The sequence below is a fragment of the Apus apus genome, chromosome 4 (assembly GCF_020740795.1).
Source record: "Apus apus isolate bApuApu2 chromosome 4, bApuApu2.pri.cur, whole genome shotgun sequence".
Taxonomy (NCBI): domain Eukaryota; kingdom Metazoa; phylum Chordata; class Aves; order Apodiformes; family Apodidae; genus Apus; species Apus apus.
The window spans coordinates 78748950-78893128 of NC_067285.1; the positions used below are offsets into that span (position 1 = coordinate 78748950).

General features: G+C 37.1%; 1 protein-coding gene and 1 long non-coding RNA gene across 4 annotated transcripts; one reads left to right on the plus strand and one right to left on the minus strand.

Moving 5' to 3' along the window:
- Positions 1–30671: 30671 nt before the first annotated feature.
- On the minus strand, positions 30672–104013 carry VEGFC (vascular endothelial growth factor C). Its single transcript, XM_051618038.1, has 7 exons — positions 103655–104013; positions 49893–50106; positions 48320–48510; positions 38442–38593; positions 35189–35298; positions 34611–34941; positions 30672–31198 (listed from the first exon to the last, which is right to left on the minus strand). The coding sequence occupies exons 1-7, from the start codon at positions 103796–103798 to the stop codon at positions 31084–31086; spliced, it is 1257 nt and encodes a 418-aa protein (XP_051473998.1). The 5' UTR covers positions 103799–104013; the 3' UTR covers positions 30672–31083.
- Positions 42382–50200, plus strand: LOC127384086 (uncharacterized). 3 transcript variants are annotated; one of them, XR_007889365.1, is made up of 5 exons: positions 42382–43166; positions 45789–45895; positions 45980–46078; positions 47785–47914; positions 48692–50200. It is a non-coding gene; the product is annotated as an uncharacterized LOC127384086 (long non-coding RNA). The 3 variants fall into 3 exon arrangements; XR_007889363.1 differs by having other exon boundaries at positions 45789–46078; XR_007889364.1 differs by having other exon boundaries at positions 45895–46078.
- Positions 104014–144179: the final 40166 nt, after the last annotated feature.

A 144179-nucleotide genomic window follows, 5' to 3' on the forward strand; every position in this document is an offset into this window, starting at 1 on the left:
AAAACTAGGCAATCTCTTATCCTTTACTGAGACCCTTGAATACTGTTGCTTATTTTGTCCTGTGATCATTTAAATAAATCATGGTAGCACAGCATGGCAAAATATCATGCCAATAATATTGTCATCTAAATATGGTGTATAAAGTTCCCTGAGGTACACACTTTAAAAAATAATAATTAAAAAGCTCATACGAGTAGTATTTTTATTGACAACTGCCACTCCGGATTCAACCTGATTCTAAGGCACACTAATAATGTGTAAGCTAAAACTTATGGTTAAGATATTTTGCTCTTAAGTCACAGATCTTGAGTCATGTATGTTTACAACCCAGGAAAATTGCTATCACTGCTGTAAAAATGGCACAAGCAGGTAAAATGGTTGGTTTGGGATTTATCTGACCAAATGTTGACATCCATAATACAGATACCAACATCAGAATTAGACATCTGTGTTCATTTATAGTAAGGAGAAAGAAACAGGCATTTCTATGGCATCACTGAACTCATTCTAAAATTGCTAAGATAGAACACACCTTCTCAGTGCTCTTCATTCTCTGTGAAGGGACACAGAGGTAATTAGCTCAGGTATAGCCAAGCTGTCACATTACTGTGGGAGTTGGGAGATATCACCATTCAGCCACCCATATGTACTGTGTATAATTGAAGCCAGATTTGAGTATATAATACTCTGCATAAATAATACAGGGGTCTATTTTGCTGTTAGGAGTAAAGTTTTAATTAGATTTAGTTTTATATTTTATTACATTTTCTTGACCTGCCAGGTTTCTTGTTAAATAAAAAAAACAAGGACAACTCTTCATGAACTTCTTAGAATCCTTTCCTAAAACCTGAATTATAGGTGATATTATTGAAATTCTGATTCTGTGTTTCTGCTAGGTTATGAAGTTAGGTTTGTTTTAGCTTGCTAATATAAACTTTGGAAATGTATTTTTTAAAATTGCATTAAAGCACTAGCTTGGGGTAGGATATTGTTGGTACAGAAATGTATTATCTGTGATAAAAAATAAGTAAAGCAGGTAAAGCTGATTGTGATGAATGCAATTATGGTCATGTTTGCAATTTTCCCCTTACGTATTTGGGCTGTCTTTGGTCTTATGTCATTTACTAAATCTTGAATAACAATTTATTCTAGAAAGTAATAGAACTTCAACTTTGTAGTTCTGTGATGAAGTAAATTCCTTTGTACAGAGCAGATCCCATCTGATTCCTTCATAAGACATCCTTGAAGTAATTTGCTTGGGGGCATTGAAGTACATACAGGAAACAGCGAACGAAACAGACCTCAGAGGTTCCCATAGGAAACGTCTTTCTAGTTACGTCACACGATCAGCCTGTGTCTTCTGCATTAAATATTTGATTTTTTTCAGTAGAGAGACCCCTTTATTACAGAGGGGAAGGAGACTACTCTTGCTATAGCACACTTACAGCTTATCAGTCAGGAGGACTTGTTATTTCCTGGAAAGCTGCCCTAATCAGAAGGTGATTGCACAAAGATAGGTAGTTCTGACCATTTGCAACTGGTTTTGCCCTTCTTCAGGGGAAACCTCTAGTCTAGAAACGTGACTGCCTTTGTCTTCAGTCTTGTGTTTGAGCAATGTACAGTAACAAGGCAAAGCTCTACTTGAAGACTAGTAATTTTTTGAGCAGATTTTCTGTTCATCAGTTAGTTCACTGTATGAGATAGGAGTGCAATGAAAAGTCTTATGCAATCATATGCATACTCCCCTTTTCCAATGGCATGAAATAGCCTAGATAACTTCAAAAAGCTACTGTCAGGAGCAGTTCCAGAACACACTAGGTGGTGCTGTAATCCCAACAGCAATTGCTGTATGTGCATTCCTACTGCCGAGGTATAACTTGTTGCAGTTAGCTTTTATAGATTTCCTAACAGTTTTGAAATTTTAAATAGTTACAGTGTATTTTAAGATACTGTCAGTGATCTTTTATTTGGTAGGGGCAACACTACATGCTTTTATTTTTCATGTTTTGATTTTTGGTCTAGTGAAATAAAGTCCATAGATTTTTTTATCTCATATTTAAGAGTCAGGTTTGGGACATGGTTTTTCCTTCTGGTGTACATGTACATGAACATTCTGGATGTCATGCCAAAAATCTTCATGGTTAGAACTTTGCAATCTGTACCTGTAACTGTACCACCACTTTACCAGTATTAGTGACACTGCACAGTCTGCAATAGGCATAACAGAAGTTCAGGAGAACATATAAAATTTAGCTTCTCACTGCCATCCATGTTACAGTCATGTAATCTTGTACTGCAATATATCCAAGGTGCTGCTATTGCTAGAAAAATGCCACAGGTGTTTGTGTTAAGCTAATGGCATGAGCCTCAGGTTTATCAGGTGCTCTTGCTCTGAACCTTGTGCTGGTCTTCCTGGAAGTTTGTTTTAGTTTATTTAGCTGTTACAGCAATTACCAAATGACAGGATGACTGTAAACGATTTGCTCTACCTTTTGCTCAACTTTGTGTAATTTTGTGGTATGGTGCTTACTCTTATGTATATATTTTAATAATAGGTAATAATATAATGAAGTTATTCTATGCAGAGTGAGCTATGTGTGACCCTGGAATAAAATGTAGAGAGGACAGTGGATGACAATGGAAGCCTTTTAAATGATACTAGAGGCCCCAGTGCTATAAACCATTCCATGTGGATGGTCACTAGTCACCATAGAAATGCAGCCTTAGAACTGGTCAAAACAGTGTTAGGGACTGCAGAGAGACCAGAGTAGTATCAAATATATTAAAACATGCTATATATAGCAAATTTGATTGTAGTGTGGAACTGTGAACCAGTGATGTGAGCCATGTGTAGAGCATGTTAGAAAGTACAGCAAAATAGTGCTAAACAAACCCTAGAGGGAAGGAAGAAATCTTCCTTGTAAGCTTCCCTCCTTTCCCAAAAGGATGAGAAAACACAAAAAATAGTGTATAGGTACTAGGAAAGGTATGGACCCAACTTTAGTATTTTGGAAGCATTTTCTAAAATAATACTGCTCTTTGATTTCTCTCTTCCCCCCCCCCTTAATTAGCAGCTCTGTGTTACTAATAATTCTTTGATTAGACTGTAATAATTTGAGATTTACATAAGTTAGTTATAATTTTTAGCCTGTAAGGTGTTTCAATAGCCCAAGTAAACTGTACAAGTTGTAGCTCAACAAACTGATGAGCAGCTTAGATTGTAATCTGGCTCCAGCATTTTGGCAGCACTGTGTTTTACTTTCCCCTCTTGAGGATTATTGCATGAGCAGGATAAAGAAGATAAAGAAAATATTTGGAGTCACAGGATGAGAGAAATGAGACTTTGTACATGCTTATGTATGTTTTCAGATGACGTAATGTTTAATAACTCTTCCGTAGCACTTTCTCACTCTTCTGTAATCCCAGTGTGTGCATTTAAGCAAACATTAGTAGGGTACCATTGTCATATCTAATGTGGCAATTTCTCTGTTCATTGTTAGTAAGAAGAGTGAAAACTGAGCACAAATGTCAAAGAAAAAGTCATAGCAGGCTGAATTAAATTATCTTGCAATTATCCTTACTTCTTAAACGTATGGCTTAAAAAATAGTATGCATTCACAGTGGTCCTATTAACATATCAGTAACAGCTGGAAATACTCCCTAGTATTATGTGAACTGAGAATGGTGTGGGGAGATGAGAGCACTTCAGTTCAACATTTAGATTAACGTTTTTAGACAGTTTGAACCCATACCCTTGAAGCAAAACAAAAGAACTACATATTTTTAATAGATCTACACAAGTCATATATTACTTTACTGTATCAGATTTTTTTTAGGTTATTTAAATAAGAGTTCTTCATTTGTCAAGTGTCCTGTATAAAACTACAATTATATGTTGACATCCATTGAGAGTGGAATGTTTCATCAGATGTTTATTATCACATTAGAAGGACTTTGCTTTGGGTAGACAAATATTGCAGAAATTAACTCAGTTTAATTAAATCTAAAAATACTGAAGAATTAGCAGACTGCTTTTTAAAGTACTTAGCATGCTGTGAGCACTGATGATTTTTTAATTCTCTACATTAGTTTTAACAAAATACACTGCCAACATTTATATCAGGAAAATCTTTGCTCCATTTGCTTTCAGTTCTTTATCTGAAAATTTGCTTTATCCAGTGTTTTATCTATTACCCATATTTATTAGTGTACATTTTATTCCAGCTTCCTAATGGTACTTTCACCTTATAATTTCTTTAATTTCTGCAAAGTTTTAACTTAATTTTTTAAAAAGTTTTACGTGCAAAACTGTATCAGGTAACTCTAAACAGCTGTCTGCACTCAAAATTGAACAAAAATGGAGATGCGAATTTCATTTTATTCAGGTTTTTTCCATAATAATAAACATAATCAAGAAGTAAAATTTAAATTATAGTCAAGCTTTCTCTCTTTTACTGATAAATTTAAGATCAGTTGGCCTACTTCCACTGATTTTGAAAGAATAACAGATGTCTCAAGGCTATTAAGTTCATACAGATAAATGAAAATTAATCTGACTCTGATGTATAGGTGATGTTTTCTGAGTGAAATGCTGTTGTGTGAGGTTAGCCAGAGAAATTCTGTGTGCTTTTGAGTTGATCCACCTATGGGAAAAGCCTCAACTCACTAGAGGCCTGGCATCGAACCAGGAGACTCCTAACCATAAGAATCTGAGTGTCCTGAGTTCCAATATTTTTTGTGAGAGTTTCAGCAATATGTCAAGGCTTACTTTTTTCCATTCCATAGTGGGGGTGGAATAAATGAAATTCTGTATTATTAAGTAAATAGAAAACAATCATTTTCCCCAGTATGCACTCTCCTACCTGCAAAGCTGATTCTGCTTGAAACTAAAAAATCTTTACATCAGCATCTCTGAAACAGAATGTTTACTCTCAGTGTACCAAAAACCCCTTTGTCTTCCTCTTGAATGAGTCTAAAATCTGCTTCCTTAAGCTATTGTGGTGTTCCATGAGAGTTGAGGTCACGTATCTCACACTTTCATTATATCTGATTGTCAGGCTGCCCCTCTAGACTATGTATTCTTTGGCTTACCATGACAACGATAAAGATGCTTCATTATAGTGACTCGGGCAAAGGGACAATTGCAGTGATACCAAGAGTTGTAGCCTATTTAGGTGAACTTCTTGAGGAACATTAGTTACAAATCGGATAAAATCCTTGTGCATTCTTTCCACCCCCCACCCCCTCCCCCCACTCTTTTTGCAAAGTAGAATTTATATAAAATTCCAGATTTAAAAAAAAAATATCCAAAATTTCAGATTTTCTCTTATTTCAATAGCAAGAACAGAGAGACCTGGTCTTCTCACTCTACAGCTTCTGAAAGAATGCCTTTACAGTTCTGAGTAGTATAAACAACTACAAGAATTTCATTATTTTATCACATCTCCCAGCTAATTTCGGTAGATGAGGAAAATTAAATAACTGGTAATAATTTGAATGAGCTGAATTGTTACATCAAGTAATATAGCATGCCAGGGTAAGGAAATGCCATTTTCCCATAGGAAATTAAAACAAAGAACACCTATTTTGAGATGAGAAAGATGATATCAGTTTATGTAGACAAAAAGATCATCATATCTCATAATTTTGTGATTATGCTATAAATATAGTTAAAGATGTAAAAGAATCTTTGTAGATGGTACTCTCTACTGATACATCATTAGCAGCTTAATGAAGCAATGTTCAAAAAAATCTCAAGCAATTTGGAAAAGTTCTAATTGCATCCTTCCTTGATCCATAACTATTCTCTGCAAAATGTGATTTTTACCAAATCCTTTTAAACTTTCTTTTCACATCTGCTTTGTGCTTTTCTGTCAGTTGATACAAAGCAAAACTTATTTCTGTTTGCTTAAGATGTAAAACACATCAATAGTTATGTTCCTTTGATATCCAAAGACAGGACAAGAGTTAGGCTGCTATAGGGGTTCTCTCTTAGATTTTTTTTCTTCAAAACATTGGCTGAATACAGATTGTCATAAGCAGGTATCACTTCAGTTCAAAGGCTAAATCTGTAGGTCCATCAGACTACATCCCCTCCAGTACTTTTCTCATTATACTAATATTTTGCAGAGGGGGGGAGAAAAAAAAAAAAGAAAAGAAAAATAAAAAAGCTTCTAGTTAGTAGAGTGAGGTTTGGTAAGACTTAACTTTTACATATATCTATATCACAAAAATTATGGAATTTTTCCAGCCAAAAATGATGATGTTCAGCAATTGCTAACCTTCAGTAAAAACCACCAAATGTGCTTCTGATTAGTTCCTAGGGATATATGGATGAAGACTTGCCAAGTGTGCAAGCAAGCAAAACCAGGGAGACTAGGTGAAGCCCATTTTCTACCTCTCCTGCCTGCCACTGCCCTTTCCCCCATGATTAAAAAAGATAAAAACAAAGATGACGATTGTGACTCTAAGACATAAAATGTTTTGAAAATGCTCAGGTAAGCAGCAGTTTGTTAGTTATATCTTTCTAATGCTAGCTTCAAAAGCCAATAAAAATGTTGGGACCTTATTATTTATAACCCATAAGTTAACAGTCTGTAGTTTTATAGAATTCTGTTGAATTTAGGTGTGGGAAACTGTGTTTAGAATCCATACCATAACAAAATTCCTAACATTTTTTGCATGCTAATCACAGATATCAAGGTGCCAGCTTTATCCTCTAGCTAGCAGGTATCTGAAAGTTTTAGTTTCCTCCTTTTAGTTGCATTCTTACTGAAGTTACTGAGAAGCTTGCACTAGTAATGCAGGATTGTGTTAGGTTTTAGCTTTTCTATTCAAATCTCTTCACTTTTCTCTAGTACACAGGTTTTTGAAAACTAGGGCCACCTTGAACTCTTTTTAAAAAGCAGGAGAATTTGGAGGACTATGTAAACTCAGCATTAGGCTAGGCTATGTATGCTATCAAAACCAGTCATCATTACTGCAAAATAACAATGGATAGTCAGGCTATGTGATATTAATTTTTCTTACATCTGTAAAAACTAAAAATGAACTTTACAAAAGCCCTCAGAGTAGTGGTCCTACAATGCCACTTTGCTTTATATTAGGGAAACTGAGAACCGAAGATGAAGAATTTATTTCTACAGAAAACATAAAATATACAGGAAACTTGCAAATGTGCTCATTCTATTAATAATTTTCATTTTTACATTGCCTTTCAACATAAAATAGCTCAGGAGTTTTAGAAGTTTCACAGAGTAATTTTTAAGAGCAGTTTAGACCTGATTTGTGGTCAGTTTGCCAAATCTTTATTTTTGTGGTGCTTTGAGCAGTAATTTATTTTATTTTGAAAGTGCACTCAGAGAGACAGGATTAAAAGACTTAAGTTTTTAAACTGAATTATATTCCTGTGGGCGTGACGGTAATACATTCACTTCATAAAGAAAACTGAGGAGGCTAATCACAAGTAGGAAAATTTATTTGGATAACACATGTAATATTGCTTTGAGTAAACACAAGCAGAAAATCTTTCAAGCTCTGAAGGTCCCAGAAATAATTCACACGATCAATTTAATTCCTTCCCAAAGTATGTTGATGGGGGTAAGTGTAAAGTGCAAAGACACAAACAATATTTGTATTTATGTATTTATTTGTATTTGTCTGTTGCACTGAGTTGAAATGTGTAACCTCAAGGTGAATTAAAATACTTTCTCCTTCTTCATGAAGATTAAGGATGGACCTTGCATAAATCGGTCTGTCATTTTTTAGGAGGATAGCTATTGATTTTCTCTCCGATTTATTCTGTCCTGTCAAGCTCTCAAATGGTGTGGCCAAATTGGAACAGGCTGTGGCACTTTTTTTTTTAAGAGTTTTTTTTTATTTTTGTGCAATCAAACTGCAATGAAAATAGCTGTTACTATTTGCTGGTTTAAAATGTAACCCTGTTAAATATCAACCAACGGCTTCCACAGAGGCTGCTGTCTTCAGCTGGTGCGTGACTTGGCTGTTTACAGAAAACTGACTGGATGTTTCTGGCTGTTTACAAAGTGGCTCTGAGGTTTACTTAGCAGTGGACTGCTTTCAACAAAGTTGTGCACCCTATTTCTGACTTTTTTTTTCCTTTTTTTTTTTTTTTTAGACTTTCATGAGAAGGGGCAACAGTCTGAGCTTATTTAGGCCTATGTTTCACTCGTGAGCTTAGTTCAGAAGAAAGCATGTGCCCTTCAGTGGGAATGTTTTCTAGAGAAATTCTTCTGTCTGGATAGAAAGGTACCCACCTCAATTTTTGGATCCCAAAAAATACTTGAATGAGAGTGGGTTTTATTATCTTTTTATATTTTACTTTTTGCATTTAGTGGGATTTAGTATTGTTAGAAAATCCTCATTAAATAGGAAGATGACAGAAGTATACATTTTTTGACCACTTTCAACCCATCATCCGTAGGAATCAACCAGAGTAGTTTGTATTTTCCTCCATTTTTCTGATGTACAAGCATACATGTCTAATAGTACATTTGATTATTTAAGAACAGTTTTTCATTTGACTGTACTTTATTTTTTCCTCCTGAGTTTGTCAGTTTAAAACACCATTGCTTGATACCAAAGCTGATTTCTCCTGATACATTCTCCCATATATTCCTGTAGGAAATTGTCACCCCCCAATGATAAATCTATTAGACAACAGTCCTTTCCTTTTTATCATAAACAAAAAGTCTGTACCTTCTCCTGCAGAATCAATTAGAAGAAACCTGAATTGTGAGAAAACAACCTCCTTTATAAAAAAGAAAACACACTTTTAATTACTGCATTGCACTGTAGCAAATATGTAACTCTTATGTCTCCATACTACGACTTTTTCCTTTGTTTTCACTGAACTGGAAGTTATTCTTTATATTAATTAAGGAAATAATAATAATGCAAAATATAAAGTACACCTGCATTGCTTGTAGGCTATTCCACTTCTTATTTGATTTCCTGTCCAGGAAACTAGACTCTGTATGCACATTTTTTGTTGTGAGCTGAGTGGTGTATACAATTCCAGTCCTTTAATGTTCTGGTTTAGAACTTTTAAATTACTTCTGCATATGTGAAGAGATGTTGGAACATCTCCGGCTGTGGATATCTAGTTTGAGATACATTTGAATGTGTGACAAAATGTGACAAATCCATAATCTTATTTAAAAATACTGGGATTTATTATCCTTATACCATGGAACTGAGAAAGCAAGATACAAAATTATTATCATAGAGTCATAGAATATCTTGAGTTGGGAGGGATCTATAAGGATCATACTCATTCTTTCAGTGTGTTTGCTGTTTCAGACTGTCATTCCGTGGTGATCCTTTGCATTTTCATAGTCTCTTTTTCTTACAGGGTACCTAATAGAAAATAAATCTTAAAATACAAAGAAAGAATAAATTAATTACTAATGGCAGAGATATGCAATTCTAGTATTTGTTTTCAGAATCAGTGTAGGTTGTCTTAGAGTTACCACTTGCAGTAACTTAGAATCATAAGTATTATTTCATCAGAAATATGTAGTGAGGAGCAAGTAAAAGAATAATAATAAAATCAGCACCTAGCATTATGAGATGAAATAGTTCACTGCTGCAATGGGAATGTAATGGTATTCTTCAGCCATCTATCTCCAATCTGATGTTACTTGATATTAATTAATGTTTCAAATAATGGAATAAAAAGAATAGTATATTTGCAAATAGAAGAACCTAGAAGGAAGCTGGAAAGCGCACAGGATGAGAGATCAGAATGGTTTTTAGAAGTGTAAGAAAATATTTCGGACACACGATAGAAGAGAAGGCTGCACACCTAAATGAGAAAATTCACAAGGCTGGTGCAATAAACTACGTGGAACGCAAAACTTCATGTTGGCATTCTGGGAAATACAAAGAGAATGGTTACATATAAAACATCTTGATAGTCTTTTTACTTGAAATTTGAAAGATATAAACATGAAGAAAAATGGAAGGACTTCAGGTTGTTTAGAAGAAAAAAAAAGAGAAGATTGTGTTGAATGGTGTTCAAATAAATATAGGAAAACACACTAAAGTATTTTTTCTTATATTCGGATATGATGATACAGAAATCAGTTGGCTTCAAATTGCAAAAAGGAAAAATAAGGCAGGATAGAAAATTATCAATGGTAAGGACAGATTAATAGCTTGTTCAGAGGGTTATGGAACCTCTACAGTTGTTTATTTAAACATTTCTTCATATTTTTAAACATTTGCTCTCTACAACTACCTGAAAGGAGGTTGTAGGGAAGTGGGAGTTGGCCTCTTCTCTCAAGTGAATAATGACAGGATGAGCGGAAATGGCCTGAAGTTGTGCCAGGGGAGGTTTAGACTGGATATTAGAAAGAATTTATTTACTGAAAAAGTGGTTGGACAGTGGAACAGGCTGCCCAGCGAGGTGGTGGAGTCACCACCCCTGGAAGTATTTAAAAGCAATGTAGATAGAGTGCTTAGCAAAATGATTTAAGCACTGAATGGGTAAACTAGGTTATGGTAGGGGGACTTAGGTTATGGTTGGACTTGATGATCTTCAAGGTCCCTTCCAACCAGGATGATTCTATGATTTCTGTTTGAGAATTATGTGACTGTGGGTGATTCACACCTTAACATATGGGAATGTACTAGAGACTATCTTGAAGGCACTTAGAGAATCTTCCTACCATGCAGAACAGCATTGTGGGTGATGTATGCAGAGTAACTCTATAACCAGATATTAAACTAGTATTTTCATATACTATGAAATAATATAGGAGCTTTGGTTGACTTTTCAAATCCTCCTGACTGATGTGCATCCTGCATGTTTCATGTATTTCTTTGGTTTATAATAATGAAGACAGTTTAAGTCCAAGTCACAAAAAAATGTGAATGTGTTGCTTGAGAAATTTTCATTGTATGAACAACTGGTGGTGTATTTAACTCTGTGCTAAATCTCACTTATTAATTAAAGATAAATCATCCTTGCTTAATTAAAACAAACTTGCAGTCCTCAGGAGCCCAAACAACCTACATACAGTTAGTTATTTACATGACCCTTTGATTTTTTTTTCAATAACTTGATGTCCTTCGTAACATTTTAAATGCAAACACGGTCCTTCAGTACATGCACTGGAGATGAAGTCTGTTTTCTTAATTAGCAGGCATGGGGAAATAATCCAAATTTACAAAGATGCTAGTCTAGTTCAATATAAATACTGAAGGAAGTGATGAAGTAGTTGTTGTGAAGAATACATGTGCATGGACCTTTACCATGGAGCTAGGAAAAGTGACCTGAACCTACTGAAATGCTGCTCTGGGTTGCTCTCCCTTGGAAAACAGGAAATTCGTTCTTCAGCACTAGCCTGTAAGAGCTGAAATCCCAGTTTTGAAAGTTATGTATTTGAACACTCTGGAACTTAAATGTCATTGAAAATGGAAGGTAACACTCAAATTTGGGCACACTTAAAAATTATGCTGTCAGCCTAGTCTCTGAAGAACAATGGAGGGTTGACGGAGCTTTCAAAAGACAATAGAAGGAAATGCCTTCAAGGGAGCTGTTAAAGAAAAGCCTTTTAAAATAGCCACTAAGACTTTTTTTAATTCTGCCTTTAATTCTGCCACAAGCTGACAGTATTTCAGGATGTGACTGTTAGGGTGTTTTGTATGTGAATGTTCAGTAAGGCTATGGTGCAACATAAAAGGTGTGCACTAAGAATAACAGTATTTTGCAAAGGAGAATGGAGTATTGCTTCTTCGTGAAGTCATAAAGGTGAAGAGGGCAATTCTAGTCCATTTTCCCATGAGTCATATTGAGAGTGGAATTAAATACTTGCCTTGAGGCTTTGTTTCAATGAAGTCAGCTATGAGGTGAGAAATATGCCTGCACAGAGCAACAGGTGTAGTGACTATCTGTTTCTACTGGCCCTGTTACATTGTTGGCATGAAGCTGTATCACCTGCAGATTTCTCCATACTATCTTGATGCCATCACAGTGTTTCAGTATGTAATTTAACTCGTAGGTGAAGTGGTAATTCACACAAGTTTAGGAAAGTATCTTTGATTAAAACAAAATTAATCAGCTTTTATCAGAATTGAACAGCATTCCTCATCAGTTTGTGTGTGATCAGTACTGCCACATACAACCTTTTGACCATGTTTTTGTAGCTCCGTTTTCCCCTCTACTGGGAAATTATCCCACAAACAAAAAACTTCAAAAGAAACTCTTCCCAACAAAAAAAATTCTACAATACATGAGAAAATACTTTACTGTTCATGAGGTAGAACTTTTCCCCCCTAAACTCCACATGAACATACATGATTTTTCCCTTTCTGATGAGGACTAAAATGTGGAGGAGCCTTGTTTGATATGGCTTCCAAGAAAAGCAGGAATGAAGGAGGGAAGCTTTAAATAATAATTTCATTAATTGCCTTTAAGAAACAGGGCTGATCAACGTTTCACCTCTCTCTTACTCAGTAGGATATGTGTAAGCAAAGATTTGGGAGATTTTTCTTGTTTAATTTCTCCCCTCTCACTTTTTGAGATTCTTTGCTCCTGAAGAAGGAGATTGATACAAGTCAAAGATGAGAACTTAATGCATTTGTTACAGTTTAGGAAGCATGTGAAGTTCCACTTCCCGCAAACAAACATGGTGCACAGAATTGTCCTTTTTGGCTAGACCTACAAGGATAATAACTGCGTTCCTGGATATTAAGATGCAGGAAGAAGGAGACTCAGCGGAAACTTTACAGAATGTCTGCAATCTTTATAAGGTGCATTTCATGTAGAGACTGGTCATAAGTAGGATAGAAATATCTGTGAACCTGCCTGTTGGATGAGTTCACATGTGAATGTTGGTATTTTGAGTAGCTCCATAAGGCAAAAATGGGAGGTGAAAGTAAGATCTCTAAAGGCACATGAAACATATTTAGATTCTGGCCAGTGAAACTCACTTCTAGACTTGCTTCTAGCATAATAATTCAAAAGAATCCTTTACCTAAAATAAATTAATATCATTGTATAGCCTAGCTTGTAACAGTAGTTTGGATGCTTAATAGCATTAATCACATTATTGACCACATTTCCTACTTGCTGCTTTATCTGAAAGGATGGTGGTTCCTCCAGAAGGATGAATGTCTTCTCAGTTCCTCCTTTGAAATGCATTTTGCAAGTATTCTTGGCTAAGTGTAGCGCTCCTTTTCTTGCAATGACAGCATCCTTTGAGGTACTTCTTCCTCCCTGCTCTTCTCATTTTACTCACTTTCAAAAACAAAAAGCCTACTGCTGGGATTTTTATATTCTTCTTGGGGCTTTTCCAACATCTATTGCATAGTATGTATGAGGTGTATAGAAAAGCCAAGACGACACACATTTTAGAGAAGCAGCAGCATAAAACACAGCTCCTGCTTCCGTTTTTAAATAAATTTCACTTTAAATATAAATTAAATTCTAAGAGTAAGAGATTGCCTTGGAAGAGATTTGTTTAAATATTTACATTAGAGATTTGATTCTGTAGCTGTCTTCAGAAGATGTTTAATTAAACAAATTCTTCTCAGCTTATGCTTACACTTTAGCAGCTGTTGGAAAATGTAGGTTTAAAAGTCAGCACTTAGGTAGCTATCTTCTAAATATTGAGGGAGGCAAAAACCAGAACAAAGATCAGTCCTTGGGTAGTTCGCCTTGCTTCCAATGGAAAGAAAAACCCAAACAAACCATAAAGTCTTAGCAATCACTTTGCTTTCATCATGTTTTAAAAGGCTTGTGCAAAAAGCCTTTTCTCCCTTATGAAGCCAAGCAGGATTTGGCCCTTTATGATGATTGTCTTAGAGCAGTCAGAATGCAGGAAAACGAGTTTAACAGCTGTCAAAATTAGTGCAACTCCAGGGACTAATAAAAACTGTAATGTTGACACATTAGATAACATCCTTGGGATGTGGGACAACACCTCATGTGCGTTTTGTCTGACCTACTGCATGTGTGTGTGGCAGCCCTTGAGTATAGTCATTAACTCGAAGAGGGACTTACTGCTTAGGTTTCAAAATGGTATAAACTATTTCAAGGAGAATAAACACTTTAATGTAAGTCTGGGGGATCAAAACATAATATGAATTTGTGATTTGTGAGAGCTGCACTGCAGTATTGATGAATGTTTAAATGCCGCTTTCCAAATGTGTATGAGTGTGTTATTTCTTCAGTGTGTGAATGTGTATATGTTGAATCATATTCATATTTGTAAAATACATATTGGTCCTATGAGTGACAAAAGCCAATACATATAAACATGTATCCAATGTATAGCAAGAAATTATAAGAATTACTAAATTCTTAGAAAAAAAAAATTCAGCTGCTAAAAATAAACAATAAAAATAAGGGTAGAAAATAAGTACGGAAAATGCAAAATGATGTTTTAAGATAATTTTGTTTCCAAAGTACTGTTTAATTACCTTAAACTAAATAGGTCAAAGATATGAATGCAGAAAAGGCCCGCAAGTCAAAATGTTAAAGAAAAATGAAACCACACCACCCTTCTAGGGAAGGTCTCCAGGCTTATCTGGTTGAACCGTAACCTGAGAGAATCTCCTCCCTTCTGAAGATAGCATGAAAGGGAACTGTTATCTTATTGGTCAGAGAAAGCAGGAACACATGATTGCAAGAAGTCAAGGTGAAGCAACCTTTGCATGGAAATTAAAATAAACAAACAAAATATTACTCAGATATACAAGTAAGAAGAGAACAAGATCCATTTGCATAAACTAACCTGTACTAATCTTGAGTAAGTAACATTTTGATTCTTATTTAAATAGTGATGCAAAAAATGTGCAAAAGCCAGATGGCTGTTGATTATGAGTATGTGGCAATGGAAATGCCTTCCTTAATTATGGTGACAAAAGCTCAGAATGTAACATACATCAAGTGATTTATGGGTGGGAACTGGATAGATACTTTCAAGAGTTTTGACATTTTAGGTCTGGTAGCAAGTATTAAGAAAACGGCATGAGGAGTAAAGGAAAAGAAAAAAAACACAACTCAGAAAAGAGAACAAGATTCAGTTTCAATTTATCAAAGATATACCTTCCTAAACTAATGTAACATTTGATAAGATAACTTCAAATTCTGCTTAGGTATTTTCTAATCTCCCTAACTAATGCTGTTCAAGCATAAAGCATATGCCTTCTGTGCTGACTGCAGTCATTGTGGTTTGCAAAACTTGCTCTTGAGAAGTGGAGTGTTTTATGGCTTATTTTGTGTGGGGGCAGCAAGAATTGTTGTTTATGGACTCCCAAACTTCTTTTTGCTGGTTTGCCTTGATTCTGGGGATGAAACCTAATGCCCGGAGAGGGTTCCCTCCAGGGAACTTCCCTTATATAGGGTACTATATAAACTCCCGACATGCACTGTGCAAAGATACATACACAGTTGGTCTTGCCTTTATGACTGTAACACAATGCCTTATAATTATTGGACCACTAATGGGAGGCAAAATAATAGTAAATGGCTTCTTGCTAGCCTGCTGAACCAGCAGACCTTTGCAGTGTAGTCATTTGCAGGGTTGAAAGCAGTTCTCTTGCCCTCAAAATATAGGAGCTGTACTGCTACTGCTTTTAAACCAAAAACTTTTCAATGAGGCCTGGAGAGAGATTAAAGGCTGTGCTATGAATGCATTATACACACTGGTTATTAATGACAGTTGCTGTACTGACTATGGCGAGAAACTCTTGTTCTCCAGGGATTTTGGAGAAAATCTGCTTTCCAAAGGCAGAAATTAACTCCTTTTTCAAGTAGCACTGTGGAAAAAAGCCAACAGCTCTGAACTAGTATTTCTTTTTCACAAGCAACTAGAGAGAAATTTTATTAGAACTCTTTTCCCCAAGAGATATTAGCTACTGTTGACCAGCTGTATTCAGAGAAAGGAGAGGATGGAGGATTGGCCAACAAAAGCTTTCATAACATTTAAACTAAGGGCTGGGATTCCTGTCACTTCTCCCCCCAGCTCCTCCCCCTGTCCCCTTGCTTGGGTCGATGCATATTGCAAGTCTTCTAAAAAGAACATCCACTGCCTTCTCTGAAAGTACCTTTTTGCGATTCTCAGGTAGACTGAAGCAGGCCAGTCAGTAACCAAACTATCCCTTGGTCTCCCTAGATGTTTTTATTAGAAAGTATGCTGGCTATGCTACCAGATAGTTACAAAATTACTTGACCTGCAGCACTACATAGAAAGTAGATGGATCCAGAGCATGTAACTCTCTAAACTCAGTTGCTTTTCTAACTTTTATGTCTTCAAAGTGCCTTCAGTACTGATGAAAGGCTTGTAAGCCTTATGGATATTACATTGTTATTGTAAATGTCTTGCATCATCTTGATAAGTAAAAAACACCTCTGGATGATATTTTAGATTATTTCCATTTTTAAAAGGGATCGATATTACCACCATAATAACGTGAAATGTGCTGGTAGATTTTGAGATTCTTCTTGGCAGGCATTGCTGAATTGTTTGGTTTTTTTCCCTGCCACACAAGCTATACCATAATCTTCTGAAAGATACTTTCTTAGAACTTGTTATCAATCTAATTGCTTTTTTGGAATGCAGAGCTTCATAATGCTGATGGTTTTTTTACAGAGAGGAAATAAAATATAAAGCTAGTGTCAGTAGGCTGTGGTTAAATTTTCCCTTCTTGACATGTATGTGGTTTCATGCATACATGTATGAAGAGACCAAAAAAAAGGGGGGATGAGTACAGACCCAGCAATTAGGTAAGAGGAGAGAACTTACATGGGTGGATGTTGGTCTGTTCTCCCAAGTAACAGACAGAAGAAGCGGAAATGGCTTCAAGTTGTGCCATGGGATTTTTAGATTGGATAGTGGGGAAAATTTCTTCACTGAAAGGGTTGTCAAGCACTGGAACAGGCTGCCTTGGGAAGTGGCTGAGTCACCATTCTTGGAGGTATTTAAAACATGTAAATATGGTGCTTAAGGACATGGTTTAGTGGTGGACTTGGCAGTGTGTTAGGTTAATGGTTGGAATTGATGATCTTAAAGGTCTTTTCCAAACAAAACTATTCTGTGATTCTATATCTCTACTGGTGCTGTATTTGGGTAGAAAGAGGTTTGCGTTCAACACCTAATTGCTATTGAGTTTTCAGTACCCAAGTTTGGTTGCATTCAAGCAAAAATTTTGCATGAGTAACTTGACAGTAAATATGTTTTTGGCAGGGGGATTAACCCTCCCCATTGCGATGATTCATCTAAATCCTAATCCTAAGAATTTCTGTGTCCTACTGCACTCCTCGGCACAGAACTTCAGTACTTCAGAAAGATCTTACACCTCCTCTAAACTGCTCTGTTCTCTGCTGCTTAAGCCAACTTTTTTTTTTTCCAAATTCTGCAAGAGTAATTTCAGAAGGCTGCTTTGTGGATGGCATTAAATGCAGGAGGGGTAGTATGCTTGGTATGTCATTTCAGGTATGACCCTCCAAAGCTCTTCATGTTCAGTGCCTACACAGAGAAAAACTGACTCTCATCACTAGTTTAGCAGCTTCTTGTGGCTTGGTCTTTCTAGTCCCCTTATAGATGAAGCTAAGCTTAGTTTAAAAGTAGTTCAGCAGAGTTCTGGCTAAACAAGCAAATACCACTGATGGATGAATCAGGTGAAGCAGTGAAATTGCTGATGGGACTTTTCCAGGAGGGACTGGAAAGATTTGAAAACCTTGCAAAGCAGGTTTTACAGTATTCTGAATTCTAGTTTGTGTCTATACCCACATGGTATTTGTGTATTGGGTGAAAAGTATTCTTTTTTCTCTTTTAAGCGAAACACTCCAAAATTGACTTTGCTTTTACTAAACATGGCTGCAACATATGCTACATAACCTGAAGTTTGGCCCACTCAAAAGTTACTGCTAGTAGAGAGTGGTGCAGTTTGCCTATTCAGGGATGTCTGCTGTAAAAACTATGGACCTTTACCTTCAATAATATTCTACTGTATTTTTTCTTTGTTACATTTACTCTTCTACTGATTTATCTGGAGAACACAATTTGCAGATTTTTAACCATGGTGTTTAACTGCTGGGATATCTTTATCTCTATATTCTACATTATACTCTATATATTTTACTGACATTCAAGATTGTCTTGTATTTATCAGAACGGTTATGGTTTAAATGGAAGTTGACTTAGAGGTGAAGTTTGTTGGTTTGGTCATCTTGGTCTCTACTGGGCTTATGCTTAGATTATTTTCTTAGTCTTTTGTAAATATGAATTAGCTTTTTGTGAATACTTTTTGGCATTGACAGATTCTCCAAAGGTGGTTTATAGGCTATTTTTGCTTTAAGAATGTTTTCGTTTGGATTACATCTTCAGAAACAAAGACAAAACCTCATTGTATTATGCATTTTCATTCCAAATATAATTTTCGTTTCAGAGGAGAAAATTGTCTGGAACTTTCGCAAATTATTGATATATGGAATATTTTCCATGATCATATGCTCTTGAAAGGTTTAACAAAATGAAATTTGATTCATGTTTGGTATAGCACATGCATAATCCCATAGAGTTCAAAGTCTTGTTTTACACTTCAGCACTGGGAATCGGGATTTCCCAACACAATGCAGTCATGAAAAATGAATTAGCACTGACGTAGAGCTCATGACCTTCTTGGCGCCAAGGGGCTACATTTAGCCAATTTCCTGCAAGGATATAGTTCAAGGAAAGTTTCTCACTGATGCCTAATGTAATTTATATGAGCACATTTGCTTTTTCTTTTAACTTCTACACAAGCAACTTAAAAAAACCTGTGTTTTTAATAGTTACTTAAATACCATTCCCTTGTTGAAAATAAGATTTAATTCCATTGCCTTTGTATATGCCCTGTTTGACTGTTAAGTCCAGCATTTTGTTATTTCAGCAGACTTCAAACGTGTAATAAATAAATTTCCACTGGGTTGGCACTTCCTTTTTGCTTCCTGATGTAGGGATTGATTGTTCTCTGCAAGTCTCTTGGGATTTTATGAGCTTTCTCAGAATGACTGACTTGACCACAAATTCAACCATCATAATTTTCAGAAACTGTTCACACAGAAAAGCCAATAAAGGCAATTTTTGGAACAATAGCAACTGCTGCATATTGTATGAGATAAAATGCCTTCTCAGGTATAACAGGAGATAAAAACAATGATGGAATCAAATCGAAGTATTTTTAGTCATGGGATTACAGTCAGTAGCAGGGAAAGTTGCAATATGAAAGAATATTATTCTTAGAATAAGGGCTTCTCACAAAGAGTGTCTTTATAAAGGCACAAAAATACTAATGTGGTTGCTTAGACTACACAGCTATTTGGAAGCTTAGCAAGTACTGATGAAGCAATACTACTACTACTTACTGAACCCAGTTTAGGGTAAGAACATAGTAAAATTTTAGTACAATCTAAATTAGCTAAGTAATGTAACTGGCTAATTAAGTATCTAGAAAAAAAACCACAGTAATAAGTTTAATTGAGAAAATGACAGTTCAGGGTTCACATGGTGTCACATTTATATGTGACAGCCCTGAACTGAAGAGTCAGATGTTTGTGGTGTCTAAAATGGCAATACCTATGTTTAGTCTCAGAAATCATCTTCTAATATTCTACTAATTATTCAATATTACTAGTGTATACATACAGATGTATTTAACTGGTCAGTAATAAAATATTACCTCTTGGTTAATAAAACAGGATGGATAGTTCAACAGAACTGTTAAGCATCTGTGATTTAATATGTCCTTTCTTAAGCACTTTTAGCCACAGATAGGTATAATCTCTCTTTTGTGCCGAACTGTATGAAATATTTGGGAAGGTGTCAGTGTCCAATGCATCATAGAATCATTTAGGTTGGAAAACAACTTTAAGATCATAGAGTCCATCTGTAAACCTAACATTGCCAAGGATTATTAACATTACATTACATACTCTGTATGGATTAGAAGCTATGCGGTCATTCCACAGGTATCGACTGCATATTATATTTTCCATGTGAAACATAGTAACTCCTGTTAGAAGGAGAAACAAAGTAAATCTGTATCTCTGCTTATTAATTTCTAATTTCTATTTGAGTCAATTTTTGGAATGGTCCATTTGTGACCCTTGGGAGTCTTGGCTTTTAAGGGAAGCTCCGCTGCCCTAAATGAAATGTTGTCATGAGCCGATGCCAGGGGGGCTACTGGCTGTCAGGTGCTTTCATGACTTCCCCCCCCGTGTGGAGGGCTTTGTGAGTAAGACCGAGGGTCACACGTGGCGTTCGCCTCTCACAGAGGAACGGCCACTGCAGGACTGTATTTTAGAGCTGTAGTCAGAATACATCCCCACCATGCTCACAAATTGCTACTGAGACCAATGTTTAGTTTACATATTAACCGGTTTAAGGGTTAACACAAACTGTGAGATGATGTTTAGGGAAAATGTACAAATGGCAAATGGCTACCAGGGATATATCAGGGAAGTAATGTGTCCTTTAGGGAGATAATGCAAGATATGCTCTTAAGGCGTTCTTTCGAGAAAGGGTTGTGGATTAAAGGAGAGCGAGGGAGGAGTTGAGCCTGGCAGAACAGTTAGAGAATGTGTCTGTGTGTGTGTGTCTGTGTACGTTTCCCCTTCTGTAGAGTGTGGCTCCTGGGATGTGGCTTCTTTTCCAGCTGGCAGGGCTCGGTAGCAGGTCCGTAGGGGGCCGGCTTCCCAGTGGCAGGCAGGCGGACACAGCAGGATCCAGGTTTTGCTAGCTTAAAAGGCATTTTGCTTAGACTTATGTGGGGAAGAAAAAGAACTATTTCCCACACATATGAATGGCACTAGTAGAAGGTGGTGGCAGAGGCTGCATAAGGCTGAAGTCACCTTTGGTACAGGTCTGGACCTGTTGCCTTGGACACTGGAGGAGCAGTTGTCCTCTTCAGCTTCTACACCACTCACAGGTCTTTGGTTTCTCTCAGCTCATTTGGGACAATGAATTATGGCTCTTGGCTGTATGAAGATTAGGGTATGTTACTCATGATGAGACATTGGAATAGACTTCCCAAGGAAGTGGTGGAGGCACCACCCCTGGATGTATTCAAGGAAAGGCTGGATGCGGCACCTAGTGCCATGGTCTAGCCAATGTGGTGTTAGGTCATAGGCTGGACTTGATGATCTTAAAGGTCTTTTCCAGCCTTGGTAATTCTGTGATTCTGTGATGGATTAGTGTGTTGTATTAGAAAAAAAAGAATAAGATGTGGCCTTCTTTTCCTCAAATGTTTAAAAAAAAATAATAAAAATGCTGTTGGCACAGTTGTTCCCTTGGGAATAAGGGGTTACTCGACTGCTGGGCAAATGTTATAGTAATCAAGGAAGTACAACATCACAATTTTCCTATGTTACTACCACAGAAAAAAAAATGTTGAGGGCTTTGATCCAAAGTGATCATGTTTCCTGTTTTCATCTACCAGTTGTACAGTTTTACCATGCTGTGTGGAAAGATGGACAGAACCATACATCCTGAATGAGTAACTACTATACAAGTTTGTACTTGGGAAGCAAATGAGCTCAGAAATATTTCTACAGACTGCTGTTTGCTGAAAAGAACTGAAACTACTTATTAATTTGTCAGTGTATCTATGTCCTATATAATAATGATACTGCACCCATTTTAATGGGAATTTTTATGCCCAATGGCATTACTTTGTCTTCAGTTGTAACTAATGTGCAACTAGTACCTAAAATGAAATTGGAAAGATAAAACTGTATTTAGCAGAGCACTTTTTCTCATCCACCTGCACGAATTTGGAAAATTGCTATTATAAGACTGGAACTGAAAGTTTAATCTCTTGCTCAATAACTAAATCAAAGTGGGAAAAGCTATATTTAGAGTAATATAAAGGTGAGTCTAATTAGAAGAGATATTAAATGTAAGTCCTGCAAGGTAAATATCAGAAGCTGTGCATACTCTGCAGCTTTATTAGGAGAGAAACCAGGTGATGCCTAATTCAGGCCTTCTTCACGACAGCTTCCTACTATGGAAGACAGAAGAAATAAACAAGAGGTTGGGTGCCACAAGCCACAGCGGCTGTGGTATGATCCAGGGGCAAACAGCTGTCTCAGTTTTGGGAGTAGGGAGATTATCTTGAACAGGAAATCAGCCAGTGACTAAAGAGATAATGGTGGGACATAAATCACTGTACAGTGATTGTGCATGAAATTAAGTGACCAAACTAAAAAGTGAGAGAAACTTAAGAAAGACTTGACGTAACATTTTACATAAAATTAACTTAGTAATACTACATAAAATATGTTTTCTTAGCAAAAGGTAAACATACAGCTCTTTTACTGGCTATATAATAGTAGGCAGCTATACCACTGAGTTCAGCACTAGCTTGCATCATTTTTCCTGCACAGGGAGCAATTACAAGCAGGACTCACAGGAGGGTTATCACAATCAGCCAAAGATGAATATGTGTTACTGTACTGATAGCAAATTGGCCTGACATTTGTCCTGAGTTTATACTAGGAAATTACTGATAATCTTGGGGAGGAATGTTTGACATCCTCTTCACATGTATAAATAACACATTATTTTGCCTTTTAGATCTCTGATTTTCCTGGATGCTTTAAAGGAATAAATCATACTTCTGCTACTGACATAAGAGGAATTACTGCTAATTCCCCTCTTGAAATTTTTAAAGATTTTAAAGCATTGAAGTTTAAGTCAAGAGGCTTTTTTGTTTAAAAGCTTTTCTTTTTTGAATTTTTTCAGTGGTGTTATACCTGACTAAACATGAAGATGATAACTCAGGAAATGGAAATTTATTGCTTTCAATGAAGTATATAAAGTATTAAGTAATTATATCAACAGTTTGCATCGTAAACCAAGAACTGCTCTAAAAAAATATAGTGCATACCAGGCAAGGCTGAACAAGGCAGATGGAACACTAAGTATAAACAAGTTCTTGCTGTGTCAATTTACCCTACAAATCAGTGTAACCAAAAGCAAAATTACAAAAAGATGTGGAGGGTTTTTGTAGATTGTAGAACAATTGCATCTCACAACAGTAATCTCAGTCAAAAAAAACAGAACATTTCATATTCTAGATAAGAGAAACATGCCAAAAATGAAAAATCGGAATTAGTCACATGAACTAAATTAATAGAATTTACTCCCATGCTTGTCCAGTCTCCAGAACTACAAAGTAACAGCAAGTGAGAACGTCCAGGAGAGTTTAGTCCCTTGTCTAACATCTTCTGGTGTGTTACAAGAACATGATAATAAATTAAATAGTATTGGAACCCAGGTCTTCCATTTGTAAATCAACAGCAGTAGTTTAGAATATTATGTTATTTCTGAGCTGAATCTTATTTAGTACAAAGTATAACAACTCGGAGGGGAATAAAAAAACCTTTTCCATGTGTTTGGGCATAAAGATGTTAGTATTTTCTGAATACCTACTGGATTTTTGTTCACAGGGTAAAGAGAAATGTCATCAATTTATATATCTTGATGGAGTTTAGGCATATAATTATGCTGTACTACAGGCACTGGCAAAAGTGCATCTTCAGGTTGCTTTGGAAACTTGCCTCCTATGAACTGGGGGCAAATGAATGAGGATTTTTAAGGTCTAAATTTAAGATTCAGGTACTAATCACAGTGATTGTAGATCTAATCCCTTATATATTTTTCCTTTACGCGTCCTTTGGTTTTCCTCTTTACAGATGTATCATAAGGAAATTGTAAGTGCTCACTCGAGTATTTGTAAGACTAATTTTTCATATGTCATTTCACTATGTTGAAACTTCCACAGCAGTAACACCATAGTTAAGGGACTACAACTTGGTCTAAACTATCTGTTTTAAAACTTTCTGAACCTTATATAAAACAGTTTTGCTGTCAGTGGAGGTTGTTTCGAATGCACTTAATCTTAATTAACACTTCATTAATTATAGGATGTTTGATTTTTCTCTGTCTTAATTTTTCAGTTATTTTCCACGAGGCATGCTTTGAGCTTTGCAGTACTGCTCACTCTCTTGAAAAGCTAACACAAATTTTAGGAGATATCTGTCACTGCATTTTGTGCAGAAACAGTAACAAAAGTTATGGATGATGTCTTCTCAAGGTATGGTGTTCTAACAGCTATAGTTATGTATTTGGTAAATGTAAAGAGTTTTAAGGTAGAATACTTTATTCAGGAGTATATGCAGTTCTTCCCTCTTTGAGCAATCAATGATGTTAGGACAACTTGTAAAGAACATCAGGAGTGCCTGGTGATATTTACCAGGCCGTGCTATTCTCAAGACTGATCGGAGTCTTACAGTATGCCATTAAAATGAATAAATACCATTTAAATCAGAAGAAAGAATCAGTGATGTCAGCAACAAGCTCTCTCCTGCAGATGTAATGGTTTTGACTTGCCTTTAGCTAACCTCTTCTTGAATGTCTTCTCTGAGGCCAAAAAATTTATATATTTATTTAGTCATTCATTTATTTTTGCTTTCCTGAATACTGGTTTTTCTTCCTGAGCGTCTGAGACACCCCATAAAACAGATGATCTTCAGTCTAAGCTAAAAGCATGTCCAAGAAGCTGCCCTATGTTAAAGTCACACAAGAAGCCAGGATCTTAGCAGCACTGGTGGCTGCAGCCTCATGCCCAACTTGACACTCACAGCAAGTATGTTGGTTTAGGAACCCGAGTACACAGAGTTCTCCAGGACCCTGGCTGGTGAGTAACTGAACTGGGACTGTGGGTTGTGAAAGGGAAGGTTTTATTAACCTGGTTATTTATGGATTTTTTTGGTCATATCATTGTTAGAGCTACTAAAAAAAAAAAAAAAAAGTTATTCTGAAAGTACTTTTCTAATGCAGCAATGTACCAAATGAATAGATTAACTTCTTGTGCTTTAGATCTCTGAAGGATAATCTATTACTAATAATCTTACGAAATACTAAAATACGTATTTTTTTATATATGTATACTTGCATTAATATTAAATCATCTCATTGCTGCATTGTCTGTCCTTGCAAATAAATATATGAAAGTGCTGTGAGACAGTTTCATAGTTCCCCCAGGGATGACACTAATATATACTTAATATGTATTTGAAAACTCGCTCTCTTATTTTTGGAAATTACCTTTGATAAATACTGATCTCCACATAAAGCATATATTTGTATTTTTTCAGAGTTTGGAAATTGAAGTAAATGTTAGTACTGCATCTTCCTCTAATGAATAGAACCGACTTGATTTAGCCTCAGAAAAATATTTCAGTGTTTGCTTTTTCTAAGCTTACCTTAATTTTAGTTGAATTTCATTCCAGAGAAGCTTCCAGGCACCAAGTCTGCTCATACATTTATATTTTTTAATTTTTTTTTTTCTGAAAGAAATACAAATCCAAGGTATTTTAGTCCTTCAGTATCAGGTTCTTTGCTGTATTTTAAAATAAGAATATCTGAAATGGTTTATCAAAAACTGATTAGAGCAATTGAAACCAATATGGCATCTACCCTGATGTGAACCCATGGACTAAGTTGAGCCTGGAGTTCTCTGTGACTCACTAGCTCTGCATCCAGATTACTGGACAGGGTACAGGCTGGTGAAAAGCACATTTATCTTATGAAGGCAACCTGAGCTTACAAATACTATCTGTCCTTTAAAATGGCATTATCCTTCCGGGAAGGATCCTGTGACCACATTTCATCTGTCTTCACATTGGTGCAAAGCATAGAGGTGGGTATGTCTGTGCTAAGGAAGAGCACAGACCTCAGGTTGTTTCGTGGTATGTTTGAAAAGCCTCCGTACCTGCCCTTGAGCCCTCAATTTTTTCCACGCAGTGTGAATGACTCATGATCCTCATCTCAATTACAAGGCTGAATGTAGGTCCAGAATGCTGTGCTGGACATTGTTAAGGATTGTTAAGGATTGTGGGAGTGCAATGTTAGGCTGCAGGTGTTTACAGCATCCAAACAGACTTTAAGCTTGTTTTTCACAGGGAGAGTGATACCATAAATTGTCTTTTATGTTTCAAGTGTAATTTGCTAGGGTGGTTTATGCATCTATTATTTTTATTTGCAAGTTTGCTTGGGAGACTCTCAACTGAAATAATCTTTATAATTATTATTTGCTTGGGCGGATGGAAATTGCACGTTTGGAATGTTTCAGACTTCTTTTTAACACCTCTTCTTTCATGTCTGTATAGTTAACAGTATCACTAGACACCTAAAACCAGATTACTCCCCATGTTGGTATGATTATTTAAAGCAGAGTGAGGAAAGTGTTCTTAACAGTAATAGAGAGGAAAACAATGCCATTTTTAGTGAGAGATGGGATATAAAAGGGAAATGGAAGGGTTAGAGCTAACAGGGATACATGAGATAGGCTGAAAGGGAAACACAGGTATTTGTATGGGGAGGCTGAGAGAAATCTAAGAGACAATTTAAGATGAGAAAGGGGGCAAAGGGGAAGAGTTCAATAACCACACACAGCTGATTATAAACGTAGAAAATGGATGAAGAGTTTGCTGAAATGCCACTGAAAGGTTAAGTGTCAGGAATGGATGCAGTATCCTTACCCAGGAAAAATATCTGAATCAACAATACTTTATTTTACTGACAATGTTTTGCTGAGAATAAAAGACAAGAAATATAATTTTCAGAGATTTTCGTAGTGGTTTGCCAACAAGTAGCAATGTTTTTACAACAGACCAAAGTTATTGTGTGTTAAGTAGGTTTTGGGGTTTGTCTTTTTTTCTGGAATGTGCTCGTATTTTGTAATTCAGTACATTCTCAAGTTAAAGTAAGGTCCCCTGATTCATAGCTTCAGATTATAGATGAAATATAGGTTTTTATAATGATAAATTAAAGAAATTTTAGAAAATGTGCTATTATACAAGTGATTACCTCTTAATGCTTGCTACTGTTCAGGTTCTGTTACAATGTTCCGACATGAAAATCATGATAAAATGCGTCCAGATATGTTAGTCTATAAAAATGTTTTGATCTATCCAGAGCTTTTAAGACCTCTGGTGTAATCTGGAGTCTTAAACCAGCATTAAAACATCCTACTTTTATTAGTCCTCATTAATCCTCCATATTTATTACATTAAAAAATAAATACCTGGTCCATTTGATCTTAATATTTCATCACTTAGTCAGAAGGTTGTCCTATGCTCTTTTCCAGAAGTTTTATCTGAAAGAGGAAAGGAAAAGAGAAAATGAACAAGAGGAAGCTATGAAATAAATTATTAACAATTATTTTATTTTTTTTAAATGAAGTAAAAATCCTGTAATAATAAAACTTATTACTATGTAATACTGACTACGTTACAGAAGTTCTCAAAATTCTGAGTTGATCACCTTTCAACTTTTCTTCTAGAGGGCAACCTTTGTACCTCTGAATAATACAAAATTAAATAACATTTAATACAATAAATAATCTTTAAAGACTATATTCTTAAATTAAATAATACTTAAAAGAGTATATTCAATTCCTCAGGCTAATCTGCTCATGAGCTGCATAAATTATTCCATTCCTAGCTTTTGGCATAAATGTGATAGCTAGTTATACTTCCAGAAAGTTAGACAGAGAGATATTAACATTCAAGGGCATGTGGACTTGTCACTGAGAGCTGAAGACTGAAAAAGAGAATAGAAAGCAATCCTAACACTAAGCCTTTCAAAATGGTATGGTACATACGCAGGATTTCATGCTGGTCTTTCAAACAGAACTAAGGCAATTGATTTACTATCAACTTGTTCAACGTGAATTAAACAAACATGTCAGCAGACTAACACCACTTGTACTGTAAATAGCATGTCCTTCTGTAAATACAGGTAGAAAAGGGTTGCTCTACGTAATTTATGGTCTCCATATAGTACGATATTGAAAGAGTAGAGAAACTGTTGTAAATTCCTCATGAAATGCAAGCATAAATCTGACTTAAATCTGATTTACTGCACAGTTGTACATGTGCTCTTTCTCCCCTACTTGAATGTTTTGTAGAAGGTACAGGGTTTTAGACAAATATAGCAATATAAGCTTTTTATTTGGAGTTAGTGCTGAATAACTTGTATATAGAATTATCACCTATGCTTTTAGATCTTCTTTCAAGCTTTATACATCTTAATACTAAACTAGGATTTGAAATTATGACAGAAATCACAAGATTATAACCCACTAACACTTCAAAACTGAAAATGGTGTAAATCTACCAGCTACTTTATATAACAGATACAGGGAATACCTGCTATGCAATTATGCTGCCACTTTATATTTCTGTACAGATAAACACTTGCTTAAATATAGATGGTTTTGTGACAGAACTGAGGTAAACAATCACATTTTATCACATAGAATGAGAAACGTGTAGCCTACAAGAATTACAATAATTGTGATGTTTATTGCATTCTTATGTATAAAACATTTTTTTTTAAAAGCTATTTTTATGTGAAGTAGAATTGGAGAGCCTGATTACCAGAAAATGCTATCAACTGATTGCATATGTTATTCTACTCATCTGCATACCTTTGAGAACAGTTGAACAGACACTTCGCTCATGCATAAACCTGATTTCTGGTACCTTTTAAAAGTCAGCTCTTTGCTTTCTTTAATTCTTTCTTTTACTTAATGGTTTACATCATTTATGTCCAAATGTCTCAATCTTTGGAAAGCTAAGAAACTGAAAAAAAATATATTCAAAAAGTTATTCCTATTGAATGCTGAAGTTTGTAATAAAGTCAGAGCTTCCTGTTCAGTGTTCTCATTTTCAAAGTCTCTGCCTTCCCTACTCTGATGGTTTTTATGATTTTAGAGTGTAGCATGCTCAGTCGAAATCCAAATATCTGCTTAGCCAGAATGGTTTTATTAGCTCTGTTTTCATGAACTCCTTTCAAATATTTTAGAAACGTAAATTAAGCATTGCACAGTTTAGTAGTTTTCAATTGCACAGTATTGTAACGTGCTTTTTATAACCTACATAGAATTACTAGTTGGAATGCAGTTTTGCTCTGACTTCACTTGCTCCCTCTTCCTCTTTAACCACAAGCACATATTTTATCTGTTAGATACTTGCATATTTAGCCTCTATTCCTGGCTTCAGATTTGGTTTATCCTTTCCCCACTGCCTCTCTTCTTGGGCTTGGATAGGAATTAAAAAGCTTATTTTGGGAGCCTCACCTACAGATGTTTTCTCAAGTCTCCATTAAAGTTTGCTCTTTAATTGATTTCTTAGGGTATTTTATGCTTCCTTCAAGCAGATGACATAAGAAGTGGATGCCTGGATTGCTAGTAATACTGAATTAAGTTTTGACTATTAACCTCTTTCTATCAGATTGACATTGCCAGTTTAGACAGTCTTGATTTGTAGGACTACTATCCCAACTGATGGGAAATGTGGTGTTATACTGGCATGAAGTTGTAGTTCAATGTTAAACCACCACCTGGAGTTCTACCTGCATTTGATTGCTGAGGCAATATAGTAATAAAGACATTCCTCAGTATATGTATGCCTGAACTTCATCCTATTATCTAATTTGGATGAACACTGTGAACACTAGACATACAGTGGAAAGTGGGAACTGTCAAACTGCCTCCTTGTTAGACTGTTTCAAGTCACGATGGAGGCTGAGAAATCAAAAGTAGCTTTCACTCAGTTTTAGGAACTCTTATCTAAATATTTAGAAATGTAGAAAGGCAACTTCTGACCACCAGCTTTCTAGAAAATAAGCAGAAATAATACTATTTAATTAATAGTTCTTTTAAGAAGAGCTATTTAGAACCAGCACTTCAGAGTAATGACATTTAAAATTATTTTTGCAGATCTGCCCATTCCTGTTACAAAAATATTGCTTTTCAGCTTTGCTTATTTCTGTATTCAATGCAGTTTCCATAATTTAACAACTTCCTTCTAACTTCTGAAACATTTGACTTTCAAACAGATTGTTCTAGGCACACTGCTCTTCCCATGCAAGTTAAAAATCTTACCTGTTTTTACAGTTGTAGATGTTTGATTTTGCATTCTCTGTAATAGAGAACTCCTGACCCTTTTTTATGTAGAAAGGATGTCAGTCCATACCAGACTGGTGGAAGTCCTTTCATGTCCCCGTTAGAATGTAAAATATATTATTTATCTTCAAAGATTTTGCACAAACATACGTTATTGACCAAGACACCTGACTGACTATATGAAAAAGTAAATGTGCATCAAAACATTCTGAATTATGTAGCTGTAAATTTTACAATACAGCCTGTAATACTAAATAAAAAGCACAGTTAGCATTTCCACTATCCTACTAGTAACTTGCAATAGACATTATTTTATACTATTCTTTAGGAATGCTGACAAGAAATAATATAAAAAGTGAGTATGTTGGAAAGTGAATAGCTGCTGCTGATCTCTGAATGTACTCCTTACTCTTGGGCAATGTTCTGGGTCTCCCATGTTTTAGTTAGTTATTAGTTGCACTTGTTTTGCTAGTTCACTCTATCAGACAGAAATATCACTGGCTCTTGAAATACTAAGTATAACTCTTTATAGTTCAGATGACACATGTAACAGTTACGAGACAATGTAGCTTTCCTTTCAAAAAAGTGCTTTCTCTTAACCACTTCCCCCCCTTTTATGAACTCTGATGATTAAGCTGAATTGTAGTTCCTTTCTATAGGCAGATGATTACACATTCTCACTATTATATAATACAATTTCCATTTTATTTTAAACATACTTTGCATGATATAAAAATATTGATCACAGTGAGCTTTAAAAATTGTTACTGCTATAAACAGAAATGCTGCACAATGGTTTTAGTGGAAATAAATTATATAGTCATTATCTCTTAAAAAAAAAAATCACAAGAAGGAGAACCTAGGCTGTTTGGTCATTGGCAGAAAATAAGTCCTTACTGAGTTCTTTACAAAACATGAACCCAAGTTATTTTCTATATTTGCCTTCCACATCTTGAGAAAAGCACAATGCATTTGTCTCTGAAAGCCCCACAGGGTCTCTGGTGAACATTTCATTCCAAATGTTAGCAAAGTTTCTGTTGTTCTTTCGTTCTAATGGAAAAATGTACACCAAAATAGCAAGTAGTGCTCTCTTCACTAATTCATAAGTGGTCTTTTCCAGTATGTGGGTACACAGCGGCACACTTCTTCACTAAAATAAAATCCAGCATCACAGCGTTTCGTTCGGACTGTACACGGCGGTCTGTAACAACTAAAGAGAAGAAAAAAAATGGGCATTAGCAAAACATGATCACTAATACTAAACTCGAGTAGAATCTATGAGCATTTAGATTGTCATTTCTTCATGAGATATTTAGTTCCTACAAATTTGCATCTTTTACTTCACTTCATGTTTGTGCATTTTCCACTGGACTGTTTTTTTACAAAAGACAACAAAAAGAAAAATGAATGTTGCTCAAAATAAACTAGTCTACTCCAGTGAATACTTATTAATATTTTTAATGTATTGCCTGATTGTAGTTGCATTCTAATCTTGAGTAGTACTTTTAAAAATTTAATTTTGAAAATACAGTAAACTTCTGTATTTAAATTTGCTTGCTATGACCTACTGCATGCTGCCATTTTGAAGTGGCAATCCAGAATCTGGCGACACTAAAATCTGCCATCTTCTTACTCAGGACTTTTTCTCACCTTCTTCACTAATGTAACAAGCCTGAGAGAGATTTGTGTACATATGTTGCACTGTGACTCTGTTCCTGCAGATGAGAACATAACTTCCTTCAAGTTGCAAACTCCTGCAGCCACTCTCTGAGGCCAGTGGGGATATATCTATACTTCATATTATATCTGTGACCATTCTGAAGTAAGATCAGAGCCTGCACGTTTATGAAAAATGTTAAAGGAAAAAGAACAGAAATAGCCCCAATTTGATTAAAGTTTAACAGAAATAGAGCATTAAACCATAAGCCACATCTACCTAAGAAGCAGCAGAACTTGACTGAGAAATAGAACTTAGACAAAGATAGTATCTGTGGTTGTCCCTGAACTCTTCCTTTTCCTATTTTATTTTTCTATTAAAATAAGAACTTGACCTAAAATAACCTTACAATAACAATGCTAAATACTTTCTGGTGTATAATGGAGACAAAGTACAAGTCTGGGTTTTTTTTCAGATGCTGGCAATGAGTCAAAAGACAAAGTATATGTTTTAGATTTCATCACAGTTCTATTTAAACTGTGTGCCTGTTTATGAAACATTGATATTATGATCTCTTACTATAATGCATACATCAGTTCAAAGACACTACAGTACTCTATGTTAAGGCAATGTCACTATCCTCTTCCCTAGGCAATTCTTCTGTCAGGCTTGTGGCTACTCTTACTATTGTTGCAGATTAGTTCTGCTTGTTTTGGATACTGAGTTACTACTTTGCAATAATTTGTTTATCATATGAGGTCTGGATTGCAGTTACATTAATTCAAGCCAGCTAGTTCAACCAGTGAACCTGGCGATGAGGAAAACAATACGGAATGAGGAAGATTGCAAACATGGCACTTATTAACTAGTGACATCTTGTTCAGTGTTTTCAATGTCATTTATCACAGATTATTTTACCGTGGGCTTTGTAATTAAGAGAGTAACATGCCCTTTACCATATCTGAGATCAATGTAATAGCTCATGGGACTCTCTCAAAGCCCTAGTTATCTTTTCCCCAATGAGGTTTGGAAACAGTGGTAAAAGTCAACAAAAATTATGGTCTTGCATGTTTATCAAAGGATCTAATACTCTGAGCAAATGAGCAACCACCAGTAGGTTTGCTCAGGGAAAAATGTACTTCATAGAGATGTAACGGATGAAACACAAACTCACTTGCCTTTTTTCCTGTCTCTGTCTGCCATGAAAGTTAGCCTATTTCATGTACTGAATGACCATAACATTAATTAAGAGAAAAATAAAGACAAAAAAGAACAAAGCCAAACTCCTTCACCCACCTATGACATGTTGCACAAAATGAAAAGCAGTCACATAACCATTAAGTATGAGTTCACTTTGTTTAGTATTTGTGACTCCTAGTGAACTGTGAACTTCACGAAACTACAGTTGACAGCACGGTGAAGTATCTCTCCCCTGTGAGTTTGTGTCTAGCCTCAGTCAAGGCCAGGTTACTGCAGTCTTATCCTTATTTGGGACATTACAAAGCAAGAAAGCCCTTCTCCTCTAAAATGCTTTGCAGCTGAGGTGCCTAGTTATCTGGCCCTGCCAAAACTGACCAAAATAAATTTTTTGAGGTGATAGCACAAGGTGAATAGTAGCAGAGTCATTGTAACTATATAAATGTGGTTTCCTTAGGAAACTCTGCTGAACAATAGACCAGGTCTTTCAAAAGATTTGGGCTGCATGTTGTTTACAGAGTGCTCTTGTGTGACAGATGTCTCTTTTGAGAAGGCAAATCTAAGAGTGCTAGTGCTAAGATAGATGTTCAGTCAATATGTATAGTGCTGGCTGAGTCAGTGACAACTTTCTTTTTATGGTAATTGTGATTCTTTGTTACCAAATGCCTAGGCTTGTAATTTTGGAGAGTCTATCAATTTCACAGAGGAAACTGAAGTAGAAATGCTACTTTTAGTGATGGTAACAGCATGATCACCTTAAAAGCCAGCATGTGAGGTTTTTTTTGTTGATGTTATTTTTTTTTCTTTTTTCTACCTCTCCTTTCCTCTGGAGTAGGGTGAACTAAAGAGGCAGAGGCATTTTAGCCACATTGCATAAAAATGTTGGTGAGTCAAAACTAGAACGTACAAGAACTACTACTCTGTGCTGGGAGCTCTCTAGGACATGGCTACAGGGGCCTGCTCATGTCTAGGTTTCAGGCATCTTGCACAAAGTTATAATGTGGTACCTCCATTTATGTGGTTTCATAACAGCAAGGGATCTTTCTTTCAAAAACAAACAGGACATTGCAGGGTTTTTATTCCTTTTTGAGAAAGTCTGTGGTTGACAGAGCCAAGATGTGAGAAACCTAGGCTCCTCTCTTCTTAAGAAGGAGAAGAGATTGCATCTTCTGTTTTTCTTGACAGGGCTAACATCTACAGGATATTGGTTGTTGACCTACAGAGTAGCACCATGTACAAATCTTCCTTTCACCACACAAACTGGTTAGCAAAAAGAAACTGCTAAAAGGACTTCATAACATGTTGTCCTTGGATGGCAGAAAGAGATTCAAATTCTTTACCATCTTGAAGCACAACAACAGAAAAAAACCTGGGCTCAATTCTCTCCTTCAAATACTAAGTCTTTAAATCAAACTAACCCCTGAAAATTATTTGAATTGCAATATTAAGTTATTGGGAAAAACAGAGTGAGACTTTAAGTAGCATAAAAAACCAGGCAGCTTAAACATAAGAGCTCATTTTCAGTAAAAGAAAAAAACAAACACCATATGAAGTAGTAGTAAGAGTACATGAAACTAAACATGCTTTAAAGTACTTACTCTGCTTAGAAGATTCCTCTTAGAGATGATAAAATCACAGAAGATAAAACCCAACTGAAGAGAGTCCCACTGTTTACTTAAGACTACAAAGTAATTCAACAAGACTGCTAAAGACAACCCCAAATATTGTACCTTAAACACAAAAAAATGGCTAAAGACCAAGTTCTTACCTGCATGTCTGGTGATGAAACCTTTTTCCTTTTAAGAAGCATTTATTGGGAGACTCTATACATTCACAGATGCATTTTGCAGGATTTAGTGGCTGATGTTTAGGACAGGTCTTTTTACATACACACTGGCACTTATCTTCATCAAATTCCTTGTTGGGCCCACAGGAAGTGGGGAGAAGTTTGTTTTTGCACATGCACTGACACGATGATCTGTCTAATTCTCTGTGAGGTCCACAGCTCGAGGGCCGCACGCCTCCTTTGCAGACACATTGACAGGTTTCTTCATCCAGCTCTTTGTTTGGTCCACAAATATGGAATCCTTCAGATGTGTCTACAAATACAGCAGAGACATTGCACAATTATCAGAATTTTGTCTTACCCACCCCATATTTTTAAGGAAAGAAACGATACAGAGTTTGTACATTTTAAGGTGATTTAAGACCAAATGTATGTCAAAAAACAGGCAACAACCAGTAATAGTATCAATAAAGGAAAAGATTCAACTATTTACTTTTCATGCTTTTTATTTCTCATTCAGGTAAATCAAAACATTTAATCGTTTAAGCAAAACTGCTTACCAGAATCTCCAAGGTGAGAAGAGAAACCAAAATCATGCTGTGCCAAACATTTGCAAATTTGGTTATTCCAGATATGATTTTTTGGACAGGTCTTGTTTGCCACATGACACCTGTGGAATGAAATGCACTGTTGATTTACTATTATAAGAACTACAGGGGGGGAATCAGTTTTAGGTGTTGGTTTTTTTCCCCTCTATTACAAAAACCTTTTAAGGAGCCTCAGCTCATTCATAATCTTATTTTTAACTACTATCAAATCTATTACTAAGTAAGGTACTCCCCTCTACAGGAATCTTCAATCACTGGTTGAAGTTAGCTTCTCACATTTAAAATTTTAGCTTAACTTCTAGAAACCGCTATTTGTATTTTCTTAATGTAGTTTGGAAACCGATCTAACCCTTCAATGTAAGCCTCATACAGAAAACAGACCAGTATAAAAGAATAGTTGCATGCCAAATATCTCATAGGCAGTAACGGGCATATTTTTCTACATTGTTTCTTGCAGAACAAAAACATTTTCACACATATAGACATGAAAAGACAACTGATACTAGCTTCTGAATGAATGCTGTAGACCAAACTCTACTTTCTAAAGAAAAATTCAATTAAAAGATTCCTTCCCCCTTTATGTGAAAGTTCTGACTTTCTCATCAGCCACTCAAATCCTGGACAGCTTTCTTGAATCTAAAGATTCGGACTTCAGCAGCCTCTTCACTTTAGAAGTAAAAAACAACAAACAATTCAACAGTTTAAGGCTCTTTACCTGCTAGAGTTTTGCAGTCAAGATAGCAGTAAGCAAAGACAGCAAAACTTCTGACAGCAGTTGGTGTCTTTTTAAAGGATGATTGAAATTAACTAGTAGATACACCAGGTACAATATTAGTGTATTAGTTGCTCTTCTTTGCTTGCAACTTCTTTATCACCACAGGTGATATTACAAATTTTAAACAGTCATGCCTAACTTAATGCATCCAGGCCATGTCATTTATCCATTTTTCTGTAGTAGTTCTAAAAGCCTCATCTGTTAAGACAGCACGTACATTGCACACTTTAAGTACTTTTCATTCCCCTGAGCACCATTACTCATGCATTCAAAAATGCAGGTGCTGGGACATCATTCCGTGATCATCATTCAAGTATAACACTCCTCTTCACCACATTAAACGATTTGTTGCTTTTAACAACTGCTGTAGTTTAACATCACCCTGCATCACCTCATGTTTTATCAAGCTGGTGTTTCCTGATTTCATTCCGCTAATGATCTCACTCTAGTTCTCTCACTTGGCACATACCTCCTTTCGCCTGTCTCCTAATTCTGGCTGAGAAATAGTATGGATAATTTCCAGATGTTTTATTGTACTATGTTGTGTTTTTTTTTTTTCAAAAAGGCAGCTCAAGCCTTAGGCAGCATAGCTCTTGCTGGGAGTGTTTAAAACCAACTACAAAAGGAAGCTAGGGTGATAGTATGAAGAAAATACCACGCACACATGAACCCATAAGAAGACAATGTTGATACAAAACCCCAGTTACCAGAACTTGAAGCAAACAATATATATTACAGCATCAGGGTTGGATACACTCCACAAAAGGAAGTGGAACTGCTTCTTTACAAATTCTGCTCTGGTTGCCAGTACAGAAAATAACTGGGGATATGGATGAAATTTTAAAACTACTTATTGTAACCTTTAACGACAGTTGAGGAAGGTTAGGAAAGAAAATCAGGCAAAACTACTTCGCAGAAAATGTCACTACCTCTTTCCAAATAATTGTTAACTCAACTGAAAAAAAAAAATAAAAATCAACCAACAACAAAATTAGCCCACTAACTTGTTCCCTGTCAGTGTCAAGACAAATGATGCAAAAGAGGGGGAAAGTTTGAATGTGTACAGCATACATCCAAGCCACATCTAAAATGTGCTCTTAAGCGCCTGCCCACAAACCATGGGGAAAAAAGATCATCATAGAGGCCTGGAGCTGGATTAGTATATTAAAGGCCCTTCTGCTTTCTTCCACCCCAAATCACTAAAATTCTATAACTGACAATTTTCTAACTCAGCTGCACATCTTGATGACATTCTGTATAAACAGAGAAGAATACAACTCCAAGATACCACTAATCTCAGAGGTATTCTGAAATACTGGTTAACAGGAACTGACATGTCTCAGCTCCACAAGTATGTAGAGGTAGCTACATAAAAAAGGGGGGGAAAAAAAAAAAAGGACAAAAAAAAGAGGAAAAAAGTGGAGAACAGGCAAAAGACCCAGACGTTAATTCTCAGGATAAAGCTGTGCAGAAAATAAATTTTACATTAAAAAGATTATTTGTATTCTATTTTACACATCATTTCTCTCTTCTTTCTAACATGAGCCTGTGCATTCATGGTATAATCCAGCCTTCTGGCTGGATTCTTGCTAGATCTCAAATATTACTACCCTAAAAGCAGAGATTATACTTCTAGGCTTTGTTGTGAGGGTTTTTTCACTATTCACTCATCTTATTAAAAATGTCTACAATCAATTCTAGTTCAGCTTCTAGCCATTGGTTCTTCCAGAAAGCAACTGTCAGTCTCTTACATATTTTTCTTCTACTAAATATTTATACAACATGAAATCATCACCCAGTCCTCTAAAATGAAGGGAAGTTCTTCAAGTGTTTTAATAACAACTGCTTAAGAGCCACATTTTGACATTTTTCATTCAAAAATCACCAAACAAATGAACATGTTAATTCCAGGGACCATTAATTAACCTTTTCTTTCCCTTTCCCATTTTCTTTTATTTTCACCTGTGACATATGAACATGTCTGAAAAGATTTGTAGATAAAGATTCCGTAAAAAAAAGGCCTTTTTAACAGTGTTCTAAATAGGAAAATACATTTTGAGAGAGAAATATTGTCTGCTCCTTACTAGTAAAAGTAAGTGATTTCAGCTTTTCTTGAGTACTTTATAAAAAAAGTTGATTTATTGGTGTTTTCTTTAAGCTTCACTTGCACTGTAGCTCTTTCCATGAAACAAACCCCACAAACAACATTACTCTTCATTTTAAAATCATTTAGCCCAAGTTTACCAACTGGGGTAAAAAGTAATTTTACTGGAGTAACGTCTTAATGTAAAACAATATTGCTCCTTTGCATTCTGCAAAGTTCACCTAATAAGTTCCCCTCTCTTAATTGTGAAAGCTTCCAGCAGTACCTTAAATAAAATTATACAGGCTTGCTCACAATGTAAAAGGAAAGACAAGTCTCATACTTACTGAGTTTGTGTTGCTGGCAAGGAACGTCTTATGATAGAATGAACTTGTCTGTAAACATCCAGCTTGGACATGCATCGGCAGGACGTGTGATTGGCAAAACTGACAGTTACAGGTTTGGGGCCATGAGAGAGAGGCACTGTGATCTCAAACAACTATAAAAGAGCAAAGCACTTCTTTTATAGATCAGCATCAGCATAACTAGAAATAATCTAAGGACATTAAAAAAAAAAGCTATGAGGTATTTAAGTTTGAGCTTTTGTTCTCTAGCATTATTCAGTAACATATTTAATTACACCACTAAGTAATCATTCTGTGCAAAACAAATACAACAGCCATGTTATGACAACATTTTTAGTGTTAAACCCTGTTACGTGCCCGTTCACTTACTATAACACTTAAACTAACATTGTTAAAAGAGGAAAATGTACAAAGAATTCATTTTTCTAGAGGCAATGACTTCAAATTGGCAGCCGTTTAGAAAAAATCTAAAATGTAACATTTGGAAAGTGCTTGAAAAAGTTGGAAATCAAGCATAATTTTAAAAGGGGGTAAGATACAACCTCATACATCAGTTGCAAAATTACAAGAGCTTGTGTAAAACAGCAGTATATTGGACTTAGATCAAAACATTTTTAGATTAACAAATTTTGAACTGCAGAATACTGTATTTTTTACTTTCCAGTATTTGTAGCAATGCAAATTATATGGTTACACTAACAGAATGCAGCTTAAACTATTAGGTTTTTTCAGGGTATTAAGAAATATCCACTATTAATACAATAATCTTCTATGTGAATTAATAAAATCCTTATTTTTCTGGGAAATGTAGTTTAATTCGGGGAGGAGGACAACTTTGGAGATACCCTGTGGGAAAACTGAACATGTGAAGATAGACAAACACTAGGATTTATTTCAGTATTCAATTCAGATCATCTAGTTTATGAAATTAAGACAGATTTACTGCAAGACTCACATCTCAATAGTCTCCTGAACAGTTAGTTAGGACAAATACCTTTGACAAATGTCAGACTCTTAAAAACTATTTTTGGTAGTATTTTTAATACAATAAAACTGTGCTGTTGCCTTTTAGGTGTTTAGTCACTTTTCCAAATGTATTTAAGAATATTTCTCTGTCTTCTGGGGACTTTACTACCTTTGAATACATGGTCATAGGTAATTATTCCAGCTTGGATCGATGAGACTGTGTATCAAGACTTAATTTTTAGTTGCAAGCTATTTGCAATGAGGCATATAGGCTGCATGCAAATGTAACAAAAATGCTGTTAGTTTTAAATGATTAAAAATATGAAGGACACCTACAGCATCTCTTGAGAGCAGTACCTTGCACTGAAGTACACAAGTGAGCCTGAGTACTAAGCAGCAGGCAGGTGTAGTAACATGGCCCCCACAGGGTACAAGGGGCGCTTGTGCAACTAACAGAGTTTGTACTATTGATATACCTTAAATATGCAATTTAAACCTAAACTGTATAAAGCACTACCAACTCTGACAGATACTACCTATTTTACAAAACAAATTTTGACATCATTTAGCAACAGCATCTTGTAATAAGCTTCATGTTGGCAGCGTCATCTTACAAGAACTGAAATGGCAAAAGTACTGTGTTTGCATTTAATTCTGTTACATAAGATTACAATGCTATTACTTTTGCTGCAAAAAGTACTACATCCCTTATATTAGTTTTAAATGTGTGGTTTTTTTCAGTATAGACTCTAAAAATGCAAACTGGTATACGTTTACTTCTGTAGAGGGAAAACCAAAACAGAAACCAGTTCTGGATCTTTCAAATACTGATGAAAAAAAACTATCCATCTTGGGAACTACCATTAAAAGAGTTTCTCTTGTTAGACAGACTTCTAGCCAAAAGATATTAACACATGCTCCAGCTGCAAAATAGGTAACACTTCTTAACATTTTAGTCATGAGTCATTAATAAGGCCAAGAGTCCATGTCTACTTTAAATTCTGGTACCAATAAAACAAATGACTAATTATCACCAGATACACCTTCTGAGTCTTCACTAATTTCATTACAGGCTTCTCTAAAGAGATTTTCTGATGAACTTTTTATTACACTTATAATCCTTTTTGGATTCTAAATCAATATTGGCTCTTTTAGCCCTATCTATTATAAAAGTTCATTTAAAATAATCGCAAAAGGCATTCTTACCAAGATGCCTCATCCAAAAAGACCAATAATTGTAACACAGAGGTATCATTTTCTTATGAATATGTTATGTGAAAATAGCTTTATGTACTTATTAATTTATTTTAAAAATATCAACCTATTTGAAGGCCATCATAGGTTTTGTTATAATGCACATACTAAGATACTGAAGAGGAGAAAGGTGGTGTTGTACACAAAGAGACAGTGAGGACAATTTCATATGGTACTGAGAAAATACATGCTGAGTTCCTTGGGTATGCATTTTTAAAAATACTGATCTCTAATCAGATAACAAAATGCACCTATGTATAAAAGACTGGTATATGTATTCTTTTTAAAACAGGTTGTCCTTTGAGGACAGCACAACTGTTGAGATGTCAGAAAATCTAGACAGCTAAGAATCTACAGATGCAAAAGCCCCTGTTATATTAAATAGCTTGTAAGAGAGCTGATTTTTAAATGCATACATTGAGGGGGCAGAACAAGGAGTACAATATTACACACATAAAGAGAATCTTGTTTTCTCTGCTCTTTACGACAGTATGAACTTGTTTTTGTGAAGCTGAAGTAAAAATCCACTATAAAGACAACTGATAAAACTTAGTATCTGAAGAGACGCACGATTCTTTGCATGGACCAAACTGCAACTGACTAGGAATAAGGGCGCGTTCTGTTCTCCGTTCTTGGAGTACATCAGTTTCTCACGCTGCAAAGCCTAGCAGACTGCAGACTGCTGGAGATGGCAGCAACACAACTATTGCTACAAGTCCAACTCACCTTAAAGAGGTCCCTGTCAGTTTTCAGAAAAATGTTATTAATTGTTGTACATTAAACAGTAAACTCAAGTGCATTAAATGAGTGTTGCTAGAGTTAGAGGCAAGTACTCAATAGTTAAAAGAAAAAAGTTTACTTAATCTGCCAATGCTGTCCCGTACATTTGTGCTACCAACACTGCTTTGTCAGGAAAACAGTGGAATACAACAACCGAAGCAATATGTGATAGCATAACTAAAGAGTATACTCTTTCTACTAAAGAGTATTAAATATAACAAAAAAAAATTAAAAAAAAATTAAAGCATGGTCAAAACTCTGTCTTAATGTCTTCCACAGAAGCTAATTTCATAAACCTAAGTCAGTAGCATACTGTTAATCTCAGTGTATAACTCATACTACAGGAAGCTCTGTGTGACTGAAGAACATTTGAAAACCGTACACAGTTAATGCATTTCACAAGCACTTAACATGTGCTATTCAACCAGTCTAAGGCTGTTTTGTCACAGAAAGCCAGATGACAGGTCTTCCAGTCTTTCTCATAGTTTCTAATATTTCTCTTCAAAGGTCTGTGTTCAGCCCTTGTCTCCTTAGGTGTTCACCCAATACGATGATTCTCCATGCCAAACTCCCCTCATTTCAGACCAAAGAATGTTTCCCTTTCAGACAGCTCAAAAAGCCCCATTTCCTCTCCCTCTTTTTGGGCTTATTAGCATAATTTTTAGCATCCTGATGCACTCAGCTACTTCTGTATCAACCAGGTTCCTTTCATCCCAAGAAGATAAAGCTGGGTGTATCAATTCCAGGCCTCTCCCTAGAAGATGGGATTTAGGTGCCTAGATGTGAAATTGCACCTATTTTTCCGTCAGCTCCAAGTTACACAGTGCTCTAGTTACAAATTAATCCAAGTCTCCCGACAATTCCATTTGCTTCCTAGCTTTTTTTTTTTAACATTTAAAAATATACAGGTTGTCTCAAAGGAAACAAAACACACATTCCTAGTAACAACAAACAAGTATCATATAATTAATCTAAAATAAGGAAACATTAATTTTTTTTTCAAGTTTAAAATAAAGAATTCCAATTTTTGTTTTTAACGATAAAGTCACATACACTTCTTTCTCACTCTGTAGAACTGTACAGTAAAAACTTCACATCAAGTTGAGTCATACACCTGGGAGAGAAAATGTAAACCCTTATTGTTAAGAGAATAGCAAAGTTAGGCTGGGAATGGTATAGGATATTATAATGGGTATGTTAAATTATCTTAATATTAGGCTACTTAAACTAGAATTGTGTACCATGGAACAAGATTATGCATGGCTATGTTTTTTCCCCATTTTTCTGTCACAAAAAAACTCAAGAGCCTTGTACAGTAAATGGCTTAAATAAAAATTTTGTGCTAAAATCATGACAGTCATTGGTTCTATGTGGATTTTTAAAAAAAGTTTTGGTTGCAGAACATTTTTTAAACTATTTTTTAAGGATATGTATCATATGTAGTTCCCATTGACCATTATCAACCTAGCCAAACTTGAAACATTCATCTTAAAAACAATGAAGGTTATCTTTCTTCATACATGTGGATTACACAATCTGTAATAAGGTGTATTTTAGGCTTAATACTTAACCTTCGTTCCACTGCACCAGCCAAAATGAAAAGGCAGCACATCCTACAGACCTGGACATCAGCTTCTTATGCTTGTACTTTCTGCCTTCCAGTACAGACAGGTATATAATTAAAGAACTTTTCAGACTAATACAAAGGTAAGTGAATAATTAGATCACTTTTACAATCACGCATGCAACTACAAACAATTTTTTTCCTAGCTTTTCATTCTTTCACACATCAGGGTTTTTTTAAATCCTTAAATATCAGTGTGTATGCTCCATATTGTACTTCTCATGTGACAAGCACAGCAAGAGGACATTGGGCAAAGGTGTTCCTGAATTGCTCTACCTGATCCTGCTTGGCCTTTGGCACTTGGCAACCTGCAGGTACTGTTTTGCTGAGTACACCAGTTCCCCTTCTTCCCAGCCTTGTTACTCCTTCAGCCATCTTTGCAAGTGCTTCCGGACCAGAACTGTGTGGTCCCACAGACCACCCTGTAGGAGGCTCATTTCAGTTCCCACACCTGCAGCTTTCTTCCTTTAGCTGTTTATAGAGCCAGAGTGGAGAACAGAAACAAGGGTGGGACCGAAGTCTGGTCCACAAACTAGAGCTCAGCATACTTTAAACCTTAAGAAAAACAATTTAAAAATCTATGAGCAGCCAGGAATCTCCAAACACTTGACCAAAAGTGCTATTAGAATTCCTGTTAAAAACTATTTCTCACATTCCTCCCCACTGATCCTTGGGAAGACAGACATTTTTTATTCACTGATAGCTCCTTTTTTAGAGTAGAAGGACTTCATGCCAGAAAAAAAATGTTCATATCTGTACAAAATATTTCTTTGCTTCAGTGGCTAAATTAATTTACTCAGCACCATCATCACATGTGCCAATATCCATTACATCCACACACATAAAATTACTATTAAGATCAAAGACTTCTGAAACATAAAATGATTAAAACTGTTATTTTCATACCCAGATGAGAGCAGCTTATCATTCAAGATAGTTTTCAAACAGGACTTATGGAAGATTTTGTTCCCAGATTTACATTAACTACACTATGTTCTTCTGATTGACTGTGGTTTATTTTGGCAAGTTTTCCTTAAATTGATTGACTCTCAGTTTCCATCCCTTGTGATCTTTGCACTTCCTAAAGCGTCAGTCAGTGAGGCTGGCCAAATATAACCAGCATTACAGAGCACAATGAGTCTAGAGACATTTTTGAGCTAAAGATATAAGACTGTTTGATTTAAAAACTCTAAACATCTTTATACAGGAAAGAATGAAAATAAGCTGTTTGGAATATGGTACATTATCATTATTTATTTTACTATCTAGTTTCAGCACTTACGTGTGATATGACAACAGGCGACTGACCTGACATTTCGTATCTGTTTAATATGCTTGGGTTCCTTATTCTATCTTCTTATATTTAAATAACTTTTTTTTCAGAAATCTTAGCAAAAAACATTTGTAAGTTATACTGATATATCTCTCACTATTAATAGTCCATATCATTGCAATCATCAGTATAATATAGAAAAATGCATGGGAAAAGGCATAAATGGTAAAGTTCAAAATGACTGAAATTCTTGCGACATGCATCTCCATGTTATGTAAAGAGCACCATGTACATCTCCAATACGGCAAACAATTTCAAGCTTTTAACTTGATTCCTGTGAGAAAAGCTCCTTAAATCTAATTTCAAACTGCTTAGAGAGATGATTTCCCTTGAGGGGCTATTACAGTCACTATGAAACATGGAGATTTAGGACCTTTACATCAAATGATCTGAAAGAAACCCAAACTTCTGTCGATCCTGCCAGCCAAGAGGAAGAATGCAATGAGATGGCTCTTTTACATCTGATTGCTGCTTCCCTTCAACCTCAAGCAAGTACCTATAGGTGGGGCACAAAACTTCCAGCTGAGGGATAGGCTGTTGCTGCACCATGTAGTTCCAATCTTTGTAACTGCTGCTGAACTGCTTATGTCACAGAAACAGAGAACAGCTCTTTCATCAATAACAAATTAGAGAAAAAAAAATCCACGTAACCACACCAGAAAACCAAGAACTAACCAACCACCTTTCCCATAGACCTTTATTACAGAAGCCACCACTCACAAAGTTGGGCTACTGCAGTGTCAGGGATCAAGGAGAAGAAAAAGATCTACTGCATTTTATTAATTAGCTAAGAGGATCCTCAAATGTTTTCACAGACCTTGTACCACATCTTAATGAAGAAACTGTCTTGTATCCCAGTCATGATTGTATAAACGTCCCTTAGCAACTACAGAAACTGTTTTTGTGGGAAAAATTGTAGTAAAAGCAAAGCAGAATACTTTTCCATTTTCCTCTTAACAAAGTTAAGTAGCTAGAAAGGAGGAACACAGCCTGAACTAAAGGACTATTGACCTCTCTCTGGTTCAACAAGCCAATTTGGGAACATCTGACCTAGTCTGTTCTCCTGGCAATCAATTATTTGCTCGCCATAAAAATAATTTCTATGCTTAGATCTTTTTATTTCATTTTTGATGAAAGCTGATATCAACTTTCTTTAGATTTTAATGTCTGGAACCAATGCTAGAGGTTGCCCTCACAATAAGACCTCCAGCTGAAAAGTTAATTTCCCATTAAGCACTTTTTATGCTGGGTGAACAATATGAAGCTTATCTTTTGGAGTTTATACACCAAAAATAAAGCTACAAAAATAGTGACTTGTGAAAAAACCTGCTTACCTGCCTGCTTACTAACAATTTTTTCTCATTTCATTCAGGAAACAAAAGGGAAAGAGGAGTGAAAATAGGTGTGTAAGATACCTGAATTCCACAGGAGGATCTTGAATCCAATACTTTTTTCTTCCTAATTCTCATCTGATATAGGGTAAGCTGTGGCCGTATAACTTTAAAAAGATTTGAGATGATGACAGATGAAGAGATACAGCTATAGTTCTCTTGCTTTTACAAGGGATTTTTAAAAACTGCATTCTGTCAAGGACCAGATACAACTGGAAAGCAGAAGCAAGATACAAACCTCAGAGATTAAAGTGCTTGCTTTATAGAGCAGGTAAGAAAACAATGCTATTGCCTCTTTGTTCTTTCTGGTAAGTCCTTTAACATTTTCTTTTCCAGAGTCTCCCAAATCTTTAACTACTCCTATATCATATCATCATCACCAACAGATATGAACAAGATGAACAGAAAGGGATTATTTACCCTAAAAACTAACACAGTGCTCAAAGACCAGGAAATCTGTGCTAAATGGAACAGCTCTCTGTAACTAGATCATCCATTTTTTCCAGAAAATTAAACTTGATAAATACACTAAAAAGAAAAAAGAAAAAAAAAAAAAAAGGCGTATTTCTTGCATCTTTGAAGAAACAGGAATGAGGACAGCTGTTAGTAAAAATAACTATGGACTGGAAAAAAATCAGTGTGATAGTTTCCCTTGTTTAAGCTATTTGTTTTACATTATTCCTGTGTTGTGTGGCTGTCTATCACTAGTTTGAATCTAGGTTTGAAAATTCATGGTAGAATATTCCATTTCACAGACAGATTTGGTGAGAAAAAAGGACAGAAAATGTATTACAGCATGTCCTGGTTTAAGCCAGGATGAAGGCAATTTTCCTTTTGCTGTTTTTTTTTTTTCCTTCAGTAAGCTTTCTTTTAACTTGTCACAGTGCATTCTAACTAAGACTGATAAGAGAGGAATGTTTTTGCAACTGCTGGGTCTTCAAGATTGCACCTTCACTCTGCTGTCTCAGACACTACGGGGAGATCTATGACCCCCCCATAGGAGGCTGAGTTAGACAGACAGCAAAATTGGCCAGAGATATTCCATTCCATATATCTATGTAAGCTCAGAGGAAGGTCAGAGATCACAGAAGACAACTTCCTTCCTGCTTCTTCTTCTCTTCCATCCATGGGTGGCATCCGGGGAGGACTCCGTCCATTCGTCACCATGGACCCCCAGGCTTGAGCTGTCCTGACCCTCATAACTCTCTGCTTTCTCCAGCAGCAGTTCTGGAATTTTTTGGGACTGTTCCAGCTAAGGAGAGTGTTGTGGGAGTTGCTGGGGGTGGAGGGAGGCAATAGGGGTTCTGAACATATCTGAACATATTTGTACATAATTGTATATATTTTCTTATATCATTAGTGTTTAATTAAAGCTGTGTAGTTTAGTTTTCAATGCAGCAAAGTCTCTCTCTTTTTCTCTCTCTCCTTCCCTACCTGGGTGGGAGGGGGAGGGGATCGAGAGCATTGTCGGACCTGAGTCAAACAGTGACACAGAAAAGAGTTTTTTCCTGTTTTCTTTATGTCCCCTTTTCCTAATCCCCACTTAAGAAGGCTCAGACCACTAAGAATATTCACGATAACGGAAGAATATTTCCATGGGCTGCTATTTTTATAGTTGGCTATGCAGTTGTGCATCTTCATTATGAATATGTACTGCATCTTCAGGTGTAAGAACCTAGTTTTAAAAGGAAGCAAGTTTCACAGAATCACAGAATCTTAGGGGTTGGAAGGGACCTCAAAAAATCATCTAGTCCAACCCCCCTGCCAGAGCAGGATCCCCTAGAGTATTACAGTAGAATTAACTTTCTTCAAAGCATCAGAGAGAAGAGGTAAAAAGCAAAAAAAGCCCACAATGAACAAAGCCTAGCAAACACTTTGAAGTCCCACTATTTTTAGATTATTCTTGATGGAAACGTATGATAGAGAGATAATTGTCTTAGCTACTTAAAATAACGTGTGTATGTTTTTCCTTTAAAGGCAGCTCACAGGCTCAATGCATAATCTCTGAAAACCTACCTGGTCACTAGCCCTGAAACAGAAGAATAAAACTCACACATAACACCTGAAGAAGATGCATTAAAATGGAAAAAAAGAAAAATAAAAAAAGGTATACTAATATCTCTTAATAAAATTCAGTTCCTAAAAGGCTTTCATTTCAACATATATCCTCTCTACACATCCTAAAACAGTCTTCACTAATAAAATTACAGGTTAGTTTTCCAAGGAGGGCTTGGCTGATACAGCAGGCAAATGGTAGATGCAAAAAAAGATTATTAAGTTTCATGAATAATCTCAAAATTGAGAAAAGAACATAATAATTTTGTTGCCTTTTTTCTTCCCAAGCAAAATAATTTTAAAAAAAGTAATTTCAGGAGAAGTGTTTAACATTTTCTTCTCAGGAGTAGGCTCTTCAGTTGTTTTTCCTACAGCAGCAATATGAAGGTTTAAAATATGCATGATCATAAATGGATTTGCAAGGAGCACTTAGACTGTAATAAGAGTGAGAACTTACTGTCTTGCTGATGTAATTTGTGCTGATATTCATACACTGGAGTCCTTCACTATTGCAGCAACCTCCACATCTGTAGATGGATACACATGGGGGTTTAAAGAAGGTGTTTGTAGTTGCTCCAAACTCTTTTCCCACATCCACACACACTTCACGTGGCATGCATTGAGTTTTTCTCCATTCAGTATCAATACCTGCCAAGTTATAGGGAATTTCATGTGTTATAAATTAACTGTTTAAAAACAATACTCTCCTGCAGCAAATTAGTAGGATTGTTATTTAATGTTTAGAACCAAAATATGCATTGCTAGAGTCAGACCCTTTATTCAGAGAAATACACTCTGTTAACTTCTAGCTCATTTTTCTTCTTCATAGGGATGTGACAAATCGTCATGAAGCTGAAGGAAAGTCACAGTGGAACTAAGAGGGAACCTAACAAGGTTGGGCAGATCTGAAGACATCCATAGCTAAAGCTATACATGTTCTTACTCTTATGTCTGGGACAAGTCTCATCTTGAGGGAAATCTCAAGTACTGCACGTCTCTGCAAAGTAATTTTTACTGGTCCCACACAGCACTTCACCTGGATACTGTATATTAAAAACATTACATTTGATGTCTACACACTTAATGTGAAATCAATTTGAATATGTTTGCTTTGTTAACTACAAGAGTATAATTTAAAGCAAAAGTTTATTATTTGGCAATTATATACAACATATGATTTAATCTTAAAGATGGTATTTGTGCCCAGACTACCCACTCAAATTTGGGCAAACATTTTATATAGTGTTATAGAGCCTTTTACACAACGCGATCTTACACAAAAAAGCCATGAGACTTGCAGCTATACAGGCCCTTTATCATCTCTTGGAGACAGCTTTTGGCAGGCTACTCAGCAAAACCAGAAATTTCACCTCCCCTGAAGTCTCCATTAAGGTACCTGACTTCCAATATCATGCAAAAAAAATGCCTTCCACTATAAATCCTGTGTTTCTCTGCCTGCAAGCACTTGTTTAAACTATGAGCTAATTATATTTTTATCCAGGCCATCTGACACATTAAGGGGTATTGATAGGTTTGTTCCAAGGCTTTTTTTTTTGCTAATTTCAGCATAACATCATGACAACTGCCCTCTTGTAACAGAAAGAAGCTTTGAGTGGATTATTTGGCCTCCTAAAGTAATAACATCTAAGACAAAAAAAGCATTATCAGCTGTGACGTAATTGCAGAAAAAGAGCAGAAACTGTTCAATGAATCCAGCTATTTGTGCCCTCTCTGCATTCTGCAAAATCATTACAGCCTCTACAAAGCAGGATTCCTTATCTTCTTATATCTACTGAGCTAAGAAAGTAGTCTATACTTTTCTTACAACAGATGTACCAAAAATACCCCTGTGGAGCAATCTGTTTTAGGCTGACTGTCAAAGATTTTATTTTATAGCCATTACATCAAATCAAACTGCTGAGGGTGGTTTGCTGATGATGCTTAGCTTTTAGAATACTTCTGACACAACTGAGAAGCCTTCAGATTTTAATCTATTGAGTGTTAGAACATCTTTTGTGTCCCGTACTTACTTTTCAGGATCTCTGCATTATAGTGTGCTGCGGCAAATTTCAGTGAATCATCTGATCTTGTGTCAAAGCTGGAGTGTTCCCTGTTGTGTTGCCAGCCTCCTTTCCTCAACTGACATTTGAACATTTTCCAGTATTCTGGGTAAAGTACTGACATGAGTTCATCCACACTGGACACAGATCGCAATTGCTCTTCCAGGTCTTTGCTTGCAGGAGCCTGTCAAAGTAACGTGCAAGATTAATTACTTTCTCTATTACACAAGTTTTGCTGGAAATTGCCCTTAAAATAAACGTAAACATTGTAAAATGAAGTTGTGCTCAAAGCCATCCTCATTACAAAAACCTTTGGTCAGTCAATGCCAACACTACTACATTGACAAACACTGTTTTGCTTCTGCCACTGATTCTTTATCATAATTGTAGTTCCAAACATCTGTGTGAGAAAAGACCTACAGAAGTAAGCCCATATAAGTACAGGGTGCAGAAAATACTAAAAAAACAAATGCATTTTTATCCTGGGCAGAAAAGTCTTCATGATAAAATTTTGAATGCTTAAACCTCAAAGTATTTAAATGATACTGATGTAATTTGGTATCACATACTTCTAAAGTAGCACAAATTTTTTGCATATTTTCACTTAGTCCAGGAAAATCAAATCATCAAGAAATGCAAAAATGGTGCAATTAGAAACAAAACCCACAAAACAAACAAAACCACACAAAAAACCAAAACAAAAATCAAAACAAAACACAAAACATACACAAAAAAACCAAAAAGCACAGCAACTGGTCATGTGATTTTTGTACCCTTTCAGGGGAAAAAGCTTAATTAGCAAATTCTAAAATAAAACACGAATCCTAAAATCAGTAGGAGTCAAGGCATTTGGTATCTTTAAGAATCTGAACTGCATACTCCCTCACTGCTAAGTCTCAGCTGACACGTTTCTGGACTCTTCTTAATTTTTTTTGCTTCAAGAGCAGCCTCAAATCCCGTAATCGTGCCTTCTGAGTCGCCGGCTTTTACGCAAACTCATTGCAATTGTATTTTCCAAAAAAACTTGGACTTACATTCTAATTTCTCAGTTATCCATAAAAAAAATTTCTCTGTCCTCTAAGATGAAATAACATATTGCATGAAAGGGCAGCTGCTATTCCCTGCCCACCTCTCTCATCCATGAATTGCTGACTTCCCAAAGGGAAGAGCTGTAAGTGGAAAGAAAAGCACTGAAGAACCTTCAGACACTTTCTCAGCCTATGTGGCCCTTAGATGGCAGTACAAGACACGAAATATAGAGGGACGCTTTATAAATAAAGTGTCCAGCAAGTGGCTGCACACTCTGTAGAGGTTACTACAAAACTGTTGCTCTAGTCCAAGAAACATCAGGCTGCAACAGTGTAAAAGGCAGAAATATGAAACCACAGAAACTGAAATGTAAGATTCTTTATCAAACTCCACTCTTAACCATAGAATCATAGAATGGTTTGGGTTGAAGGGACCTTAAAAGATCAGCTAGTTCCAACCCCCCCTGAATGGACAGGGACACCTCCCGCTAGACCAGGTTGCTCAGAGCACCATACAACCTGGCCCTGAACACCTCCCAAGGATGAGACATCCACAGCTTCACTGGGGAACCTGTTCCAGTGTATCACCACCCTCACAGGAAAGAATTTCTTCCTAATATCTAATCTGAATGTACCCTCTTTCAGATTAAAACCCTTACCCCTTGTCCTGTCACGACACGCCCTTTTAAAAAGTCCCTTCCCAGCTTTCCGGTAGGCCCCCTTCAGGTACTGGAAGGCTGCTGTATGGTCTCCCTTGTGCCTTCTCCTGTCCAGACTGAACAACCCCCCAGCTCTCTCAGCCTGTCTTCATAGGAGAAGTGCTCCAGCCCCCTGATCATCTTCATGGCCCTCCTCTGGACCTGCTCCAACAGCTTCATGTCCCTCTTATGTTGGAGGCTCCAGAACTGGACATCAGAAACATACTCATTTAGGACTTCATCTCTTTCCTTCCTCCATAAGAATGGTCTTCTCTGACCCAAGCCACCCAGCAAGCAGTTTCCTGGGGCCTTGCTTTAAAAGTCAATGGTGATATGGTGCATCTCACTCTCCTGCTCGCCTTGCAGGACCCACAGTAGTTCTCAAACAGTGCGTCAGAGATGAAAATCCAAGCTGAACAAACAACTAATTTGGCCACTGCCAGCTTACTTTCATCTCTCCTGAGAGGTGAAAAGTGTAGGGTTTGAGTAGCCTCATTCCTGCCAGGCTGTTTCCCGAGGGCGCTGCAGCACAAGCCCCTTGAGTAACAGGAAGGAGGTCGCTGCATCAGCGCAGCAAATGCCAACATGGCAGGCACGTGCCTGCCACGTGATGGGAATGCGTGTGGCACGGGAGGTCACTGCGTGGAGGCAGCCTGGACATCCTGTCACGAGGCTGGATGCCAGTCCATTATGTAAAAGGCACCAGAACGGAAACTCTGTTCAGTCAGCTAGTGGCTGACCCTAGGAGGTCCCAGCACACAATGGGGGCAACGTGGAAAGAGAATCCAGCCAAAGGTTTGCCAACCTTTGGCAAATCACATCCAAGCCCATGCTGCCCGCTATAGAACCAGTGCTGGCTTTTGATGTTTCAGATATTCAAGGCAGAGGCCTAGCTTAGCAGAGAAATCAGTATCGAAACTCAAAATTACTTAGTTGGTAAGAAACCAGGGAAAGAGGTTATATTTTTCAAAAATTATGTGCATTGATCAAGTCCTCTTTGATTAGGAAATCAAGTCAGTCTTTCCAGCTGGACAGAAAATTTAGTATCTAAATATGAAATATATATGAATATAAGTCAAAACATGAAGAAATTACTGACCTTAATACATTATTGTATGAAATATAATAAAGTATTGTTTTCCAGTGCTTTTCTTCCTGGATTTTCCATTGGCCAGCGTGCCATGTGAAGGGTAGAGAATACTGCCTACAACGTGAAGTGCTCATTTAATATGAGCAAAAGGAAAATAATTTCTGGAGCAGAAATGTAAAATTATTTCTTTAAAACAATAAGCAATCATTATTGCATCAGAATTCTTCTGAGCTGAGCTTGTAAAGATGGCTTCAATTCAAACTTACAAATACACTCTGGAAAATCAACTTGATCACTATATGGATTTTGTTCTCTCCCATCTTCTGATTTAACAAGAAAGGGAGAAGGAAATCCATGCATGTCCTGCACACGGTAAAAGCATCGGATCACTAAGGATTGTTAAAAGCAGTTTCTACATTTTTAAGAGAGGAATGCAACTGCTTCTGAAAAGATGATAGTTGTCCAGCAACATTTTTATTTTGTCCAAGTTTCTTTTACTTTCATAAAAGATAGAATGACTCAGTCCCTACCTTTTCCTCCAAATTATTTGCTCTTTTTAAATTTTGCATTGGCTTCTAGTTTAGAACACCAAAAAAAATGGAAATCCAGACTTCAACACCTATTTAGAATTTATGACAAGATGCCAAGTGAGTAATGTGAAGAAAAATGTACTTACTACAAATCAGAGGAGCTCTAATTTTCATTAATCTTACACAAGCCAAGAGTAGTGAAGTTTGGAAAGAAAAACTGTTTTGTAGATGCAAACTAGTTATTCCCAAGTGCAGTCTTAATCACCTAAGAAAGCTAGAAGCTATACTTCAGAGAAAGACACTGACTAAACCTTTGACTAGCCAATCTCTACAAGATGATAGATGATATCGAGCAAAACAACAAGAGCGAATGGAGAATACAGCAAAGACAAACCTGCTTCACTTCACTTATTCCACATTATTTCCTAAGGAACAGGGGAAATGACAAACACAAATATAACTAAAGTAGTATAAAGCTTGTCCAATTTTTCATAAAATTATGTCTATGAAGTGGAGGGGAAGGATACCAGACAGGCTTTATATCCATTAATAAAACCAAATTTATAACACACTTTCCATGCATTACATTATTTGTCTTTCACACGTCCCGAGTGTCTGCCTCTATTATTAATAACAAAGGTCAGAACACTTAATATTTGGCAGCAGGCTTGCCACATAATTGATAGTGCAATGTGCTATCCTGGTACTTTACACATCTGCTCCAATTATAGTTGTCAGGTCATTTAATTTTCAAGGATTTTGTTGACCATTCTTAATAGTTAAGTGCTGTGTATAAACACCTCCATTTAAAAATATTTGTATGCTTAATTTGTTGACTGACTGAAATGTATTAAAAATCAAACAGTTAAAATCTAATATTGAATCCAACAGTGTGCAAGCAAATGGAAATATTGCAAAAGAAAAGCATGTATAAACATTTCACTGGTGTAATATTTTCTTGCAATTTCCATGTATATCAGCCCTAGTTTTTTTTTAAGTTTATGCCAGAAAAAGAACAACAAAAAAACCCTAATTAAATATCTTAGCTATAATAATAATGAAATTGCACTTTTTTATCCACCTCTACAATCATGCTAGGCTAGCCCTGATACTTCTTTCACATACACCCATTTGACACTAGTAAACTGGAGTATTTGTCCACAGTTGCAAACTTTCAACATTCAATATAGTAACAAAACAGTGCCTTACAGAAGTGAAATGGTAACAGTGAACATAATATTTTATGTTGCTTTAAATAAGTAGTAAGACCACTGCACTTATTTTGAACTAAATCAAAATATCATGAGAACAGCAGAGAGATTAGAACCAGCCCCTGTTCCAAAGAGCTTACAAAGCACATCAGACAAACATAAGAAAGAATGAAAGTATAAAATAAATAAAATGGCCTGAAAAGTATTATGCTTTAAGTGATCGCTATTAATTTTGGCATTTTAAATACCAATAACAACACCAGGCAAAGAAAACAAATAAATGGAGAAGGGGAGAATGTACGAAGTGGAGAGACATGGGGGGGGGGGGAAGAAGAAAGTTGAAAGAGAATAATTTAAAAGGGATGAAAAAGACATAGGCTGTGAGGATAAGCTTAAGACTACAGAAGTTTCACTTCTATATAATCCTAGTGTTATATTATTTAGTACTGCTCTCCTGTTTATGAGTACAACTATTGAAACTTAAATATGTAGTGTAAAATCTCCTATTTAAGGGAAACTGAAGTTTTATGCACATCAGCATTTTTCAGGTAATATGTTATTTAGATATTCTTAGAAAATGCTGAAAAAACATACCTAAGATTATAAATTTGCACAAAAGCACTTAGATTGGGTCCTTCAGTAAGACATTTAGCTGCTACCAAGGTTCTGAAACACACTTCTTGACTGGCACTTACTTCTCAAGTACCTGCATTCCTGAATGGTTCTAACCATTCCCTAATGAAATACCAGTACTTTCATACGTTCAATGGGAATTACTTACGAAAATACCATTTTTTGATCTGAGTCTGAATTCCCTGGGAAGCAGAGAGAAAAATCATTCCTGTTTTTCCAGAGCAAGTCCCTGCTCTGCTGCCCAGTTTCTTTAGAAGCTTGTCTTAAGTGGCCAGATCTCCCAGGTCTCTATGAGCCTGGGCAATTAAGGCGTTGCTGTAGTTAACATGGTATCTGATACAATCATAGATGGCAATGCCACAGTGTCCCAAGAGAAACCCATACGTCCTACACCTGTATACATGTGAGCATAGAACTGGGAAAAGGTGTTAATAAACACCATTCCACACCATGATTGATGCAAAGCAGTTTTGAAAAAGAGGTTGGTAGCACCACAGCCAAACCCTGAATATCTATGACCTTTTTTGAAGCAATTTCACAACTAGATTATAGTAACAGAAAAAGTTTTGCTGATGTTTGAAATTTGCATTGTTCCACAGCAGTAGTCTTCAACTTGTCATAAAACCCTGCAGAGTATTCCTAAGAATACAGCAAGTCATAACTGCAAAATAAGTTATGAAAGTCAAGACCTTTATTCATAGACTCAATTTATTATTCAGGAGCCCACACTAAATGAGGCCACAAAGTAAAGGCCAAAGGCTGCTTAGCAGTCATGGAAATCTGTGGCATAGCCATTTGCTCTTTAAGTGCAGCTGCATCTGGATTCTTTAACTCATTCAAAGACTTATAACAAAGCTTCCAGCTAGCATTACAAATAGATTAGGGATCAATAAGGATTTGGATTATTGCTGATGAAAGGCTTACATCTGATTAAATCTTGGAGACACCAGGCAGTGCAATCTGTACCAGATGAGATTTGCGTATTGTTTTCTTGGTCATCCTCAGACACACTGATCAGCAGTGACAAATGCAAGGATCACAGCAACTCATGCATGACCAGAAGAACGAGGTAACCATTTGTAAGTGGAAAACAAGGGACAACACTGTGCCACTTGCTGGGTTCTCAAGGTGGCTACCAGATGCTGCGATCTGCTGGAAAGGCAACAGCGAGTAGCATCAGAACGCCAGTGCCCTCTGCACCGCAACGGCTGCAGCCTGCCAGGTTCTGGTGCCAACTGCATGTGCCCCGACTGTGAGGCATCTGGATTGATGCCACATGGCAGTTCTGCAGACTTCGACATGTTATCAAAACAATATGTTAATTTTGAATACTTTTAACAAATATGGAGGAACATCAACCACTTAATTCTGAAAAGAAAAATACTTAATAATAGAACTCCAACTAAAAATTTTGATCTTACTCTCTCAGAAAATTGATAAAATGCCAGATAGGGTTCTTTTTCTTTTAAAATGGTTTGAACATTGCTGTTTTTCTAAAAATCCCTGAAACCTTTTGTTTTCCAACAATCTCATACAAATCAGTATGCAAGAATAAATTACCATACCTTTTTATGAAGATTGTTTATTTTCAGTCTTTACCGAGCATTCATTGGTATTATCATTACCTTTATTAGCACCTGACATTAGCTTTGTCAGTAAAAGCAAACAAATATGGAGACAGTTTTCAAAGGAAACTATTCACATGGTAACACTGTAGTTATCTGCCATCACTTCAGCACATGTAACACAGGCAGTAGGAATTAAAAAAAGCTTCGAAGTATCATGTAGAGATTTGCTAAGCAGAAAGGTAAGAGATAACCCCTTTATTTTAATTTGAATGCCAGCCCATTCTGAGATACTGCTTGAGCACAGTACATGTGCTATCCTGGACCTAGAAAAAACACAATATTTTCTATTCTACAGGTCAATGCTACTTGCAAAAAGGTTTCACTAAGAGCTCGAATTAAGAGATTGGACATTTTTAAGAACATTTTTTAGTTATGCTGAACACAGAGGCTACAGCACATAGTGCCTTCTAGCTGTGATGAGAGCATTTAGTTTTCAATTCAATGTTCCTGATTATTCTTGAATTTTTAACAACCTGGCCATTTACAGGACAGAACAATTACATAAACACATCACCTCTTATCACTGTTGTATAACTTCTCTCACTAAGTAACTTTCCTTCTCACTGAGTTTTTAAAATCGCTATTTGAAGCCCTCAGCAAATGTAATTAATCTGTGATCTAAATATTTAGTAACAGGTCACAGAAATTTCTTGTATTAATTGTACTTTTAAACAGTTCTTAAAATAAATAATTTCACAGGCCATGAAAAAAAGATCAATTGAATTTCAAAGAAAAAGTTGAACTTTATTCTAAACAAATGTCTTAATCTAATAGGACATGATTTCTATATTGTTAAACAAGCCTTGCACAGTTTACAGATCTGCAGAGAAATATTAATTAGAAGACCACCTACCTTGTCACATGGCCTAGTTCAACAAATATTCCAGCTATAAACACCATACACTACTTTGAACACAACAAAAAGCTAAAGAATAATGAGCAAGTTATAACACAGCAATTCCAGTTGCAAAATTATTTTAAATTATTACTAACCTGTTTTGTATATATGAAAAGAAAGAAAACAGAAAGACTTCTAGAAACCAGTACATTTTATTTGAGAGTTTCTAAGTGTATGCTATAAAAAATACATTTTTACCTCATTATTTTACTTAGTGTTCTATTTCTGCAGTTCATTTTACACAAGTAATTAAAAAAGTCTATTTGGTAACTCAAAGTAACATGCTAACTAACACATGTAACAGACTAACACATCACATAGCTAAGCCTCTGGCAAGTATGGTATTCAACTGTGAGATTTCATTAATAAATAAAAGCTTTCATATTTTATTGTCAAAGTATTACCCAAATATTTTACATAAAGGTTCTTTGCTAATGTAGGCATAAGAAAGATCATCTGAATTTTGTTAGCCTGAGGGAGGCATGGAGTGCAAAGGACCTGCTACCTACCACCCACTTGCGTCCAGTCAGATAATCTAGGTTTGAAATTTTTTCCATCCTAAAATTCTGCATGGAGCATTCTCTGGATCACCATAAGACATCTGTTACAGAGAAGTCATACAAAACAAAACCACTTGTTGAGACATCGAGCCTAGAATATTTTCTTTCCTTGTCTTTTGAAGCTGCAGGAAAAAATAGCCAGAGAACAGAGAAAAGCACTATCCAGTCTTAATCCCAAAATTCCAAATGGATTATAACAGTAAAAAGAGAAGATTTATTTTCAAGTCTTTAAGTAAAACATTACATTGAAAGCATTTTAAAACCAAAAGACAAAAACAAAACACTTTCTCCCACACAAAGACATAATGTTCCATTAGGAGGAAATTATTTAAACTCAAAGAGAACACAGTACTTTAAGACATCAATATTTGAGAACTGTGGAACAGTGTGGCATGGAAGAATACCATTTGACTCTTGTACCTGCTGCACACTCTCAGGGACTGCAATCAGCAGCTGAAGTTATTGCTCTCTACAGAATGGGTAAGAAGGGCAAGTCACACCTCTGCTTTCCCTGAGGGGCTAACTATTGCAAACTGAAGCATCAGTAGCTCTGTGGAGCTCCTGCATCCCTTTTAGAACCATAGGGAGGAAAAAAACAAACAAAACAACAGCAGATTTTGATCACAACAAAAGAGTAGTGCTTGTGTGTCACTGAATGAGAAAGCTTATTGTACCATGTAAAACCTGACAAGTATTAAGAGATTTGTCAGCAAGGCATGAGAGATGGGGAAAGGCAAAAGAATCCTTCAGAACGACAAATACAAGAGTTAGATTGAGACTTGGTCACAATTGCCTTTCATACAGCCAAATCAGGAGAAATATATGTTACCCATTATTTTTGGCTTAAATTATTCTGAATAGTGTATTGTATGGTAATGTTACTTAAAAAAGGTCAGGGAACATCAGCAGTATTAAACTAGATCCTAATTTATACTGACAGGACACAAAGTAATCCAATGCTGAACACAGTGTGTTATCAGAAGACTTTTTTAAAAGGGCTTGACTGCAGATTGAAGTTCTTGCAAGAAGAAATTTACAAAGCTGCCCTGAGCTATCAACTTCCACTGGATTGCAAGAATACTTATTATCTCTGATGGAAGTTACAGTACTGCAACTTGAAATCCATGATAGTGCCATTAGTTGAAACTTCCCCTACATCACCTTGCTGAGTTGCCTGCATTCTAATCCAGGTTCAGAAACTAATGAAAAAGAAAATGGATTTATAGGGATTATATCTATCAAAGGGAGGCATACAGAGAGCAAAAGAAAGGGGAACAGAGGCTCTAGTTATTTAAAATCTGTGGAACAATGTAAGGAAGATATTTAAAATTAAGCTAAGCACATGCATACATCTTACTGTTATACTGAATTATTTTCTCACGGTAAGCTTTTTTATCTTCTCTTAGAAGTAAAAATACAACCTGCAGTGATAAAAAAACATTGTTTTGTGAAAAAAGTGGTTTTGTATCACTTCACTTTGTATTCACCTGGTCACAGAGTCTCAAACAGAACTTTAAACAAACAAAGGTATCAGGTTTGTGAGTTGAAAATGGGAGTGAGAGAAGAAAAAGACAAGGGAAAAAGTTTGTTAGTACCAGGATAGTACAACCTAACATCCTGTTTCAGGCTCAGAGAACTGTTAATTTTTTTTTCTTTAGAGGCAAAGGTACACATCTCAAGGTGACAGATTCTAATACAAAAGGAAGGAAAGGGCTCTAGACTTTCTGAATAAAATAGATCACAGAATCACAGCATGGTTGGAAAGGACCTCTGAGATCACTGAGTCCAACCATCAGCACAAAAAAACCAACAACCAAACACAATCAACCACACACACTCCACCAAAAAAAAAAACCACAAAAAAAACCCAACACCAGCCACTACAGCATGCCCTGAAGTGCCACATTTACACGTTTCTTCATCATCTCCAGGGATGCTGAGTCAACCGCCTCCCTAGGCAGCCTGTCCCAATGCCTGACCACTCTTACTGTGAAGAAATTTTTCCTAATATCCAATCTAAATCTCCCCTGCTGCAACTGCAGGCCATTTCCTCTGGTCCTATTATTATCTACTTGGGAGAAAAGGGCAACACCCACCTCCCTATAACCTCCTTTCAGGTAGTTGTACAGGGAGATGAGGTCTTCCCTCAGTCTCCTCTTCTCCAAACTAAACAATCCCAGTTCCCTCAGCCACTCCTCGTATGACTTGTTCTCTGGACCCTTCACCAGCTTGGTTGCTCTCCTCTGCACATGCACCAGCACCCCTGTCCTTCCTGTAGTGAGGTCCCCAGTACTCAAGGTGCAGCCTCACCAGTGCCTAGTAGAGGGGCACAATCATTTCCTTACTCCTGCTGGCCACAATATTCCTGATACAGGCCAGGATGCTGTTGGTCTTCTCAGCCACCTGGGCACACTGCTGGCTCATATTCATCCACTTGTCAAACAGCAACCCCAGGTCCTTTTCTGCTGGGCAACTTTCCAGTCATGCTTCCCCAAGCCTGTAGCATTGCATGGCGTTGCTGTGACCAAAACACAGGACCTGGCATTTGGCCTTATTGAACCTCATACAATTGGCCTTGGCCCATCGATCCAGCCTGTCCAGGACCCTCTGTAGAGCCTTCCTGCCCTCAAGCAGATCAACACTCTGACCCAATTCGGTGTCATCTGCAAACTTACTGAGGGTGCACTCAATCCTCTCATCCAGATCATTGATAAAGATATTGAACAAGACTGGCCACAAAACTGAGCCCTAAGGGACACCACTGGAGACCAGCCACCAACTAGATTTCACCCTGTTTATCACAATTCTCTGGGCCCTGCCATCCAGCCAGTTTTTTACCCAGTGAAGAGTACACTTGTCTATGCTATGATTTGCCAGTTTCTCCAGGAGAATGCTGTGGGAGGAAGACAGTGTCAAAGGCCTTATCAAAGTCTAGGTAGACAATGTCTTCAGCCTTCCCTTCATCCAACAGGCAGGTCACATGGTCACAGAAAGAGATCAGGTTGGTCAAGCAAGACCCTCCTTCCAGAGTTTTTTGAGATTTTTAGCAGAATAAAGTGCTGAAGCAGACAAATTTATGCAGAAATTTCAAATTCTCTAGCACTTACCAGCAACCCTTGAAGTGATTTTTCAAGCATACGAAAATACTTCCCAAGTCAATCTGCGTAAAATATTTATAATAATTTGCATGTAAAACCACAAGGGAGTTATGCACGTACAAAATTAATGTAGCAGAAGGATTCGTTTTACTTTTTTTCTTAGCAGCTTATTGTGTGCATCATAAAGCACACACACATCTTTGCAGGATCACAGTCCTGAAAACTGGAATTGTGGACATATGCTTGTTAATACCAAGAGCCTTTGTAGTCACTGAGGTTACCATTTACAGGACCAGACCATAAAACAATTTCTGTCTTCCTGTGCATGTTTCTAGCATTTCATTTACTGAGAACAGCAACTTCCTCCATGCTTTGAGACAGCAGCTCTTTTCAAACAAAACAGATTCAGACACAAGGAACGCATGTCCCATTAAAGTAACTGGCAGTGAGAATGACATTTCTGGTATGTTGAATTAAAACTTTGTTTCAAAAGAAAGTGTTTTGTTTATTTTCAATTTTACTTGAACCAGGATCGCAACAGAGGGAAAAAATGTAAATTAATGAACTTTCAGAACATTTTGTTTCATGTTTAAAGTTTTTAAACAATCTGGAGAGCAATTATTACTGTAGATTCATAACCATGCATAGCAGATGCTACTATACATTTTAATTAATTTATCTGTAGGTTATTTCTGATATCCCATGCAATAGTCTCCCTTACTGTCCTACATTTCTAAAAAGTAACATAACTGTCACCCTATATTATTAGGGACAAAACTAGAACAGTATTAAATTCCTGCTTTCCCTGAGAAGTAAGGGATCAAAGAATGAAGAATTTTGCTGTTCCAAAAGACTCAAATTTTAAAAGTGTAGCTTTAATAGGTCTCTGTAACTATACACATTTGTCATTTGGATCAATTAGAATTTTAACTAGCCATAATTATATTTTTCTTATAAGTCATTAAAATTGACTGTGCCTTTAAATGAATGTCCCCAGATGCTATGGGTACAGCTAATCACAGGCATAAAGGCTCAGTCAAGGTCAGGCTGCAAGTTTGTCTCTAATTGCCCAGTTACACATTCCTTGTTCACCCAAATCTTCTACTGACTTCAATGGGATTTTTGTTTAGTGAGGATTACAGGATTTTGCCTCCTAGCTTAAGTACTGCATCTATACATCACTGTGTATAGTATGTTTCATTCCCTACAGTCACAGTATCTAGTTTTACAAGTCTTAATATCATGTTGAACTTTTAAAGTCTTTCACCCTCGCAAAGCCTTAAAATTCACTTTCCTTTTGCTATACTTCACTTTCATTTGCTCTTCCATGGTCAACATTACTGGACTTTGAAAATCAGTAACCTGGCAGCCAATGTTTGTTCCACTCTTGCTATATTTTTCATTTCAAACATGCTAATTTGCTTTCAAAACCTATTGACCTAACTACCGTATTAGTCATCCTGCTAAAACACAAAGACAGTACTTTTCCTACCCCAAAGTCTTTTATTTAAATTCTTGGTTACATTTCAGCTCCTTATTAAAGCAGTCTGGTGATTTTTAGATAATCTGACCAATGCCTGTAGTAGCTTTTGTTGACTTCTCTGAACATTTTTGCCTGTCACAGCATGTTTTTATGATTAATTCTCAATTCCAATTTTTTTTAGCTGTTTACATCAGGTTGCCTGCAGTCCTTCCTCAGTTTACCCCACAACATATGTTCACAAAATATTTTTTCATCATTATGCAAACATGACAATCTAGACAAAGGCAAGGGTGTTTCTATGTTGTCAGTTCAGGCCTGTTGGTGTCTTCCTCATCCAAACTGAATGCATGAGGAAACACAGACGCAGCTGGCAACACAGTTCACTCAAGGGCCTTCTTCTAACAGTATAAACACAAAATGCCACAAGTTTGTCTCGAGAGTATCCCAGCTGGCCTGGAAGGGACAAAGCCCTTCGGCCACCTCCCACAGCAGGCAACAGCAACCTGCAGTACTACACTCTGCAAACACCTTTCCAGGGGGCTCAAACACACTTTTTGATTATTTGAAAACTAAGATATACGTAGAAAACAACAACAACAAAAAATCCCTCCGAAATTAAGGCTCCTCCAAAACAACAAAAAAAGTAATTACATTTCAGAGACGTTATATGGGAGCTGAAGTGATCCATATAAAGTGCAATGCCAAGTGCCTGTGAACAGTCTGCTCTGGGCAGCATTGACAACAGAATCCTGACCTGTATCAGAAATACTGCAGCCAGCAGGTGTAGGGAAGTGCCTGTCCCTCTGTGCTCTGAACTGGTGGGGCTGCACATCAAATAGTGTGTTCAGTTTTGGGCCCCTCACTACAAGAAGGGCATTGAGGTGCTGGAGCCTGTTTAGAGAAGGGCAACAAAGCCGGTGAAAGGTCTGGACAACAAGGTGTATGAGGAGCATCTGAGGAAACTGCGGTTGTTCAGTCTAGAGAAAAGGAGGCTAAGGGGAGACACCATCACTCTCAACAGCTACCTGAAAGGAGGTTGCAATAAAGTGGGGGTTGGTCTCTTCTCCCAAATAACAAGCGATAGAACAAGAGGAAATAGTCTCAAGCTGTGCCAGGGGAGGCTTAGATTGGTTATTAGGAAAAACTTCTTTACTGTGAAGGGGCTGTCAGGCACTGGAACAGGCTGCTCAGGGAGGTGGCTGAGTTGCCATCCCTATAAGTATTTAAAAGATGTGTAGATGTGGTGCTTAGGGACATGGTTTGGTGGTGGACTTTGCAGCACGCTAGGTTAACGGTTGGACTTGATGATCTTAAAGTTTTTTACCAAATAAAATGATTCTCTGATTCTATGCAGGTGCTGACCCATATCCAAGAGGCCTAGGGCTGGAGTTTGGTTTCTACTACAATCCACAAAGACTGCCTAGATATAGTCTTCACTTTCTTAAGAAATACCATTTACACGAGAGACATATGGTATAACAATTTTCAAAAGCTTGACTGACTCCTAGTACTTTCCAAAGTAAGGCCTGGCACATGGCCTCCCTGGAGAATGAAAACAGATCAAGGAAAATAAGAGACAACACATATCACTTTAAACACGGTAACTTCCCATGCAGGTCACAGGGAAACTAAGCAGTTTCAGAGTGCTACAGTTTAGGCTAATAACTTTATTGATCCATATTAATTTTCTGTTGTGTGTCTCCAGGTAGTTACCAGCTACATTTTTAGGAAACAGGCTTTTGCTCAATGTTCTCTCCCGAAAAAGGGCTTTGCAAAAATGTAGCCACCTCAAGATCCCTGTCCAGCTATATTCTAAACTTTGTGCTGGATTAAACAGAAAAGCATTAATGCTGAAAGAGTAAACACATCACAGACTCAGCCTCTGCTTCTGCAAGCATTTCAAGCAAAATACCAAAAATAATTCAACCAACCACTTACTGATCTTTCCATAAGAAAATTTTACTTGATCATCTCACACCCCCTGAACATCTTCAGGCTTCTCACCCTTTCTGAGGTCCATACTATCTATACAAAAGTAACATTCTCAGTGATACTTTATTTGCTGCTGTAGCAGAACACTTTCACATAAATGTAGAAAAATAATTTTAAAAATAAAATCTGTGGTAGATAAATAAATGGGCTCCACATTGCACTGTGAAGAAGTAACTTAACTATTTCTTCCATCAATTAGTAGGAGGCACTGGTGAGCACTGAACATTTTTATTATCTTAAAATCTATATTTTTTTTCTTAGATCCTTTTTAAAAATTATGTCTGATACCTTATCCTGTAGACTTTGTTTCTACCCAGACCAGTGGTGTTCAGCTTATGCTGATCTTTAGGCAATATCAAATGTTTCTGTTGGCCTTAGTTTTAACTATTCATTTCTAACTTGTGAGCACCACATTAACTGGGTGCCACAGACTGAGAAGCTGTGAGTTAGCAGACTCATTTTTGTCTTGCAAGAGGCCAATACTCTAACATGTTTTTATTAGCAAAGCTTCTTTTCTGTACAACTTTGAATTACAGCATTTTAAAAGAGTAGAAAAAAAATATTCCTACTCCCTGGATGTTTAGTTTCTACGGTTAAAAATATAACCGATAGTTACTTTTCACCCTCTGGTCTACATGCATTACAGTATAATTTTATTGTCATTTGAACAAGATTTTTTGAGCAGTAGATGAAAGATGAACAATTGGTCACATGAGAATCAGAAGCATTAACTACAGTGACACACTGGGTAAAATATATCCATTTAGTAAAAAAAAAAAAAAAATCACCAGTTAGTTGCAAGCAAGAGAAGATGTGTAATAATTCCTAAAGTTCTGTAGTCCCTCTGATATCGCTGAGTTTGTGATTAGAGAACTATTTCATGGGGTTCACTTTCAAGGTTACACTATGTTCCAATAGTGTGAAAGTCACTGCCAATCGACACATGCACTGGTATTTTTCATGCTTGAAAAGCACATGCTAGTCAGGAGATGCTATCAGCTATTTACTTCAAACGCAAAAGAGCACTTAACTCCCACTGATAAATAAAGGACACAAACTCAGTGCTGAGTCTGGGACACTGCTACAAGGCTACAGTCAACAGGTGCTCTCAGGTCTGAAGCACTTACAGAAACAGTAGTTAACTTTCTGGGTTTCAGGCACCAGCCTAACCATGGTACACTCATCCCCCTTGGCATACATAGTAGCAGCAGAGTGCACAAGTACTTGCCAGATGATGTGCAAGACAGGAGATGCTGGTTTGCTTTGCATAAGAATTTCTAATTCTCCTTCAGTATCATCATATTCAGTCACATCACATAAGGGAGGCTGGATAACAAGAACTGGCAGATTGATCCACTTCAAAGGTTAGACTACTGTAGCTTAAATGAAAGAGGTATTACCTTGTTCTGTTTGTAAGCAAGATGAAACACCGACATGGAGGGCAGGAATCAGAACTGGACGATCCGATTTTTGGAAGGCAACTAGCTTTGCCAAGTAAGTACACATTTTTAAAGTGCACTTAAACCCCTATTTTTCTGTGAATTGAGATTCACGTGAGGCTTATTTTGACCTTTCAAATAAAGCTTGCGCTAAGCCATGATAGTTTGTAGGCTGCAGACAGAATGTAAAATACCTTCCCTCAGAAGTGTGCAGATAGAGCTTTTTCATGCTCAGCCTTTTTCAGATTTTTAACAAGTTAAGGACAGATTCCTGTTCTCTGCAACAATATGTGACTGGCTTCCTGAGCTTAATTCCAGTATTTCCTCATGGCATTTCTTAAACAAGATGCCTAAAATTACTCTCAACAGTCTTTAAGACTAAATGACACCTGCATTAAAATCTCTCTCTCTGCACAACGATGCTATTTCTCCTACTGCTCCTGCCTACAGACTCCAGTGCTGCCAAAATCAGCACCTTTCTTAGGGCTAAACGCACCTGAAGGCAGTTTTGGACATTCCTTATATGAACGGTAACATTTCGTGATAATGCCTGTTTACAAAATCAGCATCCAAATAGTAACTGCAGGGAATACTTAGGAAACGGAACAATACACTTAAGTCTTCAGTTCCTACAGCTTTGCCCATTGGCAATACGAAAGACCACACTCACTAAAACCCCATCTCAATTTTTAAGATAGCCATGTCAGACAAACATTACTGGCAGACAGAATTACACTTATTTATTCATACATCCAAACTTGAAGCAACTGAATTTCTGGCAGGAGGTGGGGGTGCAGAACCAAAGAAAAAGCACACTGTAATTGACTATACGGATATTCCTGATTAAAGGATTTTTACATCTGTTACTAGAATTAGAGGTAAAAGTTACCCTTGTTATCAAATCCTGAATCAGGAGATACAGTGTATTAAAAAGATGTTAATTTGTCTTTATATTTAAAGTGATTGCTCCAAGATTTATACTTAATCCAATCTTCTGAAAGCATGAGCTACCCTAGATAGAAACAGATGTCAGAAAGTGTACACCCAGTCAGAAAACACGGCACTTTATTCTAAAGAGTTTGCTTATGATTTTTTCAAAGGAATATTAAATAGACAATGCAGTATAGTCAAATCCAGCATATTATAAACACCACAAATGAATATATAGTTATGCATGTGCTCCTTCATAATTTCAGATTTATCACAGATATATTAGTGAGTGACATTTTCATTATTTCAGACATATTAGTGGGTCATACGGAAACATTTTTTATGTGTGAAGGACCGACAAGGTATGGGAAGCGTTAAAGAACCAGGAAATATAATTTTCATTAATAATATCTCCCAAATGTAGCTAAAATAGGTAAATGTAACTTAAAACCTGAAATTTGAGTGGCTATGGCTGATTTTTACTCATATACCAGACTGCTTTACAAAATAACATATTTTGCAAATACAAGGAAGCATTTAGTTCCTCTGAAAAACAGTGGTAAAAAGACACAGATTTAGAAGCCAAACTTTTATGCCATTGCCAATGTTTGTAGCTCATACGAAAGATCCAGACTCTGGGACTCATGCAGTTACAAATAAATCTTTAAAAGACACTTAACACCTCTTGAGAGTGGGCAACAGTTTAAAACCCCAAACTTTAAAGAAACAAAACCACCCAGAAAAACAGAAAATTACTCAAATTTCTGCATCTTCTATTTTATATCTGACTCCTAATTTCCAGTTATTCCATACAGCAGTAATGGTCTAAGCATCCAGAATCAATTCTCCAAATTAAAGTCTATAGAGCAGAATCCCCTTAACACGTGAGTAGCTGAATACAGAAAACTGCAATCTCTAACTGGGGAATTTTTTTAAATTATAATTTATTCTTTAAAAAAAAAGAGTTGGTAAAGTTTATGACAGGAATACGTTCTTTCTCCTTAAATGTACGTTTATAAAAAACTAACATACAGAATATAATGCACATTATTAATTATATTGAGTCAAGTTGTCTGCATTTGAAGGACAGACTGAGAAAGCTATTATCTGGAAAATTTCAGCCCAGGAAGGACGTACTTTATCTTAAAAGACAGGTGAACTTTACCACAGACACTATTTACACAGACAAATAATAATTTCTCAACAATTAAAAAAATAACATTGATCTACATTTCGTGATTTAAAGAAATGACAGAAACTGAACAAGCCTCCCATTCCGCCTCTCGCATTGTTTTTGAGTGTGTGTCATGGGACTCCTTTCAAAAAGTGCCCCTGCCTCCTACTCTTCCCCATCCTTCCCCTGGATCCTCAATACCTATTTCTTTAAGATTTCAGCTTCTCTCCTTCAATACTGACTCAAGAGTAGTGTTTCCCATTATGATCTCTTTCCCTTGGATACCATCAGGGAACCCAGAACTCACACAAGGGTTAGTGGCAATAGAACAGTAGTCTCCTTATCAAGCCTAAATACAAAAACTGGAAACTGAAGAACAGTAACTTAGTTTTACAGCATCATTCAAGGTTTTGACACCCGTACATTCCCCACTGGAGCCTGGGGAATTAATTTGATGGTTTCTAAAAATGGGAATACATTTGTTTCTCTCTATGTATGCCCCCCCCCGCCATTATCAAATTATAGTTTGCATCAACCAATAACTTCAACAAAACATTTAAGTTGTAAAAGCATGGTACATCTGCACGTTATAAACACACAGCATATTCCAGTAAACTATTATTTAAGTTTGTCAAAAAAGTCTGTACAGAAGCAAGTTTGGAGTTTGTTGGTTGCTTTTTTTTCTTTTGTTCTTGTTTTGTTTGCTTAATGCTGGCTAGCACTGATTACTCTCTGATCCTCCTACAATGATAGAATTATTCACGTTGGAAAGGTCCTCTAATAGCAATCTAGTCTAACCTTCTGATGAAATCTCCAAAGACAAAAAAAAAAAAAAATCCACAGTCTCAGTGGCCAGCTTTTTTCCGATCCTCATAATCTTTAGAAACCTCTCCTGTTTCAACTTAAAACCAGTCTCTTTTTCTAACCCTGTGTCTTCAGTGAAAAGTCTGGCACCATCTTCTTAGTAACCGCAAGTTTCGGAAGACCACTATTAGTCCTCTTGGACTCTTCACGTAGGGCACATGGTCAGTAGCCCACCTAGACTCAATCAACATCTTTCTTGCATTTTTTTTCTTTTTTTCCCCCAAAACTGAACACAGTATTCCACATGTAGTTTAAAAAGCATCAAATAGAGAAGGATAATCCCTTTGCTCCATTTATTGGCTGTGCTCCTCTCACTAGAATCCAGGATACTGTCAGTTTGCATTGCTGGGAGGGCACAAGACTAGCTCACGTTCATCTCACTGTCTGCCAGGACACAACACCAGGCACAAGTATAAATGGGGAGAGGAGAGGCTGAAGAGCAGCCCTGCAGAAAGGGATCTGGGGATGCTGGTCAACAACAGGATCAATATGAGCCAGTCAAAGAAGTTGATTATCCTGCTGTATACAGCATTGGTATGGCCTCACCTCAAGTACTGTGAGCAGTTCTGGACCCCACAATTCTAGGAGGATGTGAAGGTCCTTGAATTCATCCTGAGGAGGGCAACAAAGCTAGTGAAAGGGCTAGAAGACATGTCCTGTGAGGACAAGCTGAGGATTCTGGGTTTGCTTAGTTTGGAGAAAAGGAGGCTGAGGGGCAAACTCGTTGTTCTCTAGTTCCCTGAGGAGGGCAAGTGGAGAAGGAGATGCTGATTTCTTCTCCCTGGGATCCAGTGATAGAACACATGGGAATGGTTCAAAGCTGCTTCAGAGGAGGTTTGGACTGGACATCAGACAACATTTCTATTCCAGAAGGGTGGTTAAGCACTGGAACAGGCTTCCTAGAGAGGTGGCCAATGCCCCAAGCCTGTCAGTGTATAAGAGGCATTTGGAGAATGCCCTTAATGGTTCACTTTAACTTTTGGTCAGGCCTGAAGTGGTCAGGCAGTTGGACTCGATGATCACTGTAGATCCCTTCCAACTGAAATACCCTGTTCTAGTATCTGAAAGTGATCAGTGTTATCCCCTTGAAGCTGAACTGCATGCTGAAAAGCAAGTCTAAAACCACGTTACAAGGAAGAGGTTCTCAGGAAAGGAGACTGCTACAGAAAAGCAGAAAGGGTGGCTGCTTTACCTCTGAAAAAGAGGCACGGAACCGCTTGCAGCACTTGCACTATCACAGTTCAGGGCTTAGATATACAGAATACAAAGCAACAGAGCACAAAACGTGTCCTAAACCAGAAAAATCAGCAGCACCTCAGTTCTGCTGGGAATGTTGCACAGCAAGGCATGGAAACACTGAGCAACAGTGAGGACCAACAGCCTCACATCTTGAACTACAATTCCACTTCCTCAGCCAAGCCTGCAGAAAAGCTTTAGAGAATGGGGGGCTTCTATTTAAAATAAATGTACACTGTCTCTCTTCCAGCAAGTCAACTGACTGATGGTAACTTAATAGCTGCTTAGCTAGTGGAGGTCACTAAAAAACCAAGATGTTAATGACCCCTATAGTTAGCTCAGAAAATCTCTGAGAGGAGGAACAGACACGTATCTTAATGTGCTGAAAAACAACTGTGTTAACTACTGAACTGAAAAACATAACTCCCATTGGTGGGTTATTGCTATAATATTGTATAAATTACAGGTCACTCATGGCTCCTTGTAAACTAAATACTCTGAAATATAAATTTCCAATTGTGAAGCCACTTTAATCCAGACTTAATACTGAGTACATTTTTTTTCCAAGGATAAACATCCAAACCAAGGAGATAATCTGCACGGTTAAAGAGATACACACATCTGTAGAGCTGGAGTAAAGATTAGCCATTATTTTTAAATTACATGATGCTCAAATAAATATTGTCTGGTTATTATTCCTATATTTACTGACTCTTAAGCAAGTCCATTTAACTTTTGACTATAATTTCCTATATACTGTTTAGATGAAGAAAGTTTTTTTAACAGGCTAGATCACAACACTGATAAAGGAATAGAAAAAACAAAGATTCAGAACAAAAAGATGCTATGTTCCTCAACACTCCATTAAGTTGTAGAATGTTGTAACAGCATCAGACTAAAATCAGAATTCTATTATTTCTACAGATAAGTGTTGCTTGGTTTTAAACCCTGGAAAGAAAAAGCAGCCCAACCCCTTTGCTAGAAGTGCCCACAAATAAAAAAAACAAACAGTGAAAATACACTTGAAGAAACAATTCTGTCTTTACAGCAGTTTTGAACACAGCTACACTGATTTTAGTGGAGTTCAGACTGTTTACAGCAGTTGAAGATCTGGTCTTCCAATTTAAATTCTGTCTTGACTTTGAGTAATTCTGTTGAGGTCACTAGAACAGGGTTACTCAGGACATAAATTTGCCCCAAGGGCTTTTGTTGCCTAAGCTATATTTATATTACATTAATGTATAAACAGAAAATGCCTAACAAGTTCCAGTAAAGCAATTCATGTAATTAGTTTGTAACTTGTGCTTAGGTCTCTCAAGGGTTACTGAGGGTCAAAAGAGGGAAACATATTTCTGAAAAGCACAAATCCTGAAATAATGTTTCAGCTTACATTTCAAAGTGGTAGAACCTCTAATAATCTTTTTCAAAAATAAGTGGATTAAAATGATAGAATAAAATTCAACTGAAATGATGGAATATCATATTAAAAGGCAAATGGTAGTTTTGAGTGCTTTCACACAAATGAAAATTGTTTAGTTAATTTCTGTTTAAACTTCAGAATATGAAAAAGCCACAAACACCACCACCACAGAAAGAAGACTTTCTAGATATCCTAAAAATATATGTATATATTCAAATGCAAAGAAAAAGTAAGCATTGTCCATTTTGTACTATCAGTAACCTACCCTAGTTTTGAAGTTGAAAATTGAGTACAACTCTCATTATATAAAGCACATGCAAGTTACCAGGATCGGAGCCTAAAAATTAAACGCCAGTGGAACAGAGCAAGCTGTTTTAAGGGAACTGATGCACTTGTCACATACATGAACAGAGAAAGCCCTGTCTTGTTTTACAAGCAACAGTGCAGTTTCGTTTTAAAAAGACTAAAATTATGTAACTTGAAGGTTGAGAAACAGCGTAAGATATACATTATCTATCAGAATGCCAGCAAGGAGAACTTTTCTTTATTAACTAAACCAGTCTGAGAAAGAGCCACTAAAATATAATTAAAATAAATTATCAAAGGTCACCATCCACCAGTTCATTTGGATAATGATAAAGGCAGATACCAGCCCTTGATAACTCCCATTTATTGAATTTATTAACAAGCTGCAGGAATGTGCTTGTTGCATTACATGACTGTGCATATTGAACAAGTGTTTTGTTTCAACTTTATTTTCTTCCATTTTACATAGTCCACAACAATTTACACAATGAAAACATGTAACAATTTTTTTTTTAGATGCTGTTACATCACCCATGACACGCACCAACACACCTATTTGTTACGGAAAACTGAAAGAAACAGTAAGGAAATTAAATCTCCTTAAGACCTAAAGAGGACAGATAAACCATGATTTAAAGACACTTGTAGCATGTAGGTCACTGATTTATACGTTAGTACTTAAAAACTCCTTTTTTCACGCTAAATATGTAAATCCCTTGTTTATCCATTGCTGACAAAGCAGGAACTTTGAATGTGGAGATCAAAAGGAATACAAAAGTCAAATCTGTTGGAGTCCAGTTAACAATTAAAAAACATGATGCTTTTATATATGGCTAGAATTCCAAGTGATGTGGGCAGCCAAAAGCACATCAGCTTTAATGGAAAAAGACAGAAATACATATTTCAGAAATATGGACAGAAATGGAAAAAAGCTGTTGACACAGGTCATGAAGGATGGCAAGCCCTGGTAATATAACTGGTATTTGTGATGCTGCTTTCAGGTTACATTATAGTAATATCAAAATGTTTCTAATTTGTGTAAATATATTTCTAATTTGTAACCATAAATAAATGGTCCTTTGAATTTTAAAAGCGAGTTAAACAACTCAGATAACTCACACTGAAATAAAAGGAAATACTACTGTTTCTGATTTATGGGGAGAAACAGCTGGCACTTATTATGTCTATGCACATCAATCACCAGCAACACAAACTCTGATAAACCTACCTTATGTCCCTGTAAATACAAAGCTGTTTTTCCTACACCAGATTTTTAGCTTATGTAAAGTGGCACAGCTCTAAATCCAGGCCTCTATCTTCTAAACAGTTCAAATTATTTACCAGGCACAAATTTATCTGGTTTTACAAGGATTTTGTTGTTGTTGAGTTTTTTGTTTGGTTGGCAGCGCCACTATAAAAGAGTATCAGCAAGTCCTGCTGGTTGTGGTCAAAGCTGCAATTAGAATAGTTGTCAATTTGTGCATCATTATATCTACTACAGTACATGATGTTTATAAATGGACAATCTACTGCAACTAGATAGTGACAAGAAAGAAAAGAAGGTGGTGGTAAGGAGGTTAACCACAGAAAGATGAGTAGGACATGGTTTCTCACAATCAAACCACCCAATGTATGGGACCTTATTATTGGGAAACAAACCATGCTTTAACTTTCCAATCTACTGAGGAAAGAATGAAGCAGAATAGATTGTCCAGCAAACTTACCTTACGTGCTTATCAAAATTTTTGGTACAGAGAATAGAGAAAACCACTAGAGAGCAAACATTTCTAAATTTGACTCAAGTTACACAGGAGGACTTAGTTCAGAATGTGAAAAAGGAATTAAGAGGTTTCAATTGAATAGTCCATTAACCTTCAGAAGAAAGTTGATCTTCCACCTAATAGAGAGAAGCAGTTTATTGACATATTATGCTGAGAAGACATATTTTTTTAGTCTTTCTTTTCTTTTTTTTAAAAAAGGTCAGTTACAATCAAGCAGCTGACATAATTAACATGGCGACAAAGAGCTTCAACAAAAATTTGGAAAGCATTCTCCCACGTTAGTCTGGATGCTTTAAAATTCAAATGACCGTCCACTTTTCACTAAAATACTCTCAATGTCAACAAAAGGAAAAACAGAACTATTAGTTGCTATCTTTAAGAAGGATAACCAACATGGAGGACTGGGGATTTCAAGAGGCTGGAAAAGCAAACCAAAGTTCCTACTACAGGCTCAACTCCAACTGCACAAACACTAGAGCAAATGATAAACAAACAGGCTGTTTGCAAGTTCTTGGGGAGTGGGAAAAGAAGAAGAATCCTTATCCCCTGCCCCCAAAGAGATTGTAAACATCTGATATGGCCATGTATAATGTACAGATCATGTCAAATGAGTATTGTTATCTTTTCCTGTTACGACAGGGAAACAGTTAATTCTGATAAGGAAGCAGCAATACGGATCAGATGTGTTAAGATAAAGCCTCTGGATGGTAATGAACAGCATTCTAACATTTTAACACGGGGAAGAATCACACTCTTTCCCTGCAAGCCCACAGCCCAGCCTCAATGCTCCCAGCACCCTTCTGCCAACACTGCACCATCCCTGCATGCAAATGCAGGCACTAGTCAGATCCAAATAGCCTCTGCTGCTGGACAGATCTTACATGCTTTTAAACCCTCTGCTTCTGCAGCATAATAAAGGTTTGAGGCAAAATCTGCTACAGCTGCACATCAAATGTTTGTATAATGCTTCCCCTCCCTGTCTTCCCCCTCCTCTCCCCACCCAATCCTACTGCATGCATGATTTTGTGAGGTTGTGTGGCCAAAGGGAACCACTAAATGATACTGATAAGCAAAATTTGCCCATACTTCAATGTGTTGTACTGGTTAAAGACTACAAGAAACAGAAACAGTTGTCATGGAGCTGCTGCACTTCCTCTTACAATTATTCTTGAGAAAAAAAATCTGTGTCATTTTTTCTGCCAGCTCAGATGCCAGACCCTTGTTTTCTTGGAAAGCTTGTGACCTCAGTGTGAATTACAAGCCTAATCTCGTCCACTCTGTAATTTATTTTTACTTTAGTAAGACCTTTTCCTTGATATTCTAAGATGCAGGAAATACAGTTTGAAGCAAGTTGCTACAAAGAAGGAGACAAAACTGTTGGAAAACTGTACCCTACATTGTCTATCAATAGTTCACCATCAAAGTGAACACAGCTCTACTCCTGGTGCTCTGCTGTTTAACATTCACTCTGGATTTGGGGGTGGCAGATGAGGTAGATGCTTAGAAAATATGCAGCTGACTACTTTAAGTAGGCTGTAAAAACTTTGGAGGACAGGGTTAGCATTCAAAAGCAACTTGGGCAGTAAGAGAAATACTCAAAGAAACAGAAAGATCATAAGATTTCGTTAGGACACTTCCAGTCTTCAGGATCTTTTAAGTTCTGTCCTTCAAGCAGGAATACTCAACCAGACAAACACATGGAAGAAGCTCCAACTTTATAGCAGCTCTCGAGAAAAGCCATCTAGGAATCACAAGCTGAACACAAGTTAACATCTACAAGGAACAAACTGAAGTGACCATTGTTTAGTCTAAAGAAAAAGAGACTGAAAGGAATAAAGGGTTAAATACAAAGGGGGAGGAAAGAAGCCATTTTTCATATCCGTATTATCCAGGACAAATAGTAACAGACTTATATTTATAGCACAGGATATTGACACTGGATGTTTGGAAAGAGAGTTGTGTTGAATAATCTCATTTTCTAGAGATCTACACAGATAAATATATATCTAAAGTTCCCTATTTGTCTCATAACAGTCCTCCCTTTACTGTCCCATACAGAAACCTTTTACAGCTTTTTTGTTTGCTTTTCATCTAGCCAGTGTCTTGCTTTTCTGCCAGTCTTGTGATAAAACTGCACCACCACAGATGAAGTCACAGAAAGCCATCATGATATATTTCTCTAATGGAAACAGATGGGTGTATCTTATTAAAAATTATTACAAGTATCCTGAAGTATACATAACAAAATCAGGACATATTCATTCAAAATTTCTTTTATTCTGAGGCTTCAGCTAGATTCAGTGGACCAAGTACTGCTTCAAAATTAATGTTGATAGATAAATATGAGAGTTTGTTTGCATGAAGAAGTGTCCTTGTGTGTAATAAATACATATATATATTAGAAGGAAAGTACAGTTGCTTTAAATATAGACAAGAAATAATCCAACAGATGGATTTTTCATCAATGTGGTAGGTATAACCATCCAACAATAACTCTGAAAATACACTAAGTACTTCTAAACTATTATTTTGAGCTGCAGTTAAAAAACTGACTGAGAGGTATTGTTTGGACACCTGTTCCAAAATCAGGACTCTGTCTACCCTCCTGCCACCTGGTACTTTAAGAGGGCAGTGGAGAGTAAGAGAATAAAAGGGACACAGATCTTCTTGTGACCAATAAATCAATTACAAATGCTTGTTTAAGGTGCAGCGTCACTCTCACAAGGAATTTAAATACAATTTTAAATTCATACCTTTTTTTTTGTAATTGTGCAAAAAATTTATTACAACTTCCAGACTACAAAATTTACTCCAACCATGTAACACCACGTAGGTAAGTATATAGGAAAATGAACTTGAAAACAGACAAAAAAGTACTTAAGCACTGAGAAGTTAAAATGCAAGGAGAGACACAGCAGTAAAATATAATCTTTCAGCTATTAGAGCACACTTACACCTCTGTTTAGCTACTTTCTCCATTCATGATTTCCAGGTCCATCCATCCCTGCACTGGGTCTACATAAAAATAGATCTATGGCTTAGCCACAAAACGACCCTCTGTTCTAGCGTACATCATGCAGACATTCAGCAGAAGCCAGCTCTTTGTGTAAGGAACACTTGTATAATTGCTTGATTTATTGATCTATTGCATGAATCTTAAGAAAATGTAGTCTTGTAACAATACATTCATAGCATGTGCACCTCAACACCAACATTTTGAAGTCTTGTGCATATAAAACTGGCAATCTTTCTTAAGTTACAGCTTTACAGTTAGAATGAGGTTGGCTTAGTAAGCAGCTAAAAAGAAATTATGGTATGGTTTTAAAAATTACTGTGTCACATTGTTTAATAAAATATTTTATTATATTGAGGTAGCCTTATAATAATGTAATGAAAACCCTGGGATTTCATTAGTTTAGTTAAATACAAAGTAAATTGTAATTTAAAATAATATCTTGCTTTCACATAAAGCAAGGTAGCTTATGACACAGAAAACAAGAAATTGTACCTTCTCCTTTTAAAAATAGAACCCAAAAAAGCTGGTATGTCACTCTAAACAATGCAGAAGTCCACAAAGCATCCCTGGACAAATAGATCTTCTAATTAAAAAGAGAGCTTTCAGTGAAAGCTTTCAGTGAAAAAGAGACTGCTGTGCAAATGCAGAATTTTGGTCCAACTTCCACTGAAATCAATAACGAAATATCCACCTCTTTTTGGGGATGATGAAACAAATGTACACAAGTGGTGTCTGAATCTATAGAACTAGATTAGACATGGTAAGTACGAGTAGTGCCTTCATGACATCGCATACTTCAAAATTCTTCAGCCTTTTGATTATATAGAAAGAGATCTGAAGCAGAGGATGTAAGAGGAGGAAATAACATGAGGGGTATTAACCAAACTCATTCAGTTTTGCTGCTGCTTGCAATAACTTACATGGCAGAGTCCACAGTTAGTCATCTCCTCAAGGGAGTTTACAGGAGCACTTAAAGGAGCCTTTGCTACAGATCTTCTTTGTTTAAATAAGCCCATAATGTAGTGATAATTAGTATTTCCATTTGGGATATGTACATGGCTGCAATTTATCTTTCCTACATATCATCACATTAAGGAAAAAAACGTAAGCAAAACCAAGTTAACCATCATGAGTAACACAAGATCAATGAGAATTCTTAAAAATGAATTATTAGTAATTTCAAAACAGCCAAACTGCTAATTTTAGGTTGCTAACAATCAGGAAGACATCAGTGGCTTTCTTTCATTTTCCAAATAATGCTTTAAAGCAATTTAATATTTACCTACATTAGTGATCAAAACCACAAAATCCTAAAAAGTTCAGTTATATTTCAGGAGTTGAAAAAGTAAATCGGAAAGAAAACTAAATGTTGCATTTAAATAAGATGCTTTTTTAAAACTAGGATTTTTCTCATCAGCAGAAGTGTTCTAAAGTTCTGAAAATGTTATGAGTATGAATTAATCCCATTAACACATACTTAGTATTACATTATAGCTTTAATCTGAAGGAGAATTACTGAAAACAAATCATCAGGCTGTTTAAGTTGCGCAACACTTTAGAGTAAGCATCTTTCATAATAATTATATAATACAAAAACTGCAATATTTGGCTTTTTAGAAATAATCCTCCTCTATAATTAAGACATCAGCACTGCAGTTCTGGCCGAGGTTACATTTATATAACTGAGCTCAAATATTTTGCTGTTTTGAACGACTGACTTCATTGGAATAAAAAAAGAAAATTACTATTGGTCCCACTTTTAATACAATTCAAGTTTAATTTAAAACACTTAATTGTTTTTTTAAAAATCAAAATAAATCTCTTCAGCACATAATTTAAAACAGTCTCTGAAACAGCTCCATATTGAATCTGAACTGCAGGTAATTTCTAAATAAATTTAAAAATAAGGTTCCAAAGACTAACCTCATTTTTTGCAAAAAAGTATCCCCCTTATGGCTTTGGTCTAGACCAAAAAATAAGTAAATAAATTTTAAACCTATGTATCAATGGTCACATTTTGGTCTTGAAGACAGACCACAAATTGTCTGGGTAAGTAAGGTTACGGTGAAGCAGACAGGGATCCACACAGAACTGCTAAATAGACAGAAGAGCAACTTTGCTTTTCTGTTTGGACTTCAAGCCCTTGGAGGCAGGGTTCTTCTGCTCTTGCTACTACAAGTTGTAGAGCAACTGAAAGGCCTAAATAATACTTAGCCATGTAAACACAGCTGAAATGATGCAACCCTTACTGTGAAGTGAGCTCTAATGTATACAACAACATTACAGACATATAATTTTTTTTTTAAGTCAGTAACTTGCACAAGTTTTTAACCATGATGTGGTAAGAATAAAATATAAAACCAGAAACCTTCAACAGTCAAAAGCTTTAAAACTTGCTAAGACACAGTGTTTACACATTTCAACTATTTTTGTTTCAAGCTGCATACTCCAATAGCTGAGCAACAGGTATTTTCCTTTCTATTCATTACACTCATAAAAACCCAACTCAGTAAGTTTTGATTAAGCAGAAAACAAAGCTTTGTTAGTAAGAAAACAAATCTGAGTCAATTAAAATGTGCAATCAGTATCACATCTTTGTGGACATTTGCTTGGCAAACATGCTAACTGTTAAAGTCTTTCCTGATATTACTGTTTTGATTTTGGAAAATTGTTACAGAACTCATGATATGGTATTACTGAGATAGCAGTGGTGACCAGCCCTCAGAAAACAAGCTTTTAAAGACAAGTTCTTTCTAAAGTAGAGATATCAAAACTTATTAAGACCATAAAATGCAGTTGGATCAGTCAGGTATCTACAAAAAAAACTATATCCAAAACAAATGGAGATCAAAATCGGAAAAAACAAATACACGGACAAAAATCTGATACAATATATTAACCAAAAGTGGCTTCATAAATTGCTACAGTTAAATGAAATTTTCGATTAGATATAGTATGATAAGTTCACATAGCTCTGTTGCACCCCATCTAGATTTTTTTGTCTTTGGATTACTGTTTGAAGATAGACCAGAACAAAGATTGCAAATCCAAGTACATAATTTTCAGTGAGAGGCAGAAAACAGCTTGACCGGCTGCATTCATAAAAGAATGATGAAAACAAAGGAACATGCGAGGTTTCAGGAGGGAATGAAATCTGAAACAACAGAGAGGGTAAAGGAACATAGTTTCATGGCAAAATAGTATTTTGGACTACTACAACTCCAGCTGAAGAAGAAATTCCCACCGCGGCAGCCATCTGGAAGCAGAAAAATCGTGGCTATCCTCCAAAGTTCTGTAAATGGTAGTGGTGAAGAACATTAAGTGGAGGAGACCATGGAAAGGCTCTTTAATAGTGTCTACAACTCTGTACCTTTTTTTTGGAACCCACAGGTCTTAGAAACATTTGTAGAACCCTGAGCTACTCATAGACTTAACTATCTCCAATAGTTCAAGTGAAGAAACGGTACAGCTGGGGTTTAGGAAAGCAGATGTTTAAGCTACTGGATGTCTGGAGTGTCTAAAAGTCCTGTTCTCAGAGATGAGAGGTACACCAAGGTAAAATACAGAGTTCCAGCCTATCTAGGCTAAAATAAATCTATGCAGATTTATCATAGTGAGATCCAAGCACAGCAGACCCAAGTAGCAGATTCCTAAAGAAACAAAGAAAAAACCTCAAAACCCCCATGAACCCAAACAAAAAACAGATCCAAGTCATGAACCAAAAAGGCCAATATTTTTAAAACTGTCTACAATAGAAACAATATAGTAAAAAAACCCTTGACCTTTACTAACACTAAAAGGAAGATTTTGTAACAAGTTAAAAAAAATACAACAACAAACAAACATACAAACACATGCATTCCACTTAACTTTAGGCCCTAAGTAATCTCAGGTTTCCCAATTCCTTAGTCAGTACAGTGAGAAAAAAACTACCAGGGGCTTACTTAGAATTTGCATAGGTTGAATTATCCTCTGAAGCTGTTCTCTTTCCCTAATCCTTCTCAAGACATCTTTGGGTAACTACGTTTCTAATACAGCTCTTAGCTAAATGCCTATATAATCACTGGATTGTATTTAAAATGCAACTCATTTAACAAACACACTGAAGTCCTCAGATGGTAATAACTATTCTTTTGCTCAGAATTTTGCAAAATCCTTAATTTTCCAGATACCTGTATTTCGTTAGACTGTGGCGAAAAAAGGTGAACACCACTCATTTGTAGTTACTCTATACTGATGTTTAAAATTAACATATATGAAAAAGAAATAAAGTAGCTTATTATATTTTCACATACCCTTATGTAACTGCCTAATAATATTAATGTACTTCAATCTTAAATTTACTCTTACAAAGCCTAGCAAAAGAATTTCTTGATAATATTTTTTAATTTTATGCAATGTTGAAGTACATTCTTTAGTCTCACTAAAATAACTATTTATACATACATTAGGACTAATTCAAAGCCTACTAAAATGACTGTTACATCTTTAACTAACTTCAGATACTCTGGATCAGACCTTTAACTTCATGATTACCAAGAGAGAGCTCACGATCTTCATTTATGGGGTCATCAGCTCAAGAAAATTCAACTAAACAAGCGTAGCTAGTAAACTCAAAAGTGAGGATACATATCTCAAAACTATCATTCCCAGCAGAAAGAGTTGAAATACCAGTTTGCAGTTGACGTATCAACACTACATACACAGAGATCAGAAGCACACTTACACGTGCTGCGCGTTAATGAATATTTTTGGAACTAGAATTCCAAGCATACACCAAAGCTGTTATTCAAAGACTGAATATTCAAAGTAGCTCTTCAAACCAGTAGTGAGACACCTGAATTAAGAAAGCCTGGCATTGCCATCACTGTACCTCCATTGCATTACACATTTAATCATTACATTTATTTCCAATTCAAACAAAAAATGTGAAGATAGTTTGAGACGATGCGTAAGCTAACAGTAAATTATCAACCTAGTGCACTAACACTGAAGTGGTTGTTGCAACACAGAACTAGGCACAGATAAAATTATTCCAAGAAACTTCATGCAGGCTTTCCCAGAGATCCATCCTGCCACAGCTACATGCCTAGGAATAACCCATTAGTTATTTTAAACAGAGATTCAAGCACACATGTTCTGACAAATTCAAGACTGCAACTGCTTTCTAACCCTCTCTTCCCACCATGATCCTTAACCAATCAGGTTGTTGTTGAAAATTATGGAAGCAAAATAAAAATGGTTTCTGTGGGTCTTCACTTTCTGCAGCAATTACTATGGCTTTACATACATATACATACAGATAAACTCAAATATTGAACACTAAAGAATCAGTTTTGGGGTTTGTATGTTTTTTTCCTAAAAAAGAAGAGAATTACAGCAACTCTTGCTACCATGCTCATGACTTCTCCTCCTCCAAGACTAGCTTCTTATGTACTTCAAGCACCTGGTTGGTGCCCACTGCTTCCCAAACAGGGAATCAGTCCGACTTGGATATGCCAACACTTCAGCTACATTCACAGGTTGGGAAGGGGACTCCATGGCTGAAAAAAGCCATTTTCTTTAGCAGAAATGTTTTAGATGTAAGTGCTACAGGCTTTCCAAGTAGTTCCTCTTAGTGGGGGGGAATGAAAGGAGGATGAATGCCCACAGAAGAAATCCCATGCCACAGCTGAAATTTCAAAGCAACTCCAGTTTCCTCAGCAGAGTGCTCCACAGCACTCATGTTACATGGGCTTAAGGCTGACCACCACTCTGCATCCACCTACACTTTCTTTGTGCTTCTCTAAAAACAAACAATAAAAATCCACTCTAACAGATTTTTTCTGACCAGTACTAGGGAACATTTGATGTACACTGAAGATGTATCTAACACACTTTTATCACATGCCACACAAAACAGCACTGAATCAGGCTACATTTACCTGTAAGACAAAATGAGCTGGAGTTCCATATTCTGTTTCACTGTGCTCAGTACCCTCAGCTATGACATTCCACCATGCTTCAACTATGCTTGTTTATCAGTTTGAAAAAGTAGTGTGTCCTAGCACCTGTTGCACACCTACGTGAGCTCACAAAAGATGGTCCCCAAGTGGTATCTCCCCAGGATGCTGATTTCACTGGCACTCTGAAAGCATTTCACACAGCCTGCCAAGTTTCAGTTTTGTGCAAGGTGCAACAGGTGCTTCCACCTAAAAAATACACTTAGTGGAGGGGATCAGTGACCGTTTTTTATCACAGAATCATAGACTGGTTTGGGTTATAAGAGGCCTTAAAGATTATCTAATTCCAACCCCTCCTCAACCCACCATGGGCAGGGACACCTCTCACTAGACCAGGTTGCTCAGAGCCCCACCCAAACTGGCCTTGAACACTTGCAGGGATGGGACATCCACAGCCTCTCTAGGAGGCAACCTGTTCCAGTGTCTCACCACCCCTTTCACTACATAATTTCTTCCTATTCTCTAACCTAAATCTACTCTTTCAGTTTAAAATGTCATCCTATTGCTACATGTGCTTGTGAAAAGTCCTTCCCCAGCATTCCTACAGGCCCCCTTCAGATACTGGATGGCTGCTATGAGGTCTGCTCAGAGCATTCTCTTCTCCAGGTTGAAGAACATACATGTGACACAAGATTTTCATTTAAACAGAAAACAAACGACTTTTTCACATGCTTATTCCTGTAATATCAAGGTACACCTTACACCCCTTTGAGGCTCTGCTCTTTTTATCTCTCTTGATTACATTGTTGCCTGACCCTACATTGTTAACTTAAAGCAGACATAGCAGTTTGTTGTAGCTACGTGCTATGGCTTTCTGGAGAGAATTTTGCGTATTTATTTTTGCAGTCCTGTGTTAGCCATGCTAGAATGAATGCTCTTCTTCACAAGTAACACAGTAATACTGTTTCATATATAACCTGATAGGAGGAGAAGATACTCCAAAGCGTGTGGTGAGGTTTACACGCTGGAGGGGAGACCGTCGCAGGGGAACTTGACAGGCTTGAGAAGTGGGCTTGTGCAAACTGCATGAAGTTCAACCAGGCCAAGTGCAAGGTTCTGCACCTGGGTTGGGGCAATCCCCATGCACAAATATAGGCTGGGTGGAGAATGGGTCAAAAGCAGTCTAGAGGAGAAGGACTTGGGGGTGATGGTGGATGAGAAGCTCAACAGGAACTGGTAATGTCCACTTACAGACCACAAAGCCAACTATGTCCTGGGCTGCATCAAAAGAAGTGTGACCAGCAGGTTGAGGAGGTGATTCTCCCCCTTTACTTGGTTCTCGTGAGACCCCACCTGGAGTACTGTGTCCAGTTCTGGAGCCCCCAACATAAGAAGGACATGGAGCTCATGAAGAAATTCCAGAGAAGGGCTGTGAAGATGATCCAAGGGCTAGAGCGCCTCTCCTATGAGGACAGGCTGAGAGAACTGAGGCTGTTCAGGCTGGAGAAGAGAAGACTCTAAGGATACCTTAGAGCAAGCAGCCTTCCACTGGGGCCTATAGGAAAGCTAGGGAAGGACTTTTTACAAGGACTTGCAGTGAGAGAACAAGGGGTAATGGATCAAAACTGAAAGAGGGAAGATTTAGGTTAGACATTAGGAGGAAATTCTTTAGTGAGTTGGTGAGACACTGGAACAGGTTGCCCAGGGAAGCTGGGGAAGCCTCATGCCTGGAAGTGTTCTAGGCCAGGCTAGATGATGCTCTGAGCAACCTGATCTAGTGGGAGGTGTGCCTGTCCATGCAGGGGGACTGGTACTAGATCATCTTTAAGGTCCCTTCCAACTCAAACCATTCTGACTCTATGATCTATGAAACACAAAAGAGTTATACTGATATAGTTTAGTATCCCAAATGATTGCCTAGGAATCAGGGAACCTTTATTCCAGACCACTGCATTATTCCAGAAGTTGAAAACCACCCCGTACGTCTTACCAGGTGCCTGAGGGTCACCTGGCCTCAGTGCCTAGAGGTCAGGCATGGATATCCTGAGTGCAGTCATACCAGCTCTCAGGATCCAGCTGTTAGCAGCTTGTTCCCCCTTTACCACTGAAAGATCAGAGACTTGATCTTTTGTCCTGAAGTATAACCAAAAAGTAAGTAAAGATTTGAAATTTGTACTGGGGATGTTAGTGACATATTTTGTTTCTTTTTACACATGGATCTGCATGCAAGTCTGCAGATTGTGACAAAAATATGGATGGCGTTTTCACATTAGTGCAAGCCCAAAGTAACTACTGACTTAATACATTTACTTCAGATATACAACAGTATATGAAAGAACATAAGCCAAAAATAATTTACAGATTTAACTCCTTCAGTTTATGATTTTTAAACACTCTAACAAATCAGAACAGTCACAATTTTCGTATGCAAAGTGTATTCTAGGTTGTCTAGTATGCGTAGTTTAGGGAAAATGATGCATTGATATTTAATTATAAAATAAATGTCTTTGTTGTCTAAATGCACTGCTTGAAAACTTTTATATTTTTTGTTTCTGTCAGCAGTGTTGGCAAATCCTATTTTTATCTCCCAAGAGAGCTTTTACTGTTTTACTTAAAACTCCTGAAGGCAATCACAATTCAAACTTCCGCACATGCTTCTATAAAGACACAGCAATGACAAAAAACTCTAAAAAGTAATATTTCTTCCAAAGCCAGAAAGGTCATTTGGACCGAGGTACCCAAAATGACTGACTGGATTTGGCTCACTAGAATAATTCCTTTCATACGAAGCTACTGCTTCCTCTCTCCTGTCCTCTTTTTCAGATACATCTCGCTATAAATAAGGGCAAGCTGGGGTTGCATGAATTCTTGCACAGCTTGCTCCCTTTCATCATGTTTATGGAAACATCACAGCTCTTCTTTCTTCACCTAAACAAAAATGGGCATGCCAGGATACCTGCTCTGTTTACTGATGATATATGATGGATGAACATCCGCTTGCATAAAAGCGGCATGTGTGCTTGTAAAAGGACAAGTAAGGACATAGAGGACATGTACAGCACACCATCTCTCATCGTGTGTTGAGAAATACACAGCCAGTACAGCAAAGAGACACATATATATGTTACTGAATGGTGAGCATGTCTCAAGACAATGTCATATTTGGATACATCACCTGAATAAAATAGACTGCTATTATCAGCTGATTTGACAGGAAATAATTACATTTTGGTCTTGTATGGTTATACCTCATTAATTCCCATATTCTCTCCCATTATGCACTAATGGGATCACCCCACCTCAAAATGGATCTGACAAGCAAAGACAAGAGAAACCTACAAAACCAAACTGTTTTCTGTATGAGCACTGTAAAGTAAGTGTAAAATTATGAATGGCAATATTCAAATAATTATACACTGTTTCTTAGGAAAGAAGAAGTGCTCGAAATCTAGAGAAACAGTAACAAAATAGGTTTAAAATAAAGGAGAGGGAAGGAGAGTTCCACCTCCCTACCAAAACTCAATTACATGGTGCAACTCAAACTCACTGCTGTGGAAGACTGTGGAGGCAAGAGCTATAAACAGCTTAACAAAGGAACTTGGCTAACTTGGGGTGGGTGAGCATATAACTGGAAAATAAATTTGATGGGTTTGAGATACCCTGATTCAGCCCAAACCTGCTGGCTGACAATCCAAAGGGTAAAACCAGAAAACAGCATATCTTCACCTAAAACACAGTGCTTCGGTACTTCCAACACAATCTGATGGAACATTAACTCAGATGGACTTCAGTGTGGTATTTCTAATGCTCTTTTTGTAGTTATAGTCAGACCAAACAGGATTTTGGCATGCTTATATGCATGTGGCTGCACAAAGGTATGCTGCTTGGAGGCTTAGATAGACCAAAGGAAGATCACCTACTCTTGCATGAAACGGCTATTTTCATCTATTTATCTCAGCACTGAGTCAAACACGTCAGAAACAAAGGCTGCTACCTGAGAGCATCTAGACATGATCAGAATCCACGCTCAAGTCACAATTTCCCTTGAAAGTCTATTAGAAAGATTAGTCACCCTCACGGTTCAGAAGAAAAAAAAACAAACCAACAATGCTACATTTTCACTTTTCCAAAGATTTGTACATGCTTTTCACAGTCATCTTTTGATCTGCAACTCTTTACTACTCTCACTAGAGGTCATTTTCCTCTCTCTTTTTATTGTTATACTTCTCTTTCCCCCAACCCAATTTTTTTATAGTGTGTGGTCATCTGTAGACACCAGAATTGGAGACATTAGCTCAGTAGCTGTCTTACTAGTGCCACACACAGAAGTGAGGAGTGTATGTCTCTGCTGCAACTCACTATTGTTCCCTTCCACAAGTGTGAAGTTCTTATGATCCTTTCTCAGTGACAACACTCTAATGAAGGATCACAGAATGTACTTATTATGGCTCTTAAATCTTTCTTCTAGCACTACTTCCCATTATTTAATCTTCTATCAATGCAACAAGCATATTCATTCTTAAATGCCAGAAGGCAAACCACAGTTCTGTTTCAATTGTCATGGGTCTGAAGTGTCTTTATTCTGCTTTGCAGGACTCATGATTTTTCTCATTGGGGACTGCCAGTATTTTACTACTGCAGGGTGAAAAAAAACTTTTTGTATGTGATGTAGCAGATAACTGTGACATAGGAAGAACTTCCACACCAGTAACGTATGTTTGTTTATTGCTCTCCCTATATTTATAGGTTATTTTATAGGCCATATAAAACATTTGCTATTTATTACTAAGGCCATTCAAACTAGCATGGTATGACAGTTGAACTATTCTTTTAAAGTTTCCAGGGTTTAAAGAAGACTTTTTTCTCTAATGCTTTCTTTCTATCAATGGTCACTGCCAGTCACAAATATGAGGCCTGAGAGAACCAGGATTATAATGCTGAAAAATGAACGCACTCTGCTGGATTTGATCTAAAGGTTTTAATGGATTCATTTCCACTTTCCTTTCTAACAAAGTTAAACAACCTTTTGCCATACATGCATGAATGGGGAATATAGGGAGTTGCATTCACTGTTACTCATTTGTCATATTTTCAACGAAAGTATCACTTGGGAGTGTTGAGCCAGAGAACTGCACAGTCAACTGACTTTTTTTTTTTTAAATCATGGTCTACTGAAAGCATCTTTTTCTGTTTAAAACAGAGACATGCATTATGTTACACTTCAGAGTTTGGGGCAAATATGAGAGAAGAATAAGGTAACTGAAATACTTCTGACCCAGATGAAATGGGTGACAAGTGACTCAGGTCTTTCTTCTCCACTCATAATAAAATACTTAATAAAGAAGGATGAAGATGAAGCAAATGGGTAGGAGCAGGTGTGAAAGAGACGCCAACTTCGGCATCTGAGTTAGCAGAGTGTAGGCAGCTGATTTATTGGCACTGCCACAAAGATCTCCAAGTTTGTCTAAAGGTGCATTTGTGAACAGTCACATCTAGTTATGGAAAAAACAGACAAATTATTATCATGCATGCACTTCAGTCTGTGCAGATCAGGGAATTAAGACATAGAAAATATTTAAAGGTATGATATTAATAAAAGGAAGGTTATTAAGTTAATTACTTCTGTTTCACACATATCTTTATCAACTTTTATATCATGAAGTGATATACAATGCGATGCAGTATTTTGAGAGGAGTCAAAGTTAACTTCAACTCAGCCTACTATTCACCCACATCAGATAGAGTTGACATAAATTTGACAATATGGTGAGGCAGGCAGCTAACCATTAGAAAGCTTTTTTAAACAAATAAACAATTTTGGCTTGAAAATATGCTTCTTCTAAACAAAAACAGTTCTCTTCCTGATAACGCATGCACATTCACTGTGCTCTACTATGCTATTTTAATAGCATACTAACATATGAGTATATGGACTTAAAACCTTCATGTCTCTAAAGTAGAAATAAACATAGGAAGTCAATATCCTGGAGTCTCAACACACACCTAGGTATGATATTCTCACTGGGACTGCAACAAGTATAACAACTAGCTCCTGAAAAACAGATTGTCAGTCTGCAAATAGTCTCTCCTCCACATTTATCAGGGTTTGTAAGAAAGTTTTAGGTCTTATGTAAAAAAGGCAGTTAACAAATAAAAATAACCTTTAAAAATTGGGAATACTTATTTTTAAGACTCTATTTCTAATGAAAATGTTTTAATTATTCTTTATTTTCTAAATTATATCTGAATCATTGAAAATTAAACCATAAAATTAGAAGAGATTATTTCACGGGAAAAAATGATTAATTTTACTTTAGCTATAGCAGAATTGCTAGGTACATTTTCAAGTATGCGTTAAATGTCTTGAAAATAATACATATTTAATAGGACTCATGTGCACATATGTAGACACATTTTTTATGTCTGCATGTGTGTCTTTATATATAAAGGTGGAAACAACACTGCTATATTCTATAGTTAGACCTAAATTAAGTAACAGCATCTGGATATAGAACAATACATTAAATCTACATAACCTCAGGAAATTCCATACTAAAATTATCTCTCCTTTAATTCCACAGCATTAGCACTGAATGGGAATCAAGACAGCAGCTGGTGTTAGGTATCAGATGCATTGAACTAATACACAGTTTATTTTTAAAAAATTAAACAAACTTTAGACTCAGAACAGAACATGTTATATAGTGTTCCCATTAAACCTCTGGCTACATGTTGCTGGAACTGTAAGAGTAATTGGGCAGTAGTTCCCACCTCTTCCCTGCTGCTGCTGCTTTTCTTGATCCCTTTCTCCTTCTCCTTCAGCCACTTGCTATTTATAACTTAGCACCAGTGACAGGACTTAAACATTAAGCAAAGCTTCAGTACTTCAGGTACCTTTCAAGCTTGATCTGAGGACAAAAGCTGCATATACTCTTAGCAATTTCACTAAAGAGAATATAGGAAAATGCTGAACACCAGCTGAAAACAGCTGCTGTAGTTACACAAGACAAATGCACATGCACACACTTATTTCATTTAATGCCCCCCTCATCGATATACCCACTTAAAAGAGGCAACTTTTGAAACTTGAAATCTCTGATGAAACCTTGAAACTGTGGCTCATGGGGTCGTGTCATGTATCCCTCAGAGGTCCCATCTGTCTTTTAGTTACAACTGGAGTCCAGACAGCGTGACTCAATTGCTTAACCTTTAAGCAAATAAAGTGAGATAAAGTCAACCAATAATCACAGATGTTTTTCAAAGATTTACTGTCTCCTTCAAGGCATTTTCTGCTCTAGGGCTATTTTGCCATAGGATGTTGCAAAGTGAAAAGAAAATAGGCCATCACAGCTGAGTTAACAGTACCACTATGATCTGAGGTTATTGATCAACAAATGTCCTAGACTACCATAAAAAAAATCCACCCACCTCTACTCTCGCTACTCCCAGCTGCTCATTCCTGCCCTCTCACAAGTCCTTGTCTCCTGTACAGACACCAGCAGATGTGAAGCCAAGAGGTAAATCACACTGAAAAAGTGGTCCAACCGATTAGTCCTCAACCCTGACTCCATTCCCCCACACAAGCTGTCATTCAGCTCATGTTCCCAACTCAGTTTCCCCATACAGATCCCCACATACTCCCGTAGGCACTTGGGAAAGCGTGTCTGGGATAGTAGTACCAAACTACATGGGTTTAAGCAGTTAACTTCAGCTGGAACTGCTCCAGTTTTTCCACTTCTAAGACCTAGATGTTTATTCAATGGTTTTGACAGACTTTAACCTGAAGCTTGATTTTTCCACTGGGGAACTGTTCTAATGCCTGTTTCTTGTCCACATTAAAACAGTGCAGCCTCCTCAAAGAAGATCTGTAGCATCTTAAACTGACAGAGAACTATGATCTGGAGTGATAGAGAAGAGAAACTAAGAACAGAAGGTGTCTCAGGGAGATACTTCATCATCTTCAGCAAAATTTGCCCAACAAATAAGCAATACAGCTTATGAATTTCCAGTAAAGACTTTGGCAGATTGCTCTACTAAAACACTAAAAGGTTCAACAAATGATCAGTATGTGTTCCCTGATGCTGCTGAACAAGACTTGATGTGCAGCAGGTCTTGAAGCAACAACAGTAAGGTTTTTCTCTTGAGTACTCAGCAATTCCAGAGCAGACAGCTAAAAAGGAGAAACTTGAGTGTAAAGGAACAGAAAAGCAGAAAAAAGGTTCTGTCTGCCCTGAGAAAAAAAAAAGAGAAAAAAGGAAGGACACTAGGAGAGGAAACAGAGCTAGAGTCTACAGCTGAGACTTGGATAGTAGAAAAGACAGTGGGCGAAACAGGAAAAAGAAACTGTGGTAAGGGAGATGTGAGAGACGACACTGAAGGAGGACCTGGGTTGGCATTGAATTGGCTATGTGGAGACTAACCAAAGGAATCAAAGAGCTGTGACAGCCTTGTGCAGCTTCATTGCCTTTTATTTGCGTAAAAAAGAGAAGGAAGATATCAGATTTTTTCACAATTTGATGAAGAGGAGAAGCAAGTCACAGAGAAAGCAGCAAGAAACTGGAGAGAGATTTAAGACACAGAAGCTGCTCAAGAACACAGGTGAAAGACAGAAGCTTAAAAGGTACAGCCTGTTGGCTCCCTCAGCTATTTCAGTATTTACACAATGCTGCCGTGAATGGGCAAAAACACGTACAGGTCCTAAGACATAAGCTTCCATCTTTTCAGCTGGATCAGTAGTTTCCTTATAAATTCCCGGCTCTCAAATTAGGTTCAGCATGGTGGGAGCACTTGGGCTGGTGGTGCTTACCTCCTCCCAATGCCAAACCCTATTCAGTCAGACAGAGGAACAGGATAATTATGGAGGATGAAGCTGCCTGGGATGGGGGGTGACAGTGAGGAGCAGGTAAAGGCAGCACTCCCATGCTTTGGGAAACCTGTCACACAGGCCTATGCCCACTGAGGACTGTCCTCTGGGCCCAGATGACACAACTGATAATTTGTATTGATCTTTTCAATGCCACTTATCAGACAACTTCAATAAGTATTAGAATAACATAATCAAAAAGGAAGTTTTTAATTCTAGCATTGTGTAAATTCTAGACACTTGATTTTTAGTGAAGTAGCAAACTGTAATTTGTACTATATACTCATATGCTAACATACATTTGCCTGTCAATACTACTATGTTTACCTTGGCTCTAGGCTAGCTATTATTTACGTGGAATTATAGCAAAATATTGATTATAAATCTTCACACCCTAGCAAGAGAGAGGTTTCCAGACACTAAACTTGTGTTATTGAAGACCAAGTACAAAGCAGAAGTAAACAATATTTGTTTATATGTCCTCCCATTAGTTGAACAGACATCACAATCACTTTAAATACAGGACTTTTATAGAAATAGTATTGGACAACTACTTCCATTCAACATTAATCCAAATAATAAACCACCAAGGGATGGGCATAGAAACAGCCAGCCTAAGTTTTCCTGCTCATGAGCTGCATGGATTTTGTTGCTGTAATCAACTTGTTTACAAATATGTCATTAACCAGATCACCCTGTTGCTACACAGCAGACAAGCACAGTACTATGTAATCACAAAGAAAGATGAGTTGGAGGTTAATAGTTGATTTTGTGCCACCTTCTGCTGGAAGCATAGCTGACTAATGAAATTAGCAATCTGGTCCAGCATTAGCAGTCCTTCATTTGATTTTAATTTTATAGATATACAAGGAAAAAAAGCACAAAAAATGTGTTCAAGATTATATTACATTAAAACAAGAATTACTTCCCCATAGAGTTTTTCCCTGATCTTTTACTTCCAGACAGTTATCTCTTGCACATGTAAAATATACAAGTTAACAGGTAGTTTGCTATTAAATAAAAAGCTGTTTTACTCCAAAAAGCAAAACTGATTTGCTTAATAAGACCTACATAAACACCCTTGTTACTCACAGGTTAAATGAATAAGACAGTCTTATTGTAATAAACTGTTCACATTGGAAGTCAGAGTTGAGAGGGATGTATTTGCTAGAAAGTAAAACACCCACAAAGAATCCCTGCAACAGGGACGTGACTACTCCTAGCTCATTTTGCTACGCAGTAAAGCAAGAACAGTCACTAGAAGTGGTTTACCTAGAATGCTTTACTTAACACTTTAAAATACTCATCAGTAAACTGTTGCACAGTCACTATAGGTCAGCATAAATCTGCTGCTACCAAAAGGAGTACCCTTGTTTTACCTCCCCTGTATCAGTTTTTCTAACACAAGTAGAAGGAGGGGTAAGAACTAGGGGAACAAAGACAGGCTTCTGGCTGGAGCACCCCTTCTATCAAATTTATGCCACAAGTACAACTTTATGTCCCATAGCCCAGGTGCACTGCAGTAACTTCATACTCTTATGCACCACCTTCTTCAACTGCTATGGCTGGACCGAGAAAGGTGTGATCAACTGCACCTTTAGATCAGTGTTGCTTACAACAGCATAATTACACTAGAAAATTAACTTACTGAAGAGAACTCTAAAGTAAAATCACTGCAATTTCATTAACAAAAAAAGATTTAACAAAAAAAAAAAAATAAACCCTTCTGTCCTTCCCAGGTACAGCTCTGCCAGAGTTTGGAATGAAATAAAGAAAATGCCACCAAAGAAGGTCGCTGAAATTTCTTACACTGTTGTGCGCATCACTGAGTAGAGCCAGATAGGTTATGGGATCTTCCTGTTTGTTAGTTTTCTTTCAATTTCCTAGAAGACTTTGATGCCAATACTGAGGTCCAGCTAAAGCATTTCCTTTTCAGAGTATCAGGACGTTGATTGCAAAATAGCTCTGATTTTATGAAAGGACATTGGAAAATAATTGGTAAGCAGAGGATAACAGCCATTCTGCCTGAAATTCAGCCACTTCAATGATTACCAAAATAAATGTTTACCAATCCAATTTTTCTTTCAAGATTGCTACTCAGCTATCATTTCAAGTTCTATAGGATAATCAATTCATTCCACATCTTAGTAAGTCTTTGCATTTACTTTAAATTCCTCAAAACTGTATTAAATCACAAAGTGATTTGGAAAATTCCCATTCTAATGAAATAGAATTAGCTAATGAACACACCCTGCTCTGGCTCAAAATACGCTTTCTTTTTAATAGCTTCCTTGTTAGGCAGCTGAAAAGTTAAATATACATAGTGATTATAAGAATGTGTTACAAGAGCATGTGTTAAACAGCCTGTAAGTTAGGGGCTGTATAACAATGCATGTAACGGGGATTTTGAGGAATTTGTTGTGCATGTTATTTATGGAAGGAAAGAATAAAATTAAAGCTAAATACAGTTTTCACAGTTGTAATAAATAATGTGTAGAATAATAGCAGAATTCAATAGGTTAGCTCAAACATGGAAAATATATTTAGAAGAAAAAACCCTGAATGTTATCCTGAACTTCGATTTTATTCAATGTCACTTGTCAGATAATACCTCCAAGATAATAATAAGGATTTAAACATATATGCTTCAGTGGGGCCCCTAGCAAGATGCACATAATCCTCAAGCTCAGCACATGGTACTTCTCTGGTAAGATAGAGGAAAGATGTCCTATCACCACAAAGAAGAAGGAACAAAGAATGCAAGGGGAAAAAAAAGAAAGAAAAAACACCAGAAAAAAAACCCAACGAACCCTAGATTACTTCATTTTCTTCAAAAGAAGATATAGAACTCCTAAGGGTTAATGCTGGATGTCTGCTAAAGCTCACATTATATAATACTTAGTTTCCCTTAATTCCCCTACTTTCCCCTGCTCTTCCTGAAAGAGGAGAAAAGGGAATTAGGGGAAATGTATGACCCAAATGCTTAGGACTCAACTCCACCACCTTCCTATAAATATCCCTGCAACTCTTCCCATGCTTTTCTGTGGAGTAGAGTATCAAGAGCAGGACAGGTTTATGGCTATACTTGCACCGCACCTGTGTTCACGAAGTGGTATTTGGATTTTTTTTACAAATAAATCCATAATAGGGTTCCAGGCACCACAAGGACCTCCAAAGAGCTACAAATTTTGATTCTGACCTACAAGGAAAATCCTGCAGAAAACTGGCAAGAACACAGGCAGAATGAAGAACTACCATGAATGTATAAAGGTCTAAAGATGAAAATAAAATCAGCCTCTTATTGAAGGAGGTGGGTGAAATCTAACATTGGACCTGCTCCCTCTGATCGATTAAAATATAAAACCACATTTGTATTTGATTGCAATATAGTATGAAAGAATTAAATGACACATTTATGTTTGTATTTAGTTTGGTCTTTGAAAATCTCAGGACATATATGCCACATCCCAAAATAAACAGCAAATGTTATTTTCTAAGTGCTGAAAATAACTTTTGTGCCTGTGTAACACACAAGATTCAAATAAGAGAGAAGCAGAGAATATTAACTGTAGAATAAGTATAAATACTGCAGGTCACTTAAAATCAAAGGTGCTACACTACACTCAAGCTGGCACCATCTTGGTACAAAGCAGTTCAGGATCCACTAACCACTCATGGCATCTTCAGTATGAAACTCAACAAATCCATGGACGAAATGTCCAGAAACAGATAGCAAAGGGATGAAGCAGGGGCACGTCTGCTAATGAGCAGGAGTGAAGAGAAATAAGAAAGGCATGAAGTTGAATGATCACAGGTAAGGAACACCTTCATTACAAAATAAATAAATAAATCACAGAATCTTAGGGGTTGGAAGGGACCTCGAAAGATCATCTAGTCCAAGCCCCCATCCAGAACAGGATCACCTAGAGTACATCACACACGAACATGTCCAGGAGGGTTTTGAATGTCTCCAGAGAAGGAGACTCCACAACCTCTCTGGGCAGCCTGTTTCACTGCTCTGTCACTCTCACAGGAAAGAAGTTTTTTCTCATGTTTACATGGAACCTCCTGTATTCCAGTTTGCACCTATTGCCCCTTGTCCTATCCCTAGACATCACTGAAAAAAGTCTGGCTCCATCCTCCAGACACTCGCCCTTAACATATTTGTAAACATTGATGAGGTTGAGGGATCTTTAGCCAGAAGAAGAGCAATGGAGAGGGGGACTCAATAAAACCACAAGCAGCATGGACAGAGTTGTTCCCTGCCTTGTTCAAGACAAAGGCTGGCAAAGATTAATAAATAATTAACAGGTGTCATGCTCACGACAAGCAAAAGGAATGGTTCTTTCACAGAATCACAGAAGGCCAGGGGTTGGAAGGACCTCTGGAGACTGAGTCCAACCCCCCTGCCAGAGCAGGAATGCCACAGAATCTAGGGCAGGTCACTCAGAAATGCATCCAGACAAGTCTTCAAAGTTTCCAGAGAAGGAGACTCCACAACCTCTCTGGGCAGCCTGTTCCAGTGCTCTGTCATCCTTTCCCCATGTTGAGGTGGAACTTCCTGTGCTCTAGCTTGCATACATTGCCCTTTGTCCTATGTTCAGTTTTGTTCAGTCTGGGGGCTTGTGTTTTTGTTTTGTTTTATTTACTACTATATCTATTAAATAAAACATCCACTCAAAGTCAAACTTCTTGATACAGAAAGGTTTTGATGTCAAAAGTTTCTGTGGGCTCAATAAGCACCTGGATGACATGTAAGAGAAAGACAACTGAAAGCTAATAAATAGAACAAAATATTCCCCCTACATACCTCACCATTTTAAGGCAAGGACATCCACAAGCTGCCCTGCTGCCAACAGTCTGTAAGCATGTAGTGACACTTCCCATTTCTTTGCTCAGGAGGAGGTTGTCAAGTAAGTTCTGTAATTTGGCAGGGCCTTGGATGTTAACAGCATAAATAAAAAGGGAGGAAGAAGTCCAGCCAAAAAACAACTAAGAGGTACTGGAAGAGCCAGAAGAGTGGCTGTAGCCAGGTGCATGTTGCCATGGTTGCTCTTTCACTATGAAAAACTTATGAGCCTGGGGACCCTGTGAACATCCAATGCCTGCGGTTGGATTTTCCAACTGCCCCAGCTCACCAAGGAACAAGCAGCAGGTACAGGCTTTCCACCAAGGTTTCAGGGCTTCTCCTGAATATATGGTCTGTGGGATGCAAAGGTGAAGGAACTAAGCAAGTGGAATATGAACCTCCACTGGTGGTTTGGGGACAAATCATCAGATGTCACACAAGCAGCCTTCCAAAGGGGTATCAAGCAGGGTAGTTCACAGGATAGAGGATAAGAAAAATCTTTTGGGGGGCAGAACTCAGTAGGCACTGTCTTCTTGCCAAAGTGCAGCCTTCATATGGAAGGAACTCGGGAAAAGCGGGTGCAAGGGGGAAGGCGTGACAGATCGCTCCGCACCATGGGCTGTGCATGAGGTTTCCAACATCACTCTCCAAAACATCCTCTGCCACACCAGCAAGGCACAGTGCAGGTTCAGTCACTGGGCAGTGTGGGCTGTCCAACCAACTGGCCCATGTTGGATACTGTTAAAAATGGTATACAGCACTAACTAGGCATGTTGCCTGACCAGGTACAGCCATTCTTCTACTGTTACATTACTTCAATACTCAAATACTGTAAGACAACTAATCATGGAGTAAAGCAGCAACTAACAGGCTCATCACAAAAATACACATCATCTATCTGTCATAAGAGATGAGGATTTGAAAATGTCATTATTTTTTATGAAAACATTAGTTAAAATATTCTAGAGTTTCATTACTACCAAGAGCCTTTTTATGCTCTTAACCCAGATTAGTAATGCCTGTTCAGTTTGGAGTTTGCCTTGTTCTTTATTTCTGCCTGATGCAACAGAACCGCCTGATTCTTTCTTCCTTTGAGGCACAGTCCTGCCCTCTGAAAATCCTTCACTGCTCCTTTCCCTACTTCCTGCTCTAAGATCACGGTTCAATGTGCCCTCACTGCTTGGATCAGCCAGTGTACAGGTATTTCAAAAAAGAAAGTACTCAGAATTCCTATACACTGACAGGCTTGGGGCATCAGCCACATCTCTAGGAAGCCTGTTCCAGTGCTTGACCACCTTCTTGGTAAAGAATAGCTTCCTAATATCAAGTCTAAACCTCTGCTGGCACAGCTTTGAACCATTCCCACATGCCCTATCACTGGATCCCAGAAAGAAGACATCAGCACCTCCTTCTCCACTGATAACCAATTCCTGATATTACTTATTTCACAACACTGCCACAAGCAGGTAGGAGTAACACTGGGGATGGCACCCCTGTGGCACCAGAAACACTTACATCCCCTGCTCCCCAGCAGCCTTCTGCTGTCTTCCAAGAATTGTCCAATTCTTTGCCAGCATTTTCCCTTTTCCAGGATAAAAAGTTCTGCTCTGATCAATGGGGAACAGGATGCAAAACAACTTCAACAGTTTTTAAGCCACACCCTTGAGGTCAGGCTATTTGAAAATTGACACCAAGTAGGTGAAGCCATTATGTGAACAGTATGGAGTACTACAGGGTTCAAGGTGACAGTGGTATTAATGTCATTAACTTCCCCAAGCAATCATTTTTCATTGAAGTTAGCCAAAAACAGTATCTTAAATTTTTTCTGTAGAAGTTGTATTGCCTTAGTAAAAACCTGGTGACAGGGCTGGATGGAATGTTCTGTGTGGAGTTGCTAAGGACTCTAGGAAGTTAACTATTTCACCCTAAACCAGAATTAATCCATACTCAGCAAAAACTAGAATGTAACCAAAATACACCAAGTACTATTTTTATTTTTTTTCCATCAGTTAACAGAAGGTGTTTTTCCTGTGTTTTCTCCTCCCTCAAAGAACACAATTTATCTTGGTTACTTTACTAAACAGGAGCATCTTACCCAAACATTCACCTGGTATTACATATCACTCAAGTTAGAAGCAAGGTGGACTTAGGGAAAAAAAGGTACTGAATATTTATGTTAGATAATGAAAACAATCATATCTAATCTACTCACTAAAAAAAATTCGAAAACTTTCCAAACAAAACTCTTAGGAAGCAATTTAGACTTTGAAAGAGCTTACATCTTTCAAATGACAACCTTGCTTGGAATTTCTTGTAATTCATTCTACAAACAGCTGTAGCACATTTTTTATATCAAGCAAGTATATTAAACTTGATAGGACACCAGTCTGGTTACAGTTGGATTCCCTTTGTTCCAAGCATTTTGTTCACATCAATCACTGACCACATACAAAAAAGAAGCAGCTAAACTCAAGGTTCTAGACAGACTTCCTATCCTAGATGTAGGGTATCAATGGGAGAGGATTATTACCATCACTGTCAGCTACAACAGGCTGAAGAACAAGTTCTGGTTTGTCTTTACTAAAATAGGTGGACACACACCCTTCTAGAACATGCAAGAGTTTAAACACACCCTGAACCTAAGGGAGCATAAAAATAGTATTTTTGATGGGATGTTTCTGTAAGCCCCCAAACACTGCTTAGTTAGTCAAAGTGATCCCCAAAGTTTTTTTAGAACCTCAGAAGTGCAATTATTTTTAAGCAGCAATCCCATGAAGTCCCTCAGACACACAAATGTGCTTAAACAAGATACCCAGGAATGCACATACCTGCACCAATAACTAGAAAGTGCCATGAGCTCTCAAGAGCTTAGTATTTTACTCTACTCCACAAAAGTCTAGGCCAAGGTTTAACAATCATAGAATCATATGTTCACAGGAGTGTTGCTTAGTCTTCATAATAGGTCGCATTATATTACATGTTCATCCATTGTATTTGATGCAAATCATGCTTCTAAAAAAACCACACCTTTGTGTGTGTGTGTCTGAAAAAAGAGAGTGGCTGCACACACATGAAAAGGAAAGTTGCAGCAGAAAAACACAGCTAGAGCAGAAAAACTTAACATCCTCCCTACCCAGTTGATTTAGCACTGCTGCAGTGAGGTTTATACTTGTTTTCAGAGTGGAAAACCTAGCCTCATCTCTCCCCAGTGCATGGAACATCACAACGCAGAGTAAAGCACACTTCATGAACTGAGAGGTGACCATAAAACTGATAGGTTTGAGATTACATCATCAAGATGCAGTGACAGGAGGAAACTCCAGAAATTGACAGACTGCTTTTCCTCCCACTCCTATACTAACAGTATTTAAACTCCATTAGCCATCAACTAGCAGCATTTTATTATTAAGTCAGATTTAAAAGTATTTAAAAATAATAAAAAGGTATCTCTCAGCTGAGGTAGCATCCAAGATAAATGAAGCTCAAGTAAGCACGCTTATTCTCATTGCGAAAGCAAATCACAGAGTGTTCTGTACTTTAGTGCTGTCTGTGTAGAGGGATACACTTTAGAACAGGCAAATACAATCTAATTAGCTATTCCCATTCTAATACAAAATTGCATAAATACAGTTTTAAACCTCTTAAAACCACATGGGACAACTGACCAACATTGCTTTTGTTTAGTCACATAATCCTAGAGGTTTGACAAGGCAACAAAATGAAAGTGCAGCTATGGCAAACCTCCCTAGCTGTGTGGCTTCAGTCCAGTTAACTTTACCACACCACTGGTACCACTATTACTACCATAACAACCTACTCCTGCTATTCTTACCCTATTACTGTCCTTACAGTCTGGGTACATGCTACTGTCACACTTGCATTTCAATAACATAAGAAGTTTAATTCATGCCCAGAATGCCTGTGTAATCTCTCTAGCTAACATTGAAAATTTCCACAAACAAATGATAAAGAATTATCTATTTATTTTAAATACTTGGCCCTCCCATAGTAGATAGTATATACTCACCACACCTTCCAAATTCAAAACTACCTAAAACAAAAGAGCCAGAGACTGAACGCATTATAATGAGTTATTCAAATATTCATACACAGTACAAGGAGCTAAAGTTTCAAGTCACAAGTGCCACACACCTGCTCACCCTTGCCTTGTTGCAGCTGCTCCAAGCATCCCTGTTGGCTGGCGGTGCAGAGAGGTGGTGAGTCCCTGACAAACTGCAGGAACTCGGGGGGCAGGAGGGCTCATTTCCCCAGTCCCACCTTAACCAGACAGAGAACTGAAATACCAGGTCTTCCTCAGCAGGCCACCCAGACAGAGGAAGGGAGCCAGGGCCACCCAGCCTCCTTGCCCTGCTGGGGAGGGGTGGCATGCTGATGCCAGGGAGTTGCCTAAGCAAGGAATCTCCCCTGTGATGCAGCAAATTTGAAAGAGGTGATTTACAGGCAGAATTCATTACCATCCCACTGAGCAGACAGTTCAGCTGAAAAGTATTAATCTAGGCTCTGTAAGCTTGTTAAATAATGAACTTCACCCTTAGACTGAAAACAAAAAAAAAGGGGGGAGGCAGTGTTGCACAAGCTTATCAGTGCCCACTTGCTGCAGAACATGCCCTTGCAAGAGCTGTGTATGAAGAACAACTATTTTTATCTGTAATGCTTCCAAGTTGCTGCAAATCTCTAGGACAAGATTAATACACAACACTCACCTGTGTAAAGACACCATAACATTATTTTCTGCCCAGCTGTTCCTCGTATGTTGGGAGGTCCCTCAACTTCATTCTCACTTAAAAATGTTTCTAAAGCCAAAGTTCTTAATATAGCAGTGAAGAGAATGAACTATATCTTGTAAAGAGTTGACTCAAAATGCTGTAGGACCTGCACTTAGACATCAGTTTAATATGCAGTATGGCATGTTAATGGAAAATAAAAACAGAGAAAGCATAACCTCTATGAACACAAGCTCAAGTGATCGTGCATTTTTCCTTGAAATTAAGAAAGCTCAAGCAGATGACTTTTTACTGACAACATAATCATATTTTCCTTGAAACAATTACTTACAGTTTATTTACTTAATCCATTCACAATTACTTCAGACATTCATCTCAACGTACTCTCATCACAGAACAAATATGCATAGTACTCACTCACTCAAACAGTTCCAGCAAAAGCAACTAACTCACAAGTACAGGCTTCCAACATGACTAAGTCTGCTTAGATCCAGAGTAATTTTCTCTACTAGTCAGGCACGAAAACATTTTTCTGTTAATGTAATCGCTTAACACATGCTATCCAGTTCACTTCCCGGTCTCTTGACCTTTCCTTCCTTTGGTTTGCTGACAGTTCTCCTTTTTCCAGAGAGCACTTGCACTTCTACACAAAGCAGAACAGCGGCAGCTCCTAAACACACCGAGGTTTCTTCAAGAACGCAGGACTATCCACAACACGTGCACGGGAACATACAGCATCACTTAGGAGAGTAGCTTCCCTATCAGCTGTTCCACCTCAGCAGTTTAAGCATACAAATTACGCACCATGCTCCGGTTTTTATTCTTTCTACCTTTCCAGCATAAACCATTCTGAGGCTTTACAACTCAAATGCCAGTTTCACCCAGTAAGTAACTGACTTACAGTCACGGACTGGGAAGAGCTGCAGGATTTTTAGCCTTCCTTACGTTCTGTGGTTCTTTTATAAATAGTCTAAGTGGTAAAAGTGACCAGCTGAATTGATTTTGTGTTCCCATTTTTAAATACTTATGTTTGAAAAATACTGGATAAACATTCAAGCAATATGTTCAATGATAACATCGTAGCACTCAGAACACGGCAGTGTAAGCATTTGGCTGTAATAAAAATATTTTAAGAGAAAGTATAGTATGCTCAATAACTTTCTCCATAGAGCATATTATTTTAAAAGCATGAATTCTGTGAACACATAGTCTACAACAATTTGAATACCTGAAAGAAGTACAGCTAATGCACACTACAGAAAGTTGACTTCCCACATAGTTAAATCCTCCCAACTTCTAATCAGTAAAACAAACAACATAGGGAAAAAAAAAAAAAAGTCAGCTTAACTTCTAATCCACATGCGTCCCTCCCTATACTGACATGAACAGTGAATGATCTGGGTCATGACTGGTTTCCATAGTATGTCAGAAACCCTCAAAACAAGACGAGGGTAAGAGTTGCTATAAACTCAGATATCCAAGGTCTTCCTAAAAATGCCACGTGCTTACAGAACCACATACTATGCACCGTTTTTATGTATTAGCATACCCCCAACTGCAAAACCACACGTACCAAAGGGACTTGAATTCTATATTACGAAACTTCCTAAGCAAGAAAAAATTAACACAAAATTGTAAGGATCTGTGACTGGAATCTGAGAATTCAACGTGCACCTGGGCATAATGAAAATTTTCAGACTCCAGCGTCACCTTACACCTCCCGTCAACTCTGTCGCGCCGCAGCAACTCATCCAAAGTGTCAATAATTCCAAGAGACTTTTTAACAAACAGAAATTCTCGGGTTTTGTCCCTCTCCGCCTCCCTCGCCGCTCCGCTCCTATGCACAGCTGCTCACTCCAGAGCTCCCAGCCCGCCCCAGCTCCCCGCAGCTTCGGCCGCACCGAAGGAGCCCGGGGCCAGCCACGAGCCGCCCGCGGGCAGGGCCCCGCCGCCAGCTCCAGCCCGCCAGGCGCTGCCCTGTCCCAGCTCCGCCGCAAACAGCCAGGCCGGGCAGCGCCAGCACCAGGGCAGGAGCAGAGCCCTTGGGCTGCTGCCTCTGCCCATCAGGTGTTTCGCGTTTTGGTCAATGCAGTTGTTCCCGTGCAACCTTCCTTCCGCCATCCCTGAAATCCCAGATTTATTTTTTTCTCCTGAAATAAATCCTTCCCCCAGTTATAAAGAACACCCCACTTAAAAAGGCTTCTTCCAGGTGTTCTCCTTGGTGGGATTTCCAAGCGGTCCGTTCAAACGGGCTCGGAACCACACTCCTAGAGGAGCGCGCTGGCATCTGCAGCGGGGGCACGGGCTGATGGGCTTACCTTTGCCTCCCCCGCCTCGGGCTCCTCCTCGTAGTACCCCTGGCCGGACTCGTAGGCGGCGGCGGCGGCCGGCTGCCGGGGTCCCAGCAGCACGGCGCCCGCAGCGAGGCAGCACCCCAGGGAGAGCACCTCCAGCAAGTGCATGGTGCGAAGATGGCAGGGCGGGCGCGGAGCGGGGCCGCGGGGCAGGCGGAGGAATGCAGGCGAAATTATGAGGCTCCTTCTCTTCCTCTCCCCCCTCCCTCCCCTCGCAATATCCAAGGCAGTAAAATCCGTGGGATGGAGAAGATGCGGTAGCAGCAGCTCCTAGACGCCTGTAGGGGAGTTCTCAACTTTCCCAGCCGCCGTGAAAATTCTCACCGAAGTTATCCCGAGCTTGCCAGGTAAAAAACCCACCAGGAAACCGGACATCCGAGGCTGCGCTCACTCAGGAGCAGGGGAGGTGGAAAGCGCAGAGAGGAGGAGGAGGGAAGGGAAGGAAGGAGAGCGAGCGCCAGAGCGGGACCCAGAGGCCGCCTGCAGCCGGAGAAGTTCCCTTCACCCTCCCGCGCGGGCCGTGCCCAGGGGGTCCGCTCCGCGCCCCTCCGCCCGCCGCGGAGCTCTCTCCGGACGCCCGTCGGCGGCAGCGCGGCCGGGGGGTGCGCGGCGCCTGGAGCTGCGCGGCGGCGGCGGGGGCCGCGCATGGCGAAAGCGCCCTCTGCCTGCGGCGCGGCGGGAGCGGGCCCGGCGCCTGCCTCCCCCGCCTCCTGCTGCTGCTGCCGCCGGCGCTGCGCCGCACCCCGGGGAGCCGGCCCAGCGCCCCGCGGGCAAGAGGCCGCCCGGGGCGCTCGGCGTGGCGGCGGTGCCGGGAAAGGGAGGCGACCAGGCCCGGGCCTCCCTTGCGCATCGCAGAGGGGCACGGGCGGTCCCGCAGAGCTGGGCTTGTCCCGCCCCGAGCCTTGGCTCCGCGAAGATGAAGCCCGCAGTCCCGAGGGCAGAGCAAAGTTCCCGCTTGTTTCATTCGGCTTCGAAACCGCCGGATGGAGTTGGGTAAAGCGCACACAAAGAAATAACGCAAGAAACCTTCTGTTAATCCTAATCCGTTACTTGCTGAGCAGTGTTGACAGCTTGGCTAGAGTATAGCAACTTTTTTTTTTTTTCTTTTTTTTAAATCCAGAGAGAAAGATTTTGCCGCGTTAGAAACAAGAGTAACCCGAGAGTACCATACCCATGTGTAGCCTTCCTGCTACCAACATCTCCGAGCCCCCTTTGAACAGAAGTTACACCCCGTTCAGAGCCCTGAATAGAACAGAACCTAGAGACCGTGTTCTAGTTACGCTGTGATTAAAAGGAGGAAAAAAAAAATCAAAACAGTAAAATGAAAAAAAAAAACCCACCCCAGATTGCACATTGCTAACAAAGTAACACATTACAGCCTCCTCAAATCTCAGCTGTGCAAAAATAAAAAAGATAGCTGTGCTATTATTTTTGCTTGATATGAACAGCATTATTGACCACTGTTTAAGTATTTAGAAAGCTTTTCAAATTCTTCTGCATCACTTTTACACATCTTTTGGTAACAAGATTATATGGGAACAAACTGTGGAGGCAGATCCCTCACTGCCTTGACTGAATGCTGGCAGCCTGCTCATGTTACACTGCTCTTATTCTTCTGGAATCCCATTATGTGACTATTCAGGGAATGACATTCTGGAGGTTATGGATAAAGGTGTCTCTAGCAGGCCTTTAGGCACCTCCTGTTCCTGTTATTTCTTATAATTTTCAATATGGTATTTCAGCTTGCTGCTACACATAATTTATTTTGATCCCAAGAAGTAATCAGTTCATTTGCAATCAGAATGAAATCTAAAGTTCAAATAGAGCTACTTTTAAACGAGTTTTAATAATTCCTAGAAAACTGTTAAAGCACTAACAATTTTTTAGCAGCACGGTAAAGCAATGAACCGAAGACAGTGGTTAAGCAGAACCTCTATGAAGATAAAAACTAGTGTACATAAATTAAGAAACCTATTGTTCTTCGCTGAACTCCCACAGCAGCATAGATCAAAACACAGGATTAAAGCCTAAAGAGCATAGTCCAGAATGAAAACCCAACTAAATAGAAATACAGCATTACTGGTTTGAGTTTAAACATGTTAAAATCTCTCAGAAACATCACAGACTGGTGTAGAAAGCAAGTTCTTTTACAGCATGGTAATGAAACCCACCTGACAAATCAAGCACAGATAATATTATTTCAATAATTTAGTGCCACGCAAGAAGCACCTCTCAGTAACTAAATCACAAAACAGGATGGAACATACTGCTTCTGCTGTGCCATCATAATATCAGCTGGCTTCATTATTTATTTCCCCAGTTCCCCAGCACTCATTTCTGTCATTTCCCCTCACCCCCTAATTCATAGAACATCCATCATGGGATCAAAGGCTTTTATGCAAGAGAGCTCTGTATAGCACATTAAAGTGCCATAAGTGAAAGCTAGTAATCACAGTCATAATGCCTCAAGTCACAGTCTAATCATAAGGCTTTAAAAATAAAGTGGTTGAAATCTATGATACATTATATCTTCTGTTTACAAACAAATTCTTTTGGGTCTGGGTGACTTTAAGATTTTCCTCAATTGAGGCTGTGCTTCTTTCCATCCCATAAAAAATTGCTAACTTAAAGGCTTACTGATTTAAAAATCTTTACTCCTTTTCCCACCACATAATCATTATTTCTCCTCATATCTTCAAATTAAGCAGAAATCGGCCTACAAGACAATTAAAGTTCTTAGTAGCACTCCATACACTGGCGGTGAACTGACCTTAGAGACTACTAGAGGTCTCTCTCAATAGTGTAGAGAGAGAGCTCTAGGTCTTGCCCTATTAAGTTTCAATGGCAATGATTATTACTACTGACAAACAAAGGTAATGCTTGATGTCAGCTTTAAGCTTCCTTCAAATGAATTCTCTTGATGTTGTTTTAAAATTACATTAACAACAGAATGGGGTCTGGATTTTTTTAAAGTTGGCATAATGTACATCTGTCAAGCACATCTGTCTCCTCTGTCTAGACAAACCTGCTATGTTCCTCTCCAATACATTCTGCTTCTGAAGCATGGACGTGTTTCAGTACCTTCTTCCTACCTCCATTCATTAGTGGTACAAAAAGTCAGAGATAAACCACTATAAGAAACAGGAGCTGAGACTGCAGAATAGAAAAGCATCAATAGTAGCAACAAAAATCATTAGCATGCATTGTAATTTGGTCTGTTTACTAGAGTAAAATGTTAAATGTTTTCACATAATGTAATTTCCATTCTCCTTATATTTAATTTTTTTGTGTTTGAACCAAACCAATCTCCTTTACTTTCACGTTACCCTCTTAAATAGGCATACAGCAGCATGCACAACAGTTAAAAGGACAGATAGCACGGCTTGCTTTTCTTTCAACATGCATAGACTTACTACTGAGTTTCAGTGGAATTTATATTTAATGTATATCTCAAAGATAGAAAACATTTTCGCCTATGTGCAGCAACTCAAAAGACTGTGGAAATGCCATTCTGGAGTAATTCCAAAAGATGAAGGCACTGTAGTAAGCTTCAGTCCTTAGTTCCTTATATTTCCGCTAAAGCTTAAAAGCATGGGGGAAAAAATGAGTATTGATCAGTGCCTTAGATATAAAAATCCTATGTAAATACTGTAAATGAGCTTGATATGTATAGGGAAAAAAGAAAGAATGAAAAGGCATTTCAGGATCAGTGCCAAACCACTAGAACAACTGCTCACTAGTGCACTTTCTGCCAATTACATCTTTCAATCCTGAGTTATATAATACATTTCTTATCATATTGCTTATCCACTTTGGGTAACCAGTTCTACGAAAGAGAACACTTAGCTACTGAAAAAGGGTGATGCAATCCATTTCAGGCTGTAGTCCACTTCTCTCCTCAAACCCTTTTCTATATATAAAACATATATGATTTAATGGACACATTTCGGAGTACTGCAGTTTTACTGCCTGCGTGCATAACAGCCTTCCTCATTCCTTGCAAGCAGATTTGAAAACACGTTTTTTTGAACAGTATTTTATTCTATGACTCTAGAAAAGGATCTAAGCATGGTAGCTTGACGATCAAAAGCAACTGAAATCTTTTCCCTGACTTTGATCAGGCATCTTCACCGCAAAGTGTAACTCACGGGAAACTTCTACACCAAACCTCCAGCCAGGGATCAAGAGATGTAGCTTTGTCTATTATTTTTCTCCAAAATTATTGCCAGGATGAGTAACTTCAATTCAATGAGAAAGACATCACCACTGCAAAATCATGTTCTGCAATGACCTAGCAACCTGCGCTTTTTTATTATCTAGAAATTTCTCTTTTGTTTTGTATAAAAGCTGGTCCCTCTTGAAAATTAATTAATAAGACAAGAATCCTTATTCTACAGACCTTCGACACGGGTTGATATTCAGGGATTATAGAGATTTCTTTATTCTGAAGGATTCTCTTTCTAAACTGTTATAGTCAAGACTATTGGCATATAATATTAGAATTTTTCTATGCTACAGATTGAATGACCGCAGCAGTGTAAAATCCTTGCAACCCTTGCTATAATAAGGGGTTAGTGTGATGAAAAAATGGACTGCACAAAGCAGAATCTCAAGACAAGTGTTAGGATTACCCAAAGCAAATTACATATCTCTAAAGCTGGCCTAAATTTAGAATGGAGAAAATCCTACCACACCTTTTATTCAGCTGTCTTACATTAAGACTTCTTTTCCATAGTTTTTCTTCCCTCTTGTGATGTGAGATCCACACAAAAAGAGGTATGCAGAGAATATTGATTTAACATTCTGTAAATTAATCTCTCTGAGGACTGACAATGTTCATGGTTATAACCTCTGGCTATAAACAATAAAATGACTGACTGTAAATTTATGCTGCCTCTTTACTGAAAGCTGTGCATAACCTAAACTGTGTTTAACTGAAGCCAATTCACTTGATAAACAAATTTAGATTCAACAAAACATGTTCAAATTTAACAACATACAACCACTACACATACACACGCTTGGCGTGTTACATTCCTTCCTGCAGTAGTCTTCCCCACTACCAATCAACAAGTTAAATAATGTATTCAGAATATTTTTCCCCAATTACACTTACAAAATTTTGGTATAAGACATTACAAAACAGTCCTAAATAAATTCAAGAGACATTTCTATATAATTGCTAAAACAATGGCAGAAATAATTATTTCTATAAAGAGATACAGTTTCCTCTGACTTTGTTCCTGCACATCTCCTCTCCACCCATAAATACTACTGCATTCACCCCCCTTTTCTTCAGTCCTTCAAACCTTCTGTTCAATATTTTGGCTATTCTGGAAATTAAGAATATGCTAATTGCAAGTTGCTGAAGTATTATTAATTTTTAAAGAATTGTCAAACAGTATTGAAATAAGTTAATTTCCAAGCCCAGAATAGCAAAATGTATTATTACCGATTATGATCCTCATTTTTGCTCATTATTTAAAAAGTTTTCCTTAACAAAGAAGATTCTTTTCCTGCTCTTTATTACAATAGCCTTTTATATATTTTAACACTTACCCTTCCTTACTTAGTAATCTTGTTTTAAAATAAATAAGATCAGTTTTCCCAACATTTGTGTTTAAACTTTTGTTTTCTGAAGTTCTGCTTATCATTAGAACCGTCATTTGAATAAACCTTAATTGATCCAGGGGTTCTTTTAAATATGATGCCCAACACTGAAAAAGGGTACTTTAAACTCTGTTGAAAACAAACAGAAGCAGAAAAAAACCCAACACAACAACAATCCATTCTGCACATAGATTCCTATACAGTATTTGCCTACTAAGCAGATTCATGTTTAGCTTGCAATTAACTCAAATATTTTTTTTCATGTTTTTCTATCCAGAGAAACTTTCCCTTTACTCTAGTCATGATCTGATTTTTCCAGCAGTGAAGCACTCACATTTCTCAACAGAACAGTGTCTGCCATATCCTTTTTTTTCCCCCCACTCATTTCTTGTCTTTATCAAAATACTTTCCAATTTTAAGCCTACATGTCTGTGCTGTCCATGCTAGCTAGATCTCATCTGTAAGTGTATCAATGTAAAGGTGTATTTCACCTATGCTGCCCTTGATTCCTTAACTAGCAAAAGCGCATTGCAAGGTTTGGCTGAAGGTCAGAACTTCCCCCCCCCAAGGGTGCTGGTTCAAACTGCAGGGTTTGCTTCAGCCCATTGTACTGATTCAGAAACAAAAAATGCTAGATGTGGGGACATCCAGATCTGACACTCTTGCTTAGGCCAAACTTAATTTTTCACCTACTTGAAAATAACTGGAGATAAGTGTAAACATTATGAGAGAAGTTTGTGGTTTGGCTTCATTGTTGGTTGTTTTTGTTTGTTTTTTTTTCCTTGATACATCAGATAGTGAACTTCTTGAATTTGTTGTTATGAGAAGTTGGAGACAGACAACTGTGAGGTTTAAAAATGGATGAGGCAAATCAATAGAGATCAGCACCAGAAAATAATTTAAAAACAAAACAAAACAAAAAAACGAAAAGAGGTAGCAGTAGAGAAGCACAACATTGCATTCCAAATTCAGTGAATGCAGGTGCTGGAAAAGTGTGAAGGAAATGGACTGGAGGAACAGACAGTTTTGTGCTCCCCCTAAATAGCATGTTCAATTGCAACTAGAGAAATAAAATTAGATAGTCTAGACAGATGGTTTGTCTGAACCAATAGGACATTTCTTATATTTTGAGGGAAACTGAATCCATTTCTCAGTGATTCAGGTCCAAACCACAAATTTGTTCTTTTAGTCTCATATGCAGACCACGCATACTTAGTCATAAGAAAAACACTTATTTTTACACATCATTATTGTGCCAGAAGTCAGTCCAACAGATAGGGTTGGAAGGAAGCATGGGGGAATCCAATATGTAAAATATCCTTATAATTACAACAAAATTAATAAAGAGTGCTATTGCCATCATGGTTGAAACTACATTTAATCATTCTGTCTTTAAAAGAAAAAAACTAAACCAAATCCCATGTATATGCTTTTTGGATGGATATCACAGAAAAACAGAAAAGCAGCAGATTTTTTTTAATTGTTTTGTTTTAAGCAAATGATAAGACAAAGTAAAATAAGAAATCTATACACCAATTTTTGGTCATGAAGTTACCATCACTAATAGTTTGAATTGGTGCCATGCTTAACTTGGTTAATGAGGTTTTTTCCCTGCTAAACAATTGCTTAATTAAAAAAAGCATAACATGTTCCCTTCAAGGAGTTGCATGTTTTGTGCTGAATCAAGAGTGTTGTTGCCATAAGACCTAAGGACATATCCTGGGCACCAAACCAGAAGAATGAGGAGCCACCATCTGTAAGAATTCAAAATCTGATCCCTAACCTTTTCATTTTCCAAAAGCTGCTTAAAAAAAGAAAAAAAAGGCAAAAAAAAAAAAGGCAATGGGAAAGAATTAAAGAACAAAGGTGCATTTATATGCAGATTGCATAGAGGCCACAAGCAATTCCTTCCTTCAGTGTCTGCCCAGAAAATGTAATTCTTCTAAGCACTCAACACTGGTGACATAGGTCCTCATTCCATGTGATACAGTGAAAGCTGTGCTAATTTCTCCCCTTGTCGTTAATGAATTTATGTAATAAGAGACATTCTTAAGACTAGTTCTTGACTCTTTCTTCCTTTCAGCACAACCTGTTAGTCTCTCTCCTTTGGCCAGCCTCTTGACTTTCAACACTTCAGGCAGCTGATGCATGTAACATGGAACCAGATCATTGCTGGACTAAGCAGCCTTCATTACAGCACATCATCATCCTTCTGGTTGCTTATCTCTTTGTAACTTGAATTTAAGCAGCTACTACTGATCTAAAAAGCAGGCAGCATGCTGGGCCTAATCTATTTTTAAAATTCCTCTCCCATCACAAACCTACAGTTATACTCCACAGGGACACTTCAACTAATCTGTCCTGGCATAAAACTCTTGAGTGCAAAGGGTAGAGCAACAGACCATTTTCAGTAGCAGGTTCCAGCTGTGGAACTCAATCTAATCTTCTCTATTGATAACGAATATAAGCCCGAGTGTATTCAAAACTAAAACAACCCCAGCTTCTCAGTAAGACTCCCTGCAGCGATGGCATCTTCCCAGGGTCCAGCTGATCCAGATAGAGAAGGAGGAGGTAGAGACACAAGTATATAAAACCAAAAAAAGCTAAAATATACAGAATTTTTATTTTTAAAAAAGATAGGTTCCAAAATGTGGATTATTACACTAAAGTAATTTTCAAAGATGTAGAAAAGGCACTCTTCCTTACCTTTTCTGCTTTAAAATTTTGAGTGGTCAAAAAGCTAGCTTTATCCTCATCTTTATTTGCAACCAGATTTTGGTTTTCCTCCCTAATAACCCTAGCAAGTTAGTCATAATTGTGTTCTAGTTCCTTTCTATAACTGCAGGGCCAATCACAACCATCTCAACTAAACAGGATAGAGAAGTCCTGGTCCTACTTTCACCTTATTTTTCTCTTCTTTTGAGATGGGACCACTCAGGAGCAGCCCCTGTACTGGCGAAGGACTGTGGGAACACTCTGGTGCTGGGTGCTGATCTGCCCCAGCTGCGAAGGTAGAGAGGAGGCTGGCCTGTCCAAGAACCTGGTGATGCTCAGTGAATCCAAACTACATGGCTCTGCTGTTGACTGTTACAAAGACAGCCACGAGAGAGGTGAAACAAGATATACTATAGTTTTAAAAGCATTTTTATGCATATGAGGGATTGCAGATAGCAAATGGCTGCACCACACACTTTTTGCTCTTGGGTTACTCCTAATAAGTCTCTAATCTCTTATAATGAAAACTGGTGTTTTCTGGTGGATCTTTGGTGTTCTAGTATTATAGCTGACAGAATTACACAAAAATTGAAATAATCCAAAGGGGTATTGTTTTCCACACAGTTCTAACATAAGTTTTATATTCCCCTGATATGTTAATATTTAGAGTCCACAGTTTTGTACTGAAATGATCCAAATAGCCAAAGGGAACTGGGAGCAATTAATTGTAGTTATACCCTTTTACATTTTAATAGGCCTCTTTCAAATCATACCTGATTTTTTACAAGTGATTTTTCCTTTTCTTTCTCTTATCCAAGTACGTACCCTCAGCAAGTTTGCTGATGACACCAAGCTGGGAGGAGTGGCTGACACACCAGAAGGCTGTGCTGCCATTCAGAGAGACTTAGACAGGCTGGAGACTTGGGCGGGGAAAAATCTGATGAAGTTTAACAAGGGCAAGTGTAGAGTTTTGCATTTGGGGAAGAAAAATGTCATGCACCAGTACAGGTTGGGGGCTGACCTGCTGGAGAGCAGTGTAGGCGAAAGGGACCTGGGGGTCCTGGTAGACAGGAGGATGACCATGAGCCAGCAATGTGCCCTTGAGGCTAAGAAGGCCAATGGCATCCTGGGGTGTATTAGAAAGGGTGTGGTTAGTAGGTCAAGAGAGGTTCTCCTCCCCCTCTATTCTGCCCTGGTGAGGCCGCATCTGGAGTATTGTGTCCAGTTCTGGGCCCCTCAGTTCAAGAAGGACAGGGAACTGCTTGAAAGAGCCCAGCGCAGAGCCACAAAGATGATTAAGGGAGTGGAACATCTCCCTTATGAGGAAAGGCTGAGGGAGCTGGGTCTCTTTAGTTTGGAGAAAAGGAGACTGAGGGGGGACCTCATCAATGTTTACAAATACGTAAAGGGTGAGTGTCAAGAAGATGGAGTTAAGCTTTTTTCAGTGATGACCAGTGATAGGACAAGGAGTAATGGATACAAATTGGAGCATAGGAGGTTTAAGGTGAATATCAGAAAAAATTCTTTTTACTGTGAGAGTGACAGAGCACTGGAACAGGCTGCCCAGAGAGGTTGTGGAGTCTCCTTCTCTGGAGACATTCAAAACCCACCTGGACACCTTCCTGTGTGATGTACTCTAGGTGACCCTGCTCTCACGGGGGGGTTGGACTAGATGATCTTTCGAGGTCCCTTCCAACCCCTATGATTCTATGGTTATCATCTCTCCAAAAAGGATAAGACACTTTTTCATTCAAATGGGAAAAATATGTATTCATGTAGTGATATTAATAGCAAGGCTGTTAATATTAATTGGAGATCTTGAAAAATCATTTGAGCTCTTAAAATATGGAGGAAAACCAAATTCCCTTTTTTTTCCCAAACGAACTTCAAAGTCTAAATGTTACAGTACAGTAGTTTCAAGAGTTTTTCTGCATATTTCATGTGTGACCTATTGTTTAAACTGTGTAGCAGATGCCTTGTTAAATAATAATGCTGAGTGCCAGTAGGAATAAAACAACTTTGAGTTCAATCTACTCTCAGTCAAGGTCAAAATAGAGCTGGGACTAAAATCAGTGAGTTTTTAAAAGCTTACCCTAAGTATACAATATCAAAGTTCATAATCAAGAAAGCTCATTTCATCAGTCAGCTTCATGTTTTCACAGCAGTAGGAGTAATTAAAATACTACTCATTCTTTCAGGTTGGCTTGAACAATTGACCTCATAAGCAAACTCCTTCCCCCCTCAAGATGCAAAGCCAAGCCATTTAATTTTAACAAAACAGAGCTGTCAGTTTGACATTTTAAAGTACATTTAACCACTTTAATTCAAAAGAGAGTTTGTCTTAAAAATAGAAAACAGGCTATTTTACCATGCAAAGATTTAAAGAAAAAAGTTTCTGCCTGCTTGACTTTTTCTTCAGTTCATCAGTTGAACTGTATTTTTTCCAGCCTCCACAATACACAGAAATCCCCAAATTCATGCAAATGCCAGGATGCCTCAAGGGCACAGTTGCCTTGATAATCCTCTTACATCATGCCAGCATTTACTGACTCACATGGGGCCAAAGAATGTGAAATCCAAAAGGAAAATTACAATTGTTTTTAACAGTACTCATGTGTGGGCAGATATTCAGCAAAACTAAATGCACCCAGAAAGAGTGAAACAAATAGAAGAAGATCTCACCTCCTTTTTGTCATCCCAGTATTAAGGTTCTAGTCTAAAGCCAAATGTCTAGTTACCCATTACAGCCAGCAAAAAGCTCCTTCCAAAGGAAAACTCATTTTCTATTTCTTTGGCTCTTACTTTAGGACATGCATCAAAATATGTTTCCACTCTGAGGGTAATAGGGCAGACTTTATTCTGACTTCAAAATCTCTGAAGTTACAGAAGTCTCATGCTGAGAGTCTACTTTGGAAAATCTGTCCCAGAGGATCCCCAGTGCTGTAAGGGGATGTCCAAGAAATATAGAAGTAAAGGGGCCCATGAATTTAAGTGAGGCAAGTAATTAAATACATTAAATCAGTGTCCGATTTGGCAATTGTACTATCAAAATGGAGCAAAGGTAATAGTGGTATACTTCATAAAACAAGAGGGGTGTTTGACAAGAGGTGTTGAAAGCATGAAGTCAATCATTTTAGAGTTATGTCTTGCTTATTCTTTTTAGTTCTTTAGTGAACAAAAAGTGAAAGGTATGATAAATCTTGATCCATAGACATGTCAGTAGGTTTTACTGGAGAATTATCAAATTAGTGAATGAAACAACAATCACATTGCAATTGGCTGAAATCAGTCTAAAAAAGCAAAGTTAACGTCATGTTAGAAGATGGTTAGTGAATTCCCTTAAGATCCAGTGATACTTGTTCTCTCAATTAAAGTTTTGCCTTTTTTTTTTTTAAACATTTGTAATACTTACAAACTGTATTTGAAACAGCTTGTGTAGTGAGCTGGTAACAGGTATTTTTGATAATTCTGAGAAACGCAAGAACTAATTCTGGGCACTTTTCATAATCAGTCACTACAGAGACTGAGAATCATTGACAGCAGTAAAAGAGATTTTTTTTTTAATTAAACTCATTTTTCATGAGAGTTTTTCCTATCCATAGAATACAGTCAAAACCTATTTTGTTGAGACAAAAATTGCATCAAGAGAACAAAATAACATTTACTGCCAAATATACTATATAATGCAAAGTCTTTTTCCATCTCCTTCATCTGTGGTTCCTTGAGTTGGTCTAAAGTATGGAGCCAGTCTAGCTATATGATCTCTATCCTAGTACTACAATATTCACACTTTACTAGCAACCAGAGTATGCTCAGTAATCAGAATATTATTACTGCCCTTTTTCTAAATTATCTATAGTTAGAGCTCTTATAACCAGGGACAGTACCCATATAGGGGTCCAAGTCATGTACAGAAGGACACTCAAAAGATTTTTTCCATCTGTATCTGCAGTAATCTTTTTTTCTAAATTTCTCATTTTTTTATGTTAACTTACTTTAGTCTGTTTCACAGACTACTAAGAAGTCCAAGGTTATCTCTCCAAGTCCATGAGATCAGGTCCATGGGAAGAGAAGAAAGAGAACAGAGGCAGGATTTTTTTAATCGGATCTGGCCATTAAGTAAATGCAGCTCTTTGTTTCTCTACTGGGAGAGTTCTGTACAAGTGCATATGAAAAAGAAAGCAGAGTCAAGTTCTAGAGCTACTGAGTTTATTCTATAGAGCCAGGATTTTATGCATACTTTCTGTACATCAAGTTGGGGAGCATGGTGGTGGGGAGAAACCCAAAGCCTGGCATGTACTAATACAGCAAAAAATATCTAAAATAGATATTTTGACATAATTTTGCCTAGCAAAGCTGCCAGCAGCAAGCAGTGCTGCTGTAGGTGCTTTGTGACAGCATTTTGTAGATCTGACCTAGGTATTCAATGCTCAGATGCCCACTTTAGATTCTTAATGCTCAGTACAAGGGGACAATCACTTCCCTTGACCTACTGGCCACACTATTCCCAATGCAGGCCAGGATGCTGTTGACTTCTTGGCCACCTGGGCATCCTGCTGGCAGCTGTCAACCAACACACCCAGGTCCCTTTCCACTAGGCAGCTTTCCAGCCACTCTTCCCCCAGCCTGTAGAATTACATGGGGTTGTTGTGACCTAAGTGCAGGACCCGGCACTTGGCCTTTTTGAATCTTGTACAATTGGCATCAGCCCATCAATCCATCCCGTCCAGGATCTCTCTGTAGAGCCTTCCTACCCTCAAGCAGATCAACGCTCCTACCCAATTTGGTGTCATCTGCAAACTTACTGAGGGTGCACGCAATCCTTTCATCCAGATAATTGATAAAGTGTTAAAGAGAACGGGCCCCACAACGGAGCCCTGGGGAACACCACTTGTGACTGGCTGCCAACTGGATTTAACTCTATTTCCCACAACTCTACGGGCCCAGCCATCCACCATTTTTCCCATGGAGTGAGTTCTATTGAATTACATTGATTTTTACCTGAGACAAAGTTTTCTACCAAAAATATTTAGACTGATAAAATCAAGCAGAATAGAAATAATGTATTGCTAGATGACCTGAAATTGAATGAATCTTGCAATACAGTCTTGCTGTTATTAAATATGCCATAAAGAGTGATAGGGGCTCTGTACAGTGAGAAAGCAGGCTACTGATCAAAGGCAGTTACATTTCAGACACATGCAGATTTGGAAAAGCTTAAAAAGCTGGGGTGAAGCAAGAAACATAAATAATATATTCCAATTCAGAAATGAAAGAAAGAGACCCTTCTATTTGTTTGATCACTATGAAATCTAAAATAACTATTTTTCCTCTTTCAGACAAGATATTGAATACTGTTCTGCCCCCAACAAAAAGGAAAAAAAGGCTTCTGAGAAAAAACAAAACAACACACCCCACAAGCATCGAACTGGGAGTTTCTAACCTATAGTTCACTCGTTGAAATCACCACAGTACTGCTTGAGGAGGTGAGAAACAAGAAAAGTTTTATCTGCAGTTATGGAGTCTTCTAAGTTGGAAATTCAGATACTTGAGACAAAGCGCATTTCTCACCACAAAGGAGCTCCTTTGATTCAGAAACATAGCTCTGACCATCACTGATCCCAGGCCAGTTATACATGACTGATTAGATGTCCAGATCAGCTTTTTGAAGGCTATAGTGGAATGGTGTTTTCAATAAGAGTTTCAGAATTTCCCAAAATGTGAAGAAGCACACAGTTGCCTTATTCCCATAGCGCTATGGTAGTCCTTACACTCTGCGTGTGTTATGGGATGGTTCTTCAGCAAGCCAGATGTGAAAGCTCTCCACAAGTTGACCCCTTCCTTCAATCGTAACTAAATTTATGGTTATAATTTCAAAAACATGGCTTTTCCTTTGTGTATCTCACAAGAATGAAATAAATGAGAACAAGACAACTGTTTTCCAGCTATTTTTTCCATTTATAGCTAAATACTAATTATTTTAAATAAGCAGTTTGATTTTCATAAACATCAGGTTTTATGAGAGCTAAGTTTAGTTTGTCTGTATGTGATGCCTGGTTTCTCTAACACTTGAGCTTAGAAGATTCTGCCCAATAACTCTACACAGATTTTCACTGCAAATAGTAAATGTCTATCTGTGGATGAGGAGATGCTATATTTATCCACCCTGTCTTGTGCAATAAATGCAAAGTCCTCAACTGAATTAATTGCAGAGTAGAAAGAGAGCACCAACTGAGATGCAGCTTCCCCATGAAAGATCTGTTCTTCAGACACTGTACTTTTAATTTCTATTTAGAAAACTGATTTTGTCTTACAAAGTAATTCCACAAAAAATTCCAATCTCCCCCCCCCCCAATTTATTTTATCTGTCCCACAATAAATTTCACAGCTGTGGTAGTATGATTTTTTTAAATGATACCATGTATGTGGCCTTCATCATTACATAATTAAAAAGTATCACATAACCTTCTTTTTTGCATCCATTACAGAGGTTTATGCTTGATTTTTATTAAAACAAGAAAGATATTTATTATTTAACTTTTTTTGCCACCTACTTGAGGTTGCAACTAGAAAGTTGCAAAGACTATTGTTACATTATTATATTAATAGTTATTCTTACTTCAAAGAAGAAAAACATTGCGTGAAGTAACATATCCTATCAATCACAGAGATTTTAATCCATCTAATCTTTCTCTATAATTTTGTCTGAAAAGCTATTATAATGTCAAATACTATTAGTGAAGCCTTAGCTACTCAAATATACGCAACACAAGTTCTTGCATGAGAATTGACTCAAAAGAGCTACAACACAATAAAAGGGCAGCAGGGCCTGTGGCCTCTGCTCTCCAACTTAGTAACATGAAGAAAAATTGAATTCACTAGGAGCTGTCAACTCTGAAACATCTCAGTTTGACATGATTTCAACAAAGATCAAAAGGAAAAACCTAATCTTGTTTTCTAGACATTTAAATCCCATTTTCCCAGGCAGATTTACCCCCTGGTTTGTCCAAATGTGTCTTAAACAGAATATCTTATTTTGAAGTGTCTTTTTCCCTCCCCTCCCTTAATACAGCAGGCACAATAGCACTGAATACATCAGTGTCACAGTATTGTTTCCAAAGATTAGGCAAAAAGCCACAAGGCATCTATGGAAAGTAGAAAGCATGTCACTAATACTCTTATAGTACATTTATACTTTATGAAAATGATAACTTATACTTTTATATCAGAAAATTTCAGCTTGTTGTCCCCCTATATTTGTAATCATCTTGTATTGCTAGAGCAACACAAACCTTTATTAGATCTGCTGGGGCCTCTAAACTCTTTTTGCTTTTCTTTTAAAGTTCAACAGGAATGCAGATTTACTAATATTTGGTGGGTGTTTTGTACGAGAAGGACATCCTGCTGCTTAGTCATACTCGTGGCACCAGCATAATTAAAATAAAATTAATAAAACATGTAGCCAAACCAGTGCTTAAGATGGGTTACCTACAAAAATCTTGTAGTTATAAAGATTCTACAAATATGATATTTTAATAGTATTTTTCCCCTTTTGACATATGAAAACATTGCTTTGCTCTACTCTAAAGTAAAGTCTTCAGTGAGCAAGCTTCATCCCTGGCATTTTGATTTTGGACAGAACAGTACATGATGAAGAAATCTATGGACACTATGGTTTTCAAACATCTTGTCAAAATTGATAGCACCGTAGCTCCAGCATTTTGTTTTTGCAAAAACAATCTCTAATTCTCTGTCAAGTTCAGTCCTGTATTGAAAACCAAGGGAAGTGCTCCTTTTCCAACTTGGCACACTCAGCAACATTTTTTTCTATTTCTTCATTCTACAGGAATGAAAAAGTAATTTAAGGACAAGATGAGGCTTACAGTAAGTCAATTCTCTCATTACAAAAGTGCTTTGTTTTCCATTTAAAAATTACTACTTATTTTGAATAGAAGAAAGCAAGTCAATAATCTAGGCAGGTAATACCATTTTAACAAACAGCTCCCATAAAAATACTCCTTTTTAAACTGTGGTAGCTTACAGGTATGTGGATTCAGAAAGGGAAGACAAGGCTTAACAGGTTGTTTTCCCTCTGTTAAAACAGGCCATTTTTTTCTCCTTTCTAATAACAATTGAGAGAGCAGAGAAACAAACTTGTATACAATACACCTCTAGAGATATTTATGCTTAGTTCAAAAAAACCAAAACAAACCAAAAAAAGCAAAAAGATTCCTCCTCTCCCAAATAAAATATGTAGATTAATGTTTTATCTTGAAACATTCAAGAAAAGGAATAGTAATAATAATTATATAACAAGGGAAACTGGCTATAAACCCCAGTATTTTTCTCTCCCAATAACGAGCATTTACTAGACTAAGATTTTTTTTTTCTTTCAAAATAAATTTAGTAATTCCTCTTTGAACCTTATACATTCACAAATACGTAAAAGTGATTTAGCAGGGTTTTCAAAGCCATAAATCTTCCCCAGAAGCAGGGAATCCATAGTGGCCTCTCTAAAAGATCAAAAATAGAGGTACAGATGACTACCAGAAACCTTCAGCAAGCCACTACAGAGCATAAACCAAACCCCAAAACTTCTGATTACTAGCTTTCTTCTTCTCAGTATCACACAAAATATCACCTTTATCTGAAATATCAGTTCTTATATAATCAAGTCCTATCATCCAGGCTCATGCAAAAACACCACTCAGTTCTATCAGTAGATAAGTACTATTACAAGAAAAAGCACATAATAAAAACAAACCAAGAAAGATGAGAGTCTTATTTTAAGGGGTAAAGGACATGGTATCACCTTAGCCCACAAACTGAAGGTCCAGGAGTTTGTAAGATTGTACATTTAGTTGTAAAATTGCATATTAAGTAATTTTAATTACATTGCTTTGACCAGACAGAGGAAAAAAAAAAATAAGTCAAGTGGGTTATTTAGTGTTGTCACGAAAATGTAATCCTGACTAAGAATTGTTTGTATTGATCCTGAAACTGAATTCTCTGAAATTAATTTGGGAGAAAAACTTCGGGCTGTGAGAAACAGGGAAAATACAAGGAAGAAACAAAAGTATTAGGCAGAATAAAGCAAGAGCACTAATACACTAGTTATTTCAGTTAAAACAAAAAGCAAAAAACCCCATAACTCCAGCATTCAACAGATTAAAAGATCTTTACTTTCCCCATTAAAAAATAATAACAAAAAAAGGAACTATTTAATCTCTTAATGCCACAGTATTTAAACGTACGTTACTAAGGAATGAGAACTAAGTAAGCAAGAGAGGAGAAAAAAAATAGTAATAATTCAGACAGCATATATCAAATTACTTGAGTTTTTTATCTCATAACAGATGCTACTATAATTTTAGGTGTTTTGTGGGATTTTTTAAGTGTTTATGTAATATACTGTTGTCCAAAAACATCAATGAAGGAAACAAGGACCTGAAAAAATGTATGTATCTTTTTTTAAAGATACAAAATTCTATTTGATGAAATATTTGTTTGTAAACTACCTAGCCAAATCAACATATATTTGCTTTAGTAAATGATACAGCCCGTATATGTTAAGTGAGAAAAGTTCAAGAATTCTTGTATCGCTCATACCACTAAATAGTCATTGCCTACCATCCCAACCTAACAGCCACCAGAACACACAACAGCCTGCATCTCTCCCAAAGAATGGCCAAATTTTTCCTACAATAATAACCTGTTTGAACTAGAAGTGATTAAGAAGCAATAAACAGCAAACCCATAAAGCCTTTTCCAGACAGCTGCATCCTCAAAGTAATGCATGTTGCTATTTCTGAGAGGCAAGACATTTTCCAGAGGTAAATTCTGACATCATGTACAAAATATACAAAGTGGTTTCCTTTTTTCTGTTTTTCTGTTAGGGACCCTCAAATATTTCTGAAATAGATGCAGCTTGTACATTGAGAGAAAATACCAGGGAAAGAGTCTGTCTAGCCTGCTATCTTCCCCCTGAAAGTGACCAACAGCAGATGCCTGGGGAAGATGAAGTAAAGCACATAGCTATAGTTCCCCAGAATATTTTCTAGACCTCAGCAAAATGTATATGAAAAACTTCCCGAGCAGAAATATTATGTATTTTTTTTAATATAACACTTCTAAAGTTATGTTTCTAGGAATCTGAACTGTCACCCTTTAAGATCATGTAAATTTTCACTATCCATAACACCATGTGGCAAGTTAATAGTATGTTGTGTGAAGAACCATCTTCCTTGCCTTGCTCTGAATACCACTGATTTTATACCATTCATTCTTATGGCAGAACTGAAACAAATCCCTATCCACCTTCCCCTCTACACTTCTGATTTTGTAAACCTTCTTCCATACACCCCTTAGTTTTCTTTATTTTTTTCCCTGATGATTCCTAGTCAGTGTGCCTTTCCTTCATGCAGAAGATAGTTTTGTACATTTGATTATCTTTGTCATCCTTCTCTAAACTGTTTTTCTTTGATAACTGAAGAGGATTGCATACAGTTATTGTGTGTTTGTTACAGATTGTAATAGTCACGGTGGTGTTTTCTATTTAATTCCTGCGTTACGCTCCTAATAATTCTTATAATCAATTTATTTCTCTATTACTGATCATTAAGTCAAGGAATATTCCTTATATTGTTACAAAAATTTGATCCCAAAGCAAATTTAAACAAACAAAAATATATAAAACAAAAATTATGCTTTCATATTGCAAGTCATACAGCTTTTTATGCTCAGCCTATGGCTCACCATAAAGTTTCAGATGCTATACTTTTCTTCAGAATTTAAAAGTAAGGTTTAAGCGATGTTTTTTTGTAAGTGCCTAATTTACTACTATCACAAAACCTACCCTTGCTAAGAGGTAGTTTTAGTGTTTTCAGGCTAATATTCTAATGCTGCAATGACTAGTTCTTCCTAAAGTCTTATCTGACTCACACAGACCATTCAGAAACTTTTTATGAGCACAAGCTTCTTAAGAAATAAAGACACACTAATACTTAAGATCTTCACTCTAAAGTAAGGATAAGAAGAGACCTCAAGTTGCCCTACGGCACCTGAATGGTTCTATCAGTTTTATTGCTATTAGAATAAGAGCAGATGTTTGTGTTCCTTTTTTTCCCCCCCCATTATCCCACCAGACTGAAAGCTTCTTAGAATGTAACGGACAACTTAACATTAAACCCCCACGAGAAGGAAAACAAGAAAAATACACTTGCAGTATATTGTACATTCACCTTCTGTAAAGTCTGAAGGTGATGTAGCAGTCATCATATCAGAGGCGGTTTCACCTAATGAGCAACTGACGGTGACATTTGTCAAAGTCATTCAACTGACAGTCATTTCTGGAAACTTACATTCATAGGCAAAAATGTGGATATGTAAGATAAATTATTCAGTTGGGTTTGTGGTTAAGATGTCATTTGCTGCTCCTGCCAGCTCCCAAAAGATTTATTGTTTTCAGTTTGAGTTCTCCATTACACCATAAAAGATAATTTTAAGTGCTCTTCACTTGGAATTTAGGGTTAAAGAGCAGTAAATCTGAATGGACCAAGTAAGATCCAGTCGTGTTGCAAGTCCAATGTTGCCTTTACTTCAGGCAATTGGCTTTGAAAAGCCTAAAACAAATTGAAAAAACAATGGAAGTTAAGAAATGAGAGTGCTTAATCTAGCAGAAACATAAGACGACCAACAAATTAAAGCAAGTACTAATGAGGCTCACTGAAGCAAACCATTGCTACAAGTGTTTCAGTCAGAAGTCTGTCTCTTTTTGAAGAGATGTTCTAGGTTACAAAAGACAAGGCAACAAATTTATATACTGTGTTATGCTGATTTAAATCTGAGAAACCAGAAATATTTTTTTTAATTATTATTTTCCTACTCCCATCCCCAGTAAAGCTTCCATAAACAAGAAAATATTTCCTCATTAGTACTGTATTTTTTTATCAGATGAACTTGCTCTCATAGCTGACAAAAAAAAAAAAGTATGGCAAGGATATGAAAGGCATATTACCCTTCTTTCAGAAGGTCTCTCTATGAACATGTCATATTTACAAGTACTTTTTGGCATCAAATACTAAGTAAGAGAGGCTATAAAGCAGAAAACATTTGTTACTGTTAAAGCCCACAGAACTTGTAATTAATTATGGGCTCAGAAATATTAACTGCATCCATCTTACAAGTTCTGGTTGGTTCAGATAAGAACTCTAGCTATATTAATTACCAAGCAGCCAGTTGTGGCTTCCTGTTCTTGCCACTTTTCTGCTTCTCCTTTTCAGCTGCCCAGAATAGAACATTTATACAAAAATAGTTTAAATGGCATAAATGGATCTGTGTGCACTGTGGAATTAGCAAGCTAATTTGCTTGAGTACTAACCAACAAGCCAGTAGGTAATAAGCCTTATTTCTGCATTTTTTTACTTTTTGGTTAGTATTGCCCCTGAGTCCCCACCTAAGAGTTCTGAAGTAAATACCAAAACTGTAAACATTGTGAAAATTACTGAAAGGGTTGTCAGGCACTGGGACAGGCTGCCCAAGAAAGTGCTTGAGTCACTATCCCTGGAGTTATTAAAAAGATGTGAAGATGTGATGCGCAGGGACATGGTTTAGTGGTGGACATGGCAGTACTAGGTTAATGGTTGGACTTGATAATCTTAAAAGTCTTTTCCAACCAAAACAATTCTATCATTCTGTAACTTTAATTATTCTGGATGTGTCAATGCTTTCCTTTCTTGTGGGAAAAAGGAAAAAAGAAGGGGGCAAAAAGAGAAATAGAGAAGACAGACAGACAAGAGAAAAAAAAACAAAAAAATCAACTCTTCCCAGTGTATGAAGTGCAAGCTAGCATACACATAAGCAAGTTTGCTGATGACACCAAGCTGGGAGGAGTGGCTGACACACCAGAAGGCTGTGCTGCCATTCAGAGAGACTTAGACAGGCTGGAGACTTGGGCGGGGAAAAATCTGATGAAGTTTAACAAGGGCAAGTGTAGAGTTTTGCATTTGGGGAAGAAAAATGTCATGCACCAGTACAGGTTGGGGGCTGACCTGCTGGAGAGCAGTGTAGGCGAAAGGGACCTGGGCGTCCTGGTAGACAGGAGGATGACCATGAGCCAGCAATGTGCCCTTGAGGCTAAGAAGGCCAATGGCATCCTGGGGTGTATTAGAAAGGGTGTGGTTAGTAGGTCAAGAGAGGTTCTCCTCCCCCTCTATTCTGCCCTGGTGAGGCCGCATCTGGAGTATTGTGTCCAGTTCTGGGCCCCTCAGTTCAAGAAGGACAGGGAACTGCTTGAAAGAGCCCAGCGCAGAGCCACAAAGATGATTAAGGGAGTGGAACATCTCCCTTATGAGGAAAGGCTGAGGGAGCTGGGTCTCTTTAGTTTGGAGAAAAGGAGACTGAGGGGGGACCTCATCAATGTTTACAAATACGTAAAGGGTGAGTGTCAAGAAGATGGAGTTAAGCTTTTTTCAGTGATGACCAGTGATAGGACAAGGAGTAATGGATACAAATTGGAGCATAGGAGGTTTAAGGTGAATATCAGAAAAAATTCTTTTTACTGTGAGAGTGACAGAGCACTGGAACAGGCTGCCCAGAGAGGTTGTGGAGTCTCCTTCTCTGGAGACATTCAAAACCCGCCTGGACGCCTTCCTGTGTGATGTACTCTAGGTGACCCTGCTCTCGCGGGGGGTTGGACTAGATGATCTTTCGAGGTCACTTCCAACCCCTATGATTCTATGATTCTATGGATAATTTGAAAGCATTACTGTATATGAGAAAGTGAACATAGGTAAGAAAAATCTTTAGTATCAAAACCTGTTTATCAATGTCTAAAAGTAGTAAGGAAGAATTTGTGCACAGAAACCAGAGGTGTGAGCTGGTGTTACACGGAAGAGAGGGGGTGGGTGTGCAGAGAAAAGGGAGGTATTCACTCCTGCTGAAAGAAAACATTATCAGCTTACATTCATTATATCATCTACCTAGAGATTTACCTCTGCTGGTGCAGGATAGGAAATTGGCAGAGTTTTGTAATGGATAAAGTAGAGGGCTTCCAAAAAAAAAAAGAAAAAAAGAAACGACTTTTTAGGAACAGTAGAGCAACTGTCATGGTTGACTCCAGAGTGAAAAGAATGTTTTTATTTAATAACCACTATTACAGCTGGATAGCATATGGTCTGTATAGAACAAAACAGAAGAGTGGACTACAAGAGTGAGTAAGACTCTGAAGCTACCAGTAACACATGTTGAAACATACCACTAATCATCTAGCAGGACTTCACAGACTGAGGCATTTAAGTGTTCATAAGAGGGGAATCTTAAAACTCACCTTGAAAATTCCTCTTTCTGGAAATGCAGAAAAAATTCATAGGAATCTATTTCTTCTAACTAACTGAGCATCTGAACATATTTCCCAGATTCTAATGGAAACAGAAGTGTAAAGTGAAAGGCTCCATTTTAATGAGAAGAGTGATAATTTCTCATTTGGATACCAGGTAGAACAGCTAGAAAGAAGTCACACTGTCAGTGGAATAGGTGAAAAATGCGATACAGGTACACACTAAGAGCATAATGAGAAAATCACAATTGATTAAGCTGACACTCTCTCACTCTCCTCTGGTGCTGTGTTTTCTAAGAATCTGGGACAACAGAACTGAAAACGGGAAGAAAGATTTTCAAATCACTATAATGGGATTATGTACTGTATATAAATAGTTAGTAAATATATAAAAATAAAAGATGATACAGCATTAAGGAGGAGACAGCTAGGAAAAGCAACTCAATACTCATGAGTTAATGAACTTCAGCTTATTGGATGTAGCCTCTATAAGTCAAAGAAAATATGATGTTGGGGGTCTGTTGGATACTGCCTAACCCAAAGATTAGAATGATTTACTGTTTGACCATCTATAATATATAGCATAAAGGAGTTATCAGGGCATTCAATTTAGGTTATATATGCTGGAATCCTATATAGTAAATCATTAGGGTTTCTACTAACTCTAGATAATTTTCTAATACAAACAGAATAAGGTCCAAAACATAATCTTTCCAGGAGACTGCAGATTAAACACTGAGCCAGAAACTGGTTACCTAGGGACGAGTAAGTTTGGCCTGTTTATATTATGGAAGAACAGAGGACATTTCCAAGCAACACCCACTCACTCATTCTCATATATCACATACATAGTGCATCAAAAGGACTAAATGTTCAATGTTCTTGGTAATAATGACCCAAGTTAGCAGTAGGCTAGAAGTGCTGCTCCCAAGAGACAAGAGTGCTTATTTGCTATGTGAGCCTGGAAACTCAGGTCACATACCTAGTCTTAAAATGACAAATAGCATAACAGTTACGGGTATCTTCCAAAGTGAAGAGCAGTCCGACATGGTCAACAGACTCCTATTATAAATGGCAATTTAAAGACAGCACTGACCTGTAAGTGCCCATCTCTTCAAGGGAAATTAATAGTTGGATCTAATCTGTGAAGAACTAAGAGCCATGAATTAAAGAGAGAAACACTACCAGTGATAACAATTAAAGTTAAGCTGTGACAATCAGTAGGTGCAGTCATTCCATGTCTGTCTCAGAATTAAATTAACCTGATTATCTTAAGTAACTTACTTTTCATCCTTAATTTTCCATGTAATACTACACCAGTATCTACTGCAAAAGAATGGAATACTATGCAAATAAGTATTAATTAGAAAAGCACATTATGTTCCAATTTACAGAGGTTTTCTGTGTCAATACAAATTAATATTATCACTGAAACAAATAAAATAGCAATGTGAGCAACTTACAAACTGCATAGAGAACAAGTCACATTTGTGATCTGTAATCCTAGTTCTTCTTTCATCTAGTTTTGTCAGTTGTCATCCTACCCCTGCCAATTTGGGTATGACAAAAGCTTCAAGAGGACAGAAGCCTCTTAAAACACCATAAAAATGTATATTTATTTTCACTGTTTGGAATTGTTTTTTAACCACATGAACATCTGCCCAATTGTAGAGCTTTACATAATGAGAAAAGGTATTTAGCCTAATGAAATTAATGAAAATATTTTTCTGAAGTTTACTCGAGGTAGCTGGACCAAAAGAAATGAACCATTAAAAATAATTTACAAGGTATAAGCATGAATTAAACATATTTGCTTTTCAGAGACTACTGCTAATTATTTACAGTCACATTCAATGGTGATGCTTTTTCTTGCTATCCCCTACCCCAGCTCTTGGGAATAAATATAAAAAATTGAATAATGATAATATTCTTTCCATTATTTCTTCTCTCCATAAGAAAATGTTGCAAAAAAAAAAAAAAAATGGAAGCACGTGAACAGTTTGAGAAGGAAGTAGCTCAGAGATTGGGCCCGCATAACAGTTTAGATCAAATTAAATAATGTAACCAGTTTATAAGCTAAAACAGCTAAATAAGCATGTAACTGGAGCAATATGGACACCCTATTTCTGCAGAATATCCATTAAACACCAAGTCTGGGTGACTTATTCTCAAACTGATAGAAGGTCCCAGGTGTGAACTCATATCCAAATCACACTTGACCATGACTTGCTTACTTTGTCACGCTGTTTCAGCTGTACACGGTGAAAGATGCCAACATAGCTGCACAAGAAAAACTCTTTGCTGGGGTAACGTCAAGGAAGGCTTTTCTGCTCAGAACTGCAAAGACTGAACTGTGAACTACTGATGGATCTAGAGCCTTCCTCTCCCTGTTAACCCAGTATTAGCTAGTTCCACAACATAATCTGTTTTTTTGCTTTTAAGGCCCTATTTTGCTACCATCCTCTATTCATCAGTAGTGAAAAGAGATCTGCAAATTAGAGACCTGAGGAGATTGGACTGACCATCCTCAGACTATTTTGCCTAATATGGATATAGGCTGTATATTTCTAAAAAGGCTTTTAGTAGCACAGTACTACTCTACCAAAAGAGGAATGTTATGAAGCCACAGAGCCCCAAGACAAGGAAGATTCAACTCACCATAAAAATCCCATTGCCAAGAACCTTGAGAGACCATCATGAAGTGGTTAGCATGCTTTAAATAAAAAGAGTTTAAATGTTCCTCAGATCACACTTAGGACTGGGAAGGAGACTGCACTAAAATCCCTGTTTATGTTCAAATTTTTAGCATATTTTTTGATTAATTTCTCTTGCTGCCTGATCCAGCAGCTGCAGTGAGAAATTCCAGATAATTTGGCAAAATCCTTTATTGCATCTGAGAGGTACCTGAAGTTAACCAAACTAAGTTCTGTTCTCAGGTAATATGTATAATTTATATATACTGCATTATCGTAAGCTGAGATTTCACAGAACACATTAAAACCGGCAAGGCTGATTACCATACCTGAGGTTTCACAGGTCATTAAAACCACAAAGATAAATATTATCTTTGAAATCCCAGTTTAGGCTACTGCTTACACAGTACAGTAAAGCAACCATTTTTTAGGCAAGTGTATCACTCACTCCTGAGAGCTTGATTGTGACAATGAAAGTATTTTTTTTTATCCACACTCTGGAAAGCCAAGCAGTCCCTGCAAGGTAGTATTTTTAAAGGAATTTTAAAACAATTACTGTTGAGAGAAGAGTCACATAAAGCTGCAGGGGCACAGTGCAGGCACATTCAAAAGGTTTTGAAGTGGCCAAACTTTATGTACACAGAAAAGCTAAACATTTCTTGTTTCTGGGTCACAGGCAATCAAGACCTTTGACCTTCAAGCTATAGATCTCTTACACAGGCAAATTACTTACCCTGCAATACTTCATAAACAACAGAAGCCCCAAGTGTCCCACCAGGCATTACAAATAGGGTGGGGTTACACTTGGGATAGATTTTATTTGGATGGAAATGAGCCTCCCTGGGAAGTCTGCTTAAGCCTTTTAAATAACGCCTGAGCAATGGCATGATGATTTAGTTTTAGAAATTTAGACAGTGATGTTGTTTTGCTGTTTCAGGAACTTAGCCGATGAGTCACCATAAACATTCAATTCAGATATTTATTTTTTAATTAGAAATATTACACAGTAGATGGAAAGAAAAACATCTCTAATTTAGTAATTTTTATTTTTTTTTTTAGCTGAATTCATTATTTCACTGCTTTCCCCCATATGGTCAAAAAAAAAAACAACTTAAAATCTGATGTGGAATCAGACAAAAAATTCAAATTAGAATAGCATCTTGTCTAGGTACATTCAATTCACATTGCCATCAAGTTCTAAAGACTCTTCTAAGTTTTATGTACTGAGTAGCCTAAGATAAGATAATTTATATCTTAGGGGGCAACAAGAAGCCCACACTTTAATCAGAAGAAAGGAGTAGTCACGAATTATTTAACTTTTCTCCAGTTAATAGCTTGCATATATAAGCCTGTCATATTTCAGTAGATGACAAGGTGAAAAATGGGATGGTTGCTGTTGAAACCATTCCCACTAACCCTTTGAATTGCCGTATCTCTCATTTATTTCTCCTTCCATACAGTGTCTTTAGGAACCATTCCTAAATCACCAATAATGAGTAGATATGTCAATATTCAGTAAATGATGCAGAAGGGTTATAAACAGAAAGAAGTCACAGGAAAACCTCCCATGGTCTAGCAGTATGTCACTCAGTTTAGAAGGAAATGAGTTAGGGTAAAAATCTTCCTTTCCTTCTGCTGTTTTAATGCTTATTATGTGCTTTAGTCTGTTAGAAATTTAACAATAAACCAATGTTACAGTATGCTCCAGAACATCAACATAGGTCGAGTCATGGTCATTTACCCCAGATGTAAAAGTAATGAGATTTGTCTTTCTCCTCGGGACAGTAATAAGTCACCAAATTCAGCCAATACTTTGAACTCTTATTCTACAGCTGAAAGAGCTCCTGAATCAGCAGCCAAGCATTTACTAGGCCAAAACCAGGGAGCAGAATTTTTAAAAAAATCTAGTGAATGGGGAACTCATTTGGGAGATGGGAGACAGACATCATATCCTTTTTCAAGGTTTAGACAACAGTAACCATACTTCCTCCCTGGGCAGGTAATTCTAAGTTAGACACTTATTATTTGACTCAATTTTGCTCAAAGTTTAGCAACAATATTTTGAAAGTATTATCCTAACATCTTATTACCATAATAGCATTACAAGATGTTTAGGAAACATATGCATTAAAGAGTGAGTTTGTACCATCTGTAATTTGAGAATAAATATTTCTTTACCTCTATGTCAGATGCTGATAGTTGCATATTTTGAAAACTCTGCCCATTTGGAAACTGAAAAAAGAGCTTACCTAGCAGACAGAGGTACCTAAATTCTAGCAATAGAGGGGTAAGTTTCATTTATGTAAGTCTTTCTAAATTATCCCAGAAAATTGTTAGGTATTTTTTACAGTTATCTTTTATGTAGCATTTGTGTTTTGAGTATCCCATTTCACTACTTAATTCAACTATTAATTTATTCTACAGTTTTGATACTAACCTTTCCTTAAAATAAATCTACATAGCTGATCAACTTATGACTTCATATTAATTCTATATATCTAATTAAAAGAGGAAGGGCATGCTGAAGTTTTTTTATTATATTTATAAGGCTCTAGGAAAATAGTATAGCATTTAGCCTCAGGCTTTTAGGTAACAAATTCTCCTCTCTAATTTCAATCTTTAAGATCTTACGGCAACTATCTGTAAGATCTGAGCACCACACGTAAATGTCACCTTATCTGTAGGTGTGGAAATTGATAGCTTTTTTGATATCTGTAAACTTTTTTAATTAAAAAATGAGTACTGCTGAGACAGTGTACGATACTGGTTTGAAAAATCATGATCGCTACAGAGGAGGTGTCTACTAAGTTGGGTAACCTCCTAGGCTTGAGTGGTATTTTAAGCTTTATAAAGTTCTTAACTTTTCTGAACACTAATTTAACTTTGTGACATCCAAAGTGAGTTCTCACGCTATTATATTTCTTAGTGTTAAGCAATATCTAGTTTTGGAGTATGTCTTTTCATTGTACACACATTAAGGTCAACAGCATTCTGCTAGAAATGAAATTTATATATAGGTAACAAAACTAGACATTGCAGTAAGAAGTATCCCAGTCCCAAAGAGTATTATTCCTTTAGATAAACATAGGTGTCCTGGTTTGAGCCACGACAGAACCAATTTTCTTTCTAGTAATTTTACTTTTCAGTTAAATCTCTAAGTAGCTGCAGTTGCTGAAATTAACAGCTTGTTTTTTTCAGTGTCTGCTTCTAAGACTGATAACACTCCATGTTTATAGCTACTGCTGGAGAACGGTATGTAGAACCAAGGCCACTGCTCAGTACTGAAAAACAGCTTATATGTTGGAAACAAAAGGAAGGCAAATAGGTCAGTCACACTTGTGACCTTCCTGTGGGGAGGAGTGGACCAGACAGGTGATCAAAATCGACCAAAGTCTAAATCAGTATAAAGCTGAGGGATCAAAGGGATTGAGGCTCTTTTCTGCTGTGGCTGGTGTCCTGGGAGGATTCGCTCCCTTCTTCTGCCTGTAGTTCTGCTCTATGAGTTTCTGCATCTGTGCTATCCTGCATCTAGCTTCTGTGTGCTGCTGACTCTAGGAGTCCAGTCCAGGATTTTCTCAAGGCCTGGCCTCCCGCCTCAGTGGTAATGTGAGCATTATTGGGTGGGGAATGTGATATTTGTTTTTGTATATATTTGTATGTGTTGGGTTTTTTTTTTTTTTCTTTTTCATTGTTGTTGTTTCATTAAAGCTGTGTAGTTTAATTTCCAACCCATAAGTGTTTCTCCCTTATTTTCTTTCCCTCTCTGGGATGGAAGAGGAATTAATAGAGAGCATCAGTCATTAGTTTAATTGCCAGCCCAGCATTAAACCTTGACAGTAGATTCTGTAAAGTATTATTCAGTATATTTAATTGTTCATCTTCAGAGTCTAAGTAGTCACAACATTCTCTTTTATGTCAAGGAAATGTTAATTTTAAAATTGTGTTCATGAAATACCGCTGAAATAGATTATTTAAATATAAATATGCTATTTCCAAGCAAGAAATACCTTGAAGTACTTCCTACCACCCAAAATGGGGTTCTCTTTCACATTTTTGTTTTGCTAACACACGAGAAAAAACTGAAAAATTCAAAACTGTTTACAAACAGGAGAGGTAATGGGAGGAAGACATGGTAGTTTTTGAAAAGTGCTGTGAAGATGAAAATAGTGTATTTGCTTCCCCCTCAGGAATAAGACAAGAAGTAATGGTACTGCTGGGCAGAATGGAAGGTTCAAGGCTAGACAGAAATTTTCTAAGAACAACCCAGCACTGTGACAGATTGTTTTTAAGAACATTGCTAGACAAATTTCAGTTAAGAATGCCACAGGTGTAGCCCATCCTGAGTGCTAAGGACTGTATTAATTGACCTCAACCTTCTTCTAGCGGTATTGCTTAAAATAACTATAACAGGAAATTTAAGGTTTAAGTAATAATGAATGAAGGCTTAAAATATAAGGTCTTTAAAATATTTTTTTTTAAATTGGATGTTAACATAAAAACAAATCACAAGTATTGTAAAAAAAAAAATTCAAAGCAATTACAAAAGAAAATATTTAATCAAGAAGTATACTAGTGATGAATTATCTAAATTCCTACCACATTTGACTACATGTCAGATTTCCTAAAACTCATAATTATTGTTTATTGCCCTTTCCTTTATGAAGTGATAAATCCCACTCAGGCCAGTATTTTATACAGAATTCTAGAAGAGTCCCAGCACATACTAATGAGAATACTATATTATTAATTGTTTCAGAGTCTATTTATTCTTTAGTATGACATATAACATTATCTGAGTTAGGAGAGTACCCAGTAGCAATGCTAAAAAGGTAACTTTATACCAAAATTAATCCCCACAAAAAATGTTTAAACATTGTAAGTCCAAGCTCTTTTAAGATATTCCAGTTTTTAAATGTATTTCCTCATCCATTTATTCCAGTTGTCAGTTTTGTAGACACATTATTTTTTACACCTGTTAACCAAGTTGCCTGACATTCTCTCTGTTTTGCCTCTTTACTAAATACTGAGGGGAGATGTATGCTTATCTAAGAGACTTCAGTCATAAGTCTCCCTTCCTGATGAAAGGACTGCCTATTTTCCCCTCACTGACTGACTCACAGTTGACTACAGATCACTAAAAAATAGAACTGGATCTAAAAAATTGGATGATTTTTGCATACTGGTATCTTGCTGCAATGATCAGAAAAGTTTACCACAGTGACAATCTCCTTGTCTACTTTGCTCTGCTCAAGGCTTATGGCACATGATGCTTCTGTCTGAGAACAGGATAGACAACATGGCCTTTTGAGTGCTAGGTAAGCACTAGGTAATTCAAAATTATTTTTAGATAGTAAACAAGAATAATTCTTCAAGTGTATTGTCTATGCATTTACATGTTTTTACAAAGTTGGATATGAACCACAAGAAACTTTCAGACTGGCATCTCTTACACTTTTCTTGCAAGTAGAAATTTTCATAGCTCTATTTTTTTAATAGCCTTATTACCTCAGTTATTAACTATAAGTTACCCAGGATTTGATATTTTAACAAGTAAATTAAACACAGGTACGCTCTACATGGAGTACTAGTACATGACAATATGAAAAGGATGGCACACAAGAATACTAACAGAGTATCGGATAAATGGAAATTCAATCTTAGGTCTTTTTATTCTAGCTTAATATCCTCCGAATTATTTTCAAATAAATTGAGCACCTGCAAGGACAACACAAAGGGAACACTTAAAGAGGCAAGGATATTATCTTCAGATGCATTCTATTGCCCAGGATTAGTGTATTCCAAAATGAACCGAAGCAGGTATGTCTTTTACCAAGAAGTACTCAGCTGATCAATTAATGACTACTCTTTTCCCTTTCTAGCTCTCAGGGTTCCCACACATGAACTTAACTATATTGCTTAATATAAAAACCTCTGCAAAGGTATAGGAGTTACTATTAACTCTTACTAAAGAAACATTTGGCTTTTTAAGCATATCAGAGTTGTTAATGAGGGAACAAAATTTTAAGATTCATAAATGAGATTTCTCTGTATGGTATTTAACACCAAGCTCTTCTTTACTTACTGCAGATGCAATTACATTTGGACCAACTGTTTTGGTATAATTCCTGAAAAGTGCAGTATATTATCTTGTGTAAATCTGTAAGAAGGGGTGATATTAGAGACTTCAATCTGCTCTAATTTATTTATTGTACACACAAATGATAAATTAAGAATCTAGATGGAATAACCCATCATGGAATGCTTTAGAAATACCTTCCTAGATGTTAAGACCCCCCCCCTTTCATATTTATTATTTTTTCTGGTTAGTGTTTTTCACAAAAACTTTGTCTACACAAACATCCCAGACTGTTACGCTCCAAAGGATCTAATAATAGCTCTAAGCCTGACAAAACAAGATATTACTTTTTGCTTTTTTTGATGATTTCTTCTACTGAAATTCACAGGAATCAAGAATAGCTACTTACAGGAAATCTGACTGCAAAGAAGAAAATTAGATATATACTCGCACATCAAAATTGCAAAAAAGATCTGTTTACCCATCATGGCTATCTTTGTTAATTAGATGCTAACCTGCCAGATCTACAGATAGGAGTGGGGAGAGAAACCAAACTACCACTTTCTGTGCATCCTTTTGCTATGCATAAAATTCAGTTGCTTGCCATCAAAGAGAAAAAAAGTACTAGTTTGTAATCTGTAATTTGATATTTTACACATTTAATGTCTTTTCATAGTATGGTTTGTATTAACTTGTCCAAATCCACTGTGCAGGGAACAATAGTTACTTAAGACACCAAGGTCCCAAATTTTAAATAAGAGTAGAAAACATGATAGCAATGTAAAAATACTTATCAATGCTACAATCTCAAAGAAAAAAAACACACCTTTATAATGACCATATTTTCGCCCTGAGAAGAAAAAAAATACACTTTTCACAGGAAGATCTAATTTCATTTATTTATTTTATTTTCAGTTACTCCATTACTTTTTCTCTAATTACTGACTGTCAACTGAGGTTCAATTTCTTTCATTTGCCCATCCAACTTCTGTTGAAATAACCCACAAACTAAAACTAATCGGGGCACTAAAATTGCATTAGAAAACATCTGCTACACCTATTATATTTTTTTGTAAAGGAAACGGTATCAAAGTACTATGTTGCCTGCATTTGACCAAATCACTGAATCCCAAAGGATTAACATGACTTTTCACAGTTCCAAAATTACCCTGTATCTCATTCTACATACCTCTTAATTCCAGAAATATATTCACCATTTAAAACAACAACAACAAAACTATCAGAAGGGAAATATTTCCTCAAAAGTCTCTGGAAGACAGCTGTTTTAAACTTTTTTCCACTTCTAAAATCATATTTCCATAATAACAGCCACCATTAGTAAGTTATGTAGTGCTAGACATCAGAAAATAGGAAGACTCATTGACGTGAAGTGGCTTCAGCGAAGATCTGTTCACTCCCATTGGTCTAGTTTCATAGCACAGAAACATTCAGAAATGCTTAACTATATTTCTTTTTTTCATAATCATATTTCTCATTTGTGATCTCAACATTACTTATTCCTCCACTTTTCTGTTTCACACAGTTCTCCTACTGATCCACTTAAACAAGTAAACAAAGCACTTAGATGAGAGAGCAAATATTCATTGAAGTACAACAAATCACAAGACATACTCTCACTGAAATCAGAACTTTGCCAATAATAAATTCAGATCCTAAATGCACATGCCTGTGTGAGGAAGTGCTTCTTCAACAATTTATGGACTAATTCCTTTAAAGCTTTTCCAATCTTCTTTCTCACTCATTGCAATAGAAATTTTGTCATCAGAAGAAATATTATAAACATTAGTTTATCACATTAAAGAATCTTACCATAATAAATAAAACACAATTGGATTACTAAAACAGATTAAGTACAAATCTAAACCAGATTAAATACAATTTGATACTCATCCTGCGACTTTTGGAAGAAAAAAAAAAAACACAACAACAAACCTTTTTATCCCAGATTCCTTTTCTTTCCAAAGCTAAGTCCATGTTTCCTGGCAGCATTTTAATTAAAAAATGGTACAGATATAAACCAGTTATGGCACCATAATTTCTCTGCTTATGTCAACTTTCATTTTACTCTTTTTCTAGGATATTGAAACATTAAACCATTAAAATAAAAAAAGGTTCTAAAATCTGATTCCTCTACAACTACTATAACAAAAGAAGAGTACAAAAACTGAAGCACATTTGAAGTGAAACAGCTATTATAATTCACAAGCACTTCTTTACCTCACTCCTACCTACTCCCTACAGCTTCTCTGTTGTGTAGCCAGAACCTTATAACACCATTGAAAGAAAACAAATTTTAATTAATCACACTGGCAGAAGGTTCTGCTAAGCTTTTTTTGGGAAATACAAATACACCTAAGTGTCTATGATGGTAGAGGTAAAACAACAGCTTTTATACAAAAAAGTAACTAATCCTTTAATCTAGCCCTAGCCCTAGCTGAATTTTACTGAATCCTTTCATAGATGTAGACTGTAAGAAACAAAAAAGAATGCACAACATACCTATCCAAGCTACTGTAGAAAAGATTGTTGAATCAATGAATGTGCTATCCAATGGATACAAAGGTCAACTAGAAAACTCGAACAGCAACAGCTCAAGCCATGTCCTGACCCCACCACAGCTGGGCAGCAGTACTTCAGCAGCATACAGGCATTAAGTGTCAACACCCGAATCTTTCTCTCCCTGCTGCTCAGGATCAGCTGTGATTGACCAGAACAGTTGAACAAAAGCTCAGATTAAGAACAGCTGGTTCTTAAGAGTCCTACTGAAATGGAGTAAAGATGATGTCTCTAAGTTGAAGGTTGGCTAATATTGATTACTAAAGCTACTATTTTTTTTTTTCTTTTCTGTTAGTGTAGAGAAGCATAAGGACTTTTTTGCTGGGGATTTTCCAAACAGAAAGAACCGTGCAAAAATAGTGAGGGAAAAGGTGATTGAGGTATGACTCTTTAACTATTGTTTTGACTTGCTTTATGACTTTTTAAAATTAATTTTGTCATATTAGTGATGTTGACTAGTTTATTTTGTTTATTTCAAGCATATGAAGGATGTTACAGCTCTAATAGGGACCCACCAAACAGCTGTGGAAAGAAAATTAGGTAGAGTATTTGCATGTGTGTAAGAGTAGCCATTTTTACCTGACCCACCTGGTATAGGACTCAAAGAGATTAGCTGTCTTTGTATACTGTGGCTATACAGAATCCAGACTCCACACTCCACTGAGACTGAATACTTGATATGGATGTTTATGTGGTTTTTTGTGTTCTTATTTCTCAAATTGTAGAAATGGCTCTGCAAGGCAGACACCAAGTGCTTATTTATGTTGTTTACAACACCCATCTCCCCTGAAATTGAGCAAAGCATGCTCTTGTCTTTGCTGAGGTGAACTATTTCTTAATTGCCAATTTAATTTTTAATAGCAAAATATTGTACTTAATTTAAAAAAAAAAGTAAAAAATTTGCACAATGTGATAAAAATGCTTCTCATGCTGTGTAAGAATCTCTTTTAAGTGCAATTAATTTAATGATGATAGCAACTGTATCCCTCAGCAAGACTCAAGTATTATTGCACTGGGTTTCACTACAAAAGGCATTTGAGCATATACATAACTATCAGTTTTCTAGTTTTTTGAAATTTATTAGGTATATTTTTGAGCTTAGACTTGCACTCATACCTAGGAACTGTTGGCATTTATGGCTATTGCCATATATGCTTGTTCAACAATGACACTAATATTTCCAGCTCAAAACTATAAGCTTTCACATGCTTGTCTTGACTGTCAGGTTTTCAAGGTTAAATAATGTACTTTGCAGTGCTTCTTTACTGCATGTTCTGACATAAGACAGCAAAATAAGGAACCTTTTTGTATATTATTAATATATTTTAAAGACAGAAGAAATCACTTGGTCTTCTAGTTAGATAAGGGTGGGCTACAGAACAGTATTTTGTCAAAACTTGCAATAAAGCCCAGTAAGTCTCATTTAAAGATATTTAATTTGAAAATATCAGAACTTAACACAAATGTACCTGTTTCTTTTGTTCCAGTTATTAATCACTGTTATTGTGATACATTCAAAATTAAAAGCACAAGGTATACATGGCTTTCAGTCACTCTATTAAAAAGCCCTTTCAAATAAAGTATTTTCTCTCCTTAAAACAATTATAAGATTAAAACTGTTCACTTTTTAATCTGTTTGATAAGCCTTATGTGCAATATTTGCCATGTTTTTCTTCTTTCTTTTGATGGAATAGAAGACCTAAAAAAGTGTTTCCTGCCTGAAACAGAAAAAGCCTAAAAATCAATGCTTACATTCAGCTCTAAGTATTCATGGAAAAATCATCTAGTAGAAAAAGTCTTTTTTTAATTAATCCTGTAAGCTAGGACAGCTTTCAGAAAAGGTTGTTGAACTCAGTTTGAAAGGTACTTCAGAGCTTCTTCCCAGTTAAAGAAAGAATGGAAAAAATTCTATTTGCATGTCGTTGCTGACACACAATTTTGTTTCCTTTAGAGCCACTTGTATCTGCAGGCATGTAGATGTGACCATTAACTGCACATATAAAAAGGCTTTTACTCTCCTGCACTCTTGACAGGCTTATAGCAAGTGTAGATTTATTTACTTAAATATATAATTACAAGCAACTACCCAAAATAAATCCAAATTGCACCTATATATGAGGTATGCTTTACCTTCATCTTTCATATACAGCTTGGAGAAGGCAATGCTTTTTAATTATAAATTCATATTTTGTGAAGTGTGGCTGAATCCAGAAAAGAGATGGATACATTAAAACATCCAAGCTGCAGTCAGAGCAATCCATTTACAAATGTGAGCAGCCTGAGCAAGCTGATCAAGAATTATATTAAGTAACAACAATTTCAGGCACCCCATAACTTTTCAGAAGTTTAATTGTTATTATCTGTTTGATGTTACAGTGGGGATAGGAAATTACATTGTCTGATCAGTATAAGTGTGTTAATTTGGAAAGTAAGAGTAAAGTTCTCAGAGAGAAAAGCATATGCTGTAGTCAATTACTTTTTAAAACAGCCCAGAAGCTCTACTGTAAGACTTCAAGCCAAGCTAAAGTTTCACAGTAATTTTACTGTTTTCACTTAAAAAAGACTTTGAGCTTCATATAGAAAATCCTCAGGCTAATTCTACAAATTTGCATGGTACAAATCAGAGGTATGAGACTGAATCCTGAAAGGTGCAGTGTGCTTGCCCTAGATGTTATTTTCCCTCATTATGTTAATTAGCTTCACAGTTTTGGGTGGCTCAAACATGAGACTTGAGACACAGAACAAATAAAAGCTTGGTTGATAATAAGACACGTCTTGCTTGACAGTGGTCTTCTGCAATTCAGCTGTAAATTTTAATGTGACACAGCAGAATTTTTAAGAAATACATGTTTCTGTTTTTCTTGCTTTGATTTTTCTGCGTGTTGCTTTTTTTCTTGAACCTGCTGTCCTTTTTCAGAGCTGTTTTCTTTTATGGTTATTTCCTAGTTTTCCTTACTAGAAAAAAAAAAAAAGTGCACCACCTTACTTCTTCAATGGGAAGGTCTTCAGCCTTGGTTTCACACATATGCTTTTGGGATATTTTGCATGTGAGTCCCTGAATGATTTGTACACAAGATTTCATGCAATCAACAAGAAAACTGGGAACTTACTGAACAGACAAGACAAAAAACACCTCACCTAAGCCCATCAGTAACATCTAAATGTTCTGAGGTATCTTTCTAAGGGTAGTGACCTTGTACTGTTATGTGTCTGTTAGTAATGAATGTACCATATTGGAGCTTTTCTCTTAACGCTTTACATATCCAAGATATAAAACCCGATACTTTTTCTTATCTGTTTCCTTATCTGTGCAGCTTAGTTTCTAGTAAGAAACATTTCTTGTTTGCCTTTATCTGTTAGAGAGAGTCAGGAGGTAAGGCTGAAGATATGTTTAATTGCATTTCTAAGGAGATAGTAAAAAGCACTCAAAATTGTCCTTGCTGTATCATTCTGTATTTCTCATAGATTACTACATGAAAAGTACCATGTAACCTCTTTCACTGTTACACTTCCTAGTAAAGTCATACCAAGGAATTAAGATCAGTCTACAAAAGATATATCATATTTATGTTGGCATCAATAAAAACACCTATTACTGCTTTTTTTGATTGGTCTTCTCTAGCTTGCACAGCAAGCATCAGTGGTCTCTTCAGCGACCCTCTTTATTTAAGATCACTAAGTGTGTACTTTTTCAGTTCCTAAATAATCTTACTGTATAATTTTTAATATATATTAGTTCTGTTTGGGAAGCATGAGTTTGACCTATATTTCAGTTGGGTGAAGATTTAATTACCCTTTCTTATTTTGTTATATGTCTGTAACTGTACCAATATAACTGCAGATCTGTGGAAAAGTCGTCAAACATCTTACTATAAAACTTCAGAACTGGAGCTTCAACTACTGCTTTTGACACCTAAGAAATAAATTTCTCTATGGAAGTTTACTGTTCAAATATTATTTTACATCTACTCCGTGTTTGTTGGAGCAGGCATATGAGTAAAAGCATAGACCTTACAGTGCTTTACCTTCTCTACTGGCACATCCCAGAAAAGACATACCTCACTTGTACAGGATTTATATTAATCTCCTCCCATTTTCTTAGCATTAGCCCAGGTATCATAGCTTTTTTCAAAGCTGTTCAGTCTTCCTTGTTAAACATTATTGTCTTCTTCCAAATCAAAATCTATGGTATTTTTATCCCTGTGAAGTAATCTTATGTGCTGATTGCAACTCAAATGACATTGTGAGGGAAGAGTGTCACAAGAGGGATGTTGAATGTGCAGACACACATACTCTTATTTTTCTCATAGGACCTGCCCAAATCCTGTTGCTGACACATCAAGTGGTGAAAAACATTTGGCAACATAACTCTCCAGTAAACTGTGCTCCTTAATTCTTAAGTAGTGGAAAAAGTTCTCTTTCTCATTCCAACTGCTTCCAGACCCATACAAGAGAAATGTTTTTCAGGCTTCTTTAAAGTCACCAGGAAGTATATCCATTCTTTAGGTTCTTCTAGCCAATGTATAATTTAAAGGGCACTAAAATATTCATCCTCTGCCATAAGTAAAAATCAGCTTTCCTAGGTGCTCAGACGCCTTCAGCTTTTTTCAGAAACTCATGATAATTTTTTTCTGTCTTCTACCCAAGCAGCAAGTGCAACTCCTAAAAAGTCATGTGGGTTTTTAATGTAAAAATGAGTATGTCTGACCCCTTTCCCTGCGCCCCCTCCCTCCCCAAATAATAAAATTACTATTTTATAAGGATATTTGGTAGTAACTTCTTCTAGTGAAAGCCATAAATTCTTCCATATTTTCATCTTGTTCTTGTAACAGCTGTTTGAAAATGTGATTGCATTTTTTATTTTTCTGTGGAGTAAGCACAACACAGATTTCTGTATACAGCTCTTGCAGCAGCAGGAGTCTCTCAGATATCTTGGAAACACACCTTGCAAGGACAGACTATAAAAAGCTCTGATTGCTCAGGGTGAAGAGGAAAAAAGCAATGGCAGACACAGAAACACTATTCAGATATATTTAAAATTAAGGGAATAGTATAATTTCTATCTGTACAATAAACAGACAAGAAGGTAGAGATTCGCATTTATCATCAGAATATTCCAGTGGTTGGTTAGAATTAGGCACTTAAATACACTGGAACATGGAGATCTATGATGTATGGTGCTGGGGATATTTAAGGCTAGACAGGCATCTGTCTGGAATTACATAGGTGTAGCTGACCCTGCTTATGGACAGGGGTTGAGCCTTCTGAGTTTTTAAGGTCCTTGAACTCCAGGCTTGCTACCTTCTCCAAACACTTTTCAGTAAGTTGGATAAACACCTGAAATTCTTCAGCTTAGTCAGATACCATGAAAAATAAAGGCAATTTCTGAATATTTTCCATATTCCATCAAAGTTTCAGCTTTTCACTCTTTCATTTTTCCATTCAGATTTTTTTTTTTTTAATATTGGTTTCTTCCTGTACTATAGATTGTTCACATTATATGTCATGTGAAGTACTTAATCTTTCAGGAAGAGAAGAAAGATGAGCAGAAAGATAATTGTGGAAGATTCAGCGAGAACTTCTACACAGTGAATGCCAGCTATCAAAACCAAACAATTAAAATATAAAATTCATAGCACTGTGCTATTTTGTGTACTCTGAGTTAGACAACTGTATTCTCTACTGACCTTCTCTACTTGCTCTTGTTAAACATCAAGTGTTAAGAGTGATAAATTACTCCCAAATTCCTCCTGCATACTTTGGTGTGCCTTGGGCACTTTTAAACTTTCACAATGCACTCAGAAGTTTTATATTATACACATCACTAATTAAGCACATTTATAATTATATTATTTAGAAATATAAACTGAATAGTTAAATATGTTTTTAAATTCTGCTATGAATTCTGGCAACATCAATCATCATTCCTTCTATTTTCCCTCTGGAAGGAGAAAAAAAAGCATGCTGAGAACTCATGAGAACCACCTGGGCAAGTTCCCATTTTTTTCTCTTCTCAAAAGGAAATGTTGTCTTTTTGTGAAGATAGATGGTGATCAGAAGCTCTGTAGAGTCTTACGTATAATAAAATAAATTTTAAACATGAGTCATTCAAAGAGTATATATTTTCTTCTATTACGCTAAATCAATATTTGCCTAGAAAATTTAATTTGGGTGTTAAGGAGGATATGTTTCTTTGTTCTATTTTGAAGAATAATTAATTTGCTTTCCAGATACAATTCTATTTATCCCAAACCTTTTCTGAATTTGTAATCGGAGTAGCTGAATACCTTACACCTTAAAGAAACATTTTGGCATGGCATGATATTCCTTGGGCTATCTGATATCTCAGGGACAAGAGAATTGGTCAGAGACATAAGAAGCTGTGGAAATTCTCTGCTCCTCGATAGTGCTTCAGCTGTCAAGTGAAAAATGCCAAAAAGTGCTTTGGGAATTTTTCTCAATCTCTTCAGCTGACATTCTTTT

Bases quoted from the DNA above. Each gene is read 5' to 3' on its own strand.
- VEGFC (XM_051618038.1), bottom strand. From the start codon at position 103,798: ATGCACTTGCTGGAGGTGCTCTCCCTGGGGTGCTGCCTCGCTGCGGGC. The intron at 50,107-103,654 runs GTAAGCCCATCA...TTACTTTGACAG, and splicing joins CCGAGGCGGGGGAGGCAAAG to GCTCCTGCAAGCAAAGACCT. The intron at 31,199-34,610 runs GTAAGAACTTGG...TCTTCTCTTTAG, and splicing joins TTTCATCACCAGACATGCAG to TTGTTACAGACCGCCGTGTA.